We start from the raw sequence: 140,861 nt of genomic DNA on the forward strand, positions 1-140,861 counted from the left end.
GTGAGTTGACACAAATGTGGACATTTATTGTGGAATACTGTTCTAATAGATGAATGAACGTTGGTTATTTACCATGACTAATGATGAGGGAAGCAGTCATACTGTATTCCATTCATTTCAAAACAAATCAAACCAATTGTGATGGGTTCTTGGGATTCATGCGCTACTTAAAAGACCAACGAAATGCATAAAATGGTGGTTTTACACATAAAATATCATTATTAAATAATTATAGAATTAAATGTTTTAACAGTACACCATCATTGTAATGTCCAAATGATAAAGCTCACAACCCACTGGGCACACCACGTCATTTCAACATGGATAATTGGGTCATATTTGACTGAGACATTTTTCAACAAGATTTCCACCTTTAGTCACCCACTCAAAAAGACAGCAAGAAGTTTGTTGAATTCCCAATGTGTTATCACTGCGCTTTCAACCATTCAAAAGCACAACAAAGTTCAAATCGGAAGACAATGTCAGATATTGTGTATTTAAACAACTTATTTTCTTATCACTGTGCTTCATCTAATAGCACAACAAAATGACCTGGATTGCAGTTGAGATTACAGTAAAAGTACGTGGTACAAGTGATCAATGATGTTCGCGATTCTGCTCAGATTATTATAGCAATACGGAAGATCTCCACAGACCTGCGACTTTTGCATGCTGTCTTGAACACGCACGCTTTCTATGATTACATACGAAGACATTTATAGTTACAGTTACTTCAATATGTGGCCTTGGATGTGTTACTCATTTCAAGGTGGAATAAATACCGTTATGTTCATTTATAAGATAGCCTTAATGTTAGGCTACTGTCTTACAAAAGTAATTTTGAATTGTGTTTGGTTGACAATGCAACCAAATACCAACATTTAAAGAAGAGCTATCTAATGCTTGGATAGTTTCATCTGAGCCACTGGCTTAGTCCTATTCTTTAACTTTAATTTTTGGTTTAGTTGGAGACGTGAATCCAACATATAATTTGTTCACTTGCCGACAAGTTATTAGGGTATTTACTGTATTGCAAAAGTGATATTGAGTTGCGTTTGGTTGTCAACACAACCAAACATCAACATTTGAAGGAGATGCATCTTCTGTGCTTCTGACTTTAATTCCAGTTTGCCTACAAATGAGTAAGTGATATATTGGATTCATGTCTCCATCTAAACCAAAAAGCAAAGTTAAATAATAGGACTAAATCAAATCAACCTTTAAAATGCACTTTCAGTCAGGTTTGATCAAGTCCTATTCTTTAACTTTGCTTTTTCGTTGAGATGGAAACGAGAATCCAACATATTAATTACTACATTTGAAATCAACCAAAGCTTGAAACCCTAGGCCTAAATGTATTGTCTACTTTTCGTTGAACCCTGGGTTGAATTGAAACAATAGCTTTTGATGACTTCGCATATAGGCCTAAATAGTATCATTGATGATAAATGACTTATTAAGTATGGTCACACTTCATTTGCTCTGTTGAACCTACCCTTTGGAATGACTTTGATGGCAACAGTGAATCTATTAAGTTACCTTTTACTGCAATCAGGGTCACACAGAGTGTTTCTTGTTAGTCTCAAACATATCTATAGTACTCTGAAACAAAAGTATACACCTAAAACACAGTTATTTTTATTTAACTAGGCAAGTCAGTTAAAAACAAATACTTACATACAATGACAGCCTACCCCAGTCAAACCCAGACGACGCTGGGCCAATTGTGCGCCACCCCATAGGACTCCCACTCACAGCCGGATGTGATTCAGCCTGGATTTGAACCAAGGACTGTAGTGACACCTACTGCACTGAGATGCAGTGCCTTAGACAGCTGCACCACTCGGGAGCCCGTACCACTGCTACACTTCTTTTTTTTTGAAGAAGACACCTGTACCATGTCAGATACAAACTCAGCAAAAAAGAAACGTCACATTTTCAGGACCCTGTCTTTCATAGATCATTCGTAAAAACCCAAATAACTTCACAGATCTTCATTGTAAACGGTTTAAAACTCTTTAGGGATAGGGGGCAGCATTGGGAAGTTTGGATGAAAAGCATGCCCAGAGTAAGCTGCCTGTTACCCAGGCCCAGAACCTGGAATATGCATATAATTAGTAGATTTGGATAGAAAACACTCTAAAGTTTTCAAAACTGTTAAAATAATGTCTGTGAGTATAACATAACTCATATGGCAGGCAAAAACCTGAGAAAAATACAACCAATTCTGAGGTTTGTAGTTTTCAAGTGAATGCCTATCAAATATCCAGTGTCTGTGGGGTCAGATTGCACTTCCTAAGGCCTCCACTAGATGTCAAAAGTCTTTAGAACGTTGTTTCAGGCTTCTACTATGAAAGGGGAGCGAATAAGAGCTGTTTGAACCAGTGGTCTGGCTGAAAGCCTTTAGCTAAGTCTTGCGCATGGCCGTGAGCGCGAGCTCCGTTCCTTTTCCTTTCTAAAGACAAAGGAATTGTCCGATTGGAATATTATTGAAGATGTATGATAAAAACATCCTAAAGATTGATTAGAAACATCGTTTGACATGTTTCTACGAACTGTAATGCAACTTTTTTGACTTTTCGTCTAGACTTTGTGCCCGCGCTTTGTGCATTTGGATTACTGGACTAAACGCGCAAACAAAAAGGAGGTATTTGGACATAAAGATGAACTTTATCGAACAAAACTAACATTTATTGTCTAACATGGAGAACTGGGAGTGCCATCAGATGAAGATCATCAAAGGTAAGTGATTCATTTTATTGCTATTTCTGACCTTTGTGACACCTCTCCTTGGTTGGAACATGGCTGTATGGTTTTTGTGGCTAGGCGCTGACCTAACATAATCGCATGGTGTGCTTTTGCTGTAAAGCCTTTTTGAAATCGGACACAGCGGCTGGATTAACAAGAAGTGTATCTTTAATCATATGTATAACACTTGTATCTTATATCAATGTTTATGATGAGTATTTCTGTAATTTGATGTGGCTCTCTGCATTTTCACCGGATGTTTGTTTGAGACAATGCATTTCTGAACATAACACGCCAATTTCAAATGAGGTTTTTGGACATAAAGATGAACTTTATTGAACAAAACAAACATTTATTGTCTAACATGGAGTCCTGGGAGTGCCACCAGATGAAGATCATCAAAGGTTAGGGATTAATTTTAACTCTATTTCTGACTTTTGTCACACCTCTCCCTCTTTGGAATATTGTGGCTAGGCGCTGTCCTAATCGCATGTTGTGCTTTTGCCGTAAAGCCTTTTTGAAATCGGACACTGTGGTTGGATTAACAAGAAATGTATCTTTAAAATGGTGTATAATACTTGTATGTTTGAGGAATGTTAATTATGAGATTTGTTGTTTGAATTTGCCCCCCTGCAATTTTACTGGTTGTAGGCCAGGTGTTCCGCTAGCGGAACCCCCTTCCCAGAAAGGTTAAACACTGTTTTCCATGCTTGTTCAATGAACCATAAACAATTAACGAACATGCACCTGTGGAACGGTCGTTAAGACACTAACAGCTTACAGACGGTAGGCAACTAAGGTCACAGTTATGAAAACTTAGGACACTAAAGAGGCCGTTCTACTGACTCTGAAAAACACCAAAAGAAAGATGTCCAGGGTCCCTGCTCATCTGCGTGAACGTGCCTTAGGTATGCTGCCAGGAGGCATGAGGACTGCAGGTGAGTCCAGGGCAATAAATTGCAATGTCCGTACTGTGAGACGCCTAAGACAGCGCTACAGGGAGACAGGATGGACATCCGAACATCACACCTGCGGGACAGGTACAGGATGGCAATAACAACTACCCGAGTTACACCAGGAACGCACAATCCCTCCATCAGTCCTCAGACTGTCCGCAATAGGCTGAGAGAGACTGCACTGAGGGCTTGTAGGCCTGTTGTAAGGCAGGTCCTCACCCGACATCATCGGCAACAACGTCACCTGTGGGCACAACCCCACCGTCGCTGGACCAGACAGGACTGGCAAAAAGTGCTCTTCACTGATGAGTCGCGGTTTTGTCTCACCAGGGGTGATGGTCGGATTTACATTTATCGTCGAAGGAATGAGCGCTACACCGAGGCCTGTACTCTGGGGTGGGATCGATTTGGAGGTGGAGGGTCTGTCATGGTCCGGGGCGGTGTGTCACAGCATCATCGGACTGAAATTGTTGTCATTGCAGGCAATCTCAACGCTGTGCATTACAGGGAAGACATCCTCCTCCCTCATGTGGTACCCTTCCTGCAGGCTCATCCTGACATGACCCTCCAGCATGACAATGACACCAGCCATACTGCTCATTCTGTGTGTGATTTCCTGCAAGACAGGAATGTTAGTGTTCTGCCATGGCCAGCGAAGAACCCGGATCTCAATCCCATTGAGCATGTCTGGGACCTGTTGGATCGGAGGGTGAGGGCTAGGGCCATTCCCCCCAGAAATGTCTGGGAACTTGCAGGTGCCTTGGTGGAAGAGTGGGGTAACATCTCACATCAAGAACTGGCAAATCTGGTGCAGTCCATGAGGAGGAGATGCACTGCAGTACTTAACGCAGCTGGTGGCCACACCAGATACTGACTGTTACTTTTGATTTTGAACCCCCCTTTGTTCAGGGACACATTATTCAATTTCTGTTAGTCACATGTCTGTGGAACTTGTTCCGTTTATGTCTCAGTTGTTGAATCTTGTTATGTTCATACAAATATTTACACGTTAAGTTTGCTGAAAATAAAAGCAGTTGACAGTGAGAGAACGGTACTTTTTTTGATTTTTATAGTTGAAATGTATTCAGTGGCGACCCGTCATTCAGAGCAGGTGGGACAGTAACCTGTTAAGCAAAACTAAATCAAATAAAACATACATGTTGTTGTTGATTTGTTGTTTTTTGTGCCTGTTTTGCATTTTATTTTGGCATTAATATGTATCATATATCAATTTGCAGACAATGTAAAAAACAACAACCATTGAGTTAATAGTGCCGCATACAAACATGGTCTCTTTTTTGCTTTCCTGTGTAAGGCAGCTCCAAGATGCAGATGTTTCATTCTAGCTCTGTGGTGGTCGGGCAGCCAGCGGAAAATACGGAGAGTAGGGCTTGGTAATGTATCTAGATGTGCCTTGATTGGCTCAGTGTTCTGTCACTCATGGGGACACTACTTCACCGCAAAATCTAGGGGGAGAGCTCAAAAACTCAAGCCCCTTGGGTGCTGCCATAGAGCTACATTAGAAGTGCCCATCCAAGAAGGCTCAAGGTCATTGGCCACAGGTAAAATGACATCAAATCATGTTATATCTACTGTAGCTTTGATTGGACTGATCATGTCAACATCATACTTTTAAAATCTTAGCTAGCAAGCTAGCAGTCATCATCATGAATCAAGTTGAGCATCTATTGGCAAATCCTTTTTGATCCTTGTCATAATGAAGAGAAATTATAGATTAAATGTATCGGTGCTCATCGACCATTGGATATAAATATTACACAACAAGTTGGAAATCTCAAATTCAACAATACATTGTTTGGAAGGAATCAGTAGCTAACTGCAATCATTGCAAAGCAATCACTAGCCTGCTATTCAGTGGAGTGAGTGTGTGGTCCAAGTCTAGGTTTAAGGGTCTCTTTTCCAACCTTAAAGGATAAACATCAATCCAGCATGATTTCTGCAGCGTTCAAAACAACTGGAAACTGTGAAATCTCCGACTGGGAAGATACATTTTGAACTGTCATCCAACTCGGATTTCGAAGTTGGGAACTCTGGCCTCTTTATAGAGCTCCGACCTGAAAATCACTGACATCATGATTTAACCTGTTTTTTTTCTGAGTTCACAGTTGTCTTGACAGCACCATAAATCCAGAGAATGCCAGACTTTGATGACAAAGTTTGATGACAAAATTTGCTGACGAAGGACCGTCACGCCACCTTCCTGTTCAAGTGAGCAGAGCACAAAAAGGTGAGTCCAAAAATGTATTGTATGCTGCTGCATAAATGATGTAATATGCAAGGGAGATATGTATACTGTAGCTATGAAAGTAATACCAAGTGTATGTTGTGTAGTAAGCTGTTAGTATCCCATGTGCCTCACCCTAATAATGTGGCCCCTTTTCCCCTCATAACTTAGCCTACTGTTCTGACTTGGTGGTGCACATTTAGCCTGTTTTAGAGAAATGTCATCATCAAATATTGTAAGAGCTTTCATTGTCTGCTTATATGCCCCCTTTATTTATCCTGCGGTTCTGATTTGGTATACAGAGAGAACACTGTAACAGGCTGACTACACCGCTCGTGGTGTACATTTAGCCTGTTTTAGAGAAATGTCATCATCAAATATTGTAAGAGCTTTCATTTTCTGCTTATATGCCCCCTTTATTTATCCTGCGGTTCTGATTTGGTATACAGAGAGAACACTGTAACAGGCTGACTACACCGCTCGTGGTGTACATTTAGCCTGTTTTAGAGAAATGTCATCATCAAATATTGTAAGAGCTTTCATTGTCTGCTTATATGCCCCCTTTATTTATCCTGCGGTTCTGATTTGGTATACAGAGAGAACACTGTAACAGGCTGAAAAATTTATTTAGAAATCTATATTATTCAATTATTGCGCATGCCAACGAGCGTCTGCATTGCCAAGGGATAAAATAGAAGTCAGTTCTATTTCTGACGCAGATCACGCTGCAAGTCCTGCCTCTCCCATTTCCTCATTGGTTTATAGAAGCAGGTACTCACGTGCCATCTCACGTGCCATGAATTCTGTCGCTGTACATTTCAAATGTGCTGAACAAATAGTTATATTGACTATGTCCGTCCTAGCGCACTCATTATTGTCTTAATCGAAATTATGGATTGCCTCTTATCTGCTCGTTGTTCCCTTATGCCATAGTTTGTACATCTCAATTGCCAGTAGAAACCACATTTGTTTAAGCAAGTCAGCCATAATAGCTATGTTTTTTTAAAGGCAGTAAATGAGGCTAAATGAACTGTTTCTCTGCCAGACAAGCCTCTGCTGATAGCCAGGTGTAGCAGTGGTAAGATGTTGGGACTGCTGTTGGGGCCCTAACAGTTTGTGGACACCGTTTGTCAAAGTTATAGAGCAATTCATGTATTGTTTAGTGTTGTGCTGTGTAGTGGCTTTGCTGGTATGCATCAACATATATATATTTTTTTTGCCCCACCAAGATTTACATGCTAAAATCGCCACTGAATGTACTGAATTTTGAGTTTGCATCCTAATATTACACTTTATATACATCAGAGAATACTGAACTATAACAAAACCACTTGACAGAAACACCCAAACTGTACAGTTTTATCTCAATCTCTTCATTGAAAGACTATCATGGACACTCTTACTGACAGTTGTGGCTGCTTTGCGTGATGTGGCTTCCAGTTGAAGCTCGCATCCGCTACAAGACCATGGTGCTTGCCTACGGAGCTGTGAGGGGAACGGCACCTCCGTACCTTCAGGCTCTGATCAGGCCCTACACCCAAACAAGGGCACTGCGTTCATCCACCTCTGGCCTGCTCGCCTCCCTACCTCTGAGGAAGTACAGTTCCCGCTCAGCCCAGTCAAAACTGTTCGCTGCTCTGGCACCCCAATGGTGGAACAAACTCCCTCACGACGCCAGGTCAGCGGAGTCAATCACCACCTTCCGGAGACACCTGAAACCCCACCTCTTTAAGGAATACCTAGGATAGGATAAAGTAATCCTTCTAACCCCCCCCCCCCCCCCCTTAAAAGAGTTAGATGCACTATTGTAAAGTGGTTGTTCCACTGGATATCATAAGGTGAATGCACCAATTTGTAAGTCGCTCTGGATAAGAGCGTCTGCTAAATGACTTAAATGTAAATGTAAATGTATTGTTGTCTCTACCTTCTTGCCCTTTGTGCTGTTGTCTGTGCCCAACAATGTTTGTACCCTGTTTTGTGCTGCTACCATGTTGTGTTGCTACCATGTTGTGCTGCTGCCATGTTGTGCTGCTGCCATGTTGTGTTGCTACCATGTTGTGTTGCTACCATGCTGTGTTGTCATGTGTTGCTGCCATGCTATGTTGTCATCTTAGGTCTCTCTTTATGTAGTGTTGTGTTGTCTCTCTTGTCGTGATGTGCGTTTTGTCCTATATTTTTATTACATTTATTTTCATTTTTAATCCCAGCCCCCATCTGCGCAGGAGACCTTTTGCCTTTTGGTAGGCCGTCATTGTAAATAAGAATTTGTAATTAACTGACTTGCCTCGATAAATAAAGGTTAAACATTTTTTTTATCAAAAAAATCCATGGATTTTCAAAAACACATTTAAAAAATTTATTAATTAGGAAATTAGAAAAAATATTGACATTCCACCCATGAAGCCACTAGGTAATTTGACTGCAGGAAAGGGCTACGAGATCTCGCAATAACAACTTTCGCGATGGCGCATTGGTAGTCATCAGTGACTTACATCAATGCTAAGCTGGGCTTGGTTAAAACCCTGATGGAGACCAAATGGACAGCTGTAGATAGATCAACTGTCCAGTAGGAGATGCTGCCCAGATAATGGATATGACATTGAAGATCTGAAGTCGTTTCAAAGGAACAAAGTAAACACATTTTATACAACGTTTGTCTATGTTGATTACTCTGACGTCATTATCCTGTAGTTGAAATATCACCCGCAAAACATGTAAATCTACACGTTGAACTGATGTCTGTGCCCAGTGGGTAGGCTACCCCAATTAAAAGGAACCCCACTCCCTCCAAAAAAACACACACTTACACAGGCTCTTGTTTATCTAGCCCGTGTTAGCAAATGTGTCAATGTGTGTCCTGTGTGTGTCTGCGTTTTAATGACTTCAACCCGCAGAGCAGCAGCCCAGCCAGACACTGACAGCTGCGCATTAAGTGGAGAAACTCCAGCCGTTTCTATAGCTACTGTAGAGTTGAAAGGAGGCCATCTTTTTTCTGGGCATAATAAGAGAAGAAAGAGCTGCTGCCATTACAGAAGGGAAGAAGACCAAAGACGACCTCTGGGTTACACGTCAAACCTGCCCCTATGACCCCCCCCCCTTGCCTCCCCTCACAACCCCTGCCTCCTGGCAGGTAAGGACTGTTCCAAGATCTGTGTCTTGGCTTAAGAACGTAAAGATGGGGTCACGAAGCCAGGTAGAGATCTTCATATCAGTACAGTGTTAGCCCACTTTCTTAAAGTCAAGCCTTTGAAGTAACACCAAAGCCAGCCACTGGTATCTCTCATCTTAGTGTCTTTTGTCCTAAAAACACTGCAGTGTTGACATTTCAGGCTACAGCTCGCTGAGATTTTTTTTCCTCCGAGACGCTAATTTGAACATCTTCAAGGGAAAGTGAAGCCTCAACGTTTGGGGTTCTTTTGTCTGCTATCTTCTGCCCTCTTCTTTCTCTTTTGATATGAAGAGAGCTTGAAAGGAAACCATCAAAACTAACGTGGAATGTTTTTGGGAGATTTTTTCACTAGTTGGCTATCTATACAGTAGAGGTGACGCGTATCGTTTTCAACAGAACTAATTTGATCTGAAAAAGGCGTAATTTGTTTGTGCAAAGAGCACAACAGGACGGCTCGAATTCAATGCTTTCAAGAGGCAACGCTTCAAACAGACTGGAATTGGGAAAGCTTTGAAATATATCAAACAAACCTGAATAGGGACCAAAGCAGGCGTAACAAGATGAAGTCAGTATTCATAGCTCCTTTGTCTTGTGAAATCAGGTCGTCCATCTTGAGTGTTGAAATATCTGCTAATCATCTGGTAAAGAAATTGGCCCAGATATTTGCAGAGCAAAATTTAAACACATATGGAAAGACAAAATGGTTATTTAAGAGGAGAAGACTGGGAGTGACAGCGGTTTAACAGTTAAAAGATGGAAAAGAACCATCTGATTCTTGACATCTAAGTTTCCGTCATGCTGCCCATTGAAGATGTGACGATTCTGGAACGTCGGAAATCTAACAATAAATAACCTAATTCCTGTAGCCGTACTATGCCACCTTTTTTATACTTGTTGGTCTGATGTGATTAATAAGAGCATCCAGACGCTGCACTTGAAGAACCTATGAAATTGCTTTTTGCAATTATTGATAAACATGCACCTGTTAAGAACTGACAGTTAGAACTGTTAAGACTCCATGGACTGATGAGGAATTGAAAAACTGTAAGGTTGAAAGAGTTGGGAATAAAGGAGTGGCTTATAAGTCTGGCTGCACATCTGACTGACTTACTGCAAATTAAGAAATTATGTGACTAAACTCAACAAAAAGAAGAAACTGTATTATGAAGCCAAGATTAATGACATGAAGTATGATTGAAAAACACTTGAGTACTTTAAATCAAATTATAGGCAGAAAGACCTATTCTGAACACCCTGATCATGCCCCGGACCTCTCCGCCATTCCCGCGGAATTCCAGGACCTCCGGGAGGTGTTCAGCAAGGCCCGGGCCACGTCGCTTCCACCGCACTGACCCTATGACTGTGAGATTGACTTTCTCCCTAGCACCACGCCGCCCCGGGGACGTCTGTACTCTCTGTCGGGACCGGAGACCAGGGCTATGGTACCTACATTGGGGACTCCCTAGCTGCTGGATTCATCCGTCCGTCTTCCTCTCCCGCCGGCACAGGGATCTTCATTGTGGGAAAAAAAGGACAAGACCCTGTGCCCGTGCATTGACTACCGAGGACTCAATGACATTACGGTTAAGAACCGTTACCCGCTACCACTCATCTCCTCGGCCTTCGAGGCGCTCCAGGGGGCCACTGTGTTTTCCAAGCTGGATTTATGGAATGCCTACCACATGGTGCCGATACGAGATGGGGACAAGTGGAAGACACAGCAAGTGTCTTCAACACAGCAAGTGGCCACTACGAGCATCTGGTCATGCCCTTTGGCCTCACCAATGCCCCTGCTGTGTTCCAGGCTCTGGTGAGTGATGTCCTCCGTGGCATGTTGAACCGGTTCGTCTTCGACTACATTGATGAAATCCTCATCTTCTCCCGCTCCCCTCAAGAACACGTGCTCCACGTCCGGCAGGTCCTTAAACACCTTCTGGAGAATCAGCTGTTTGTGAAGGCAGAGAAGTGGGAGTTCCATCGCCCCACCATCCCCTTTCTGGGTTACATCCTATCTGCTGGGAGTGTCTAGATGGATCTCGGGAAGGTGAGAGCGTCCAGGGTGCAGCTGCAACATTTCCTGGGGTTCGCCAACTTCTATCGCCGCTTTATCCTGGGTTATAGCACCCTGGCTTCCCCCCTGTCAGCACTCACCTCGCCCAAGGTTCCGTTCACGTGGTCTCCAGCTGCTGACCGGGTGTTCCGGGACCTCAAACATCACTTCACCACAGTTCCCATCCTGGTTCATCCTGACCCATCTCGTCAGTTCGTGGTGGAGGCAGATGCTTCGGATGTCGGAGTGGGGGCTGTCCTGTCCCAGCGTTCTGCCCTTGACTTCAAGCTACATCCCTGCACCTTCTTCCCCCCTCGCCTCAATGCCACGGACAGGAACTATGATGTGGGGAATCGTGAGCTTCTCACAGTGAAGATGGCGTTGGAGTAATGGAGGCACTGGCTGGAGGGGGCGGAACATCTGTTAATCGTGTGGACTGACCACAAGAACCTGGAGTATCTCCGCACCGCCAAGCGCCTCAACTCTAGGCAAGCCAGATGGGCCCTGTTGTTCTCACGGTTCAACTTCTCCCTCTCATACCGGTCAGGATCCAAGAATGTCAAGCCGGATGCACTGTCCCGCCGCTATAGCCCCACGACTACTACCCCGGAACCCGAGACCATCCTTCCCACTTCATGCCTGGTGACGGCACTCAGCTGGGGAATAAGGAAGCAGGTCCGTGAGGTGCAGCGTTCTCAGCCGAACCCTGGTGGGGGCCCTGATAACCGGATGTTTGTTCCTGACGCCGTCAGCTCCAAGGTCCTGGAGTGGGCCCACTCCTCCAGGCTTGCCTGCCACCCGGACCCTGGCCTTTTGGCAACAGCACTTTTGGTGGCCTACTATGGTTCCTGACGTGTCCGCATTCGTCACCGCTTGCATGGTGTGTGCACAGAACAAGATTCCTCCGGCTGGTCTCCTCCAACCTCTGCCTGTCCCCCACCATCCCTGGTCTCACATCTCCCTGGACTTTGTCACGGGTCTTCCTCCGTCTGATGGCAACACTGCCATCCTGACCGTGGTGGATTGGTTTTCCAAAGCCGCCCACTTCATTCCTCTCGCCAAACTACCCTCTGCCAAAGAGAGGGCCCAGCTTATGGTGCAGCACGTCTTCCGGGTCCATGGACTGCCCGTGGACATGGTCTCCAACCAGGGTCCTCAGTTCTCGTCCCCATTTCTGGAAGGTGTTCTGCACCCTGTCGTGGAGAATCGTCTCAGAAATATAACACTCTTACAAGAACTTGTGAATTCAATATAGACTTTAATACAAAGTAGCAAAAATGAGCCCCTCCATGGAAGGACCCTATAACAGCGCCGAGCCCCTCCATGGAAAGAGACTAAATTCTCATATTACAGAGTCCTGCCTTTATAGGATTCTGTCTTTGCATAACGTATAGAGTCCCCTCCCTCTATATGAAAATAGCTTCCCTTGACCTTTCTCCATCATTATCTTTTCATCTCAGAGCTTGCTTGTTCACGCCCACTAACGCTCATATCTGCTTTTGGTTAGATTATAACGATGACAGAACCCTTTTCATGTTCTAAAAATAATGTATGCATTGCATGCTTATGTTTTACATGTTAGTCATCAGTTATCTTGCTTCCATCTTTCTTCCTGTATACTGCTGACCATAGTACGTCCAGCTGTCATAAATGTACATATGGCCTTGGTTAATGTACTCTTTCAAAAATAGAGTATAGCCTGGGTGTCATATGACCTGGGTGTCATCTTCTCTTAATGTGCATGTCCTTGCTACTTCAGCCTGGCAACTAGACCTATTTATATGTAATGCTCAGCTCTCCTTAATGGTTCGCTCCTACAACCCTCATTGGGTCGTCGGCCAGCCTGTCCTCCGGGTTCCACCTCAAGTCCAACGACCAGTCGGAGCGAGCCAATCAGGACCTCGAAACTTCCCTGCACTGCCTGATCTCCTCCTACCCCACCACCTGGAGCCAGCAGCTTGTATGGGTCTAACATGCCCGCAACACCCTTCCCTACTACTCTGCCACGGGCCTATTTCCCTTTGAGTGTTCCCTGAGGTATCAGCCCCTGCTCTTCCCTGAGCGGGAATAGGAGGTTGACATACCTTCTGCACAGATGTTTGTCCGCCGCTGTCGTCGTACCTGGAGGTATGGGCGACAAGCGGATCGCCATCGGACCCCGGCTCCCTGGTATCGTCTCGGGCAGAACGTATGGCTGTCCACCTGGGATCTGCCCCTTCGGTTGGAGTCTCGAAAAACTGTGCCCCCAGTTTATCAGCCCTTTCCCCATCTCCAAGATCATTAGCCCCTCTGATGTCCGCCTTCTGTTGCCCCGTACCCTTCGTATTCATCCTACATTCCATGTGTCTAGAATTAAGCCCGTGTCTCATAGCCCTTTGTCTTCTATTTTCAGGCCCATCCCTCCTTCCCATGTCATCGATGGCCATCCGATGTACACGGTGAGACGCCTCCTGATGGTTCGACCACAGGGCAGTGGTTTCTAGTACCTGGTTGAGTGGGAGGGTTATGGCCTGGAGGAGAGATGATGGGTCCCCATCGCCGACCTCCACCCCGGTCAACCAGGTATGCCCTTGGTCAACCGGGGTGGGGGGGGGTACTGTCACACCCTGATCTGTTTCACCTGTCTTTGATTGTCTCCCCCTAATCTTCCCCATTATCTTCTGTGTATTTATACCTTTGTTTTCTGTTTGTCTGTTGCCAGTTCGTCATGCCAACCAGCATTTGTGTCAGCTCCTGCTTTCCCCCAGTCTCTTTTTTCTCGTCCTCCTGGTTTTTAACCCTTGCCTGTCCTGACCCTGTACCCACCCACCTGACCACTCTGCCTGCCCCTGACCCTGACTGCCGTCTGGTACATTTGCCCCTGTTGCTGTAATGAACATAGTTACTTCTACATCTTACCTTGATACCTGATAAATTAAACTCCATCTTTTATGGAATCAGATGGCTTATTCATCACAAAACTATTTAATGATGCCAATTATTTTAATGATTACTTCATTGGCAAAGTGGGCAAACTTTGAAAAGTGAGCCATCGTACACCAGCATAAAAAAATGAATAATGAAAGTAAGGCATTGTAACTTTGAATTTTTTAACGTTAGTGTGGGAGAGGTGGAAATATTATTGTTAATCAATAATGACAAACCTCCTGGCATTGACAACTTAAATGGAAAGCTACTGAGGATGGTAGCGGACTCTGTAGCCACTCCTATATGTCATATCTTTAATCTAAGCTAGAGGAAAGTGTTTGTCCTCGGGCCTGGAGGAAAGCCAAAGTCATTCCACTACCCAAGAATGATAAAGCGGACTTTACTGGTTCTAACAGCTGACCTATCAGCTTGCTGCAAGCTCTTAGCAAACTGTTGGATTTTTTTTGTTGACCAAATACAATGGTATTTCTCTCTAGCAACAAATTAAGACTTTCAACATGCTTATAGAGAAGGGCACTCAACATGTACTGCACTGACACAAATGACTGATGATTGGTTAAAATAAATGTATAACATTGTGGGAGCTGTACTGTTAGATTTCAATGCAGCCTTGATATTATGGACCATAACCTGATTTATGGCTTTTCAGCTTCTGCCGTATTGTGGATTCAGATATTTATACAGTATCTAACAGAACACAAAGGGTTTTCTTTAATGGAAGCTTCTCTATTTTACATGTAAAGTGTGGTGTATCGCAGGGCAGCTCTCTTGGCCCTCTACTGCTTTAAATTTTTACCAATTACCTGCCACTGGCATTAAACAAAGCTTGTGTGTTCGTGTATACTGATGAGTCAACCCTATACACATCAGCAACCACAGCTAGTTAAATCACTGCAACCCTAAACAAAGAATCACAGTCAGTTTTAGAATGAGTGGCCAGTAATAAATTGGTCCTGAACATCTCGAGAGCATGGAATTTGGTACATTCCCTAAATTCTAAACCTCAGCTAAATCTGGTAATGAATGGTGAGGCTGTTGAGCAAGTTGAGGAGACTAAATTATGTGGTGTTACCTTCAATTGTAGACTGTCATGGTCAACACATATTGATTCAATGGTTGTAAAGATGTCTGTCCGTGATAAAGAGATGCTCTGCTTTTCTGACACCACACTCCACAAAGCAAGTCCTGCAGGCTCTAGTTTTATCTTATCTTGATTATTGTCCAGTCATATGGTCAAGTGCTGCAAAGGACCTAGTTAAGCTGCAGTTGGCCCAGAACAGAGCGGCAGGTTTTGCTCTTCATTGTAAACAGAGGGCTAATATCAACAATATGCACGCCAGTCTTTCTTGGCTAAGTTGAGGAAAGACTGCATCACTTATTTTAATATGAAACATTAATGCATTGGAAATTCCAAATTGTTTGCATAGTCATACACAGCACTGACACACTTTCCCCACATGCCACCAGGGGTCTTTTCACAATCCCCAGGTCCAGAACAAATTCAAGGGAACGTACAGTATTATACAGAGCCATGATTGCAGGAGCTCCCTTCCATCTCATAGTAACAACAAAAGAACAACGCAAGTGAACAGCAAAACAGATTTTTTTTTAACAAAGCAACTCAACGCCTCTCCCCATGTGACCTACTTTGTGTGCATGTACTGACATACATGTGTAACTGATAGATGCAAACACATGCACACTACATGTAAAGGTTTTTACATGTATGTAAATTGTAAAGTATTTTGTCTGTAATGTCTTTTTCAATATGTGTCGGACCCACTAAGACTAGCTGTCGCCATTGGCGTCGGCTATGGGAAATCCTAATCAAATCAAATACGCGAGGTGAGGTCCTAAAGGGACTAAGCTAAACATAACGGGTTCTTTGCGTCAAGGAGTGGAGCATGGGAATCAGACAACAATATCAGGAGGCAAGAACAATTTATTTTCAGTTCCAGGCCTACATCATCTTCAGTTCCAGGCCTACATCATCTTCAGTTCCAGGCCTACATCATCTTCAGTTCCAGGAGCGCCATCCTACTGTCCTACAAGACAGACTTCAACAGATAGCAGTATCAGCTTTCTTACAAACATCATTAGGTTTACTCATACATACTCAAACAGACAATAATGTTTCGCAACACTCACGGAGGGCGTGCCCAGGGAGAAGGAGAGCAGGTCTAGGTGGAATACGGGCACTAATCCCTAAAAACAACACATTTACAATAATTCATATTTGTCATACTTAAGTGTTACAAACAGGAAGTATTTTATAAAAAGGCCACACCCTCATTAACAATCACATACATGCGTTCAAAGTAGATTGACGGTTCTACCCAGTTACTTTCCCCCCTAATTTCAATGTGTCCACACTTGACAGAAAATAAATCAAACCACTGCGCACAAACCATGCAATGGCACACAATTTTTAAAAAGGTAAAAGTTCTTGGCAAAATAAGTAAGACTAAACACGCAATGCACACAGTAGCGGTGCGTGGGAGATTTTTTAATAAATAAAATATATTTAAAAATACTTTTTTTAAATTATTATTATTATTATTATTATTATTTTTATTTTTTTTAAATCGCTGGGGAAGCCAACCCCCCTCCCCAAAAAACAAAGCCAAATTACAGCCTATATGTTGTGATCATTGCGTTGTTTGCTCTATAACCTGTTAATTCATATGCCTTGCGACCGTGATATATTTGCTGAGACAAGAAGAGACAGTGGTGGAATAAATTCAACCACACCTGTGTTTTATCACAAAACCGGATAGCAACCCCTGTCCAGGGAAGTCCAGAAAACATATAGCATGTAACAGACAATTACATAACCTACAGCATGTCAAGCAAGTTAGTGTTTCTGACAGTGTTTTCAGACCACTAAACAACTATTGATTTAGAACCACAGAGAGTTACCACAGCCTCCACTATTCCAGTACCATTTCAACTTCAAATCACCTCTGCATAGTCTAATACAGTGACAAATAAAGGATACCAAAAACAATTTAGTCCAATCAACGTAAGCTAAATGTGATGTGGCTGTCCATGGTTCTTGTTTTTGTCTGTGTGAGTGTGTGTGCATGCGCATTTGTGCAAGTAGAAAAACATGTTGAACCTACTTGTAGAGAAATGCCAATGCCATCCTTCTCTCTTTCATGTTGACGAAACAGTACACACTTTTTGTCTTATGCTACTTGGATAAAATGCTTGCTCGCTAGCCTAACTTCCATTCATGGGCAACGTTAGCTAGTTAACATTACATCGTTAACGTTACATCTAGCTACATATTGAGCTTCCATACTCTCCGGCCAGGGGCACAACACTGTATGAATTAATGGTTGGATCAGAATCGCCATTATAATCATTGGGCAGTACAGAGAATTAAGTAAAACCACAAGTCCAAATCCTTAGCTCCATCCATGGCTAATTTAGGAAAGGGGAAATTTTAGCTAGCCACCGGAGGACAACACAATGGGATGTAACAATTGAAGTTGTTTGTGTTAATGATGTACTGTATGCTCTAAATGCGATTTGATAGGAGTGACTCCAAAATACAAGCTGGTTTCTCTTCACACTTTTCTTTGGTGTGTCAGGACCATTCAGAGTTGAGCTTGCTCAATTTAGCTCAACACTTAATTTTTTAAACTTTTTTTGTCAAGGTAGGCCAATTGCTTGCTGGCTTCCCCTTCCCTTATGAGCGGCACCAATGTCAAACTCATTTAGACCAGACAGCATCAGATACGGTGCCTTCGGAAAGTATTCAGACCCCTTGACCTTTTCCACAACACAGTTGTGGCCAGCTATCTGAATGTTCATTTCTCTACGTTACAGCCTTATTCTAAAATTGATTCAATAATTTTTTACCCTCAATCTACACATAATACCCCATACTGACAAAGTGAAAACAGGTTTGTAGACTTTTTTTGCACATTTATAACAATTTAAAAACAGAAATATCCCCATTTACATAAGTATTCAGAGCCTTTGCCATGAGACTCGAAATTGAGCTCAGGTGCATCCTGTTTCAAGTGATCATCCTTGAGATGTTTCTACATCTTGATTGGAGTCGACATGTGGTAAATTCAATTGATTGGACAAGATTTGTTAAGACCCACACCTGTCTATCTATATAAGGTTCCACAGTTGACAGTGCATGTCACCAAAAACCAAGTCATGAGGTCGAAGGAATTGTCCGTAGAGCTCCGAGACAGGATTGTGTCGAGGTACAGATCTGGGGAAGGGTACCAAAACATTTATGAAGCATTGAAGGTCCCCAAAAACACAGTGGCCTCCATCATTCTTAAATGGAAGAAGTTTGGAACCATGGAGACTCTTCCTAGAGCTGACCGCCCGGCCAAACTGAGCAATCGGGGGAGAAGGGCCTTGGTCAGGGAGGTGACCAAGAACCCGATGGTCACTGACAGAACTCCAGAGTTCCTCTGTGGAGATGGGAGAACCTTCCAGAAGAACAACCTTCTCTGCAGCACTCCACCAATCAGGCCTTTATGGTAGAGTGGCCAGACGGAAGCCAATTCTCATTAAAATGCACACGAGAGCGCCTAAAGACTCTCAGAACATGAGATTCTCTGGTCTGATGAAACCAAGATGGAACTGTTTGGCCTGAACCATAAGCTTCACGTCTGGAGGAAACCTGGCACCATCCCTACAGTGACGCATGGTGGAGGCAGCATCATGCTGTCGGGATGTTTCAGTGGCAGGGACTGGGAGACTAGTCAGGATCGAGGGAAAGATGTACGAAACAAAGTACAGAGAGATCCTTGATGAAAACCTGGTCCAGAGCACTCAGGACCTCAGACTGGGGCGAAGGTTCACCTTCCAACAGGACAATGACTCTAAGTACACATTCAAGACAACGCAGGAGTGGCTTCGGGACAAGTCTCTGAATGTCCTTGAGTGGACTAGCCAGAGCCCGGACATGAACCCGATCGAACATCTCTGGAGAGACCTGAAAACAGCTGTTCAGCGAAGCTCCCCATCCAACCTGACAGAGCTTGAGAGGATCTGAAGAGAAGGGGAGAAACTCCAAATACAGGTGTGCCAAGCTTGTAGCATCATACCCAAGAAGACTAGAGGCTGTAATCGCTGCCACATGTGCTTCAACAAAGTACTGAGTAAAAAGTCTGAATAGTTACATAAATGTTATATTTCAGTATTTTTTTGTTTTTAATTTGCAAACATTTATAAAAACGTGTTTTTATGGGGTATTGTGTGTAGATTGATGAGGAAAAACAATTTAATATATTTTAGAATAAGGCTGTAATGTATCAAAAAATTTGGAAAAGTCAAGGGGTTTGAATACTTTCCGAATGCATTGTAGATGTCCTACAAGTAGAGAGACAGAGGGGCGCTGTTTTGTTCGCTTGGATGCTTTCTCCTGTGAGATACATTCAGCATCTTGCGAATTGAAAGATAATGATGAAACACAGAAACACAGAAAGACGAAAGATATATTTTAATCTTTTTTTTATTTGTACATTTTTGGGGGGAAGCCTGGCTTCTTCACTGGTTCTCACACTGCCACATCAGGTTTTACCAGGGGACCGTCACCATAGCTGACCATTCTGCAACATAGGAACTTGGATACAGTCACACTGCACAAATGTCTCATTCATAGTTTTTAATCACCTCTAAAATTCATCAATTTATCAGTGTTCAGTGTTTTCTTTCTCCATACAATAATGTGACAATACATTATAATGTACTGAACAAAAATATAAACGCAACATGTCAACAAGGTCCCTTGTTTCATGAGCTGAAATAAAATATCCCAGAAATGTTCCATTCGCACAAAAAGCTTATTTCTCTCAAATGTTTGGGACAAATGTGTTTACATCCCTGTTAGTGAGCATTTCTCCTTTGCCAAAATAATCCATCCACCTGACAGGTGTGGCATATCAAGAATCTGATTGAACAGCATGATCATTACACAGGTTCACCTTGTGCTGGGGACAATAAAAAGCCAGTCTAAAATCTGCAGGTTTGCCACACAACACAATGCCACAGATATCTCAAGCTTTGAGGGAGCGTGCAGTTGGCATGCAGACTGCAGGAATGTCCATCAGAGTTGTGGCCAGCTATCTGAATGTTCATTTCTCTACCATAAGCCACCTCCAATGTTGTTATATAGAATTTGTCTGTACATCCAATCGGCCTCACAGCCATAGTGTAGTATTTCTGTCTGTAATAAAGCCCTTTTGTGAGGAAAAACTAATTCTGATTGGCTGGACATGGCTCCCAGTGGGTGGACCTACTGTATGCCCTCCCAGGCCCACCCATGGCTGCGCCCCTGCCCAATCATGTAAAATCCATCGATTAGGGCCTAGTGAATTTATTTCAATTGACTGATTTCCTTACATGAACTGTAACTCAGTAAAATCTTTGAAATTGTGTTTATATTTTTGTTCAGTATTTTTGGTGCAATTAAATCAGTTGCCACATACCTGGAGCTTCCCGTCAACTACATACATGCTCACAGAACAATTCACACGGGTACACTCATGGCACTGGCCAGGTGTAACGCTCTGGGTGTCGGGGGCGTGAAGTCAGGCGCAGGAACAACAGAGAGTTCAATATAGTGCTTTTAATGCACACACGGTAAACAATGTCCCCACGAAAACACTGGGTGTACAAACAAATACCCCATACACGGGGGACAAAAAACCAGTCCAAATACACACTACGAACGAAATAAACAATACGTTCGTCTACTCCCGATACCAAGGCACAACTGATCAATCACGCACAAAGAAACGTACGGGCTGGCTGACTAATAAAGCCCAACTAATTATAATCACCTCAACACAGGTGTAACAAATAAACACATAAGGAGGGGGAGGAAAAAGAGTCAGTGGCAGCTAGTAGGCCGGCGACCGCCACCCGAACGGGAAGGGGAGTCACCTTCGGTCGGAGTCGTGACACCAGGGCGCATTGCAGCCCCTCCCCTTTTGGGTGTAGTGACTGGGCTTTTTACACGTTTCTCATGACTCATGGCAAGGACCCTGGACTGGGCTGTGCTGCCTTTTGAAGTCCTCCACCCCTCAGCCGAACAAACACCAGAGCAACTGAACCCAGCTCCTCTACAAGCCATGATTCACCATCACCGAGACAGCCATAAGCTTGGTGCCAGGGATGTGCACTCTTCTCAGCACATACCCGCCGACTTCCCTCATGGAAGTGACACTGCAAACCTCACATACTCACCCAGCCGCCAGGTCACGCACCGATGCAGCAGCGGAAGGCACAGCCATTGTGGCCACAACAGGGCCTCAGGGCACCTCCGTCCCACTCACTCAAACATACAGCGCACAGCTGTATATACCAGGCTTCAGAGGCTCCACCAAAACCAAGGCCAACCAGGGCTGCATACTAAAACTACATGCACCAAAAACATATACTAACACGATCCCTTGCCAAATAAATAAACACTTAACATTTCCCCATGCTACGGTCCCTGATCCTGCCGACTACACGAAATATAACGTGGGGGATTTACACATAAATATCAATTTCCTGTTGCCGTACTACACCACCTTTTTTATACGCGAGGTGAGGTACTCAAGACTAAGCTAAACATAACAGGTAATTTGCATTATGGAGTGGAGCATGGGAATCAGACAATGCCAGGATGCAATAACTATTTATTTGAATTCTCAGCATAAAAGGCACAATCTCCGTAGGCCTACATCATTGACATACATCATCAGCTCCATAAAACTGTCCTACAAGAGACTTCAACAGATAGCAATATCAGATTTCTCAAACAAACTAGGTTTATATACTCAAAACAGACAATAACCCTTAAGGAGGGCGTGCCCAGAGAGAAGGAGAGCAGGTCTAGGTGGAATATGGGCGCCAACACCTAAAAGCACTACAGTACATTTACAATAATTCCTATTTCTCATATTAAATTACTTTGTTTAAAAAAAACACCATCACCACACCCATCATCCCAAGGCAAGGTGACCAGCACCTAGTAAGAGGATCCCCTGAATGAGTTTTTATTTAACTAGGCAAGTCAGTTAAGAACAAATTCTTATTTACAATGACGCCTAGGAACAGTGGGTTAACTGCCTTGTTCAGGGGCAGAACAACAGATTTTTACCTTGTCAGCTCGGTGATTCAATCTAGCAACCATTCAGCTACTGGCCCAACGCTCTAACCACTAGGCTAATGAAACAGACAAGCATTTATACCTTGGGCCACGCCCTTAATTACAACAAGCCACACCTGGGACTGACAAGAACAACAATCTCAGCAGTTCAAACCTGTTACAAAACCATGCCTGACTTTGGTTTATGACATACATTTTCCCCCACTTCCTTCGTTCAACTTCTCAGCAAGATCTGAGGCAGGTATTCCCAAATTGGGTTACGGGTATGCGCAATGTTGGCGGGGGTACACCAAATAAAAATGTGATTCACTTTCAGTATATTTATTTTTTCTATATATATACATTTGGGTGAGTTGTTTTTCTCGCCTGAGTAGCCTTGTTTTACTGACAAAATAAAATTAAACCATCTAATGTTCAGCGAAATAACAACACAATGTCCAATACAGGTAGCCTAGTCAAATAATTAACATCCAATCACATTAACTGTTACTCTCTCACGAGAAACCTTCACTCTTGTACAGACATTTAGAAACTAAACATGACAATTTTCCACAGGAGATTTTTTGAGCGAGAATAAAGACGAGTAGTAAGACATGTATAAAAGCAACAGATACCATTAATAAGAAAGGGCTAGAAGCGTCTTATATGGTGAGCTACCGAGTGGCTAGGACAGGCAAGCCCCATACTATTGTGGAGGACTTCATTCTTCCTGCTGCTGCGGATATGGCTGGGACAATGATAGGGGAAAAGGTCCAAAAAACTATACAGACAATGCCTTCATCAAACAACACTGTTTCACAATGCATCTGTGACATGGCAGGAGATGTTTTGAAACAATTACTGCTTTGCATACAAGCCAGTGAATTATATGCGTTACAGATGTGGCGGGCCTGGCACAGCTCTTGGTGTTTGTCCGTTACGTTTATGGGGGGTTAATTAAGGAAGATATCCTCTTCTGCAAACCACTGGAAACCAGGACAACATGAGAGGATATTTTTAAAGTACTGGACACCTTTGTGACATCAAATGGACTTTGGTGGTCAAGATGTGTTGGTATCTGTACTGACGGCGCAAAAGCCATGACAGGGAGACATAGAGACATAGTGGAGTGGTAACGCTCGTGCAAGCAGTTGCTCCCGACGCCACTTGGGTACACTGCAGCATCCACCGACAGGCTCTTGCTGCCAAAGGAATGCCTGACAGCTTGAAAGACATTTTGGACACTACAGTGAAAATGGTTAACTTTGTTAAAGCAAGGCCCCTGAACTCTTGTATATTTTCTGCATTATGCAATGATATGGGCAGCAACCATGTAACGCTTTTACAACATACAGAAGTGCGCTAGTTATCAAGGGGCAAAGTATTGACACGTTTTTTAAATTGAGAGACGACCTTAAAGTTTTCTTTACTGACCATCATTTTCACTTGTCTGACCGCTTGCATGATGACAAGTTTCTCACACGACTGGCCTATCTGGGTGATGTTTTTTCTAGCCTGAATGATCTGAATCTAGGATTACAGGAACTCTCCGCAACTATATTCAACGTGCGTGACAAAATATATGCTATGATTAAGAAGTTAGAGCTCTTTTCTATCTGCATTAACAAGGACAACATACAGATCTTTCCATCATTGTATGATTTTTTGTGTGCAAATTAAGTCAAGCTTACGGACAATGTCAAATGTGATATAGCGAAGCACCTGAGTGAGCTACGTGGGCAGGTACTTTCCCAAAACGGACGACACAAACAACTGGATTCGTTATCCTTTCATGCCCTGCCTCCAGTCCACTTACCGATATCTGAACAAGAGAGCCTCATCGAAATTGCAACAAGCGGTTCTGTGAAAATTAAATTTAACCAGAAGCCACTGCCAGATTTCTGGATCAGAGTTTCTTTCCTTGGCAAATTGCACTGTTAAGACACTGACACACAACCACGTACCTATGTGAGAGTGGATTCTCGGCCCTCACTAGCATGAAAACTAAATACAGGCACAGACTGTGTGTGGAAAATGATTTCAGACTGAGACTCTCTCCAATACAACCCAACATTGCAGAGTTATGTGCATCCTTTCAAGCACACCCTTCTCATTAACCTGTGGTGAGTTATTCACAATTATTGAATATTATTATATTATTATTTCTGCCCTAGTCCTATAAGAGCTCTTTGTCACTTCCCACGAGCCAGGTTGTGACAGAAACTCACACTCATTCTTATGTTTCATAAATGTATTGTATAGTGTGTGTGTGGCAGGCTTACAATGATGGCAAAAAAACTACATTTGAGAGTGCGCTGACCCTGGAGCTAGAGGGGGTACGCAGCTGGAGGTTGAATGTTTGAAGGGATACGGGACTATAACAAGTTTGGGAACCAGTGATCTGAGGGATATGTGGAGAAACACCCTTCCATCATGGTCACAACTCAATAGCAGGTGTGGTGGAGAAAGTGTCAATCTTTCTGTCCACTTTCCCTTCTTCTCCCTCCTTCTTTTTCTCATCCATCTCTTCCCTCCCTCCCTTTCACACATTTTTTTTTAGCCTGGTTTACCAGTTTGTATCTATGTATCAAATCATCAAACAAAAGTAAGCTTCACATCACATCAGGTAAAGAAGGCATGCCCGGGCACTTCTATCAGCCTCCCGAAGACGTCCGTTTCAAGTCCTCACAAGAAGGCAGCCTCTCATTGAAGTTCAAATGGATAGCTCTCGGGCACGAGCATTGCAGGGGGGTAGGAGGGAAGCTACCTCACCCCTGTACCGAACTCACATCCTACCAGGGAACCGCACGAGGGGGGAAGAATTAAAAGTGCAGCTCACGGGCAAAGCAGTCGATTTCTTCTCTTCTCTCCCTCTCGCTGCCCCCCCCACCCCCCCATTCCTCTTATCACCCCCATCCCCTCAAGCCCCCCTTGGAATGTCAACAAAATTGGGAGTGGGAATGTGGCCCTCTGATGAAAATCAGCTTGCTCAATGGGGTTCTCACATGAAAAGAACAGCGCCAGAGAACAAACAGATTCCCCCAACTATCATTATCATAAGCCGTTTCTATAGTGAAAATGAACTAATCTTCTAGTTATTGGCATCCGGCTCGTTATTCTCAATATGCCCTAGTCTAATGGTATTTTAGCAGTAAGGACTTGACATTGAATAAAGACAATTAAACTACAAAGGGGCTCGATTACAAGTCCGGCACTTTTGCATCAGGGAATAATACATTCTAATCTAAAAACCAACCCAGTTGGAATACCTTGGGCTTAAACACTTGAGGAAAAACAGGGTAAAACACTAAGTAGCAGAAAATTATGTTGGGAAAAAAAGCTCAATTAATAGCTTAAGGAAACTCTCCATCTCAGGCTAAATATCTTTTTTTCCCCATGAGCCTTTGCCCGGGTGCCCCTCCTCCCCACCCCTCAGCGAGGCCTAATTTTCCTGTTTTTGCTGGGAAGATTTCACGGTTCACGAGATCAAAAGCTTGCATAAGCTCTGGGTTTGTTTACATCAGCCTCCACCCCAGCAGAAAGCCACACTGATTATCTTTCCCCTTCACTTGTTTGGCTCGCGTCCCTCCTCATCTCAAATGAGCTCCCCCTCCCCTATTTTAACACCCCCTCACTATACCTGTTCTTACTCTTTTTCCAAGAAACGCCCCCACGTCGAGACCTGACAAAGAGATCTCATCTTGCCAACTCAAACCCGCACTCCTCTATTCTCAAGTTGGTCCACTTTCAGGAAATTCAGGAAATGACTCAAAGAGTTCATCATCGCCACCTTCAAAACTTTTCCATCAGTAACAGCCCTCTTTTAGAAGAGGTTCCGGTGACTTCTTTTTCCACTTCGAGTGGGGATTTTGACACAAACCAAATGTAGCCTAGTTCTCTTGACATTTGAAATGGGAGTGTGACATTGGAGACACAAACAACCACCAAAGCAACTTACAGTATAAATTAATGATCTGTTTGGTTTTCCAGTGTCCCATTTCAGGAGCCCCGGGGACTCCCCTCTCTTCAGAAACCGGGAAGGCCTCCAATGCCATTTAACAACGCTAAACTGACAAGTGGGTGCACTTCTCTTTCGGGCAATCTATCTTTCTATCCATCATTATCACTTTTTTTTTTACATACACATTGATATATGCATTTGTGAATTCATTTAGAAATGTATTCATGCTCTTCCTTTGTCTGTATTATGTATGTTTGAGCCATCTATCAAAGTGATCTACTTAATTGATATGACCCTTACTTCCTGTAGTGTGACACAACTTAGAGATTCTTTAACACGATTGCTTCCCCCACTTTTTCCACATGAAGGTATGAGCTTTCAGAGAGAATTCCAAGCCAGATGTGTGCGAAAGGGAATTAAATGTTCACCCCTACAGGGCTTTTGGGTGTTCCCAGAACTCTATGGCTCTGGACCGGCCCAACTCAGAAATGTGGGGGCAGAGGGGAGCATAATACCTGGTGCTCGTTCTCATGAACACTTTATAATAGCCAACTCAGTGCCAAGTGTTGAGGTGCCCCAGGGCATCCAGGGTGAATCTGTTACAGCAGGAGACTGCCCACCTCTGAGTTTGAGAATTCTCATGATTCACAAGCCAAAACATTAACCTCTTAAGCTACCAAAACGTTTAATTCAAATAACGGAAGAATCTGCTGCCACCTTTGACCTAAAGATCCAAAATCAGACTTTTCGGAGACTTCTCACAACTCCAAAAACAACGCTTCTGTTTATGCATTTTACATCCCTTATTTAAAGGGAAAAGTCTCATCTCTGAACGGGAGAAACCATATTTGAAGATAATTATGAGAACGTAATCCCCTGCTCATCGCAGAGAGCCAACAGAGCAGCTCTTTCCTAACCCACCAAACAAGAACCATATGCCTGTCTTTCTTCTCCATCCCCCCATTTATCCACTACCTCCTCCCCTCATTCTCCACCATCCGCCTCTTTTCCATGAGAAACATGTAAATACAAAGACCCAGAAACACATGTGGTACGTCATAAAGCCTGCAAATTGTACTTTTTCGTTTCCACCCCCCCACCCCCCCCCACGCGCCCACCTACAGCCTCGACCCTTCACCCAAGCAACAAACCCGCAAAAGCGAGACTATAAAAATAAGAGAAAATAGGGCTCCGATTAAGGAAAACAACAAAAACGAGAGAACAAAGAACGTGGGGAAATCACAGCATTGGGAAACAGACTTAATTGCATGTGTGCGAAGAAGGACTGGCGACAGAGAGGCAGGAGAGTAAAGGACAAGGAGCTGTGGGCTCTGAGACTCCAATGCAGTTTCCTCACAATGCCCGGCTATGTCGCGCCAGGGGGGCACTAGGCACCCGTCAGTGAGTGCTGTGTGGGACGGACAAACACAAACAGGGAAGACAATGCCACTTCAGTCCTCCTTTCAGAATGACTGTGTTCTACTGTTCTTCTGTGGTCAGTCTCCCCATAGCATGGAGATGGATAGATTTTCTCAGAGGCCCCCTTTTCGTGTCTGTACCCCCCTCTCCCCAGTGTCTTTCGGGACCCTCCTTTTACCACCCTTCCTACCTGCCAAATCACAGTGTGGTGGATCCATCTGTTCACTGTCTACCCCTACTAAGTCCCCTAGCTTTCCCATCGTTGAAAAAGGCTCTGGACTTTTTAGAAGCTGGATCACTTCTTCATTAGCCAGATCGTTAGTGCTTTGGAGGTAGTTATCTTCTTGGGTGTTAGCTGAAATGGCTTGCAGCTGGGTTGTGTAAACAGCGGCAGCAGAGCCTGTAGTCTTTCGGCGGAGAGAAGAGTGCCTATGATGAGAACCGGTCAGATGCAGAGGACTCACACATACACAACCCAGGTGGTTTGAGAGGATTCATTTAGCCGCGTATAAACACCAGGCCTCGTTTGACTCAAAGCGTTTCTAGATGGCGAGAATCAATAAAAATCACTCGGGGTTCGTGTCCTTTCGTGTTTAACTGACGTTGGTTGCCGTCAGTTTTGCTCTGTTGCCGTACGTGCAGAAATGATATCTGGAAGATAAAGCGCATCCAACGAAAACTTCTACTTGAACTAGAAGTCCTGAAAAAAATCATCTAAAAAAGAATACGCTGTCTTTGTCTGGTTTTGTACCCTTTTCTGTCTCTGGCCGACGAACATGCATCTTCCTATACCGCAGGATTAACCCACACGATTGGCTGAAGAAGGCCATACTGCCTTAGCTGCAGGGCAAGTTCCCGAAGCGCCGGCGGGTCACATGAGCAGCTCACATGACAGGGGTTTGTTTTATCCCTGTGGTGCCTGGGAGGCCTCCAAACCTAGAGTGGCCTCACCACAGCTCCCACAGCCGTCTGGGGAATGGACTGTGGGCCCAGAGGTACGTATGTGCGAGCCGCAGTACTGCAGCGCTACTCCAAGCCTCCATAGATTAAGGCTCATACGTACATAGAAAGTCCCTGGTTGTTTCCAAAAGGAACCGGGGTGTTCGCCGTGTTCTTCTCCTCTGCAGCCACGCCCGATCACTCTGCTATGGTACGATGTCAACGTAAAGTCACGGGCCTTCAAAGAGATCCGCATTTCCCATGTTACTAGTAGTATTGAGGTGTGGAAGTGTAGATGATGTTTCTTTGTGCTTCGTTCATCAATCCGTAAAAGTGTGGCTCCTCGTATTACTCAATCAAGGTTTGTTATTTAATCTATTATTGATCTAGCCCAGGGGTTCACAACTGGTCCTCAAGGACCACAGTACATGCTGGTTTCGGTTCTGATCCAGATTTGACTTGTTTTTATTGGTCTCATCTGACTCTATTGGTTTTATGTAACTTCATGACAAAATAATATATGTTTGCTTTCTAAGGCTATGGCTTTGACTCCAAATCCCCATGGCGTACCAGCCTGACCACAATGTGATGGAGGGCCAAGGTGTTTACATGACACCAGGTTGCGATATCTTTACACATTAACATACCAACGCATGGACAACGCCGGCAAAGCTCAGAACATCGTATTTAAGGGAAAAACCACAGCGATTTGATTGTCGTATTCTCGGCAACGTCGTTCTCGATATCTGGGATTGTCTGAGAAAAGATGGACGGGTGGTAGGTTTTAAAATACACACACCAATCAATTGAGGCCACAGGCGAAGCTGTTCTGGTGACAAGCGCATTCCGATGGCTCGGTCTGGAATGCTGGGGGTTCGTTGCGGGCCATAAACCTGGTGTTATCGGATCATTTGGGACATTCTGAAGTTTGGCACTCCGGTCTTCCAAACAATGGAGTCCTAAGCGGTGTCTGCGGTGACCTCAGAGTCCCGTCCCTTCTCCGTTTGCCTCCCCAGATCTGAGAGACACACACCGACCGGTAGTGTTTAGCGGAACGGAGCTAGCGCGTTGCTAAAAACGGCTGTGGTTCACCCCTCTGTGAATACGAACTCTGCCAGCCAAATTGCTCCCCCTTGTTGACAGTGGTTTTGGGCCTAAGGCTCATTTCAGAACTGACAGGGGTAAAATAAGAGAGAGAGAAGGAGGGAGAAGATTGATGCGCCCCAAAATAAAGAGAGCAAACAGAGGGAAGACGAACGTCCAAAAGAGTTCACTAGAATCAGAGGAGCATGATAATACTTAATCTTTTTAAAGATATTGCGGTCGAGTACATTGAAATGCAATGTCACATTGTGTGGTTTGGAGAGACCACCTAACCATAAACCAGTGATCAGTGTTACCCTAAATGCTATCAATTCTCCACGGGGGACTTGTTTAGCGATCCGAATGGGGCCTATCTTTCTGCTCGCCTTCATGGCACTCACACAACTCTTTAATCTACAAAGCCGAAAGCATTCTTTATCGCTCTCTATTTTGGTCTATGTAGAATAGGTCTAGGACTGGGCAGACCCACCCTGTACTGTATATCCTGTCTCATATGGATGTGTTTACTGTGTCTCAGATACTGGGCGAGCCTCTTCCTTAAGGTCTACTACTTAACTTCCTAAAGCTTAGGAAGAGGAGTGCTGTTAAGGACACTCAATAGAACACACCACAGACAAGATCATGTTGAACCTAGACCCCCCCACACACTCCCCCTTCATAGTGGCATATCCATATCATGTTGAACCTAGACCCCCCCACACACTCCCCCTTCATAGTGGCATATCCATATCATGTTGAACCTAGACCCCCCCACACACTCCCCCTTCATAGTGGCATATCCATATCATGTTGAACCTAGACCCCCCCACACACTCCCCCTTCATAGTGGCATATCCATATCATGTTGAACCTAGACCCCCCCACACACTCCCCCTTCATAGTGGCATATCCATATCATGTTGAACCTAGACCCCCCCACACACTCCCCCTTCATAGTGGCATATCCATATCATGTTGAACCTAGACCCCCCCACACACTCCCCCTTCATAGTGGCATATCCATATCATGTTGAACCTAGACCCCCCCACACACTCCCCCTTCATAGTGGCATATCCATATCGTGAGAGAGAAAAAGAGAACGGGGGAGTGAACGAGAAGGAGAGAAAGAGAGAGAATAGACAAGTGAGAGATAAAGAGAAAGATGCGGAGAGAGAGAGAGAGGAATGGCAGAGGGAGAGAAAGAGAAGGAAGAAAGGAAACAGGAGAGGAAATAAGTGTGCGAGAGAGAAAGAAAGGACAGGATATATAGAGAGAGAGAGAGAGAGAGAACCAGAGAGAGCGAGGGAACATCTCTGTGCTCGCCGGGTGGAGGATAAAGAGGGTTTTGGTTGAGTTTCAGACGTAAGCTCCTGTTAAAACCACCAGTCTGGACCGTTCACACGCAAAAGCTTAGTCCCACCACAAATACAATGAAACAAGACTACGTTTAGGTTGAGACCAAGGGCACTACGGCAGGTGAAGACACAGAGCTTTCTAAAGCTGTTTACCAGCTCTGCTCCTTGCAAGACCATGAGCACAATAGAACCTAGCACACACACATATGCACATGTAAATACAAAGCACACACACACTTTGACCTAATGAAGTCTGATGGGCAACACATTTTCTCAATATGATGTCATCCCGGCGCTCTTTGAGGTCCCTGGCATTTTTATACAGGAAATGTTACCTATAAAAATGGAGACAACCTATTCCCACACAGAGAAGAAGTCCTAAAATAACCGCGGGCGGTTGCTATTGTTCACAACAATGTGATATGATCGTGACTCTAAAAATAGCATGGGAAATGCGTGTACATTTAGAAATAGGTCTCACAACCCATAGCGTTAACATTTTTCCTGAAATAACCATCGTTGTGGAACTATTACATCTATTCTGTCAGTGGCTATACAACTCTGCATCTTTATGGTGGCTTCCGTCTGAAGCTAAGCAGGGTTGGGCTTGGTTAGTATAGGAGACCAGATGCTGCTGTAATTGGTCAATGGAGAACCCGATGCCCTAGGGCAGTGATTGGGGACACTGCTCTGCAAAGGGTGCCGTCTTTTGGACGAGAGTGCGAGAGGTCCTGACTCTGTGGTTATTAAAGATCCCGGTGGACGTGTTGCAAGACCAGAGTTGTTAACCCCGTTGTCCTGGTTAAATGACCAACCTGTCCTCTCATGACCGCCAGCTTCCAATTGGCTCATTTCACCAATCTCCTCTCCTCTGTAACTCTTCCCCAGGTCGCTGCTGTAAATGAGAATGTACGCTCAACTTCCCAACCCATTTATTTTCTCTTTCTTTCTCCCCTTCTCCTTCTTTCTCTCTCTGGCACAGCGTTCCAATGTTTATGCATTTTCTCAGATTGCTGGCGGGATTGTCAGAGAAGGAGGTTTAATTTTTTTCCATGCAATCTCTTGCCTTCAGAAACCATTAATGCCTATTCAACATCAACATCAAGGCAGGCCTTTGATGTGTATTCTGGCAGCAGACCCTTCTCTTTCTCCTCTTGCTGCCTGCTGCTCCCACTCTCTCTCTCTCTCTCTCTCTTTCTCTCTCTCTCTCTCTCTTTATCCCTCCCTCTCTCCCTTCTTTCACTCTTTATGGTTACTGTACAATCAAAATATTAAACGGATTGCTGACAAATGATTTTACCTGGCAATTAAATATGTAAACGGAGTAGGTTGCGGTATGAAAAGGCGATTAAAAAGCCCAAAGGCTCACCAGTACAATAGTACCCCCTCGTCTGCCTCGCGAGCTAGCGTAGCCCGTGGAGCGAGTGGTACCGCTTTTAACAGTCTCACACAGGCATGTTTACAATAGCCTCAACCATGCTAAATGCCAATTACCACAACACAAGGAGAAATGAATGGCACAGATAGCACACTGTTTAGAGAGAGAGAGAGAGAGAGAGAGAGAGAGAGAGAGAGAGAGAGAGAGAGAGAGAGAGAGAGAGAGAGGAAAGTGAACGCTGCCAACGGAATCAATGTAAAAAACCCGTCTCATTCATTTCTCTCGTATTATGAAGGTGAAAGAACACAAACTATGAGGAAACTTTTCAAAGAGTGTCAACATGAAAGTCAATGGAAGTTCTCCGTCATTCTTAATAAATGAGAACCTTTCTACTACAAAGCACCTGTATGGAGTTGTCCAAGGACTCTAAACTTCACCAGAGAGATGAGATGGGAGATGGGGGAAGGTCTGGGGCCTGTTGTGGGGAGAGGGGAATGCAACAGTCATTGTCTATCAACACCTTTGTGGGGAAAAATGCCAGCAATTTAGGTTTCCCTTCAAAGCGAGAGCCCAGAGAGGCTATAAATATAGAGCTAGGAGCAGAGGAGGGGGTTAGGGGTGGAGGAGAGGGCACAGGGGTGAGGGGTGAAGGGTTCCATCTGCCCCCTTTAAACTTGCAGTTCAACAGAACCATAGACAGTTTTTCCTGTATAGCCTGCCTGCATCCCAAATGGCACCATATTTCCTTTATAGTGCACTACTTTTTTTTACCAGGACCCATAGAGTTCTGGTCAGAAGTAGTGCACTATATAGGGAATAGGGTGCCATTTAACGCAACCTGTGCCTGTGTGTCTATACAGTTAAAGATGGATTCAAGAAAAATAATAGATCTGTATAAAATAATAGAATAGAAACCTCACTTTGTCAGTAATGTGTGTCACCAGGCACATTTGCTTGAGGCAATGACAAATCTATTTTCATGTCAGTAAGGCTATTTTAAGTGATTTCAAATTCAGCTCAATTGAGTCAGTGCGCCTTGGCTTGGACAACCTCTTTCTGATTCGCTAATGTAGCAGGACTGCGGTGACTGAATTAATTCTGTAGGGTATTTAATCATTTCCTGCAAATAAAAGCCAGATAATTGACGCAAATATGGCTGAGCCGTCTTGTTGGGATCTGGGGAACTTCATTAAATGTTTGTGTTGACTGCAGGAGGGAAAGCAGTTCTCCCAGTTCTGCTCTCTAGGCTACCAATTAGCCCAATGGCCCCATTTTGATCATTAATGTCTCCCATTAGGCCACAGTGGAGACTGCAGAGTGTACCTGGGTCCTGTTCAGTAAGCAGGACATTATATATATTTTTCAACGGGGAGGTACGAACAGATCTTGACCAATGAGAGCCCAGCTTTGTGTTCATCGTTGCAAGAGGTTGCGCCCTATTGAACATGACCCAAGTCTGCGAAGAGGGATTAAAGACCACAGTACAAAAGGGATAGCTACCCATTGGGCAAAAAACTGTTTGAATTATTTTTTTTTTCACTTAATTTTAACCCAATAAATATACAGTATGTGATGAATCAACGTGGAAAACAAATTGGATTCGCAAAAAAGTCAAAGGGCATTTCATCTTTTTTTTTCACCCAACTTCTAATTTAAAAAAATATTGATTTCACATTGAATTCACATTAGTTGACAACTCAACCAAACGTAAACCAAAACTATACGTTGAACTGAAGTCTGGGCCCAGTGGTTAGGGTTCTCCTGGGGTTTCTCCCTGTGAGGTGTCAGCTGCCATGGTGATCTGCCATTCCTCTCCTCTAATGGAGAGAATTAGAAAATAAAGAAGAGCCGATGGGGATCTCACAACAGGCAACTGTTGCCTTGTAACTAGAGGGGGACTTAGGAATTGAACACGGGATCTGTCCAAAATGGCACCCTTTTCTCCATATAGTGCACTACTTTTGACCAGAGCTCCGGTCAAAAGTAGTGCACTATATAGGGAATAGGATACCGTTTAGGACTCAAGGCAGTTTATTTCTACCCAGACATCTGTCTTATTAGCCTGGCGTCCAAACTGAAGTTACTACATTTCACTGAAACGTAGAAAAATCGGTTTGAATGCCAGGCTACTGTTGAATCCCAAATGGCACCCTATTCCCTATGTAGAATCTATGGACTCTGGTCAAAAGTAGTGCACTATATAAGGACCTGGCCACCATTTGGGACACAGGGCTACATCTGTCTACCCCATGGGCCATGAGTAACGCAATGCCCACTTCCGTTAGTATTGAGCCCCTTCAGTTTACAGTCATCATTCTGCAGCTGTCTTGTACAAACTTTTTGGATCATGCAGATTCCAATCCTGCATAGAACTACAGAATCCTAACTTGAATGAAGCGTTCAATTGGAGTGATCTGAAGAAAGAGGTAGAAATGTAATCTTGTGTCTTGAATGTTTCTCCAAAGAGGAGAGTTTTGTCGTTAATGTCATAGGCATTATCACGTGATCAAAGCATTCTCGTTCTCGTTTGCAACTGAACAACAGAAATGAGCAGACAACAAAAGCTTTCATTTTCATTTGAAAAATATAAAACTTTAATAAAAGGCTACATCTCTTAATAATTACAATAATTATAGGTCCAGGTAAATCTTGAAATGAAACTCTGTATATAATGTATAATTTACAGTTTAGATAGAACGAAACAAAAACATGGCGTAAATACAAATAACATGACTACGGGATATTATTAAATGCATAAAAAAATATTTTCAACATAAAACCCTTCTGAAAACCAAGGGAATAATTATTAACACCCTGAATCAGGGTAGTACATGGTATGGCATCCATGTAGGCACAGGTGCTGTACTCATAAAAACACTAGCAATAGTGTTTGTGTCCTTTTATCCATACTTCAAAAAAATGCATAATTACAAATGTATACAGGAGCTCCGTAGTTTAAGATGTTCTTTTCACGACATTCAAAAGCTATTGGAGCAACATTTCTGAAACGTTTTGTCGTTGCTAATAAATATGGAACGGAAGCCATTTTTGAAACGTGGGCGATATTAAGCCAGCGCTTCCTGGAGAGGTGGTTCATTTCAATAGAAGCGGAGACAAGGTTATTTTGGTGTGCTCGCTGTAAACACTTTCTTTCTCCAGGTCCTCTCTGTTCACCTAATCCTAATTCATGTCTCTTCCTCGCCTTTCTTTCGCGTCTTTCCCCGTGTGGTGCCTGGTCCACGAAACAAAGGCACAACAACTAAAAAGGAGAGAGCTCGGTGCTGGAGTGAGAGAAAAGCAACTCCTCTTACTCTGGCTTAGAAACGGAAGAGAACACACATCAGCAGCATATATTAAGACTGGGTTGTTGGTTGGTTTACTACGACAGTGGAAGGTTCAGTCTCAGCAGACCCCTGGTACAGTGAGGTTGGACAGTGGTAAAGGGGGGGGGGGGGGGGGGGGGGGTTAAGGGAAGTGGGGGGGCACTAGGCTAGTGTCGTGACCTTTGTGACATTACAAGGTAAATTTAAAAAAAAATCACCACAGTATTCTCCCAATACTCTAAGCAGCTTGTCCATCAACTGGACATGGGGGACAGGGTTGGGTTGGGTTGGGTGGGTGGTGGGTAAGACAAGTTGAAGGTGAGGGAGGGAGAGGACATTTTTTCAATAAATACTCAAACTTTCAAATCATGACAAAAACGCATCGATAGAATATGATACATGTGTATATATACACATACTTTCATGTATGTATATGCACACGTATAGACGTTTCATGTTGTAGCAACGTTTGCACAACGTTTGCACAACGTTATAAGAGCAGGTGGCGGCATTTGTCGCCAGTCCATTGCAGGTGATCAGGGAGCGACGCAACGTTCTCACAACGTTACCGTCTCTCTCTCTCTGTCTGTAGTGTCGTTCCCTTGTGCTTCTAAGGCTGATTGGTTTAGAAAGTCAGGGGGGGCGGGGCCTCTTCTGGGTTCGGCATACTTCATTGGCTCGTGTTCCTTCAATCACACTCCTCTTGTGCTGGATATATTAACTCTTATTTAGCCTAATAGTAGAAAAGAAAGTCTGGAGCGTTTTCCCCCCATCAAGTCAATCACTCTGGTTCCTCGCGACAGTCTGTGCCCTGGAGGTTGGGTATTTGGTTGATTGGTAAGGTAGGGTGGGCATAAGGGCGGCATCAGTCCATCCTCTCCACCTTACCCAGGACCTTGCCCTCGTACATGGGCAGAAGGGCGCCGTCCTCCCATACCTTCTCGAACACGGCCCCGCACTCAAACTCGTCGCTGGCCTTCTTGAAGTAGTACCTGGAGAGAAACGAGAGAGAGAGAGAGAGGGGCATGGTCAGAAAAGGTGTTTCGAGAGTAAAAAAACAACTAGCATGGCGTCTTCCTCTTTAACTTGACACTATGGACGAGCGAGTGCTAAAAATAGTATTTTGTACCATGAGAACAGTTTCTCAGCACCTACACATACAACTCCACGCACACGATGACTCAACCCCGTAACCAAACTGCCTTAGTCACACAGTTCCGCGCCATCCCTCTCACTTCAAAGAACAAAGATTGACTACATTGCGCACCACCAACACCACTGACAAACAGAACTCAACTCAACCCAACCCGCCAACCCCAACCACTCCAACTAGTTTGGGTTGCCAGGTTGGGTTGAGCTCTGTCAGTGATCATTTCAAGGAATTAGCAGCAGCAGCGGAGACCAAAGAGAGAGAGGGAGCTAAAGGAACTTGACTGCTGGCCATTGTACAGATGCCTATCTGTCCTGGAAGGTCTCATTAAAGTTGAAGGGCTAATTAGGACCTGTCTTAAGCCCCCCTTCCTCTCCGGTCTTAAGGCCCCCCCCCCCCACCCTTAGCACTGAGCTCCCCTTGTCTAGCCTGGCCTTTTAATTGTGCCCCACTGTCAAATGAAGGGCCTTCCTTTCACTAGGGCTGACATTTCAGGTGCCTGAGAGTCTGCCTGTCACTGCACGCCCCACACACACCTACTAACACACTGCTAGAGACAACTATGGAGACACACACAGAGACAGAGAGAGTCAATGAAACACACACACACACACACACACAAAGTGAAACTCTGGGCAGCTTTCCGATCACCAGCAGAGAAAAGAGGGAGAGTGAAAGAGAGGAGAAGAGAGGAGCAGGTCTCCCGGACCCCCTCCGTGGGTGTGATAGATTGGACGCAGGCCGGGCCCGAAGGCCGACACCCCACGAGGAGGAGGAGGACACCAATCCAGACAGTCTCCTGGAGGTCAAGGAGTCACCTCCCCCTCACCACTCCCTCCCTCCCCCCAAAATCCCAGGGTTGATTCAGCTCAGGTCTATGAAGTCTACTGACTAGAGTTCCTAATGATTTCTTCTCCCCTAGCTTAAAGGCAGTGATGACCAGCGGGGGAGATTTAATGATAAGCTTTGTAATGGAAAATGCCTCATTTTACCCATGTCTGCCCCCCCCCCCCCTTTGTTTTTATGAGCAACGCCGACCTACAAGTCATACAAACAACACGGGTAGCGCGTTTTTAAAAAACACACGTTTTTTCCTCCACTTCTTCGTGTTTTTAGTCGTACTTAAGAGAGGGTTGGGCAAACGGCGGTTTAATGGCGAGGGAGGGTTGAGGAAGCGTCGTACAGCTGCTAGGGTCTCTGGTCAAGGTTTGTGTGTCGTAAAAACTCCCGACTGGGATTTTTGAGGGTGTGGTTTGGATGGTTGGGTGTCGCTATGGCTTTTGGCATGATGCATTTTCAACATGGTCGAAGGCTGTCGTGAAACAAAGGGCCTCGAACCTTTCAGGAAGCCTGAACACTGAGACTACTGATACTGAAACTAATAAGGTTAAGTGCCTTAGTTAAGTGCCTCCTCGCGGCACGAAAAATCTAAATAGACGATTGTGTCTCCTGCCATTTAATCACAACCCTATTCTTTAAAAGGAACGGGCTCCATCTTCACCAGCAAATAGTTCAAAGGCATTGCGCTTCTTTTCAAAGAGCGGGCGAGAGAAAGGGAGGAAACGAGAGAAAGGGGGAGAGAGAGAGAAGTGAAGATGGAGAATAGGGAGGGAGAGAAAAGGAGTCTTTCCATTGGATCGTGTTATATATGGCAAAACATTTCTCTCCGTGCAACATCTGGCACCGATATCGTCTGGCAGCGTGGCCGAGTACTGTTCTGCTGCCATGTTGAAATGAACCAACTCCACACATTCTGGGCCATTAGAGCCATCGGCTTCAAAAATCGCCATTTCTTTCCCGCGGAAGAGCTACGGGATGGGTTTAGCTCGGACTGACAGGCAGATGTGGATGGGGGGGGGGGGGGGGGGGGGGGTTTAGAATCGAGATACTGATGTCTCGGGAATACTTTGCCTCTTTGGTGTGCTACAACCTATACACAATGACGGTCATGAAATACTCTACTTTACTCTGGTGTACCCTTTAGGTGTAGGTTCCTTGAAGGTGACATTGTGTGAAACGATTTAGTCTCTCTCTAATTCTTAACTTTATGAAGTCATGGCCACTTTCAACGACTACCAAACAAAACGCCAGTCATTTCGACAACCCTTTTTTAAATGTTAAATCAACATTATAACTGAATCTAAAGGAGAAAAAGGTGCCCGTGATTCTGCCTGACGCAATCCTTGGGAGGAGGAGGAATTTGGGGGCCTTGCAGTGGCGTGTTGAGTCTGTGCACAAAATAAAAGGCCTGGACTTCAAAGCCATCCTTATTAAGACTGCCTTACTATGGAAATCAATAGCAGATGTGAACCAAATATCACTCCAGTAAATCCCCCCCCCCCCTTTCCTTTCCTCCCTGTACAGTGGATCGACCCCCCCCCCCCCCCAGCCAGAGTTCTACTCTTCCTTCTCACTACTCCACATACAAAGCTGAGAACTCCAGCTTTTCACACACATTTAGTTCCTACACACACACACACACACACACACACACACACACACACACACACACACACACACACACACACACACACACACACACACACACACACACACACACACACACACACACACACACGCTCTTCAGAAAGAGAGTGTGTGTTGTGCATGAAATGTGTGTTTGAAAGGGGTGTGTTCACCTAGAGTTGTACATTAAAGGTGTGTTGTGCATGAAAGATGTGTGTGTGTGTGTGTGTGTTTACCCGTAGATGTATATTACAGGTGTGTGTGTGTGTGTGTGTGTGTGTGTGTGTGTGTGTGTGTGTGTTAGTCTAGGCGTTTACCTGTAATTGCCTTTTTTGCTAAGCTGCTCCTTGAAGTGTCCCAGGGTGAGACTGTGTGTCTTCATCATGCTGCGGTAGGGGATCTCCTCACCACAGAAGAAGTAGGTGACCACCAGGTCACAGCCAGACACGCTCGCGCCACTAATCGACTTCTTTGGCTCTTTCCACCTGGAAACAGAGAGACAAGCAACACATTAGACAGAGAAAGCATAACCGTAGCGAAGACTTAGCGCTTACGTTATATCTGAGTCGTTCAGCGGAATCTCTCACCCAGAGCGACGAACACTCTTAACACGGGCAGTGTGTAACTGTTGGTTGGGAAGTTAGGCAGAACTGAATGAGCGGGATTTAGTGAGGATTAGCTCAGGTACGGTGAACCTGACCCGATTACAGGTGTGTGTCATCCCACACACGTTTCATCCCACACACACACACTTCCTCGTTCACTTCCAGGGGCCTTTCCGGGGTCCTATACTTCAGACGCGGGGCGCCTGCTAGCCTTAGACAGCTGGCCCGCTGAAGGTCAGCCAATTAAATCTCAAAAAGACCCTGGCAGTCAGGTGGCTACGGCCCCATCATCAAACACAACCAAGCTGCCCTACACACACACACACAGACGTACACACACCAACACACACAGGGCCGAGGTAGCGAAGAGAGGGCCAAAATAACAACCAGGGGTCGTTAACTTCCATGTGTACGTCTGTGTATCCGCTGGTGTGTGTGTGTGTGTGTGTGTGTGTGTGTGTGTGTGTGTGTGTGTGTGTGTGGTGTGTGTGTGTGTGTGTATATGCGAGAGGACTGTGTCAGACTACGCCCATCGTGTTTAATCTTAAATGATTAAAAGCGAGGGAGAAAAGAGGACTTCAAAGGGAGAGACATGCTGACTCACACTATCCCTATCGAGGGGAAATCAGAGAGAGAAAGAGAGGCAGCGAGAGCAAAGGGAGAGAGGGAGGGAGATGAACTCACTCGTCTGTTTGAAGTGCGGGGCTGGACAGAGGTGGGTTTCCACTGGGGAAAGGCACAGGATGACTCCTGTCTCTTTGAAGGCTGGACGTCGGATGCCTGTCAGCCACATAGAAAGACAAAAGATGCAATAGAATGAGATACACGGCATCAGTATTCACGATTCACAGATGGAGGAAACACTAGGAAACAGGTGTAGGCTTCAACAGTCGCCTGAAGTCAAACATTTTCAGAAAATCCCTCACTTCATTTGGATAGAGTCATTTGGCTCATTGTAAATGACTATACGTCGCAAGCTAGGACAAAGAGGGGCTATATGAGTGTATGTGTGCCTACCTCTGTTTGGGGGGCTTGGAGACCTCCTCTAGCCTCCTGCGGGCTTCTTCTAACTGGGCCAGAGTGTTGGGCGGGGGCAGGGGGGGCATGGCTGGGTCCTGGATGAAGGGGTGGGCCGGATGGTGACCTCCACGGAGGTGACCCCCCGTGCCGCCCACGCCTCCCCAGGAAGAGTGCGTTCGGCCGGGAAGGGTCTTGGGCGTGGAGGGTTCCGGGAGGTGGCTCTTCTTCAGGCCCTGAGTGCCGCCGTGAGGTTTGTTCTTGCCCTGCCTCTCGCTCTCCAGGATCCACTGCCAGACGTTCTGCGAGCGGTCCGTGGAGTCCAGGGGCAGGTGGGGCGGGGACGTGACCCCGTCGCCGCCGTTAGCCTGGCTCGGGCGTGTGCCTTCGCACGGCTTCCCCGGCCGCTTGGACAAACTGCCGCAGCGGCTGGAGGGAGACAGAGAGGAGGGGGTTACATGGGACTATTCCACGACGAAGCGCTACATCTATAACAAGCACTAGCGATAGGAACGATGCAGCTCGTCACATCAGTCTCAATGAAACTCAAGCAAAACCATCAGAACAAGCTATCCTGAGACATATCCATAAGATAAGTGAACAGTTTTAATCACTGACCCAAGTACAGCCCTAAGGTAAATGTAGTTGTATGTGAAGTGTATGTGAACTGACCCCAGCACAACTCTAAAGTAAATGTGGTGTATTTGATGTGAATTGTGAACGGACCCGGTACAGGTGATATTGTATGTGAACTGACCCGGGGATGAAGTCGGAGTAGTCGGCGCCCCCTGGGGGACAGAGGCACTGAATGCGCTGCGCCGCCTCGGCCTCGATCTGCTCCTTGCTCTTGGGGCCGGTGGCGGTGTGGTGGTGGATGTAGTGGTGGTGGATGTGCTTGGTCGACTGCCTGCTCCCAGCCAACGGGCCCTTGGAGGCCCCCGGATATGAGGGCCCCAGGAAAGGGACCACGGCGGGGGAGGGCCGGTCGGGAGAGCCCGAGCGGGGCGAGTGGCGGATCACGCCGGGCGACTGGCACCCGGGCGTCTTGAGCACCCGGGATAGGTGCTCGTCTAGGATGGCCTGGGCGTCCTCGTCGGCGCCGGACGAGGTGTGAAGCAGGGGGTGGTGGAGCGGGACGGCGCTGGAGAGGTCGCTCTCATCCCTCTCCTCCTCCTACACACACACACAGACGTAATGCTTAAGAACATGGACGCAAAATAGAAGTACAGGGACAATATAACCTACTCAATTCCATAACACTACAACTACAAGCATCGCTAGCTTGCTAAACCCAACTAAATTACATTTGCGGAAAATGCAAACGCTGCGACAAACACCATGTACTGTATTGCCTTGTGAAGAAGCCGAGACCAATTCTACTGCGTGACTTGATTTGACTTTCAGTTTCTTTCACCCTGGTTCCACTTGTGTCCCAGCTTCTTCATTCTTCATCTATAATGCACAGCGAGCCCAGACTCACAAAGAGACCGGCACTACACACACTCAGCATTACGCCACTGGAGAGTTGAGTGCTAAGCGCTAACCATTTGAAGATACTTCAAGTGTGTCAAGAAACATAAGTTTGAAACTTCCTCGGAAGAAGAGACTTTCGGAGAAGAAGTCGCTAAAATGCACGGCAGACCCGTAAGTCGGTTCAATTCTTTCTGAAGCAAGGCCGCACGCAAAGACTCTTCGAATCAAGGAAGAAGAGTCAGCTAGCTAGCTACAACCCTAACTTCTCACATGGCTCCTCCTAGCTACATTCTCTTTCTAGGTAGCAAAGACGGGGTTCAGGACCGGGGAGTCACCTAAACTAGGTCGCAATGGAACGTTCCAAAGCTCATTGCTCAATGCAGGTGGGTTGGGGAGTGAGGTGGGATGTACCAATGTAGTGGGAAGTTTTTTTTTTTCTTACCTCCTGGATCTGCTGTAGCCTCTCCTCCAGGGAGCTCATGGTGTCCCGCTCCCTCTTCAGTTTCTCCAGTCTGGAGATGAGCTGGGCGGCGAAGGCCGAGGGCTCCACCGGCGTCATCTCCTTAGGCAGCCTGTGTGTCCTCTGTAGGGGCGAGATGGGAGGATGGACACTTTTGAGTGTGTGTTTGAAGTGAGTGTGAGTTAGTTGTCCCTAGTTTGCCCCCTGATTCCTCCAGTGCCCTCTACTCTAACTCTATAGGCCTCATTTGATGCCCTTGCCCCTGGGCTAACCCCTAGCCCGATACCCCCTCCCCATGCCCGCTGTCCTTGGCACCGCATGCCCGTCGGCGGGGTAGCGGGATAGAGGAGGGGGGGGGTAGCAGTTGGCCTGGCTCCGAGGAGGAGGGCCCCTGCCTGCTCCCGCTGTACTCTGACCAAGCCATCAGCAGAGGCAGCCTCTGAAGTCAGCACACTTCAAAGGGGCCCTTGTCAAACATCAAACACTCCAACCCTTGGGGTGGGACGGACACGCGGCTTTAAATCTCCCCGAATAAAAAGACAGATATCGACAGTCGGCGGAGGAGGCAGAGAAAAAAAAGAGAGGGGGACAATATTAAAACAAAAAGAGGAAGAAGAAAGGAGGGGGAGGACTGAGAGAAGTGCGGAGTGGGAGGGAGGGAGGGAGGGAGGGAGGGAGGGAGGGAGGGAGGGAGGGAGGGAGGGAGGGAGGGAGGGAGGGGAAGATAGAGAAGTCAAATACCGGGGAGATCTAAGGGGAAGTGGTCATTTATTTCCTGACTGCACGCAGGGCACCTCTGAGGTACTGTAGACGCATTATCCTATTTTTCTCTAACTATATGTGCCGGCTTCTCTCATCTTCTGTTCTGTATTATTATTTGGCGCACTGGCTTTCTTGATTTGACTCTCTTTTTTTGTTGTTGTTCCTCTCATCTCTTTGTAGAGACGATGAAGGGAAGACAGAAGAAAGGAGCGAGAGGGGCCGCTGGCAAAGGCGCGTCAGCGCCGCGCAGAGCCCCCCGCTGCCTGGGGCTGGTGCATCTTGGGAGCCCGAGCCATCTCCAAATCAGGAGGGAGACATTAAAAGGAGAGCAAGTGGGGAAGGGAGGGAGCGAGGAGAGAGAAACAGACAACAAGGGCCCCTTCTACTGGGCTACAACCCTCCCTACACAACACACCCACACACACACAAAGCCTTCCCTATGCACCGAGACAGTACACAAACACATTGTGAAGGGAAGAGGACACAACTATTTGCATTGCTTGTTTTCGGACACGGGTGCCCAATCTAACCACTCCAAGCCCGGGAGCTGTGCCATGAAGTACCAAGCATTTAGAGGCCCCTGATTGCACATGACACTACAGGCAGTGGGGGTGGTGAGAGTCATATGGGGGTTGGGTTGGGGGTAGGGGGGGCTACTGTCACAAAATGGGAGTGTGTGTGAGTGGGGAGGGCTCTGTTGGAGGTTGTTAATAAAGAGGCCAGGCAACCTGGGTCCCATCCATTCATCGCCATGATCAAAGCACAGGGCTGAGTAGTTAGCTGGCTGATTTAAGGAGCATCACAAGGCTCGGGTCTGTGACCCCTGACCTCTTATGATAATCATCCTCAATATCACCATCATCATTATTATCAACGATTTTCTTATTTTATAGATTTTATTATTATTTTATTTTTTTACATTGTGCATTCATACAGTTCCCAACCGGGAGAAAGGGAACCGGTTGTAAACGGGGATTGAGAAAAGTTTGTGGAGTTTTAAAGATATAAAAGACACTGTGTATAAAGACATCAGACATAAAAAAAAAACAGGAAGTAAACAAGAAGCGGGACTCACGGGAAAGTGGGGTAGCGAGACCAGGCCGTTGATCTTGACGCTGCGGTGCATCTCCCGCTGGAGCTGCTTCTTGGTGCCCAGCTTGTATGGAGGGATCCCATCTCTGCCAGAAGGGACACAGGTAGGAAACAGGGTCAATAACACAGTCACATGTCACTCAAAATGTCCCCTGAAGAGCCAGGGGTTAGTTAGCAAACTAGCACGCTAACCCCTACATAGCTATCTCCATAGAAACATTTCAATTTTTCTTTCCTTTCTCTTTGCTTAGAACCAAGTAATAACCACAATGTATTAGCGGCGTGAAAAGACATTAGCCTAGCGATGTGGCCAGAACCCTGAGGGGAGGCTGATCATCACTGAAGTGAACAACACAGCACCACCCTGACTGCCACCACCCCCCTTTCCCCCGGGTGGGCACATCACAGCCCAAATCAAAGACCAGAGGAGCCCTTGAAGGGCCTTGAAGCCAAGGCAACAAAAACACACCGGGACAATGGGGGGAGATATGCTAAAAATCCCGGCGCTGGGGTTCAAAAGTGTCCCACTGATAACTTCCCATCAGTCCTTGTCAACACTGGAAGGGCCTGATTTTTCAAAATGGCAGCCAAGTGAGGTACTTTCAATTCCAGCCTCAGTAACAAGGACTACCTTGAGAAAGCTGGCTAAGAGAAGAAGCCTAGAATGCTGCCACTCGAGGGGCTGGCGATCTTGCTTTAAAAGCAGTGTAAGACGTGCAGGTTTGACATAAAGAAAAAATGGCCATGATGTAGCTGACAAAAACAAGCGTCTCTGGACAGTTCATCCTTTAGGCAGTGGCAAGGGGGAAGAAAATACATATTTTTCTCTCTCGCGCCCTCCAATGTGTGCTTTTCCAGTCCACTGCCATTTAAGCCTGGCCAATTATCTTGGCCTTTTTGCGTTGCTCAGAAGTGTCTGACCTAGCCCAAACGCTAGTTTTTCCGCTGCCTCTCTGAAATCTCACACTCATGCACATATGCGCTCGCTGCCATCTTCATTTGGCAAGTGTTCCGCCAGCAAGCCTCTGATCTCGGCAACATCAAAAGGCTGGTTTGTAAGATAAGGTAATATTTGAAGTTAGCGCAGCGGCATTCCCTAGCGTCCAAGTAAATCCATAAATAAGATATAAGCAAAAAGAGAGAGAAAAATTATTTGCCCCCCCCCCTCCTCTTGTTCTTTATCAGGAAATGAGATTCAAATTTGCAGTGTGCCTTACAACAAACTATAAAAGGACACACTAATCAAATTGTTCCCCCCAATGAGGAGGAGGAAGCTGTGTTTTTTTATTACAAATCAGTGAGGGGTAGAGAGAGAGAGAGAGAGAGAGAGAGAGAGAGAGAGAGAGAGAGAGAGAGAGAGAGAGAGAGAGAGAGAGAGAGAGAGAGAGAGTGTGAGAGAGAGTGTGAGAGAGAGTGTGAGAGAGAGAGCGAGAGTGAGCAGGCGGACATGAGATTGTCAAAGGCTCGAAGAACTCTGTGCAGGGCAGGCCATTGCGAGGCGCTACACTTTGTAACGTTAGATGTTTTAATAATTCACCTGAAGACCGTTGCAGGAAAAAGACGTGACTGAATTCAAGTGGGATCTATTTTCTCCAATGAATACATCGTTTGGTCAAATGACTCTGGGTTTGTATGCCTCGGGGTTCTACTTACACGGGCATTACCAGCTGGAGCCTAGATAGCACTGCTAATAACGCACATTGACGAGTGGCATACTTCTCACAAGTATCAAAACTGATACTTCGCCAACTTGTCACAAAAAAAAAGTTACAATTCACAACGTACCAAACAAACACCCAACTCCTTCCAAAAACACCACATCTCTCTCTCTCTCTCTCTCTCCTGTTCCGTTTTTAATCAACCCTAGCGAGCCAGCCCTACGCGATGGCCAGGGCCCTTTGTGATGGTTGTGGTGGCGATGCATATGGGCAAAGAAGAAGAAAACAGACCGTGCACTCTTTCACGGGCCCTTACTTTACGGGCATCTCCTATTCAGTTGTGCAAGTAATTTTCAAAGCAGACAGCCACCCCTCTTATCCCCCTAAGCTCCCCTCGGCTAACAATAGGCTGAAAGCGATTCAGTTAAGCCTTTTATCCTCCGTGCACTTCATTTTCTCACTCCCTTGCACGCCAAACCCTCACCGTTCCCCTGCTATTGGCTCGGAGTGCAGGAGGAGAGGGAAGGAGAGAGGGGGAGTAGAGGGAAATAGGGGGACGGTTGGGGGTTGGAGGAAGGTTGGGGAGAGAGGGTGGGGGGACAGGGGTTGATTTTGGGGGTGTCCTAATCTGGGCAGTGGGAGTCCCTCCTGACCCTATCCTGGGGTTCAGGAATGAGTAACTTCCATGAAAGCCTCGCTGACACATGATCGCAGCAGCAGCGGCAGAGAGGGAGAGAGGGCCAGTAGCAGAGCAGGAAGCCGAGCCACCATGTGAGTAAGCTCCCTTTCATTTGCTGCCAGAATGTTTCAATGAGTTTGTCTTAAGGTCCAAATGGCTATTTCCCCTCACTCTATCTCTCTCTTTCCCTTCTTTAAAAAAAAAACAAGGCTGTTGTGGCAGAACGGTGGGTGGGATGGATACATTTCTACTTTGAGGAAAACCGAGGCAGCACTCCACAACACCCCCCCCCCCTTCCATCAAGAAGTTCTGCCTGTAACAGAATAGACATCAAAAGATTTTTTCCACATAATGACTTTCACAGACCCCCCCCCCTTCCCCCGAGGCCTAGAGACACTTTATACATTAATAGAATTACCTGAACTCAATCTGAAAGGATCATTCAAACCTAAACATCCCATTCCATTTCACAACACAAGCGCCAGCTTCCCAGATCAACTTGACATTTAGTCCAATTGTTTCCCGCATATACGTACCCATGAAAGGTATTCAATGAATGGCTAAATAATCAGAATATATAGACGTTCAGGCATGCTGCAGAAAGGCAGGCCTGGAGCCAGCTTTTGAATGTGAAATGATTTTTCAGAATGGACATGGAGTTGACATGGAGGTGACCCCCAAACCCAGGTCAAATGGTGAGAAACTCCAGAGAAAACCCCAAAGGGAATGCTGAGAGGACACTTACACACTACTGTCGGTCATGGACATGGAGTCGTCCGTCATGGCGTCGCTGGAGATCTCGCTGTCGTTGGCACTGGTGGCGGGGGCGAACACATAGCCCGAGTTGACAAAGTAGGGACTGGCCGCGTCTCCGCGTCTGTGTGACCTGCTCAAAACACAACAGCAACCGTCCTTGATATGGTCCCTTTTACACGACATATTCCACCATCTCTTTACGGAAACCCAAGTAAAAACCTCAGTGCCATGCAGAGACTTACATTGGTGAACCTCTATTAGCTATGTAAATGGAGTTTGTGTGTTTACTTGTGTTTTAGCAAGAGTCTTTGCTTTGGAGCTAAAGGGAAAGTTTGAAGTTTGTTTTGAAGTGTTTGGAGTCCGAGTTCCAACAGATTTGAATAATTAGAGTCACTTTCGCAAGACTTTGGGGCCTCAGGAATGTGACAACCTGTCTCTGAGGAGCTGTTTTTCTCTTTCTTTTTTAAAATGTTCTCTCTCCCTTTCATGTCCCCTCCCCCATCATGCAGGCAGGGAGGTTGGGGGGGGCGAGTGAAGTGAGCAGCTCAGCTGTATGTGAATGGACAACAGAGCCACTTCCCCTCGCTCTCCTGCTATCTCTCTACCCTTTTGTTTGGGCAAGGCCCCTACTCCCGCACTTTTCCACTCTCTGAAGCAGTGTACTCTTTTCTTAGAGTGTTTCCCCCCCCTCCCTCCCTCCCTCTCATGTCTTCTCTCCTTAAATCCAGGCCCCTCTGTACACCCCCTCCTTCTTCTCCTACAACCGAGCCCCCCTCCCATCCTTCTAAAGTCTCTCTCTCTCTCCCCCCCTCTCTTTCTACTCTCTCCTGCTGTGTTGCATTCCTGTTCCACTAGTGAAGGGGGTGGACCCGGGAGGAAGGAGGGGAGAACTTGAGCTTGAGGGGGAGAGAGAGCGCAAAAGAAAGAGAGAGAGAGAGAGGGAAGGGGGAAGGAGGGCCTCTTTCTTTATGAGAATGCCTACTGCCGGGAGGATGACTAAAGCCGTAGGCCCCAGCTCAAACCTGACCTTTGGAGGTTTGCGCAAAGAGTCAGGTATTTAGCGCAGCTGGGCTCTCGGTTCCCCTCCCCTCGTTTTTTCTTTCTTTCACGATTCCCCCGTTTCGGTCTCCCTCCAAAGCACATGCTTAGGCTCTGTCAGAGGGATTTCTCTAAAAGACGAGATAGAAGCAGTGGGTAGAAAGGACGAGGAAAAAACATCACAAGCGGAAAGGGAGAACGGGGGTTTGACATTGCGCCGGCTATGGTTTTTTTTCACGTTGTTTCGGAGGAGAGTGGCTACGCTTCTGAAGGGAAAAATGTCATCTGGGTGCAGTAGCGAAATGAGTTCCACATGTTTCAGATGGAAATGTGTTGACCTAAACAGTTGGTGAGGGGGAAAGAAGAGATGAGAGGGAAAAGGTGGGGAAGAGAGGAGAAGGAAGGGTGGGGGCTATCCCTTTTCTTCAGTGAAACACAAGAATGTGCGGATCACACCAGGAAGCTGAGGAGGTGCCCTCGTGTCAACAACCCCCGAGTCCCCCTTCAGTTCCCAACTCAACATGGCCCCTTCTGAACATCCTATCTGCCACAGCAACACTGTCCCCAAGCCTGATAGCTATAGGAACTAATATCCCTGACAGTCAACCCATAACCCACTGCAAAACTCTGGTCAAATGACCTGGCACACTATTTTCGCATGAAAGTTGAATATGAATTAGAGGAAATACGAGTCATTTAAAACTTGTCACGAAACTATCATACACTTTTCTCCTCTTCGCAACATTACTGGTTCGCTCAAGAGGACAAATGTGTTTCCTTGAAAAGTTCCCCCTTTTTCAAATCACTTTTTTCCTTCTCTCTCCTATGGACACGGAAAGGAACAGGACACGCTCTAACCAATCTGATATAATTGTATCCAGATGTTGTTTTTATTGTACGGACAAACTAGGGGAACAGTTCGGCGGACAAACTTAGGAATGGCTCTCTTTGATGCACACTCGTGCATGGAAGCCACACTTGCACAGTGCTCCTGACGTGAAGAGTTTGCAGCTGTCGGACAACGTGTGGGACGAGAGATCTTAAAAGAAACGAACCCAAAATGCTTTCCAGAAACACTGTCTTTGATCTCGGGACCAAGAGGCCAATATCTCTTCTGGGCATTACTCACTCTCTCTCTCTCTCTCTCTCTTTCTTTCTCTCTGTGTGTGTGCCTGTGTTACATTGTAGTCCTTAATAATAGGCTGAGAAATGTAGAAATATTGCAGAACTTCACAACGGAATCACTCGTTTCATGTACTAGCTGCAACAGCCAGCCAGGCAGGCTTAGTGTCTGAATTCATGCCTCTAACTACTGGAGGAGCGATTACAAAGCACAGGAAACTTGAGCACGCCAACAAAGGGCTGACTGCAATACACCATTTACTTTACAGGAAAGACCAGGTCCGTTGATGTCCCTCCCCTGACTAACTGCAGGGCAGAGAGGACAAACAGACATTTTTCAAACTTTGATATTTTTTTCTGTCCATCGAGCATCTTTTATCTCATAATGGAATTTAAGGGAAATACGTTGTATTACCATAGCTGGGCAATAACTAGTTCAAATGCATATCTGCTCTTTACAGCACGTTAATAACTGAATTATATGCAAGTTATATGCTATTATCTACCAGACAACATGCCCAATAACTAATTAATTCACTAATACTATACACTTAAGTAACCTTAGGATCTCTATTCGACATAAGCATATTGATAAACAGTCAAAATAAAAACAAACAATTAAATGACTCGATAGACAGTAAACAATCAATTCAATTAAGGCATTCTCTTACCTGTACCCATTCTCCAGCACTTCCGCCGCAGTCCGAATGGAAGCAGTGGCCCGTAGCGCATTAGCAGATAGTCCAACCACAGAGGCTAACGTGTTCGCCTTCAAGTCACAACTCCACTCCTCTTCCTCAATGAGAGGTGGCAGAAATCCGCACATCAACTTGAGGCTCCCGAGACCGCTATGGTTGGCATAAGCCGTGTTCTCGCACCCCGTGTGCACATATTCAAGGTATATGTCGGAAGTTAAGAACATCTGGTACGCATTCTCCTCCATGGTTGACTGAATTTCCGTTTGTGCTTGGTCAAACATCGCAGAGTCTATCTGTTGCTTCTTAATACTATCCCTTATGTAGGTTTTAGTGGCAGGTTTCAACTGCTTGGCAACAATGCTGTTGTTTTCAATGTACCGCTTGAAAATAGCTTTGGCAACTCGTAGCGTTTTGGTATCATTGAGGTCCATTTGCCTAAACCCGTTGCAGGCGAACCAAAAGTCCAACGTGTCCACGCATTTCTCCCGCTCCAGAAAGGTCCTGAACAGGTGAGCACCGTCTTGGTCACCAAGGAGAAAATGCAACGACTTGGTCCACCGGGCGAGGGGTGAATCCGGCGACGCGCTACCCTCAGGTTCCCCGAGTCCATCCTCGTTCCTCCTCGGCGTGGAGCCGGGAGACGCGACGGTGATAGCTTTAGCCTTATTTTGGGCTCTCATTTTGGCATGTTTGCTGGGAGTATGGCATGACGCCTCTCCCTCCTCCCCCGGCACCGGGGGACGGGGAGCATCTTCTCGGAAGCTACTGCTGATATGGTCCGTAAGCGCTCTGCTCATGGCTCCAGCTCCGGTTGCCGTGTGTGCCGTTGTGCCTGCTATGAGCTCCACTGTAATCCTCCTCACTCTCTTAAATCCGCGGGGGAGCTTCTCTGCTCCTTTTCACTCTGAAACAGAAAGTGTTGATCTAATCAAAGCCAGATCCAGCTAACTTCAAAGGGAGACATGAAGTAAACAGTCCCTTTCAGATCCCCGCCGGTTTGCAAAGAAAGAAAAATGAAAGGTTTAGTCTCATCAATCTATTTATAATCTAAATGGGGGTTTAGCAACCTATATTTACAGTCTGCATCGATTTGTCACATCAAACGACCGTTGACAAGAACAATCCTTTCACATCGCCAACATTCCTCACCAAGTACGCACCAAAAATATATTTTACGCATATCAAAACGATCACCTGAAACCGCTTTCATTTCAAATGAATTATCAGTCTAAATGTGCTTCCGATACTGTTACCTGCATTATGCATAAGGATTGCGTTCCCATGAACCACTTGTCCTCATACATCCAGTGTTGCACATCACAGCCATCCAAGACAGTGAAAACACATCCTATGAGCCACAATGGCCTAAGGTTCATATAATGATGAGGATAAGAGCCCCGTACAATGATCACGATCAACAGTAGCCTATAATTCCTGAAATAATTATTTGCAGTTAGACTACTACATTTCAACTCACATGTAGGCTACAACACATAATTACGGCAGCGAGCACTAGGCAACGTGTCTGAACAACGCGATATGATAGCCATGCACAATACTAAATTACTAGGCGACTAGACAAGAGATATCCTAGTTTTTTATGAAGTACTTTACGTCATCTTCAATAATGTCGCAAGTAAAACTGTCAATATTGTGCCAAATTTGCCATAAACCCACGCGCCACTAAACTATTTTGCGCAATAAAAACAACGTTACATTGTAACATTTCTACTAGCGCTTAGTCTGTTTACAGGATTTGCATAAACAATCAATGTGTCCCAACTACTCGTAAATTAACATCATGCATTACGTAAAGAAAACAGCTCGCGAAGTGTATATAACATGGGCAAGGCTACATCACATACCATTGTAAAACGAAACCCGAGTCCAGCAAAAAGTGAGGAAAAAGCTATTCCCATTTGCTTATGCTCCGTCCTCTTTAGTGGTATATATCCAACAAAAAGTTCGATGGAAGTGATGGTAATCCGACAGTGGACTATATTTACTTAGCCACATGTGTCCTTGATGCAATAGGAATAGTCTAATGTACCCTGTCCCATTCAACAACTGACCCCAAAGTACGCAGGCACTGCTTCTATGTAGATCAGAGGGGGTGTCGACATTTCGAGGAGGCGGGAGAGGGGGGACCTTGCCGAATACATCCCACTTTTCCCCTTCTTTCAGACTACGGTAAACTACATCAACCAATATGAGTCTCTTCTACAGCCTTCACAATCACGAAAACATTGATCCTCGATCTCAGAGTTGCCTTACTTATCCATTCTACAGTATTTTCTCGCCCACAAAACAACAAGTGTAGCCTACATTTCTCAACTTCAAAGCATTGCAGCAACACATCAAAGCGACCAAGAGAGGGGGCCTTGGTTAAGGTTGCAGAACAGCATTCTTGCAACTTACCATCGATGCACACGAGTCCTTTCCCGTATGCTCAGAAATGGTTCACACAGAAACAAAGTAACAACCCCAAAAAGTATTACAATAACGCAACCAGATTGCTGGTGTTAGTCTACTCCGCTCTGATGTTTATCTCAGAAAGAAGATGAATATAAAATGTAACCCTGAAATGAAAGCTCGTTTCCCCTTCCCCAGGTACTGTTTCAAGCAGTCATAGAAAGCAGCAGATCTCCTCTAGGCTATTTCAAAACGAACCGGCTGAGGGTTTAACAGTGGACATCAAAGTAAAGAACCGCCGGCCTGGTCCCGGAAGATACATAAAAACATCTAAACATCTTTCCGATAACAAAAAAAACACAGAAGCAAATTCACTGAATGACATCGCCATTCGCTTGAGTCAATATATAGACCCCAAAACACACTGTTGAACAATAGTCGGTGGTATTTAGAAAGCTGTCAGTAGGTTTTCTGGAACGACAAAGTGTTTTACTAGGTTGTAAGGACCTTATCAAAGACTGGCAATCTCGAGCCAACTCCCCGAGGCTTTGGAACGTCTGAAGTAAGTGATCTGCCGCCCCAATAGCATTATCCCTGCAATCCTTCTGTTGCTACATACACTTTAAAGAGACATGCCTCCTTTCCTAAATATTTGGTATTTTAACCTCCTGGTTTCTGCATGGTAGACAATAATGCAAAATCCGTGTCAATTCCTGTAAACCGTTTATGTAAACAAAGTTGCCTGCATTTCACTTGGATTTCTCATAAACAAATGCATTTTTAAAAATGTGCCATTAAAATGCCAAAGGAATATAATATATCATATTATATCAAACAATAATCATAATATATCAAATAATCACGAGGTAGTTATCTAGCAATATATTTCAATATTTTCATTGAGACACTGTGATGATACTGACAAATAATTCAACAATTTTTTTGTATTAGCCTACCTATTCAGGAACCAGCATAACATACATGTAAATTCCCACACACGGAGAATCCATAGCCTACTATGACATTAGCTGAAATTGGCTATGGAAGATAGACAAGACATGTTTCATGGGCTTTTAATTCAGATGACTTTCACTAATGTCAATGTGAAGGCATCTTAAAGGAAGGGTTAGACAGTGATCCTATCCCATGGTACTTCAAAGACTATATTGTCCCTTTGATGTTGAAAATCAACTTTAAAGGAAAAAATATAATTATATAAGATAATTCAGCCACACAACACTTGAATCATGATGCAGGAGAGGAGAACTAACATACTATTACTAAAATGTAACTCGTCCATTGACGCTCATTAGTCTGTACAATCATGCATTCTATAGGTTCTGAACAGTACACCTAATTTGCATACATGGTGACAGCTGGCCATGTCAGGCTCCAATGTAAATATCTATAACCCCTACTTCTCCTATCACAATCACGTCTCAACTTAGTCCAGTCACTCCTATACAGAGGAATGTATAGACCTTCTAAAATGTATTTAGTTCCATACCCCACACAGATGCTTGAGGTTAAAGCACTGTAGATGAGGGTCACTTTTTCTATGTTGAGTCGGGATATAATGTCCAAGCATTTCCTTAGCAATTTGTCCTCTGCAGCAGAATTTAATTTCGCATGTGGACATTTTGAATTGAAGCGCTTGCCTTTTGGGCTACAGTCTGCCCTCCATACTATTTTCTACCGTTGATACTAAACCTTCAGCTCTGTGCAGGTTTAGTATCTGTGCAGGTTTAGTAGCAAAGTCAGTACAGCCACTGTGTTAAAGAAGCTGTATGGAACTTTAGCCTCTAGGGGTGCTCTTGAGCCAATCAGGGTCCTCTAAATGGGTTCCCTAAATGAACAGAATTACAGAAATATTGTCCAGAAATGACCAGAAAGTGTTTTGCCTATCATATTTCCTCGAACCCAACAACAATAGCCACATTGCTTGGTCTGGATGAATGTTATAGGAGGTAATTTACTGCCACTGTTTATGCGGGAGAGCTCTGTAAAACAATCCAGGCCCAAAACACACAATGGTTTCCAACACTTCTAAATGGGAAGTGCCTACAGTATTGTCTGGGTGATGGAACGCAAAATTAGGTCATTGGCAGACACTGTGAAGTTAAAAGCACCAACTCAGTGATCTGTGAATCTAAATTTAAGTCAATGTGATATTTGAAATATGTAAGCCTGCATTGTTATCGGCCAGTGGCTTCTCCAACGGCAGTAATGAAAGGAGGATTGAGATAGAGAGGGTTTTTCTGAATAGGAGTATATTCTTTAAGTGGGATACTTGACTTGTAGGATAAGATGCTTAACTTCAGTCAAATTAAATGATATACCCTACATGTCACTTCTGAGAGACCAAATGGACAACTACGCCTCTCTGAATAAAGATTGCGGTGGAATTTTCTGCTGATATGGAGAAATTGTCCCAAGTTGCATGTAATGAATTTGATGATCGACTGTGTTTCTACTGCATTTACATATAAAAGATGAGCAAAAAAGACTATAAAATAAATAATTCCAATACTGAGCTAAATTGTATGCTACTGTTCATTTTCTGGGGAAATTATATTATTTTGTACTTATACAATTGCACAGATAAAGAGATTTTGTAAAGTTTATGATGCCGTTGACCTTAACAAGGGCCCCAGGATCAGTGGAAGCCAAATAGACCCATACCATCAAATATCCACCACCATATTTTACAGTAGGTATGAAGCCACACATACCAGTGGGTTTGGCTTAGAAACATGGAAGCAAATGCTGATACTGTACCTCATGCCTACTCTAAAATATGGTGGTGGATCTTTGATGTTATGAGACTATTTTGCTTCCACTGGTCTTGGTGCTCGTGCTAAGTTCAACAGCATCATGAACTTTACAAGTACCAGGACATTTAAGCACATCACACAAAACCCACAAAGAAATGGTTAATTGACCACAATATCAACATTTTGCAATGGCCATCTCAGTCTCTGGATTTGAACCCCGTTGAAAACCTGTGGTTTTAATTGAAGAGGGCAGTCCATAAGATCAGACGAAGGATATCAAGGATCTGGAAAGATTATGTATCAAGTAATGGTCTAAGATCCCTCCCAATGTGTTCTACAATCTCATAAAACATTTTAGAAAAGGCTAAATGTCGTTATCCTCACAAGGGAAGAGTGCTGGAGTATTGAGAACAGGGGTGCCAATCATTTTGAAACCTACAGTGAATTTGGAAAGTATTCAGACCCTTTGACATATTGCACATTTTGTTATGTTACAGCCTTATTCTAAAATGGATTAAATAGTTTGTTTCCCCCCTCATCAACCTACACACAACACCCCATAATGACTGAAATATGACATTTACATAAGTATTCAGACCCTTTACTCAGGACTTTGTTGAAGCACCTTTGGCAGTGATTACAGCCTTGAGTTTTCTTGGGTATGATGCTACAAGCTTGGCACATCTGTATTTGGGGAGTTACTCCCATTTTTTTCAGCAGATCCTCTCAAGCTCTTTTAGGTTAGATGGGGAGCATCGCTGCACAGCTATTTTCAGGTCTCTCCAAAGATGTTCGATCGGGTTCAGCTCTGGCTGGGCTACTCAAGGACATTCAGAGACTTGTCCCGAAGCCACTCCTGCATTGTCTTGGCTGTGTGCTTAGGGTCATTGTCCTGTTGGAAGGTGAACCTTCGCACCAGTCTGTGGTCCTGAGCGCTCTGGAGCAGGTTTTCATGAAGGATCTCTTTACTTTGCTCCGTTCATCTTTCCCTCGATCCTGACTAGTCTCCCAGTCCCTGCTGCTGAAAAACATCCCCATAGCATGATGCTGCCACCACCATTTGGCATTCAGGCCAAATAGTTCAATCTTAGTTTCATCAGACCAGAGAATCTTGTTTCTCATGGTCTCGGAGTCCTTTAGGTGCCTTTTGGTAAACTGCAAGCGGGCTTTCATGTGCCTTTTACCGAGGAGTGGCTTCCGTCTGGCCGCTCTACTACAAAGGCCTGATTAGTGGAGTGCTGCAGAGATGGTTGTCCTTCTGGAAGGTTCTCCCATCTCCACAGCGGAACTCTGAAGCTCTGACAGAGTGACTATCGGGCTCTTGGTCACCTCCCTGACCAAGGCCCTTCTCCCTTGACTGCTCAGTTTGTTTTGGCGACCAGCTCTAGGAAGAGTCTTGGTGGTTCCAAACTTCTTCCATTTAAGAATGATGGAGGCCATTGTTCTTGGGGACCTTCAATGCTGCAGACATTTTTTTTGACCCTTTCCCAGATCTGTGCCTCGACACAATCCTGTCAACTGTGGGAGCTTATATAGACAGGTGTGTGCCTTTCCAAATTATGTCCAATTGAATTTACCACAGGTGGACTTCAATCAAGTTGTAGAAACATCTCAAGGATGATCAATGGAAACAGGATGAACCTGAGCTCAATTTCGAGTCTCATAGCAAAGGGTCTGAATACTTATGTAAATAAGGTATTTCTGTTTTTTAATTTTAATACATTTGCAAAAATGTCTAAAAAGCAGTTTTTCGATTTGTCATTATGGGGTATTGTGTGTAGATTGATGAGGGAAAATAATAATTTTATCAATTTTAGAATAAGGCTGTAACTTAACAAAATGCGGAAAAAGTCAAGGGGTCTGAATTCTTTCCGAATGCACTGTATCTTTTTCAGATCTATTTCTCTATGTAATTGTATTAGTATAAAATAATATGATTTCCCCATTGTTTTTTGCATACAATATCAAATCAAATCAAATTTTGTTGGTCACATACATATACTTAGCAGATGTTATTGCGGGTGTAGCGAAATGCAACGTAGCTCAGTATTTGTACTCTTTATTTTATACAATCTTTTTTCTCATCTTCATGAAGGGTGCCAATAATGTTGGACCTGACTGTACTTGGCACTACAGACAGAACTTGCTAGAACTGAAAAACCAAGATGCTCAAGCACATTTTGTGAGTATCATTCTTTAGTCTGTTCCTTCTCTCAATACTTCTCAGTGGGGGCATTGTTTCAAAAATATCAATTTATTAACTTAAGTATGTGTGAACCAAAATATTGGAATGATTGAACAGAAATGGGACTCGACATACTGCATTGTAGGACCATGTGACCGCACCAGTTGACCACTCAGTGCCCACAGCCCCACACTACTATCTAGCTGTGGCAGCCAAGGAGGGTGCTGTGAAAGGGGCAGTGGCCCTTTTTTTAATGTTGACCCTACCCTGACCCCTTTGTAGGGGCCCTAACCATTTCACAGGAAGACCCCAATGCTTTAAAAGCACAATACAGGATGAGACTACCACCATCTTGCTATTAAGCCCCAATAAAAACGGGGTGACCCAGGGGCTAATTGAGGCCTCGTGCTACGGAGTCAAATTAAAGGCAACTGCTGCACCACCACAGACTGGAAATAATGCCTCTAATTAGGAGTTGAATTGAACAACATAAGGAAAGTTCTTCACCGGTGTAAGTACAGGTGGTACTCAAAATAGGAAATTAGTATTTAGGCCTACAGAAAGAGCTCTTACGTATGGAAAACAGTAGCTAACAACCAACAGAGGTTTACTAGCACAGGTGAAAGTACTTAACTAAGAGGTTAAGTAAAAATACTTTAAAGTACTACTTAAGTATTTTTTTTGAGTGTCTGTACTTTACTTTACTATTCATATTTTTGACAACTTTTACTCCATACATTTTCCCTGACACCCAAAAGTACTCGTTACATTTTCAATGATTGGCAGCACAGGAAAATGGTTCAATTCACACACTTATCAAGAGAACATCCCTGCTCATCCCTACTGCCTCTGATCTGGCAGACTAAACACTCATTCTTTATTTGTAAATTATGTCTGAGTGTTGGAGTGTGCCTCTGGCTATCCATAAATAAATAAAATCAAGAGAATTGTGCTGTCTGGTTGGCTTAATATTAGGAATAAGAAATTATTTACACTTTTACTTGTACTTTTGATAGTTAAGTATATTTTAGCAATTACATTTACTTCGAAACTTAAGTAAATTTAAAACCAAATACTTTTAGACTTTTCCTCAAGTAGTATTTTACTGGGTGACTCACTTTTACATGAGTAATTTTCTATTAAGGTATCTTTACTTTTAATCAAGTATGACAATTGAACACTTTTTCCACCACTGTTTACTATTCGGGCATACTCTAAGGTCACAAGTGGTAAAAGTCAAGCTGTAGACTATACGTTCCTTCTAGCTGCAATAAAATGTGAAAACGTCTTACCACATGTTAACCGACATTGCATGTTCATGAACAGTCACAACAATAAATTTATTTCATCCTTCTTATTCCTACACCCCATACACCCTTGCCCCAAAAGAACAGACGAAAACAGAGAGAGATGGTGGGGATCATTATAAATAACCCAATATTGCTAGTTTAAAGAGTGTGGCAGTTGGATAAGTGATAACTCTGGCTGAAGCCTCCCCATAAACACTAATAAAATGAAGTGTATCAGAAGGGGGCGTGGCCCAGGCTTCCCTTTGAACAGGCTCTGTGATCGGTTCCCCTCTCAATTAGCTCATTGTCCACTTCAGCTGGGGGGTTACTCTCTGCTGGCTCCCTTTGAAGTGATTATCCCTTTATCTCAAGCCTGACCGAGGAGGAATATCTGGAGGACAATGGAAAATTAAAGCCCATATGTAGAAGAGTGTGAACGTCTGTTTATATATAGGGCCACAAGAGTGAAAAAGAGTTTGGGGGGGAGGGGTGATGTCAACACCTATGGAAAATAAATATGTTACGGCTCGTGCCCGAGTTGACACTTGTGACAGAGTTTTGAGGGTGAAAATTTAAGGAAAGTGAGAGAGAAAAAGAAAGAGAGGGTTATCTATCTGTAATGGAGGAAAAGCAAGTAGGGATAGATAGATAGATAGATAGATAGATAGATAGATAGATAGATAGATAGATAGATAGATAGATAGATAGATAGATAGATAGATAGGTAGATAGGTAGATAGGTAGATAGGTAGATAGGTAGATAGGTAGATAGATAGATAGATAGATAGATAGATAGATAGATAGATAGATAGATAGATAGATAGATAGGTAGATAGGTAGATAGGTAGATAGGTAGATAGGTAGATAGATAGATAGATAGATAGATAGATAGATAGATAGATAGATAGATAGATAGATAGATAGATAGATATAATGATGAATAGATGGAAAGTGAGAAAGAGGAATAGATGGAAGGAAGAAGTAAAGATGAAGGACAGTGAAAGAGATAAAAAGAAGAGGGGGTTTATCCATAATGACACAAACAGAAGGAGGGAGAGACTGAAGGAGGAAGAATAGAGAGATACGGACTCTTGGTAGCAGTCTTTTGGGGTAAAGTGAGGGAGAGTGAAAGGAAGAAAAAAAAAACAGACACGAGTTTCCATCCGTAATGACAGATAAATGAAAAGAGAGAAGGAGGGAGGGGGAAGAGATAGAAGAGAGAAGGAGGGAGGGGGAAGAGATAGAAGAGAGAAGGAGGGAGGGGGAAGAGATAGAAGAGAGAAGGAGAGAAGTTGTCAGCGGAATCAGATGGCGTTCAGGCAGCTAGCTCGACGAAGATACAATTAGAGTGTGGAGTTAAGACGGTCTTTGAAGTTGGACATGGTGCATAACACCCTTAACTTTAGAGCAGCCCATTCATACCCTCCTTACGGTTTGTTAAGAGGATCCTCTTTAAAGTGCCAATTTGAGAAAATAAACTTAAATTTTCAAATAAGTTGAGAGTGGGCGACATGTTGGACGTGTAAAAATATCTGGCGTGACAGAAAGAAACCTGATGATGGTTGTATTAAAACTTGTTGTCCTTGTGCAGGTACATGCGTGGGGAGGACATGTGGGTGGGTTTTGGCACCAAAGATAAATAATTGCTTTCTCTCCCACTCTCTTTTTTTGGGTTTTAATCCTGTTTTTCAGTGGCTTAAAAGTTTAATAATGTATAGAAACAATGTCTGATGTTCAGCCTAATCCGTTTGGCCAAAGAAACCTTTGTGTGTGCCTACAATATGGCGTCCGTTTTATCCTCCTTCCCTCTCCTGGTGGGGGTGATGGAATTGAACTGGAAAAAAGGTCTATCCTTTTCAGCATTCAGCAGATGCCCCTGGAAAGATCACTGAGATTATTGGCCCGATGCTGATCTACTTTGAATAGCCCAAAACTCTCTGATGTGGCGGAGCGGGACCGCCAAGGGAGGCAGACTGGTCTGGATGGGGTCATCATAGGCATTCGTTTCTTTCTCGGTCTCTTTCCTCTCCCTCTCTCCTCTAGCTCTTTATCTCTCTATCTCTCTCGTTCTCTTTCTTCCCTCTGTCCATGGCAGTTTCACCTGTGTGTCCTTCATGTGTCCTTTTGAAAATATAGAGGTGTCTTTTAGAGCAGGAACTAAAAACAGTGTGTCCTTTAATCCTGATATACTAAAGAGGGCGTATTGTGTTAAAAAAGGGTATCTACAAATCCACTGTCCATCTATTACAGCAATATGACCCCTGCTATATTAATAAGCATGCAGTCCCTGCATGGATGCTGCTACCCACAGGCCTCAGCACTAGAACAGTACCTGTTAGGTTGCTGGTCACGTAGCGTGGAAAGGTGCTACATGGTTAATAACTTATGCGCCAACAAACCAATCAATGACTAATTTTGTATAACAATCGGACAAATGAGACGGAAAAGTGACCTGCTTGAAAGGAAACTAAAGTGGATTGTACATAAAGAGCAGAAACAGCATTTGGGTTCTCCGCTCTGCTAAAGTGACAAAGTACCATGTTTACCCACGTCTTGTGCTTCTGAGGCTAAGACCTGACAGGAAGTCAATGAGGCGATAAGGCAAATAAATTGTCCCTATTGATCAAATGAGTGTCCAATGATGGTTGGCGCCGTGACAAGTGAAACGGACGTCAGTGTGCTGCTAACAGTTTAGCTTCCTCCTGTCCCTGTCCCCATACTGGGCTCGAACTAGTTACCCTCTTCTTCGCAACACACGAGACCGTCCTCCCGTGACAACGTACCAAATTTTGAGCTATACAAAAGGATCCAATTGGATAGCGCCATCGGCTACATTTCAAGCTAAGGTACATTCTTAACTCCACTGCACAAGCATTGGTTCTCAACAGACCTGGGTTCAAATACTATTGGAAATCATTTCAGATACTTTATCTGTGCTTGATTGAGCTTGCCTGGTACAAAGTAACCAATAGAATATTCTCAAAAGTGAAAACCCAACCCATCTGCCACTCCAGGCGGACGAGCAAACACACAATGTATTTGAAAGATTTCAAATTGTATTTAGACCCAGGTTTCGGGTCCAAGAGTGAAAACAGAGGGAGCAAAAACAATGAGGTGATGGAATCAAATTCACACCTCAACACCTGTAGAAGTACAATATTTACAGTTGGCTATCCTGCGCTGGGAAGTTACCGGGAAGTAACCACATCAAACCTTAACCAAACCACTGAATAGGAGGAGATGTTTATCATATTTACAGTGTCTATACGCAGTGTCGAATGCCCCAGAAAAGTAATTCAAGTCAAGTACACCAATGTGTACTAATCATACAGCTATCAAATATCTACACTGGGTTGGTGACTCCACCGACAAAGTCAAATAGACCACTGTGTATTAATCGTAAACCTATTAAATATCTCAGTGACCGGTTTTTATACACATACGCCCTATTCTGTTCTTAACTTGGCAATAGGATATACTTAGCCTAAACTTGAACTTACTCCAAACTTAAATCATACCCTTAACTTACCCTATTGCCCTAATCCTTAGGTTTAATTTAGTTTAAAAAAAGGTTTATTTCCATTTAAACATCTGCTATACTGTATACTGTATATAAATAATTCTGTCCCACAAGGTTATCGTGTTTTCTAAACAGTAGATACACGTTCGGTGGATCCAGTGGAATTGTGGGAGCTACAGATAAAGAAGAGAGGGCCAGGCCAGGCTTCTCTGACCTCGACCAGGGCCAGCTGCAAATTATTTATTATCTCGTCAGTTTCTCTTCTTCCTGAGGTAAAAGTCCAAGACAAGAGAGAATATGGGAGCTCTGCTTTGCTTCTGTGACCAGTGTTGTGGGATGTTGCTGCCTTCCCTGCTTTGTGTCAGCCTTTTCCACAGGTGTGAATAGGGGGGTGAGTTTCAAAAACAGTGCGCACAGATAGGCAAGGAACATCAACAAAGGCAATGGTGCGGTGCTTCTCTTGCGCTGTAGGACAGGAGATAGGGAAAACATTCCCACGGAGAGAGAGTGGGTAAAGGAAAGCATGCTGGGAAAACATCCAAATTCCTTTCGTATCGTGCTATTAAATGTGGGGGGAAAAAAACACATTTCGCTTTTGATGAGGACTATAAACATCAGGATGATTAGATCCATGCTCTACTGTGGCTATCGTATATCTCTTGGCAAATAAGGATTTTTTGGGGACAGAAGTCTAATGATTGTACACCATCTATGTGGTGGCAGAGGAACAGAGAATAAAATAGAGGGAAAAAAATGTACATTATGTTTCCTGATGTTGAGGTCAACAGCGTTCAAAAGGCCGTGTTGCAATAACACTCAAGCCGTACTCATTCTAGTGGCCTCTTTCAACTTGGTAGACCTCCAAGGCAAAGCACAACTAATCACCGTTAGTCCCCAACGGAATTGAGATGTGTCAACAGAGCAGTTTGAAAGGAGCATGCTCCCATGTTTACCCTCCCGCACCTGCGATGGGGTGATAGAGAGAGAACAAAGGAAAAGATAGAAAGAAGGAGAGAGAGAACAAGGAGAGACAGAAAGAGAGAGAGAAAGAACAAGGAGAGAGACAGAAAGAGAGAGAGAACAAGGAGAGAGACAGAAAGAGAGAGAGAGAGACAGAAAGAGAGAGAGAGAGAACGAGGAGAGAGACAGAAAGAGAGAGAGAGAGAACGAGGAGAGAGACAGAAAGAGAGAGGGGGAAATAAAGACAGAAAGAGAGGGAGCGACAGAACAGGAGAGTGAGAACACGGGGATCGTTCCCTCCCCTCCCTTCAGAATCAAATCCGGTGCCATTAAATGTGAGCAAACAGCTCCTCCCCGGTATCATTGCTGAGTTTGTTTTCAAGTGGAAATGAGCTGATGGCTCGGTGGCGATTAGCCCCGCGGCTAACATGAAAGGAGAGGAAAAGACAGCTGCTAATTTCCTCCTCTGACCTTTCTGCTCCCGCTGGTATTTCATACAAACGTTGTGGTTTATGGGGCTAACAGCTCACTGCTACTGGCGGGTAACAGAGACCTCAACCCCTCTTTCTACGAATCTTTCTCTGAAACACGCTCGCGCACACACTCATACAGATAAACACACACACACACACACACACACACGCATACACGCACGCACGCACGCACACACACGCACGCACACACACACACGCGCCACAATTTTACACGACAGTAATATAAGGTTAAAAAATACATACACTCTTTTAAAAAAGGGTGCTATCTAGAACCTAAAAGGGCCGTTGGCTGTCCACATAGGAGAACCCTTTGAAGAACCCTTTTTTGGTTCCAGGTAGAACCCTTTTGGTTCCAGGTAGAACAAGTTTGGGTTCCATAAATAACCTTTTCCACAGAGGGTTCTACATGGAACCTAAAAGAATTCTACCTGGAGCCAAAAGGAGTTCTACCTGGAACCAAAAAGGGTTGTCCTATGGGGACAGCGGGATAACCCTTTTAGAGACCTTATTTCTAACATCCCGGACAAACTCAAGCCCTTTGACCCCTGTGGCACAAGGAATATGACACCAGCCACTCTAAAAGGGCCTTCCTTCTTGTCTGTGAACTTTTTACACTGGGACAATCCTCACACTTCAAACTAAATGTTTCATAAAGACCGACTTCCAATGAGAACAAAAAACATCTGCTGAGAAGCTGATAAGAACATTTGTGATTTTTAGGTCAATGATCTAGTATGGGCACGGGCAGTGGGAAGTGACTTCCATCAAAACCCAGTCGAATACAAATGCATTGGAAATGCAGGAGGCACAAGGGAACAAGAGGCCCCACAATGGCCTCCAGGGAGGCGGATACCCAGGAAGCTAGGATCCGGCTGAGCATTCCTCTCCCTTTTGTTCCACTAGCATTGTTGTCAGTCTCACTATCTTGTTTGCCTAAAGGGGAAAAACACCCACAATTACTTTAAAAAAGCCAATAGTTTTGAGTCTCTATTTCAAACACCAGGGTGGCGATTACCTCATAAATCATGACGAGCTATAGGTAGAGCTATTGGCCAGTCGGTAGAACTGCTCTTCTGTTGTGATAAAGAGAAACACTTTGTTGATGAAACGGACCATGAGGATACACTGATTTGGGCCCAAGACTCAGGCTAACCTCGACCCTGTGCAACCATGGCAAGATAAATACTTTTTTCACACAGTGAAACAAAAAGAAAATGTGAAACGGAACCCTATGTTTTAAATCCAGGCTAACATTTTTGCAACCAAGTTCATGGTCACTCCCCCTGATCTCCCTCCCCCTATCCCGTCCCCCCCTAAATTCTCCCTTCTGATCCATCGCTGGGCCCTCTCTCCCTCTGACTCCGCCTTCTGTTCTCACCATCCTCGTCAGGCTACATTCAGAGTTCAATCGGGTCATTAGCTGAGTGATTACAGTGAGAAAGGACGTCCATTAGTGTGTGTGTGTGTGTGTGTATGTATCAATCAGCCAGCGTGAGTGACGACGCGGGGCTGTTTGTCTTTCTCATGAAAGGGAGAGGATCAAAAGGGTGGCCACCAGCTGGACCTTCAATCACACTGGGCCAACTCACTTTAGCACCCCACGGCAGCTGTAGTGTTGTGGAGCCAGTGTGTGTGTGTGTGTGTGTGTGTGTGTGTGTGTGTGTGTGTGTGTGTGTGTGTGTGTGTGTGTGTGTGTGTGTGCGTGCGTGTGTGTTTGTGTGCGTGTGTGTGCGTGAAGACTGCTGACGTTTAACTATACTAGTGGGGACTTAAGAATAGTAAACAAACATAAATCTGACCAACTGGGGACATTTTGTTAGTACCCACAAGGTCATATGCTATTTCTACACCGTAAAAATAATAGTGTTAATTTAACTCCTATAGAGTTGAATTCAACACTTTCAGATAACATTTGGTCCCAGTCTACATAGTGTTAAAGTTACTATACAGGTAGTGTCACATTTTCAGAGTTAATTTGACTCAAAATGGTGTTAAAATTCCAGTGAATTTAGTTGAATTTACACTGCAATGACTGCATAATTTTACACTCCGATTTAATTCAGACACTAGAGCTCATTGACTCATAATGTTGAAAATACTCACTCTGGGTTCAAATAAGTCAATACTGTAATTTTTTCACCCCCTTTATACTATGTAGTATAAACGAGCTCATTCTCGTGCGTCCGCGTGTGCGATCTAGCGCATGTTGATTTTGTCCACCCACACCAGACGCAATCAGGATACGCAGGTTGAAATATCAAAACGAACTTTGAACCAACTATATTAATTTTGGAACAGGTATAAAAGCATTAAACATTTACAGTTGAAGTCGGAAGTTTACATACACCATAGACAAATACATTTAAACTCAGTTTTTCACAATTCCTGACATGTAATCCTAGTAAAAATCCCCTGTCTTAGGTCAGTTAGGATCACCACTTTATTTTAGAATGTGAAATGTCAGAACAATAGTAGAGAGAATTTTTTTATTTAACCTTTTATTTCTTTCATCACATTCCCAGTGGTTCAGAAGTTTACATACACTCAATTAGTATTTGGTAGCACTGCCTTTAAATTGTTTAACTTGTGTCAAATGTTTCGGGTAGCCTTCCACAAGCTTCCCACAATAAGTTGGGTGAATTTTGGCCCATTCCTCCTGACAGAGCTGGTATAACTGAGTCAGGATTATAGGCCTCCTTACTCGCGCACTCTTTTTCAGTTCTGCCCACAAATTTTCTATAGGATGGAGGTCAGGGCTTTGTGATGGCCACTCCAATACCTTGACTGTGTTGTCCTTAAGCCATTTTGACACAACTTTGGAAGTATGCTTGGGGTCATTGTCCATTTGGAAGACCCATTTGCGACCAAGCTTTAACTTCCTGACTGATGTCTTGAGATGTTGCTTCAATATATCCACATAATTTTCCATCCTCATGATGCCATCTATTTTGTGAAGTGCACCAGGCCCTCCTGCAGCAAAGCACCCCCACAACATGATGCTGCTTCACGGTTGGGATGGTGTTCTTCGGCTTGCAAGCCTCCCCCCTTTTCCTCCAAACATAACAATGGTCATTATTTATTTATTTTATTTATTTTACCGTTATTTTACCAGGTAAGTTGACTGAGAACACGTTCTCATTTGCAGCAACGACCTGGGGAATAGTTACAGGGGAGAGGAGGGGGATGAATGAGCCAATTGTACACTGGGGATTATTAGGTGACCGTGATGGTTGAGGGCCAGATTGGGAATTTAGCCAGGACACCGGGGTTAACACCCCTACTCTTACGATAAGTGCCATGGGATCTTTAATGACCTCAGAGAGTCAGGACACCCGTTTAACCAAACGGGCCAAACGGTTCTATATTTGTTTCATCAGACCAGAGGACATTTCTCCAAAAAGTACGATCTTTGTCCCCATGTGCAGTTGCAAACCGTAGTCTGGCTTTTTTATGGCGGTTTTGGAGCAGTGGCTTCTTCCTTGCCGAGCGGCCTTTCATGTTATGTCGATATAGGACTCGTTTTACTGTGGATACAGATACTTTTGTATCTGTTTCCTCCAGCATCTTCACAAGGTCCTTTGCTGTTGTTCTGGGATTGATTTGCACTTTTCATACCAAAGTACGTTCATCTCTAGGAGACAGAACGCGCCTCCTTCCTGAGCGGTATGATGGCTGCGTGGTCTCATGGTGTTTATACTTGCATACTATTGTTTGTACAGATGAACGTGGTACCTTCAGGCGTTTGGAAATTGCTCCCAAGGACATAATTTTCTGGAATTTTCCAAGCTGTTTAAAGGCACAGTCAACTTAGTGTATGTAAACTTCTGACCCACTGGAATTGTGATACAGTGAAAGAGTCTGTCTATAAACAATTATTGGAAAAATTACTTGTGTCATACACAAAGTAGATGTCCTAACCTACTTAACAATACATTTGTGGAGTGGTTGAAAAATGAGTTTTAATGACTCCAACCTAAGTGTATGTAAACTTCCGACTTCAACTGTATGCCAATTTAGCTAGTTAGCTTGCTGTTGCTAGCTAATTTGTCCTGGGATATAAACATTGGGTTGTTATTTTACCTGAAATGCACAAGGTCCTCTACTCCGACAATTAATCCACGTATTAAAAGGGTAATCTCTCCTCCTGTCACGCCCTGACCTTAGAGAACCTTTTTTATTCTCTATTTGGTTAGGTCAGGGTGTGACTTGGGTGGGCAAATGTTCTATTTCTTTGTTGGCCGGGTATGGTTCCCAATCAGAGGCAGCTGTCTATTGTTGTCTCTGATTGGGGATCATACTTAGGCAGCCTGTTTTCCACCTGAGTTTGTGGGATCTTGATTTTGTTAGTTGCTGTATAGCCTGCAGAACTTTACGTTCGTTTTGTATTTTGTTGGGTTTTGGTGTTCATTTTAAAATAAAGTAAGATGTACGCCCACCACGCTGCACCTTGGTCTCCTCATTCTAACGACGGACGTAACACCTCCTTCAGGCTTCTTCTTGTTCTTTGGACTTCATATGGCGGTTGGCAGCCAACTTTAAGGTGCATTACCACCACCACCTGGACTGGAGTGTGGACCTCAGTTCATCTTTCAATCACCCACGTGGGTATATGCTCCTAAAAACCAATGAGGAGATGGGAGAGGCAGGACTTGCAGCGTGTCAAGCATCACAAATAGAACCAAGTTCTATTTTAGCGCCTGGCTACGCGGACACTCATTGACGCACACGAGCAGTGTGGGTGCAATGATTGATTAACATGTATGTGTACATTTATTTTGCAATGCGAGCACACACGACATGAGCGGTGTGGTCATTATGTTAGAATTAGTGTTAGGGTTAGAATTAGGCTTATGGTTAGGAGCTAGTGTTACTTTTAGGGTTAGGGTTAGGAGCTAGGGTTAGGTTTATGGTTAGGGTTAGGAGCTAGGGTTAGGTTTAGGGTTAAGGTTAGGGTTAAGGAAATGGGTATGGGTTAGGTTTAGGGTTAGTGGTTAGGGAAAATAGGATTTTGAATGGGACTGAATTGTGTGTCCCCACAAGGTTAGTTATACAAGACTGTGTGTGTGTGTGTGTGTGTGTGTGTGTGTGTGTGTGTGTGTGTGTGTGTGTGTGTGTGTGTGTGTGTGTGTGTGTGTGTGTGTGTGTGTGTGTGTGTGTGTGTGTGTGTGTGTGTGTGTGTGTGTGTGTGTGTGTGTGTGTGTGTGTGTGTGTGTGGTCATGCAAGGTCACCCCTCTCTTTGTATTGTGTCTTTCTGGGAAGTGATTGGCCTGGATTCGGACTCTAGTGCGTGTGTGTTGTGTGTGTGCATGTGTCCATGTAATCCAGTGCAAGAGCCAGTGTTTGAAAATGTGTGTGTGATGTCAGGATTGATGTCCTATAGGGACTTTGTCACTGGCCTTTTTTAGCCAGTATAACCAATTGTATTTGTGAGGATTTGATGCATCACTTGTAAACAGGTACTCACCACTGGCAGCATGTTGGTCCGCAGTCTATTCTCCAAAAGTCTCCTCTAGATACAGTCCACCTGCAACCAAATGCAGAAGTTAGTAATTGTATTACACAATATGTACATAGAGTATATCGTACTACCTAGATATTACTATACTATGTTTACAGCAACAAAATATCTTCACTAACTCCAAAAATGTAAAGGTCAGTATTAAGTGCCTAAAATCTCTTAGATGTTGACATGATCTAAAGATTGAAGACATAGACAGGGAAAGAGAAGTTGTTTTTACTGTGAACTGGACTTTTACTGTGAATTGGCTCTACTGGCCACTCTTTGATCCAATTAGTCGTGTGTCAGTGTCACAAAAACATGATAATGTGTGACATACTTTGAGGTTTGTAAAAGTATTTTGTTTAAATGCTTCTACCAAACACTTAATTACCAGGGATGCACAGCCCAGTGCAGTCAGAGTTCAACAACTACATTTAGGAACCCTGAGGGGACGTGTCCCAAATGGCACCCTATTCCCTACATAGTGCACTACGTTTGACCAGAACCCTATGGGCCCTGGTGAAAAGTAGTGCACTATATAGGGAATAGGGTGCAATTTGGGATGCAAAATGAGTTACAGATCCAGGCGCCAACTCTCAAAGACATTCCACAGGCATACCTTATCATATTTCCTTTCAATGCCTCCATCATCCTCCAAGGTTCAAAATGTCACCCTACTTGCTTTTCTCCCCAATATAAATCTCCCTGGCCTCTCGACAGAGAGGATGTCACTTGTTTTGTGTGTGTTGATGTGGAGTGGAAGAAGGTCATTGACGAAATGCCAAGATTTTGGGGGGATTTGCCTTTTTTCCCCTTTTTTTTTTAGGTTAGAATATTTCCAGTCCCAAATCTCCCCTGTCTTACACACTACCTTCCTGTCGGAGGATACAAAGGTAGTCCCCTTGTTTGTTACCCTCCTCGGTGTCCTTTGATTCTCATAGCCTTCCTGTTCTATGCCCTTGTGTTTTGGCACGACACACCATGTAACTCTATCCGGGGGCATGGAGTGATGGGACGCTTTTGATTCTTTTGTTCCCCCCCTGTGCTACTGCAGACCCGAGGGACACATATGCACGCATGCACACACACACACACACACACACACACACACACACACACACACACACACACACACACACACACACACACACACACACACACACACACACACACACACACACACACACACACACACACACACACACACACACACACACACACACACACAGGGGTGCGCTCAGTGAAGCCCGGAGATGATGTAATGGCCAAGTATACTCTCAGGTGCGGTGGTGGTGGTGTCACCTATAATGACATCACCGGGGCTTCGCTTATTGAAGAGGCTTAGTCTATGGGACGGTAAACAGGGAGTAGAGGAAGACTTTACAAAACTAGAACCTATCAGATCAAAGGGAGAGAATTACGGGGTGAATACCAGTGTTGGGAACCGGTGTGCCTGCTTGGCTGCTGCACGGTGCCGGTGCCAAAACTGGTGCCAAAACTGATTCCTAAACTTTCTCAAAAGGGTCAGGAAGTTATGTGGACGCAACAGTTTGTGTAGAAGCCCATGTCTGAGCCGATATATTGTGCTCTGAGGAAATTCCCCTTTGGAAACAGTCGGAGATGCATTCTTTGCAAAACCTCGGAACACATCACTCTTTTTTTTGTCCTCAGGAATCTGAGTAAGACTTCAGAGGAAAAAGCACCAAAAGCCTGCGGTCATGTGGCAGAAATTCAGATGCCATATAATGTTCAAACCTTGAAATATACATGCCGCACAATGTCCAAGCATTTCTGTTCGCGATTTACAATGTGTAAACAAACGGGCTAAGAACATTTAAAGAGCCCAGGGTGATTATTTGCAATGAGGTCTAGTTACATTCTGTTTCCAGTTTCTAACCCTAGAAAGTGCTATTGAGAGTGTTAACCACTGGCCACCCAACCTTGGTGAACACAAAACACTGACTGTTTAGACTTTAAATATCTAACACAGAATGTTCAGACAGCAAGTTCTCAACAGAAACCATACTGCATTTGAGAGAAAATAAAGGCAGTCTTGATGTGGTTGGACGGTCTTTAAACTGATCTGAGATACTTGAAAGTGTCAGGGGCAAATCGAGTTAGCGTCTCTATGCAAGAACTGTTTACTTCTTATCATTGACCAAAATACTTAAAACAAAAATGTGACAACACCCAAGAAAGATCCACTTAATCATGGTTTTCTCTTGAAGTTTTTTTGTTTGTTGCTAAATCGTGTTATCTCCTTATTACAACATCTGCCATTTCTCTGTTGACACCTAGCTATCCGATGACAGCCTCTGCACTTAATTCAAGGGAGTCTTTAAGGTGAATGTCCCGTGGTTATACTTTAGTGAATACGATACAGACAGAGGCCTTTATCCCTCTTTAAACCAAGAGTGCTGTCCATTAATGGCAGTACAGTAAAGACAACATACACTTCCTGTTCATAACTTGTCATAACTGGTTATTATAACACTTTCTGTTCATAACTTACTTTCTTTCTGCTTATAACTGGTCATAACTGCTAACTATAACACTTCCTGCTTATAACTTACTTTCTTTCTGCTTATAACTGATCATAACTGCTTATTATAACACTTCCTGCCTAACTGCTCATAAGCAACCATCCAAAAACATGGAGAAAATGAACCAATCTCCTCTTTTTAAATGGAAAAAAGTTCTGAAAAACCTAAGCATAGCAGAGGAGCATTTCCACAAGGATCTACTGATGTAACTTGAAAGACTTTGACTTCTCATTTTGCATTTGATATAGTGTCTCTTCAGCAGCTAGGCGAGGCAGCCAGTTATAGGGAACTGCAAAAGAAAGACAGGACTCGCTCCTGGCTCTTAGAAGTCTAGTCAAAAGCCTTCCCTTCTCTGCTTTGTCCCACCGATATTCATCTTGCCAGTTGAAAAGTGAAGACGGCAAAACTTCCCGGCTTGAAAATAACTTTTCAACCACCAAAAGAAACCTTACAACAGGATTGTAATCTTGAAATGTAAACGGTCGGAACATATGGGACTGAGACTGTCAAGGATACTAAAGAATCAGACTTCACACATGGAAAGGGGGTTTAAATGAATATGTTTTTGTCCCACACTGAAACGATAACCAGACCAATCCAGTGTACGCTGACTCTTCCACAATGTCCACGTCACTGAAATCCATTTTACATTCATCTATACACACTTACACATAAGAGTCTTACAAGGTCATTTTTTTGTTCTATTGTTCTGTGTTAGCGTGCTTCATCTGCTCTACAAACAGTGGAGCAGCGTTTTAGTAGTATTTTCTCCTCAGTATTGCTGCCCTACAATTCAAAGTTCCACAAAAAAGTTTAAATACCGCTTATCTTACCAAAAACCGTTCAAAGTACCCCCTCCCCCCAAAATATACATTTTCAAATGGGCCACAGCTCTCAGCCTCGTCTCACCACACAGCTTGACAAAGAAAGCTGACTTCATCAAGGTACCTCTGAATTTGACGGAAATGAAACACAAACTCTTGAATCCTTTTCTTTTCCTCAATGGCGAGGATGAATAAATGATAGTCGTCTCTTTAATCGACGCGCTCGGCGATAACAAAGAGACTTTGAGACACTTTGAGGACACCTAACGATCAGACGCCAACGGGAGGTGCTGCTCGTTTCTCCTTGACTGATGGGCGGCTCAAAACGCGAGGCCCTTAAACGCTCCTGTCTACTTGGGAACAATCTCACTTTTCTGTCTTTCAAGCAAAAAAACTGAAAATCACTTCATCTTTTCCAATTGTTCAAAGTTTTTTTGGTTCCTGATAAAGCACTCTGTATTGACTACTTCGAAAGAGCTTCTTCTCTTGATAAAAAAAAAGTGACATGTCATCTAAATATAGCCTTTGAGAGTGTACTTCGATTTAACTTCTCCTCCTTCTCTACCGCGTGTCGTGTGGTTGATGTGTCTGACAGCTGCCTGTTGAAAGACACCGTTCCCGAACAAAGATTCAAATTAACTTTGCGGTTTGACGACATGGGGCTTGATGTATGCTAATGAACCCGCAGGGAAGAATGTGCTCACTCTCAGAAACAAGAGAACGTAACAAAACCTCGCCAGACACCAAGAAGAAGTCACATCGCGCACAAAGTTTGCGTCGCAACAGAAGAACACAAAAGAGCTCAAGACACATGAGGTAAACGCAACGAAAAAAGGCGGGTTTGACTTCTAAAGTGTTCGATTTGAGGTAAAGGAAGGGAAATTAGGACAATTCTCCATATGGAATGAAAGTAAGTGGGAATCTTTCCTGACAAGGGAGGGGGAATTATTTTCTCTTCAATAAGTGTGTGCGACACCTATGGTAAATTCCTGAGGAATTGCCTCCAAGTATGTGGGCTCCTGAGTTGCGCAGCAGTCTAAGTGCAAGAGGCGTCACTGCAGTACCTGGTTCGAATCCAGGTTGCATCACATCCGGTCGGGATTGGGCGTCCCATAGGGTGGCGCACAATTGGCCCAGCGTCGTCTGGGTTTCTCTCTGAAAAATGTAGTTAATTGAATCTGATTGTCATAAGGTTCCATGACTTTGTCCACACAGGGCATCTGAACACACAAAATACATTTTGATGATTTTCATTCAATTTTGGGTGTTTCATTTAACTTTTGTACACCTGTGGTGTTCCCGGTCAAAAATGACCTGTCATTAGACATAAATGGGTGAGACTACAATTAGTGTATAAAATTGAGTTCAGAAACATGGATAGTAACTTCCTCTCCCAGACCCCCACATGCATGTGTGTTTGAGCACACACACACACACCTCACTCCCCTTCTTGGCTTCCATGGCAACCCCCACGGGAACCTTCCCCAATAGAATCTTTCCCCCACGGGAACCACACCTGTCGGCATTCTCACAAACAATCGCAACATTGTTTCAATAATATATAGAACTTTTCTTGCAGCTCTGGTATATAAGGCTTTTTTGAGGCCTTGCTCACAATTCATTCTGTGGCAGCACAATGACCAAATGATATACTGTATGTGAGGCTCTTGATCATATCTTTGATCATGACACTGGTGAGGAGGAGAGAGTCCTTGTTAAACTTTGACACAGTAGTCTGTGATAAATAGCACAATATGTTTCATATGAGTATTTGTTATAGTCAAAATAATCCATACATTATGCTTTTTTTACTCAAAAACGAGTTGTATGAGCTCAGGTCAATGAGGCCTACAGGCCATAAATAGCAAATAGAAGTTCAAAAACTTGTAATTGTCACGGCCGATGCTGGAAGAAGACCAAAGTGCAGCGTGGTGAGCGTAGATTTGTATTTTTATTTAAAATGTCGCCAACAAAACAAGAAACAAAAGAACAACCGTGAAGCTTACAGGGCATAACAAAAGTCAACTTCCCACAAACGGAAAAAGGCTGCCTAAGTATGATTCCCAATCAGAGACAACGATAGACAGCTGTCCCTGATTGAGAACCATACCCGGCCAAAACAAAGAAATACAAAAACATAGAAAATAGAACATAGAATGCCCACCCAAATCACACCGTGACCAAACCAAAATAGAGACATAAAAAGCTCTCTATGGTCAAAGGTGCGGACTCCGGCCGCAAAACCTGAACCTATAGGGGAGGGTCTGGGTGGGCATCTATCCGCGGTGGCGGCTCTGGTGCGGGACATAGATCCCCGCTCCACCTCTGGCTCACCCCACTTTGGTGGTGCCTCTGGTGCGGGGACCCCCGTCGCCGACCCCGGACTGGGGACCCTCGTTGCGGGGCCCGGACTGGGCACCCTCTTGCAGGCCCCGGACTGGGGACCTTCGTTGCGGGCCCCGGACTGGGGACCCTCGTTGCGGGCCCCGGACTGGGCACCCTCGTTGCGGGCCCCGGACTGGGGACCTTCGTTGCGGGCCCCGGACTGGGGACCCTCGTTGCGGGCCCCGGACTGGGGACCCTCGTTGCGGGCCCCGGACTGGGCACCCTCGCTGCGGGCCCCGGACTGGGCACCCTCGTTGCGGACCCTGGACTGTGGATCCTCACTGATGGGAGGAGACGTATAGACAGCCTGGTGCGTGGGGCTGCCACAGGGCCCACCAGGCTGGGGAGACATACAGGAGGCCTGGTTCTTGGAGGAGGCACAGGATGAACCGGGCTGTGGGGGAGCACTGGAGATCTGGTGCTTAGCACTTGCACCGCTCCTCTTGGCTGCATGCCCACTTTAGCCAGGCACGTGTGGGGAGCTGGAACAGGCCGCACTGGGTTCTCCTGGCGAACTGGGGAAACCATGCGTAGAGCCGGCGTAGGACTCACCGGGCTGTGGAGGCGCACTGGAGGTCTGGAGCGCCAAGCTGGCACAAGACGTGCAGGGCTGGCGAGGCGCACAGGAGGCCTGGTGCGTGGGGCTGGCACAGTCTTCACCAGACGGCCAGCACGCACCTCAGGACGAGTATGGAGAGCTGACTCAGGTGACATCAAACCGAGGACACGCTCCGTAGGGCGAATGTTGTGCCTCATGCACCAACACAGCAGCTCTCTCATAGCTCTCTCCTCCAATCTCCCCATCAACTCCTTCACTGTCTCTGCTTCACTACCTTCACTCCCCTCCAAGTTCACCCCGACAGGCTCTGGTTCCATCCGACCGTCCCATGTGCCCCCCCCCCCCCAAACATTTTTGGGGGGCTGCCTCTCCTGGCCACGCTGCTTGGTCCTTTGGTGGTGGGAAGTTCTGTCACGGGAAATGCTGGAAGAAGACCAAAGTGCAGCATGGTGAGCGTACATTTTCCTTTTTATTTAAAATGTCGCCAACAAAACAAGAAACGAAAGAACAACCGTGAAGCTTAAGTGCCACTAACAAAAGTCAACTCCCCACAAACACAAAAGGGAAAAAAAGGCTGCCTAAGTATGATTCCCAATCAGAGACAACGATAGACACCTGTCCCTGATTGAGAACCATACCCGGCCAAAACAAAGAAATACAAAAACATAGAAAATAGAACATAGAATGCCCACCCAAATCACACCCTGACCAAACCAAAATAGAGACATAAAAAGCTCTCTAAGGTCAGGGCGTGACAGTAATGTTCACAAGAACTTAAGTTGATAAAAAGATCTAACACAACATTAGGTGATAATATATGTATTATTATGGATTTATAATCAGCTATAATGGGGCGGTCATTTTGGACCGGGAACACAGAATTAATTAACATGAAACCAACACAACAGTAGGGTTAACTGACTTGCCTAGTTAAATAAAGGTTAAAATCTGTCCACAACACTTTTTTTGTCTGCAGTGGAGATGAGTGAACTAGAGACAATGCAAAGGTCAGGGCCAAAAGTTTCACAACATTGTTTTACTATCTGCTATGCCTAGTTCACCCGCTGGATTGATTACTAATGTCTTTTATGTGTCAAAAACAAACAGATTAGGATGCTTCCTTCAACTGAATCAGCCTGAAGAATAACAGCAGAGGCCATAGACCTAGATTACATAGATTTAAGTGTAACTGCCTTTTTCAAGGATTCATCTGTTTTGTCTACCATCTTCAAAGGTTATTTTGCTCTACGAGTAAAGCCTTAATTACATGAGGTTGTTCTAGCTACTGTGAAGATCTAATCATGGCCCGTACTAATTAAGACAGCACAAACAAGGTAGCGCCATAAAAATAGGCCCGCAGGAAAGACTGAATTCCATAAACACACTGACTTTTAACTCTCTGCCTCCACACACAAGGGCAGTCACCTGCACGCACGCACGCACGCGCACGCACGCACACACACACACACACACACACACACACACACACACACACACACACACACACACACACACACACACACACACACACACACACACACACACACACACACACACACACACACACACACACACACACACACACACACACACACACACACACACACACATGTTTGTCTTACTATCCATGTGGGGACTAAACAATTGATTCCCATTCAAAAACTATTTTCCTAACCCTAACCCTTAATCTAACCCTAACCCTAACCCTAACCTTAAACGTAACCCCTAACCCTAATTCTAACCCTAAACCTAAACTAGCCTTTTTCCTTGTGGGGACTGGCAAAATGTCCCCACTTGTCCTAGTTTAACTAGTCCTTGGGGGACTTCTGGTCCCTCAAGGACAGTAAAACAAAAAATATACACACACACATTTGTTCTGTAATGCACAGACATTGTGCAATTAAAACAGTACATTTGAAGTTAGAACTCTGTACATTCTATCTAATATAAGCCTGAAACACACACCTTCCTCCTACACAGTATCCAGAGAGCTAACAGTAACAGCAGTCAGGCTTCCCTTCAGAAGAACTGGGACTATAAGGACTTCAGCCACACAATGCTCCTCTCTCTTTCATTGTGACAGTAGGAGCGTGCCATACCAATGTCAGGGAGCAGAGAACAACACGGCCCATTGACTCTAACAGTACACAGTGACATTGACTCTAGCAGTACACAGTGACAGTGACTCTAGCAGTACACAGTAGAACTGGAGGAGGCAGTGGACTCGTTGTAACAGATGATGTCACCCCCCCCCCCCCCCCTGACAACACCAGGCACCACAGAGGTCATTAGGCGCAGGGCAGGGCTGGGGGAGGAGGGGAACAGTTGAGAGGAAGATGGCAGAGGGGTAGGAGTATTGGAGGGGGGTAGGGGTGGAAGGGTCAAGGGCCTTGGTAAATTATAGTGGAGACAGTGTGGAGACAGTGGTACATGATAGTGGAGGCAGTGGTACATGATAGTGGATACAGTGAGGAGACAGTGGTACATGATAGTGCGGAGACAGTGGTAAATTATAGTGGAGGCAGTGGTACAGGATAGTGGAAACAGTGTGGAGACAGTGGTACATGATAGTGGATATAGTGAGGAGACAGTGGTACAGGATAGTGGAGACAGTGTGGAGACAGTGGTACAGGATTTTGGAGACAGTGGTTAATGATAGTGGATACAGTGAGGAGGCAGTGGTACAGGATAGTGGAAACAGTGTGGAGACAGTAATACATGATAGTGGATACAGTGAGGAGACAGTGGTACAGGATAGTGGAGGCAGTGGTACAGGATAGTGGAAACAGTGTGAAGACAGTGGTACATGATAGTGGATACAGTGAGGAGACAGTGGTACAGGATAGTGGAAACAGTGTGGAGACAGTGGTACATGACAGTGGATACAGTGAGGAGACAGTGGTACAGGATAGTGGAGACAGTGGTACGTGATAGTGGAGAAAGTGTGGAGACAGTGGTACAGGATTTTGGAGACAGTGTTGAGACAGTGGTACATGATAGTGGAGACAGTGTGAAGACAGTGGTACAGGATAGTGGAGACAGTGGTACATGATAGTGGAGACAGTGTGGAGACAGTGGAGACAGTGTGGAGACAGTGGTACATGATAGTGGAGACAGTGTGGAGACAGTGGAGACAGTAAGGAGACAGTGGTACATGATAGTGGAGACAGTGTGAAGACAGTGGTACATGATAGTGGAGACAGTGGTACATGATAGTGGATACAGTATGGAGACAGTGGTACATGATAGTGGATACAGTGAGGAGACAGTGGTACGTGATAGTGGAGACAGTGTGGAGACAGTGGTACAGGATAGTGGAGACAGTGTGGAGACAGTGGTACATGATAGTGGATACAGTATGGAGACAGTGGTACATGATAGTGGATACAGTGAGGAGACAGTGGTACGTGATAGTGGAGACAGTGTGGAGACAGTGGTTCAGGATAGTGGAGACAGTGTGGAGACAGTGGTACGTGATAGTGGAGACAGTGTGGAGACAGTGGTACATGATAGTGGAGACAGTGTGGAGACAGTGGTACAGGATAGTGGAGACAGTGTGGAGACAGTGGTACATGATAGTGGAGACAGTGTGGAGACAGTGGAGACAGTGTGGAGACAGTGTGTCCAAAGACGACACATAAAGATACACATGCATGCACACACACAGACATGTTTCAGACATGGATCAGAAAGAGTCCCGGCTCCTGCCTTTGAACCGTAGCATGGTGATGTCCGATAAGCCAGCCGTGTGGGTTGGTCAGGAACTCTGCATAACTCAGCACATTCTTACAGCACACAGCGCTGGATGCCAGGCCACACTGCGTTCACCCTATCCACCACCCACCATGGAGAGGCCACAGCCCCAGAGGCAACACCCCAGGCCAGGCAATACGAACACAGCTCCCCAACCATGGTTCCTCCATCCAGTAGAGCAGGATTTCTTGGGACAATCACAGTTGGAAATACTCTATGATTAGGGCCTGGAGTTTTTCCTGGCTAAATGACCTGAACAGGAAAAAGCTCAGGGTACGGAGATATGACCTATAACTACAGATGTAGGATCTTAATTTGATCACCCTGTTGCATTTAAAACGTGTAGCTCATTTGAGGTTGAAAAAGGCTTCTGAAGTTTGTAATTTCCACAAACATTTCAGACTTGATTTTCCCTTACAAAAAATGTCCATTAATTAGAATCCACATAATAATTCAAATGTCCTGTTGCTGCAGGATTATTGTCCTGCTGTAGGAAACTGGCTCAAATTAAGATCCTACATCTGTAGGGCCCAGTGTTTTTCCTGGTCAGGTCAGGTGATCAAGAAAAAACTGGGCCTTGTATAGGATTACAACACTAGCAATCTCAAAAGTCACTCAATGTTCAAGAAATTTACAGTACACCACAACCATAGTATATTCCACACTTGAATCTATCTTGGTGGTCGAGGAAAAAAAGATGGCTAGGTAGATGTTGGCTTGTTGCTTTTATGGAAGGATACAGCGCTCCAGGACTCCCATGTAGGTCAGGCACAAATCCTGTGCCTCCAGCAGAGAACCCAGAACCTCTTTGAGCATCTGAAGGAGCCAAGGAGAAGAGAGGAGAGCAGAGTTTCTTCCAGGTGCTGCTTTCACCGTGGTAATCCTTCCTCAGCGTGACTGTGGGTTTTACAGAGAATCTCTCCAAACAGGTCCCAGATGGTGGGAGGTAGACAGTGACACAAATAAAACACATGCAGACACACACGTACTTCATAAGCTTGCAGCTACTTAGGGACACACACTCATACTCACTTGCAGTTGTTTAGGCACGCGCATACACGAGCTTGTACATACCCTAGGCCACACGCGCGTACACACACGACTGAAGGTGAGAAGTGATTTGTCACTCCTGGGTGGTCCTTGTGTAAAGATAAGGCGAGCTCTGCTAAAGCCCTCTGTTAAGTAGAAGCACAAGTTGGGGCCGTTTTGTCAGGTTAGCAGCGGAGTCCTCTTTACAACACGTGTGGAATGTCTGCGGCCTGTCGAGCCGTAGAGAGCTAGAAGAGTTCCTCGAAGTTTAACTCCCCTCACAGAGCTTGTTTAATGACAATGAGTCAGGAGCATGACTAGTTGAAGCTAACATAAACCTCCTCCGACCAGGCCCTGTGGCTTTTTCTGCTCACATCAGCTCCTCTGTTTGTGGAAGATTAGCACACAACATACAGGAGGCCTCTGCTTTGTAGCAGAGCTGGTCAGGCGTTAAGATCAGAAAGGTGGTTCGAAAGAAGAGGAAGCCATTTGAAATGAAGAGATAAAAGAGCCAATGTTTCCCCATTTTCAAACCCAATCCTCCGTTGCTGCCTATTTCTGTATAAGGAAGGGAAAAAATCCCAGTCTCCTCACTCCTCTCTCCTTTTTCATGTGGTTACTGGAACAACAATGTACATTCGGAGCGTTTCGTCCTTTGATGTTTGCATTCACCAAACCGACTTCAAGCGGAGGAGAAAAGAGAGGGTGAGAAAGACGCAGGAGAGAGATTCTGTGGTGGGCTTTCGCTCTCTCTCGTTGGCAAGGCATCTGACGTCTAGCCGGCAAAAGACAAAATTCGGTTTTGCCTGTTAAGCCGTCTGTCAAGAGGGTTTTCTCTATTTTTTCTTGCCCGTTTCGTGGATGTGGCTGTGCCGTTGTGAAGGCCGCTTACACGCTTTTCAAACAATAACAGTTCAATGCTCCCCCTTCTGCTTCCTCTGCCAGGGCCCTGCACATGCCAACACATCCTTTTGAGAGCCCTGAAACGACAACAAACGCTAAGCGTTTTCACCGCTGAGAGAAAAGAGGCCCATCCGCGAGCCTGTGTAATTAAAGTCGATCTAATACTGTTACATTTCTGCTCGGAAATACACAAAAAAAGGACCGTTTCCGAGGCTCTTTCTCTGTCGCTAATCCGCCGCTTCTTTGTTGAGGTCGCCACAAATACGCCTCGCTCACAGGGAAACAGAGAAGACTCAAAATGGTGGAAATAAAATAGCCATGTTTCAAAACTTGAGTTTGCTGGCTTGAATTAAGTGTAGGCCGCTACACTACGACAGCGACTACGACTACATCACAATTTCTATCTATACCCTCTCTTCGATATGAGCTTCAAACTAACTATGTGTCATCTCTCAGTCAGCCAACATTCTCTCTTTCTTCACCCCGGAAGGTGACCGTACAGGGTGTACTGTACGTTTGATCAGACGCTAGCGTCATTGGGTTGTCTACATATATATCTATGTCACGGCGCTAATTGTACGTGACACATTCAGAATACAGCCGTCCTTCTCTGACAACATTGTCACATACACAAGGCCTTGAAAACCAACATCCTCCAATGTGTCTGTCACCTTGGAAGAAATCCATCTCCATTTCGGTCGCTGTAATCCTTGGCCATTCATTCACCTCCACCCTTGCATGGCTCCGCTGTAGGAGGCATCAGCGGCTTCGAACACTAAAGAGACAATCAAAGAGTGAGGCATCCGAGCTGGGCTAGTGCCTCTGGAATGGAAAGTGTTATCAAAAATACAGCTGAACTTGATCCTCTGTGCCCGTCCTTCCCACAGGCAAAGTTATCCTTTCAACTGGCTGCTGCCTTCAATAACCCCAAACAACAATAATGCCAGCGCCAAAAAACTTCACAAATGGATTGGGTGCTGATGATGAGTAGGCGAACGTGTCTGAATGCGAAGTAGGCACTGATTATTGACTTTGGGTATTCAGATCTGATGTGTTGGTTTGAATAGGGTTTGAACACATAGGCATACACACATACTGTCTTTGTGGCTCTCCGTTAAGATCAGGGCCGGCCTTGGGCATAAGCGACATAAGAGGCCGACTGGGAACTCAGTTGGGGTCTCGACTTACTGTTGAGAGTTATAATTGTAGAATACACAAGGTGCAATTTCAAAATGTGGTGGTGCACTGCAGTCTTTCTGTTGTTATGTCAGTCACTGACAGTCGGTCAATGAGCCCATGTCAGCTAACATCTTTTTTTTGTTCGTCTAGCCAGCTATCTAAAATTGCAGTAATCATGATTGAATTATCGACCAGGCATGAAGGGCACATGCCCGGGGGCTTTGACCTCCAGGAGGCCCCCATTGATTTTGATAGTCATTCTAACTCAGATATCATATTACCATGGCATAAGTCATGGCAAAATGTGTAGAATTGCAGGAAATGAACTCTAAAACGTGTTTCTCTCTGCCTTCAAGAGGGGCAAGAGGCACAAAAATGTTTTGCTCTTGGGGTGGGGGAGCCCCATCAATTTTTTTTGCTTAGGCTCCCAAAAGGCTAGGGCCGGCCCGACTTATAACCTCTGTGCTCATGAAACAGTACCAAAATATATTGTGTGTACATATCAATGTATATTTTACTGTAGCTTTCTACCAGCTTGTGGTATCTTGTGGCTAGAGACTGTATGAGTTAATAAAGGTCAGGTGGATTACTGCTTTCGTGTGTAATGGTATACTGTATGTGAAAGGTATGTACCTGTATGTATCATGTATAATGTTCAAAGGTATCTATCAAGCCTTAGGATATAACATGTGGTTGAGCAGCAATTGTATGCATGTCAACAGGTTTCCCAATTAAGGTTGACTATTTTAAACAGATCATACTGAACAAAAATATAAATGCAACATGTAACATCAACATGCAACAAAGTCAGGGTCCCATGTTTCATGAGCTGAATAAAAGATTTTCCACATGCACAATAAGCTTATTTCTCAAGAATGTTGTGCACAAATTTGTTTACATCCCTGTTAGTGAGCACTTCTCTTTTGCCAAGATAATCTATCCGCCTGACAGGTGTAGCATATCAAGAAGCTGATTAAACAGCATGATCATTACACAGGTGCACCTTGTGCTGGGGACAATAAAAGGCCACTCTAAAATATGCCGTTTTTTTACACACACAATGCCACAGATGTCTCAAGTGTTGAAGGAGCGTGCAATTGGCATGCTGATTGCAGGAATGTCCACCAGCTGTTGCCAGAGAATGCAATGTTAGTTTATCTACCATAAGCCTCCTCCAACATCGATTTAGCAGGACGTCCAACCGGCCTCACAATCGCAGTTTGCTGATGTCAATGTTGTGAACAGAGTGCCCCATGGTGGCGGTGGGGTTATGGTATAGGCAGGCAGAAGCTACGGACAATGAACCCAATTGCATTTTATCGATGGCAATTTGAATGCACAGAGATACCGTGAAGAGATCCTGAGGCCCATTGCCGCGCCATTCCTCCGCCGCCATCACCATGTTTCAGCATGACAATGCACGGCCCCATGTCACAAGGATCTGTACACAATTTCTGGAAGCTGAAAATGTCCCAGGTCTTCCATGACCTGCATACTCACCAGACATGTCACCCATTGAGCATGTTTGGGAAGCTCTGGATTGACGTGTACGACAGCGTGTTCAAGTTCCTGCCAATATCCAGCGACTTCGCACAGCCATTGAAGTGGAGTAGGACAACATTCCACAGGCCGCAATCAACAGCCTGATCAACCCAATGCGAAGGAGATGCGTCGCCCTGCATGAGACACTCCTAACTTTTTTTTAAAGGTATCTGTGGCCAACATATGCATATCTGTATTCCCAGTCATGTGAAATCCATAGATTAGGGCCTAATGAATTTATTTCAACTGACTGATTTCCTTATATGAACTGTAACTCAGTAAAACCGTTGAAATTGTTGTATGTTGCGTTTATATTTTTGTTCAGTATAGAAATAGAAATCCACTAAAGCAGCACACACCATTTCTAGTTCTGTAATACTATTTCTACGACACTGATAGCACGTAGCGCTAGCTTCAGAGTATAGAACACAGTGGTGCTGTTGTCACCAGAAGAAGAATAAGGAGGAGGTGTGAATATGCATATGGTACCCGCAAGAGCCCTGCAACATCCCGACTTTGCAAGGATGAAAGGAACTGCAAAGCCAAATCACTTTATCAACCCCAACAGCCAGTCTTATTGTGGATGTGCTTCAGACGCTAGCTAGGCCTAAAAAGTCACAGCGCTAATTGCAAGACACAACAAGGAGATTGTTTGGCCCGGCGCTAACCGTTGTGTACGGCTAACGGTAATCACCACAATAATTTGGCTCCCAGAACATCAAATGGTGGTTTGGAGCTGGAGGAATTTGCATTGAGCTCTTTGATCTGGGAAATTTAAACAAAGCATGACCCGCTATGCAAAAAGCATGAAGGTTATAGTCCCCCCCTCTCCCCCCCCCCCCCCCCTTTACTCCCCTCCCATCCAGCTAAAACCACGTCTACAGTGGAGATGATCGGGGCTAAAAAAGCAGCAAAGGGTGAAAACAGACATCAGAGACTAACTTCATCATTTAGAGGTGAACTTTTAACCAAGGTAAAGTATTGTGGTCACATGGAGTGAACTGTGCGGTGACAGTATTTTACACACAACAAAGGCTGGAATATTTTTGTTATGCAGTGTTGGTATCATTCCCCTTTAAGAGGATCACTTGAAAGATATAGAAGTAGGAGTGATTCACATCCACTTATATAAAATACAGTATTTATTTAACACAGTATTTAAGGAGGTAGGGGATTTTTGAACCGTTCCACTTCAGTGGAACTAAAAGAACCACGGCAGTAAGTTTTGAAAGTGCAATACATTTTGCATGAATATCACTCTCTCACATGGGTTTTATAGAAGTCCCTAAAGTCTTCTCTCTCCCTCTCCTCGAATGCAACTTTCTTCCTTGCTCACCCGTGCATACGGACCTTTAATCAACTGCAATTAACCCACCGAGTGTTCATGTGATGGGTGCCCAGAGATAATGAAGACACTAGACTACAGCCAGGCCTTTTCTCACCCAACCTTCGTTAAGGTGACGCAACCGCATGGCTACTTGTCAATGGAATGGATAGACAGACCTATAGGCTGACTGGGTAACCTGTAAATACTCCTGTATTATTACCTAGACTGCTATTGTGACTGACTGGGTTCGAACCCAGGTGTCCTGTGTGCCAGAAGACTGTGTTAGCCTGCTGAGCTAAAGCCTAGGCATGGTGTGTGATAAATAGGCTGACTAGGGAACAGTCAGATACCCCAAAGGTTATTACTCCTGCGTTATTCTCCCAGGCTGCTATTGTGACTGACTGACTGGTTGTGTTGTGTCCACACCTTGTCTGTGTTGTTTGAACGTCCATTTTCCTCTGTCCACTGCTATTGTAGTGCAGGAAGCTGGAGGGCGATGGCCCATGCGTTTTCTGCTTCTTGAGGTTCACCACATCGTCACCGTAGGACAGCACGGTAGCTCTAAGACAAAGGACACAATTAGGATGATAACGTTTTCAATACAGAACTACAATGAGCAGCAGTTAGGTGGGAAACGGTTTGTAAAGAACGTCAGGCAGTTGGAGATCTTGTAATCGTAAAACTTGTTGACACACAAACTGAAACACGACAGGATCAAAAAGGGAGGATAAAATGTGTCAGTCAATGTTTCTTTTGACAAACTTTTCATTGAATATCCTTTGACTCGTTGAAAAGCTTGATACAACAATAGCAGGGAGAGAGACTACAATATTTTTGTACCCGCAACTGCGCTCAAGACGAACTTTGACCCCACGAAGAGATTCATCACAAATGCATCATATTATCTTTTCAAATGCCTGGCGGAAACCATCTTTTAACAATGACACATCTATCTATCGGTCCCGCATGGGGGAAGATGTTTATGTAAAAAGTGACCATCAGAACAAACATCTAAAGAGGAAGATGTCTCCATCTTTACATCTAGCGTCCTTAGGGATATAACAGAAATGGGAGAGAAAAGTCCTAGAAAAATGTACAATTCCACCTTTTTATTCAGAACCCAGCATGAACGTGTTGGCGAGAGAGCTAGCTCGTGGTATGTGCGGAGATGAAAAATGGACGCCATTCCTTTGAAATCCTCCTCAAGTCAAAATTACCATTTCATTTCAACTCACAGCCAGGAAACTGAGAGCCGACTAACTGCTTTGGGCATATCATTATTTATTGTGTGTAAACTTTGGAGTGAACAGTTTTGCTGGGAATAATATGTTGTGTGGGAGGTGGGAGTCAACGGTTGGAGCAACCACAAAGGCAAAGATCAGGCTTGTTTTCTCTGTAGGAGAACCACATAAAAGTGAAAATAATGCCCATTATTATGACGCAACAACATGAGACTTGTCTTAGAATGATTTTCTAGCGACTCAGAACTTAACAGGCAACCAGTTTGACCCCCTTGTGTTAATAGCGTTAGCATTTTTCTTTGCTAATTAGCGATATTGTTATAATTGAGCCATTAGCTGAGTTTAACTAAACACTTTTTCCACAGTGGCCACATTAAGTCTGTAACTTCCTTTTATTTAGTTGAATATATTTTCCTCACCCCAGCAGGAGTGAGTTTTACCTATGCACCAACTGCTAACACTATGTCAAAATTAAGTTGCTCACAAAATATACCTCTTAAAACGTCAACCATTGAGAGGGGGAGGAAAGAGCTATAAAGAGAGAGAGAGAGAGAGAGAGAGAGGAAATTGAGCCTCAATAACTATACGGGCAAAGGCCCAAGGGCTTTGTCTCTCATTTTCTTATCTTCCATTTGAGTAAAAGAAAAATAAGATTTGGCACCTGGTCAATAGGTCTTTTGCACCTTTTGATGTTAGCCATTCTGCCTATGATGTAACCTAATAAGATAATGTTTTATCAAAGAAATAGGTTCAGATCATGAGACTGTTAATCATTAGAACTTTATAGTGGTAATGCTCTAGGCCAGGGGTGTCAAACTCATTTCGCATCGTGGGCCACATACGGCCTAGGGAGATGTCAAGTGGGCCGGACCATTAAAATTATACCATACTCTGCTATAAATAACCAAAATATCATGTCTTTCCTTTGTTTTGGTGTAAAGAAGCACAAGAACATTAGGAAAATATTGAAATTTAATGAACTATCCTTTTACAAAACATTTCATGAAACACCTCATATTTCCTTAGACAAATGTGCAATTTACTTTTATCATTCACAAATATGCATTGCAACTGATCCCACTGATTGTACAAAGGCACAAAACTTTAATTGGTACTGAAAAATATAGTAATGCACTTTAAGATTAAATGAGACTTTTAAAGAAAGGAATTTTTAAACCACTTACACATACGCATATAAAATCTAAATGTAATCCCTGCGTACACCTTACAAACTAAGGAGAGTGATTTTAAATGTGTAATGAAGAAAGTGTTCGCCTGTCCTGTAAATCTGTAAACTTCATACATGAAACATACATACACATACAATACATACTGAAAATTTATGGAGTTGTATGAACAGTAGAATTCCATCACACAACTTTTGTTTTGAAGCTGCTGACTAACATTAAAGTGCACATTTTTTAAATCACCACAGTAAGGATTCATCTTCACAGAGCTGTATTCTTTCAATGCAAACAGTATCTAAGGCAGCATTTTAAAGGTGTTAGTCTAGTCTGGACTTGTATTTTTCTTTGAAAATTCTACACTCCTTATCTACTTTTCTCCGTTTGGATAACGACATTTTGGCTAATGAGGGTGTAGCGGAGAGGTAGAGACCAAGGTATTAACAACGTCGTAACAAGCAGCAGATGGCGCATTGATACCGTCTGCTGTTTTCAGTCTGTCTCAGTGATGCGGCTTGTCTTCTACTCTGATGGAAAGAGTGCGCCCCTTAGCGGATAATCCATGAATTGCAGCGAATTAAAAATATTAATTCCATGTCTTTTATGCATTTTTTCCACTTTCAAATTATCCTGCGGGCCTGATCGAACCTCCTTGGGGGCCGGTTCCGGCCCGCGGGCCGTATGTTTGACACCCCTGCTCTAGGCGTTCACTAAGCCAACATGCCACATTTGTGCTAGCACAACGTTAGCATACAGATAGATTGCTGCTCAAATGGAACGCTACACCTGTTCGTTAGTGTAGTTAATTGGATTAGCATAGTTAGCATGCTATCCAAAACTTTGTGTACAACATGCCATAACACCTACTTGAATGCATAGTTTTAAGCATTGCCTTTTAATGCTGCCATAGTTTACCTTTGGATTAGCATTGCTACTGGATGCTAACACGCAGGCGCATCATTGTAATATTCAAGTGCTTCACAATAAAACAACTACAGCCAATAATACTGACTCATGTATCGGTTCAGAATAAAAGTGATGACACCAAAACCAAGGCTACATTTTCAAGTTTACTTTGGATCAGCATACCTATTCCATGCTATCATACTTTATCTTGGATGTACATACACTATGTAATGAGTGCTAGCTCTGCATTTAATGGAGGAGGAACAACAACAAACCATAAGGAGAGGGCGTGGATCAAGCCCAGTGTGATTCACCGGGGGGAAGAAGGAGCATAACTCTGCTGACTGCTCTCAGCTCTGACATAGAGTACATATAATGTTAAACATATGGCTGGAGCCGAGGATTCACGCATGACCGCATGCAAGATGTGGAAAAAAACACAGCTGGTGTCCTTTTTTTCTCCTCCTAAAATGGATGCTTAGTCCACAGGCTGAAGAGCAAAACATTTAAACGATTTCAGACATTCTGACTTGATGCTTAGAAGGGGGAAAAAATTGAATTTATGATGCAGAACAGGAGTACACAGAGAAAACAAATGTACCGAGGAATCAGATCAGTGAACAAATCAAATCACATTTTATTGGTCGCGTACACATATTTTGCAGATGTTATCGCAGGTGCAGTGAAATGCTTGCTCCAACAGGGCAGTAATACCTAACAATACAAAATAACACACAAATACAAGAAAATACAAAGAAAGACGTTAAGAAACATCAGAACGAGCAACACGAACACGGCGGTGGATGAATGCCTTACAGTTCTCACGTTTATGAAACACCTTGAGAAAGAGGATAAAGGAAGTATTTCCCACAGATGGCACGATGAGCAACGAGGACCAGGGGACTCGTCATCAGACAGGGCCAAATATGCTCTGGACGTACTTCAAATACACCAAATGTATTACAGGTGAGAGTCATATGCCAAGTATTTTGAGCAATGGAGGGATGTCAAAAGTTGTGCTTGTGTTGAAATAGGAATCACAGTCTTTAACAATAAAATACACTGAGTGTACAAAACATTAAGAACACCTTCTTAATATTGAGTTGCACCCCCTTTTTCCCCCTCACAACAGCTTCAATTCGTTGGGGCATTGACTCTATAAGGTGTTGAAAGCGTTCCACAGGGATGCTGGCCCATGTTGATTCCAATACGCTGGCTGGACGTTCTTTGGGTAGAGGACCATTTTTGATACAGTACACACTGGAAACTGTTGAGCGTGAAAAACCCAGTAGAGTTGCAGTTTTGGACACAAACCTCTGCGCCTGGCACCTACTACCGTACCCCGTTTTAAAGGCACTTAAATATTTTGTCTTGCCCATTCACTCTCTGAATGACACACATACACAATCCATGTCTCAATTTTATCAAGGCTTAAAAATCCTTATTTAACCTGTCTTCTCCCCTTCATTTACACGTGACATCATTAAGGGATCATAGCTTTCACATCTATTCACCTGGTCAGTCTATGTCATGGAAAGAGCATAATGTTTTCAAAATATTTTGTACACTATGTGTATATTTAAGGTCCAATGCAGCCGTTTTTATCCCAATATCAAATCATTTCTGGGTAACAATTAAATACCTCACTGTGAGGTAAGGAGGCTAACGAAATGAGGCTTGTCACCTAAAACCCTCACAAACTTTTACAGATGCACATTTGAAAGCATCTTGTCGGGCTGTATCACCGCCTGGTACGACAACTGCACCGCCCCCAACCGCAAGTTTCTCCAGAGGGTGGTGCGTTCTGCCCAACGCATTACCCGGGGCAAACTACCCGCCCTCCACGACACCTATAGCACCCGATGTCACAGGATGGCCAAATAGATCATCAAGGACATTAACCACCCGAGCCACTGCCTGTTCACCCCTCTATCATCCAGAAGGCGAGGTCAGTACAGGTGCATAAAAGCTGGGACCGAGAGACTGAAAAACAGCCTCTATCTCAAGGCCATCAGACTGTTAAACAGCCATCAATAGCACATTAGAGGCTGCCGCCTATAGGCATAGACTAGAAATCACTGGCCACTTTAAGGAATGGAACACTAGTCACTTTAATAATGTTTACATATCTGGCATTACTCATCTCATATGTATATACTGTATTATATACTAGTCTACGGTATCCTAGTCCGTTCCGCTCTGATATCGCTCGTCCTTATATATATAGTCTTAATTCATTCCTACTTATATTTGTGTGTATTGGGCATATGTTGTGTAATTTGTTACATATTACTTGTTAGATATTACTGCACTGTCGGAGCTAGAAGCACAAGCATTTCGCTACACCCGCAACAACCAATCACGTGTGTGTGACCAATACAATTTTATTTTATTTTGATTGTTTAAAAAAATAATAATAAGCATCTTAGCAAAGAGCAATTTCTCAAGCAATAATTTAGCTAGAACTGTCTGGGAGTGGTTTGAGTGAGGAGGAGAAAACAGAAAATGAGCTGTTATTGGCAGAGAGGTTTGGAACTATCTTTCTTATTGGTCTATTAACAAATGTATCGACTGGTGATGTCACAATGCAGGCCAAAACTCCATCCCACCAAAACAGGCTGACATTTTAGGCGGTCTTTTCAAACAGCTCATGACACTAAAATGGATCTTCACAATTCCACAGTATTATTCCAACCTCATAGTATGGAAATATATATAAAACAATGTCAAATGTAGAATGTATATAGGTTCAGAACTTTTGTGAAGTAGCACAGTTACAAATTGGATGGACATCAGAAATAGAGGAAGGACTAAAAACAAACAAAAAAGAACTATTGTAAAATAGACTGTGTCTGTAAAATGTGTATAAAGATGTATAAATTGAAGGTAAAAGCCGAAGTGTTTATTAGTTTACTCCAATTGGGGGATCGGTGGTAGGGTTTGCGGGGAATAATAATAAAGGTATATTCTTTAAAAAAGTATGTATGTCTATATAGGTATGTGTATGTATATATGTGTATATGTATGCATGCGTGTATGGATATATATATATTTACCCCAAAAATATATGGGGGATTGGAAATGATGCAGACAATTACATTGATGGAAGCAACATTCTTTCCTCAATATTAAGCTGATCCACCCCTTTAAAAAATGTTAGATTTGTGTGTATTGGGCATATGTTGTGTAATTTGTTAGATATGACTTGTTAGATATTACTGCACTGTCGGAGCTAGAAGCACTGTCGGAGCTAGAAGCACAAGCATTTCGCTACACCCGCAACAACTAATCACGTGTGTGTGACCAATACAATTGTCAGGTTTTGGCCAAGACTGTTCGGGTTTTGGTCACTAGATGTCCCCATTGCACCTTTTTTGTACCTTTTGTTTTTTATTGCTCTAATTATTGTTTGCACCTGTGGGTCGTTCCCTTGTTAGTATTTAAACCCTGTGTGTTCCTCAGTTCCTTGCTCAGTGTTTGTAAGTTAGCACCCAGCCCCAGCCCAAGCCTTGTTTTATACAGATATTTCTCTTGTTGGATTTTCCAGAGGTTCTCTGGTTTAGTTCTTGTGTATTATTTGAGTAGTCTTTTGAGGTTTGTTTTTCCCTGCTGTTTTTTACCACTTTGTGGAGTTTCTTTTGTATTTTGGAGGATTTCCATTTTGTGCCTCTTGGCTTTATTTTTGGACATTGTGGATTTAGTTTCTTTGCCTGAAGATTTTGTTCTTTAATTAAACCACCATCTCTAGTACTGCTGTGTCTGCCTCATCTTCTGGGTTCTGACGATTATTAGTGACTGTTTCTCGCACCGGGTCCTGACAGAAACACTGAGCCATTATAATGAACCCAGAGGCAGCCAGTACCCAGGATTTTTTTTTCCATGCTGTCCCACCACGAGGGGACTGTCCAACGCCACGAAGCTGCTCTGGTTCAGCAAGAGGCCTTAATGGCTAGACATTCTCAACTTCTGTCAGAGATGCTGACTTCCATAAAGCAGATTTTGGATCGACTTTCCCCGGCAACCGCTTCTGCTCCAGTTCATCCGATTCAAGTGCCCCTGGCAGTTAACCCCCTGGCTGAACCTCGTCTGCCGCCTCCCCAACGGTTCTCAGGGGATCCGAGTGTTTGTAAGGGGTTTTTCACCCAATGTTCTCTCTCCTTTGAGCTGCAACCATCGTCGTTTCCCACCGACCGGTCCAAGATAGCATATATCATCACCCTGCTGTCGGAAAAAGCCCTAGCCTGGGCTACTGCTGTGTGGGATGCCCAAAGTCCTTGCTGTGCCAGCTACTCTACCTTTGCTGAAGAATTCAAGCGAGTGTTTCAAGGTCCTACCAACGGCCCTGACTCAGCCAAACAGCTCCTGACTCTCCGCCAAGGTCGGCGCAGCGTGACGGACTATGCCATCCAGTTCCGCACTGTGGCAGCAGCAAGTGGCTGGAACGACGAGGCGCTCACAGTGTGTTTTTTGAAGGGTCTTTCTGACACCATCCAAGATGAACTGGCCACTCGGGAACCACCGGACAACCTCGAGTCCCTTATCAAGTTGGCTTCACGCATAGACCAGCGTCTGAGAGAGAGGGAACTCAACCGTAGACCGCTCACCCTAGCTCCTATCGGTTCCAGCTCCGAGTCTCCACCTTTATCCTCGCTGGCTCCACCAGAACCCATGCAGGTTGGACGCATCTCCCAGGCTGAGAGAGACCGCCGGATGAGGGAGCGATGCTGTCTATATTGCGGCAAACCGGGCCATTTCCGCTCCACGTGTCCCGGGCTCCAGGGAAACGCACTCTCCCGTGCAGGCCTGGGAGGACTGTAACGGGAAACATAACCTCCTCCCATCCATCCAACTCCCGCCTGCTCATTCCAGTTACCCTTTCCTGGGACGACCACGAGTTTTCTCTTCAAGCCTTGGTAGACTCTGGAGCCGCAGGTAACTTCATGGATGGGGTCTGGGCGAAGGAGAATGGCGTTCCTTCTGAACCTCTAAGTGACCCCATAAGGGTTACTACGTTGGATAGAAGCCCTTTGGGATCTGGACTTGTCACTCGTGCCACTACCCCCTTGCGACTTTCAGTTTCCCAACACCAGGAAGTGATGAACTTTCATCTGATCTCCTGTTCCGAGTTCCCTCTCGTCCTTGGTTATCCCTGGCTTCACAGCCATAACCCTCACATCGACTGGTCTGTGGGCACTATCAAGCAGTGGGGTCCTACGTGCCAAGCCACTTGTATCTTCCCGAGTTCCCAGAGTTCCCCTTCCGAGTCTCTAGAATCCATCGACCTGTCCCGAGTTCCCGAGTGTTACCATGACCTCAAACTGGTATTTAGCAAACAGAGGGCCACCAAACTACCACCCCATAGACCTTACGATTGCACCATCGACCTGTTTCCGGGGACCTGTCCTCCCAGGGGTCGGATCTTTTCCCTTTCTCCTCCCGAACGAGCTGCTATGGATACCTACATCAAGGACGCTCTGGCAGCAGGCCTCATGCGTCCATCTACCTCGCCGGCGGGAGCAGGGTTTTTCTTTGTGGCCAAGAAAGACGGTGGATTACGACCTTGCATTGACTACCGGGGACTCAATGCCGTAACCGCTACCCGCTACCCCTTATGGCCACAGCCTTTGAGCTGCTCCAGGAAGCAGTTGTCTTCACTAAGCTTGACCTGCGGAACGCATACCATCTTGTGCGGATCAAACCCGGGGACGAGTGGAAGACCGCTTTCAACACGCCTACTGGTCACTACGAATACTCGGTGATGCCCTTCGGCCTGACCAACGCCCCGGCTGTGTTCCAAGCGCTCATAAACGGTGTGCTTAGGGATATGCTTAACATCTTCGTGTTTGTTTACTTGGATGACATCCTCATCTTTTCGAGCTCCCTTCAAGAACACACTAAGCATGTCAGACAAGTGCTCAAACGCCTCCTAGACAGCCATTTGTACGTTAAGCCGGAAAAGTGTGAATTCCATTCCTCTCGAGTACAATTCCTGGGATTTATAGTGGAACCCGGTCGAGTCCAGATGGACCCCAAGAAGGTAGGGGCGGTAGCGGATTGGCCCACCCCCAAGTCCGTTAAGGAAGTTCAGCGTTTCCTGGGCTTCACCAACTTTTATCGCAAGTTCATCAAGAACTTCAGCTCGGTGGCAGCCCCTCTCTCAGCTGTAACCAAGGGTGGCAACACAAGGTTTCTGTGGGGAAGAGAGGCTGAGACGGCCTTCCAAGGACTCAAGCAGCGCATCCTCTCTGCTCCCATCCTGACACTACCAACGGCGGATTAACCTTTTGTGGTGGAGGTAGACGCATCAGAGGTTGGGGTTGGAGCTGTCCTGTCTCAGAGGGGTGAAGACAAGAAGCTTCATCCTTGCGCCTTCTTCTCTCACCGGCTTACCCCGGCCGAGAGGAATTACGATGTGGGGGATCGTGAACTCCTAGCGGTTAAGATGGCATTGAAGGAATGGAGACACTGGCTCGAGGGGGCTTCTCAACCGTTTCAAGTGCTTACGGACCACAAAAATCTGGAGTATATCCAGCAGGCGAAGCGGTTGAACTCCAGACAAGCTCGATGGTCTCTTTTCTTCAGCCGATTTCAGTTTATCCTCACCTATAGACCCGGGTCGAAGAATCTCAAACCGGACGCCTTGTCACGAATCTACTCTCCTGCCATTCGAGAAGATACTGACATGACTGTCCTTCCGGCCGCTAAGATCGTGGCTCCGATCTCGTGGCAAGTGGAGGATACCGTGAAACAAGCTCAAGCCATCGAACCGGGTCCTGGAGGAGGTCCGGCCAATCGGTTGTTTGTTCCCAAGGCAGCAAGGTCCCAAGTCCTTCTGTGGGGGCACTCCTCTCGCCTCACCTGTCACCCGGGCGTAGGTCGCACCTTGGAGTTCATCCAGCGTAAGTTCTGGTGGCCCACCATAAAGGACGACGTTGCCACTTTCGTCAAGGCCTGTTCCGTGTGCTGCCAGGGCAAATCTTCTCACCTCCGCCCTCAAGGACTCCTTCACCCTTTATCTATTCCCCACCGACCCTGGTCCCATATCTCGTTGGACTTTATTACTGGCCTTCCTCCGTCCCATGGTAATACTACGATCCTAGTCATCATCGACAGGTTTTCTAAGGCGGCCAGGTTTGTTCCCTTGACCAAATTACCTTCTGCCAAGGAAACAGCTGAGTTGGTGATTAACCATGTGTTCCGAGTCTTTGGCATTCCGCAAGATATGGTTTCCGACAGAGGTCCCCAGTTCGCCTCAAGGTTTTGGAAGGCCTTCTGCCAACTCATAGGGGCCACGGCCAGTTTATCTTCAGGGTACCATCCGGAGTCCAATGGCCAAACTGAGAGGATGAATCAGGAGCTGGAAACCACCCTCAGATGTATGGTTTCCAACAACCCGTCCACATGGTCATCCTTCATTGTTTGGGCCGAGTACGCGCACAACACCTTGTGCTCCTCCTCCACTGGTATATCCCCGCATGAGTGTCAGTTTGGCTATGCTCCTCTATTGTTCCCGGACCAGGAGGCAGAAGTCAGAGTGCCTTCAGCCTCGAGGTTCATCAGACGCTGTCGGCTTACGTGGAAGAAGGCACGTCTTAATCTTCTGCGTTCCTCTCAGCAGTACCAACGACAAGCCAACAGACGTCGCCGTCCCGGTCCTACCCTGTACCCCGGCCAGAGATTATGGCTCTCAACAAAGAACTTACCACTACGGGTGGAGTCTCGCAAGCTGTCCCAGAGATTCATCGGTCCCTTTAAGATTGCCAGGAGAGTCAATCCCGTTACTTTTCGCCTGCACTTACCCAGATCCCTTAAGATCAATCCGACATTTCATATTTCTTTATTAAAACCTGTTGTTTTTTCTCCCCTTATCCCGGCAGGCAGACCTCCGCCCCGTGTCGATCGGTGGCCAGTCGGCTTATACCGTCCACCGGATACTGGATTCCCGCCGGGTGCAGCGGTCCTGGCAGTATCTGGTGGACTGGGAGGGCTATGGTCCCGAGGAGCGCTCCTGGGTTCCTGCCAAGGACATACTGGACCCTGACCTCATTCGTCAGTTCAGGACCCTCCACCCTGAGAAGGCTGGTAGGAACGTCAGGAGCCGTTCCTAGGAGGGGGATTCTGTCAGGTTTTGGCCAAGACTGTTCGGGTTTTGGTCACTAGATGTCCCCATTGCACCTTTTTTGTACCTTTTTGTTTTTTCTTGCTCTAATTATTGTTTGCACCTGTGGGTCGTTCCCTTGTTAGTATTTAAACCCTGTGTGTTCCTCAGTTCCTTGCTCAGTGTTTGTAAGTTAGCACCCAGCCCCAGCCCAAGCCTTGTTTTATACAGATATTTCTCTTGTTGGATTTTCCAGAGGTTCTCTGGTTTAGTTCTTGTGTGTTATTTGAGTAGTCTTTTGAGGTTTGTTTTTCCCTGCTGTTTTTTACCACTTTGTGGAGTTTCTTTTGTATTTTGGAGGATTTCCATTTTGTGCCTCTTGGCTTTATTTTTGGACATTGTGGATTTAGTTTCTTTGCCTGAAGATTTTGTTCTTTAATTAAACCACCATCTCTAGTACTGCTGTGTCTGCCTCATCTTCTGGGTTCTGACGATTATTAGTGACTGTTTCTCGCACCGGGTCCTGACAACAATTTTATTTTATTTTGATTGTTTTCAATAAAAAAAAAAAAGCATCTTAGTAAAGAGCAATTTCTCAAGCAATAATTTAGCTAGAACTGTCTGGGAGTGGTTTGAGTGAGGAGGAGGAAACAGAAAATATATATATATAACACAGGACAATCACGTTTTTGAGTGCACTGGGCCTTTAAGGCCTTAAAATGGAATTACTATGTTTTAGAGTAAGCTAGCATAATCAAGACTTTATTTTCATCAAATGTTGGCCAACATGTATTACACGTGAATATTCTGTCAGTTATGTTGTAGTTGCTAGAATAGTAGTCTTTGATCAAGGCTATAGGAGTAATAGTCACTCTGCCTCCTTCCCATCCTCTTCTAACTACATTTCTGCAAACGTGTCAAATGCAAAGGGTTGAAAACTAACAGGGGTCTTGGATATGTTTGGGCTACGAGGGCTTGTTCATTTGTTTTACCTACCTCGCTTTTTTTGTCTCCACAACCTCAATTTATTTGTTCTAGCCTTACACACATCTGACTGGGGCTACAGCGTACATATATTTATATATATTTGAACAAGGGCTGTTCTTCCACTGAACTCCAGTCAGTTCTCAAACATTAAAACAGGGTTTCTCCATGGGGAAGAGATGTTTACCTATAGCTGCGTGGGCCTCAGCTCAGTCTATGCACCTTCAACCTGCTAGAGCACAAACAGAAGACAGATTGAGAGAGAGAGAGATAGAAAGAAAGGTAGAGAGAGAGAGAGAGAGTATAAGTAATGTGAAACCGGACTCAGCCCCCTTTGTGTGGGTCCCACCCCTTGCCCCATACACACCAGTGTCTGTCTGTCTGTCCGTCCGTCCGTCCGTCCGACATTTGTACTGTCTGTCAACTTAATGGCATAACTGTCTTTTTATATCACGTAGCACCATGTTTCACTGCTCTTTTATGCGCCTGCCATTTGTAAAGTGACCACTACTATGATCCGTCCGTCCGTCCGTTCTGTCTGGCTGTCCTGTGTGTCTGTCCTGTGTGTCTGTCCTGTCTGGCTGTCCTGTGTGTCTGTCCTGTTCGTGTAGCTGTACAGCACCTGGCCCCATGCCACCCCCCCCCCCCCACGCCCCTTTGTGGTGGCTAGAGTGGCGCAAGGGTCCGCCTTTGATCCCCGGCCAACTATTCATCTCTCCGAAGGAAGAGAAAGAGAAGAAAACAGAGAGAGAGAGAAATAAAGAGAGAGAGAGAGAGAGAGAGAGGGAGAAAAAAGCTACCTCTTGCTGCCAATTATTGGAAAAACATCAAGGTCTGCTCTGTGTAAAGAGAAAAGAAGAGGGAAGACAGAGAGGGGGAAGAAAGGATAAAAAAGGGTTTGATAGTTTGACTTGGTGTTAGTTTAAGGATTCTGGTGATAGAGGCTATGGGGAGGCTGACCTGCTGGAGGTAATTATGGACAGGTGTATATATCTGTCACGACTTCCGCCGAAGTCGGTCCCTCTCCTTGTTCGGGCGGTGTTCGGCGGTCGACGTCACCGACCTTCTAGCCATCACTGATCCATTTTTCATTTTCCATTGGTTTTGTCTTGTCTTCCTTCACACCTGGTTCCAATCCCATCAATTACATGTTGTGTATTTAACCCTCTGTTTCCCCTCATGTCCTTGTCGGAGATTGTTTGATTGTAAGTGATGTGCAAGTTATGTGTTGTTGTGCGACGGGTTTTGTACCCACTTTTGTTATTTTGGTTTTTGGAGTTTTGTCAACACTTATTAAACGACTCCGTCTATACCAAGTTCGTTCTCCTGCGCCTGACTTCCCTGCCACCAACACGCACCCTTTACAATATCTATGGGTCTGCTTTTGCTCTTTCTTTCTCTCTTTCAATTCAATTCAATTTACTTTACTGACATGGCAAGTTCATTATTACTTACATTGTCAAAGTATACATAAAGAAAAAAAAATATATATATATATATATATATATATAAAATATATATATTTATATATAAATAAATGGTGGGACCAACAGCAGTAATAATAGTAGTAGTGGACATGGGATTACCATTAACAACAACTACAACAACAATATTAATCAGAACAACAATACATTAAAGCAATGGTAGTAGACCAGTGTCAACATGACTGAGAAGACACATGACCTGGTATCTGTCTCTCTCTCTCTCCCTCTCTGTGTATCTGTCTCTCTCTCTCTCCCTCTCTGTGTCTGTGTATCTGTCTCTGTCTCTCTCTCTCTCTGTCTCTCTCTCTCTCTCTGTCTCTCTCTCTCTCTCTGTCTCTCTCTCTGTCTCTCTCTGTCTGTCTCTCTCTCTGTCTCTCTGTCTGTCTCTCTCTCTCTGTTGGTGTGCGGTCAATAAAGGCATAATGGAATATATACTGTAAACACTCACATTCATCAGATCCGTATTCAATATACACATAATCACAAACAAACAAGTCAGCATCGAGACAACCACTATGACTTGAAGCGTGTCAACTCCACTAAATGATGAGGAACATGCCCACCACAAACAGTGGAGAGGATTCGAATGTTTGCGGTGAGCAAAACAGATTTGTCAACTTATGAAGAACAGATAAATATCACGTGGTAAATCATACGGGTGATCGTACGAATTCAGCAGCCGTCACCTTGGTTTTAGCAACGCTCCTGATAGTCATTAATGTACTGTACTTTTTGTATGGGAAGCTACTGTAACGCTGTGCACACTAACAATCATTATATCCAAGTATGTCAATTCAGAAGACATAATTATATCCAAGTATGTCAATTCAGAAGACATAATTATATCCAAGTATGTCAATTCAGAAGACATAATTATATCCAAGTATGTCAATTCAGAAGACATAATTATATCCAAGTATGTCAATTCAGAAGACATAATTATATCCAAGTATGTCAATTCAGAAGACATAATTATATCCAAGTATGTCAATTCAGAAGACATAATTATATCCAAGTATGTCAATTCAGAAGACATAATTATATCCAAGTATGTCAATTCAGAAGACACTGTTCATAAGACCGCATCGGTCCGTTAGTTTTCACACATGCTCACTTGTGAGTTGACATTTCAGTTCATTACTCTAAGTCAACGCGTACTATAATGGCACCTACATTAGTACATATGTCAACAGAGACACACTCATAGACATGTCCTAGTTCCTATTACGGGGGGCTAAGGCAAAGCTCTATAGCAAGATTCTGAGGGAATTATCAAAAGTGCATGGCCTGTTAGCTAAAATACTCCATCTCACAGATATCTAGGTACGGTAGGTTACACTAGTACACAATATCCTCACAGACAAGTGCATTTATCATTTCTGCAAACGGCCCTTTTGCACAGCATTGTACACAACTGCAATGCATCATACTTGTCTCCTCTTCTCTCCCCTCTCGTCCTTGTGAGGAACAATAACTCAGCCATTGATCACCAAGGATCTCTTTCTCTCTCTCTCTCCCATGGCTGTTGTTTATTCGTGTTTCTCCGGAGACCTTCTCAGCCGATGAGCGAGAGAAAACAAAACTGAACATTAAAAACCCCTCAAGCCCTTTAAACACTTGTCATTCGTCCTTTATACATTCACTGCTAGAGTTGCTATAGAGACCATTTCTCTGTTTCATTAGCTTCTCTAGTGAGGGAGAGAGGGGAGAGAGAAAACTTCAGTCAATTAGGGCGTAGGGAATGATCAAAAGGAAGCCGTTTAAAAATCCAATTTGCCACGGGAGGTGCTAGATGAGATGTAGAGTGACGGGTATATACTCGAAAACAGTATTGTGTGTATACGTCTGCAGTTGTGTTTTAATGTGTGTGTACGTGTGGCTGTGTACAGCGCCGTTTGAGTATTTGTACATTGATCTTTATGTAAGTGCACACATGTGCGATTTCATATACATTCAGGTGTGTGTGTGTGTGCATGTGAATGCACATTATATCTGAATACCTGCACCAGCCACAGGCATTTAGCTGTGCAGGCAGACTGGGGCGCTATCAGACACTACCATCACTAATATCAATGGAATGGAACATGGACACTGGTGAATGTGAAAGAACACTGGGGTAGGATTTGGAGGCAGGACCGTGCATCGCTTACAAACCTTAATTAACAATCAATCTATAGCTGGACTCTGGCCAGACACGCAGCGGTAGAGGTGCACTGGTAGAGTGAGTGAGAGTGAGTGAGTGAGTGAGTGAGTGAGAGAGAGAGAGAGAGAGAGAGAGAAGAGAGAAGAGAGAGAAGAGAGAAGAGAGAGAGAGGAGAATATAAAACACGTTGGAGGTACAGAGCTGCGGGCAGGTTAGTGAAGCATAAAAGCACACACACACACACTCACACGCGTGTAAATCTACACACACACACACACACACAACACCGCACACACATAGAAAATAATGGGGCTCTGAGTAACACCTCTCAAAATCACCCAGGGCCATATAGTTCCTGAATTTGAAATATGGCCACAAACGAGGAAACAGGCCGTTTCTTTGGGATTGATGTTCCATTCACGCAACATGCTTTCAAGTCCTACAGCAGCATTGTCCTCGAACCTTCACAACACTGCCAAGAGCTTAAGCACAGGATGGTGATGTAATCGCCTACACAATGAATCTAAGTGGGCATCGCCATTAGGCGAGAGCGACCTCACGAATCCCTCACTTCCTTCTCGAAAAACACGTAGGGCGTGGAAAACGAGGAAGAGCAACAAGGCCCTCGAACGCCCGTCGGCTGAGCGAGTCTCAAGCGCTCAAGGGCTTTGTTTATCTCTCGTCCCCCGGCGACAGAAGATACATTTCTGGCTTCAGAGTTCGTGTGGCTACAGAAGGTCCATTGCGAGAGACTTGCTAAGTCAATGAGCGTTCAAGGCCCAGTTCCTCATTGTACATGCTGTTCTTTTGGCTACAGAGTTTGTCTGGCTACAGAAAATCAGTTTCTGGCTACAGAGTTTGTCAGGCTACAGAAAATCAGTTTCTGGCTACAGAGTTTGTCAGGCTACAGAAGATCGATTTCTAGCGGCAGAGTTTGTCTGGCTACAGAAGATCCATTACAGCACCGTCAACACTCTCTGAGCCCCGTCCTCCTCGACGAGGAAGTGATATCATGGCGTGTCAATGTCACAGTGTGTCACGTCTAAGACCTAATGCACACCACACACACACACACCTCCTGTAAAAGGATAAGAACACACACCAAAGACTAGCCCATCAAAGGAAGGGATGTGAGAGATTCTTTCCCGAGATGAAAGCGAGGGATATTCTCTCGTTTCAGAGAGGGATAGAGCTCAGCTCTTCTCCCTCCGTCGCCACGAAAAGCCTTGAAGTAACACTAACACATTTTTTTTTAAAGACGGAGGAATAGAAAAAAAGTAATTTTACGTCCCACGCGGTGTTATTTAGTCTGTCACTTCCAATTTTCTACCACAGCTTTCCTCTTAGCTGGCTTCAGTCACTCTGGTCCCCCTCCCCTTCCGTCTCCCTCCCTATCCAAGCCTATATTTGTTGAGGTAATTACAAAGTGACAGCTTCAAATCCTCCGCCACACACTCTTCATTATAGCCACCTCCGCTTCAGAGGCCTGGTTTTGATGGGCTTTTGCTACTGTGACACTGTCAAGCACGGATCCGTCCTATATCCCTTAGCAGAGGGTGGACGGTCTTTTTGGTGTGTGTTTGTGGAGGATGGGGGGGGGGGGGGGGTGCATGTGTGTGTATGTGCATCTGTGTGTATCATGGAGCTGTGGTAAGCTTCCGAGGCTCGGAAAGGCAACAAAAAAAATGCCTTCAACAGCAGATTTGTGGGGGGGAACTCCATCTTCTCTATTTTCCATCCCCCTTTTCTCCCCCTCTCTTCCTCTCTGAAGATGTAAGAGAGGGTGTACCCCCTCCCATCCCCATGTCTTAAGAAGCTGGGACCCCCTGCAGGTCAGCCTATTTGATGACCTCCAGAAGTATTTACTGGGTGGCGTGAATCCTGGAACCTTGCCGAATCAATGGCGTTTCTTTTGAAGTGAGAAACTCTGACGCTGATAGCTGTAGAAGACATAACATCTAACAGTCTGACCATCTCTGGCATGACCAAGACTCATCAGCCATTTTTTTATCTGCCAGCATAGAACTCTTTTCTCCCTTGATACACGGTCTTTGTGTATTAAGGGAGAGTGACACACGCTCACACATGTGCCACATGAACATTCACACAAGCGTGAGCTCACACACACCCCACTCCCCCCCACACACACACACCCTCCTTCACCACTAGTAGGTGATTGTGAAACATCTTTGATATTTTTTTCTCTTCTCTGAAATGTATTGCCTCTACATAATCCATGACAAAAATAATGTGATTTGGTGTATCTCTAAATGACAGAAAAACAACTGACAGAAATTAATAAGTTACCGGGGTGATGAGAGAGAAAAAGGGGGAGGAGGTGGAGGAGGAGAAGGAAGGGGGATAACCTGGCAGCGAAACAGACAAAACATCAAATCATCTTTCAGGCATATCGGTGTGGAGAAAGTCAACCTCAGACAGAACAACAGCCTTGCATTTCTCCTATTACCCAGGCCTATCTTCTCTGGTTCCAACCATTCTCAGAAAACAAGGGGGTTTTATGTCACAGCTTAAATGGTGCAAAGCTAGCAATGAGCAAGTTTCTGGATTTCTCCCCCCTTCTCTATTTGGTCTGTTCCAAACTCAGCTGAAGCTAGTCTTCCTAGTGACTCTTTGAACTCTGCATGTTGGCCATGTCTGTGATAGGGAACGTACAGGTCTGTAGACTGTGTGTGTGGGGGGGGTTGGTTTTACTATCCTTGTGGGGAAAATAAGTCCTCACAAGGATAGTAAAACAAGGAAAATACGGACAAGTGGGGACATTTAGCCGGTCCCCACCAGGAAAAAGGTTATTTTAAGCTTAGGGGTTAGGTTTAGAGTTACAATGAGGGTTAGAATTTAGAGTAAGGTTTAGGGTTAGGAGTTAGGGTTAGGTTTAGTCTTAGGAGTTAGAATTTTGGGGTTAGGTTAAGGTTAGGATTAGGTTTGGGAAAATACAATTTTGGAAGGGAGTACATGTTTTGGTCCTCACAAGGATAGTAAAACAGAAGTGTGTGTTTGTGTGTGTGCGTATATTTAGAGTAGTGTACTGTATTTCTTCACAGTCAGCATCTGGATTTATTTCTATACTGGTATGTAGGAAAAACACTGATGAAGGTGCACTACATTCACTTTGTTGATGGATTCAAAGTAAGTAAGATACAGTAAGATACAGCCTGAGATACTGGCGTGTCCTATAAAGTGGTGGTGAGAAGTGGGCCAGATGTGGACTTTATGGCTTGTTGTTGGCAGAGGGGCTCAGTGTCGGCTGTGTGTGTGTGTCTGCTTGCTTGCACACGTGTGTGTGTGTGTGTGTGTGTGTGTGTGTGTGTGTGTGTGTGTGTGTGTGTGTGTGTGTGTGTGTGTGTGTGTGTGTGTGTGTGTGTGTGTGTGTGAGCACTCAGTTTTCAAGTTTTAATGTCTTTCTTTTAACGCCTTTCTTGCAAACTCAAAACCCAACAATGCAATAATCAATAACAATGTATAACTAGAAAACAAATATGAAATACCAAATAAAGTAAGTAAGTAATTAAGTAAGCAAGAATACTATATACAGGAAGCAAAGTTGGATCGAACCATGCAAAACAGAGGCCATCCAGTACGGCGCCATCTTACAGTAAGCCTGATTTATTTAGGAATTCACAGGTGATGTGCGAGGACCACCTTTGCCCTTGCCTGACCTTTGAACTTGAGCCAGGGGGTGCCATAAGACCCCTACATCTAGTTTGGGACGCCCAATCATGATGTGAGAAAAGGAGATGATTGACACAAGCTAGGTCAAACAAAGTGAGAGAGAGAGAGCGAGAGAAATAAATAAAATACATATACACAGACATTATGGATTTAGCTGTTTCACTCTAACCAAGGTAATTTCCCATGCTGATATATTCTGATATATTCTGATATGGTGTAGGTCCTGCCTGTCAAGCCATACCCGCTCCTCTCTTTCCCTCCTCCCCCTATTCAGACGGTTCTAGGCAACAACCTTGGACACACACACACCTCAATCTGCTCACGCTTAGCATCCCTCTCTCTCTCTCTCTCTCTCTCTGCCTGCCTCTCCTCTCTTCCTCCCTTTGTCATCCCTGTTGTTCTTTCCATCCCTTTGAAACTTAAAAATACCCTGGCCCGATTGTGTTCTGTTCGGTGCATTCTGTTACCATGGTGATTGCCATGCAGAGCAAAGGGAGGGTGTGTGCATGTGTGTATGAGTGTGTGTGTGTTCATGTGCCAGTGCTGTCAGCCAAGCACAGAGGGTGTCCATATCTGTTTAAAAAATATCAACTATAAAATGTGAATACCCCACCACCCCTCCCCATCTCTCTCTCCCTTCCTCCCTCCCTCTCTCTTTCCTTCTCTCTGCAGTGGCTGCACCAGCTCCCTCCATCAAACAACCCGTTCCCCCTTTCCTCTCTCTCTCTCTCTGCAGCAGCAGTTGAGATTGATGGAAGGAACTCACAGGTCTAGTGGGAGTAGAACGTGATGGTAGTGAGAAGAGGAGCGAGAGGCTGGGGCTCATCTGGCTTGCAGATTGCAGCAGCGTCTCAGTAATCAAGGCATCAGGGTGTCAGCTTACATTACCCTCCGCTCTGACCATAAACCACTGGTACAACTGGTTTTAATGGAACACGCTGACTGGGATGTGAGGGTCGTGTGTGTGTGTGTGTGTGTGTGTGGTGGTGGTGGTGGTGGGTGGGGGGGGGTTGAGGCAAGACGGATGTGTATCTCTTTTATCCAGGGGTGGTCCACAATCATCCAACCTGAGGAGAATCAACCAACCAAGAGAAGAGGAATGGGAAGGAGAAGTAGTGTGGTGGTTCGTGCTCATCTTAAAAGCTCCACACGTTCACCTCAATGAGCCTGACAGTGTTGTGGCACAAGTGCTTATTGAGGCATGGCGAAGACCAAATCAAGACCTTTTCATTGGTGTGTGGGTTCCATCTCAGTCATCCATAACATAAAGTTGGGCTGTGGTCAACATTAGTGCACTAATGTTAGTGCACTATAAAGGGAATAGGGTGCCATTTGGGACGTATTATGGGCTGAAACTGTATGAACTGAACTATTCTAGCTGTTCTTATTTCACCTGTTGGGTGATGAGAGAGAGAGAGAGAGAAAGAGAGAGACAGAGACAGAGACAGAGACAGAGACAGACACAGAGACAGAGAGAGAGACAGAGAGAGAGAGAGAGAGAGAGAGAGAGAGAGAGAGAGAGAGAGAGAGAGAGAGAGAGAGAGAGAGAGAGAGAGAGAGAGAGAGAGAGAGAGAGAGCGAGAGAGAGAGAGAGACAGAGAGACAGAGAGACAGAGAGAGAGACAGAGAGAGAGACAGAGACAAGAGACAGAGAGAGACAGAGAGAGAGACAGAGAGAGAGACAGAGACAGAGAGAGAGAGAGAGAGAGAGAGCGAGAGAGAGAGAGACAGAGAGAGAGACAGAGACAGAGAGAGAGAGAGAGAGAGAGAGACAGCGAGAGAGAGAGAGAGACAGCGAGAGAGAGAGAGACAGAGACAGAGAGAGACAGAGAGAGAGAGAGAGACAGAGACAGAGACAGAGAGAGAGAGACAGAGAGAGAGAGAGAGAGACAGCGAGAGAGAGAGAGACAGAGAGAGAGACAGAGAGAGAGAGAGAGATGGGGGGGGGCCCACATCTTCAGCACCCCCTTGCCAGACACATTCTAGGATGGGGGCAGCAGTATTGCGATAAGCCCTGTCTCTCCATGGATTGTAATTACCTCTTGTGGAAAGAGAGACACAGGGAAATAAATAAATAAGGAAACGTGTAGGGACTGAGTAATAGGAGATTTAGACAGACAGTGGCTTTATCTGGTGGCACAGGAGTTCACACGCACACACACACCTACATACATGCACACACACGTACATGCACACACACAAACTGGGATTTTCAAAAAATACAAACATTTTACAGTTCTAATGCCTTGTTGGCAACCAGGCAGCCAAATAAATGTGTCTTGGTCATTTCTCTCCTCTCTCACCCTCCTGTCTCTAACCTCTCCGACTACAGTACGTAGCAATCAGCCATTCAATCTGATCTCTTCTGATATTCACTCTCCCTGGACCACACAATCCCTTCAAACAAACGCCTTTTAATGAAAATGCATTCCAGAGTTGTGTGGATTTAACGGGATTTTCTCCACTCTTTTCCTCGGCTTTGGGGAAAGTGCCGAAGCTCCGGCAGCCCACTTTAAGAAGCGCTGACGCCGGAGAATAGCCGGCGTTCCTGTCTGCATTCAAGGAATGAGGACTACAGATCAGCTTAGGAGAACTCCAGTCTACCCAGAGTCAGCCACTCATTACGGAGCAGCAGCACCACCCACCATTTAATAGGGCCTCCTAGGGTGCACATCAAATGGCACCCTATTCCCTATGTAGTGCACTACTTTTGACCAGAGCCTTACGGGCCCTGGCCAAAAGTAGTGCACTACATAGGGAATAGGGTGTCATTTGAGACACGCACTTACTGAAATACCAGGATAAGTTGAGCACCTATTTTGGGAAACTGGGATGGAGAGAGCTTTAAACCGGGCACATTTGCCGTGCTCAAGTGTAGATTCAGCTCTAAGTATTACACGCATCACAGGCAGTTGTAACACTGTGGTGTCGTCAGTCGCGCCTTTTTTTCCAGTGTCCTTGTCGAACTTTTACCTTTGGGATGAATGGACAACGAGTAAGACGACATTTGGTCATTTGACCCGCGGGGCGTGGTGTTCAAACAAACAGTCGGCCTTAAAGTGCTTGAAATAGTGAAACTGTGAGATATCACTCGGTGCATTAGATTCTGTACATATCATATCCATGACAGAGCTTCAGGATGGGAGGGCTCGGCTGTACGGTATACATATGGACCTAAATGAAGTCTGGATTCCGAGACATTCCCAGAGCACAATAAAACCGTGCAGATGTGTCGAGAGAACTTGGCGACACAGGCGCATGAGTTCCATTGATAGGACAATGGCTTTGATGGGAACCAATCAAGACCACGAGTCCTGATGAATGCCACACAAATCAATTTCCTTTTTACTCGCAAAGCTTGTCTGCAAGGTAACCGTGACTGTTATGGATTGTTTATAAAGGGTTAATAAAGACTTCATGAATAAACATGTCATAGCATAGGTACATGTGCTGGTAGTTATAGATAACTACACTGAAGCAGTAAGGCCCGAGGGGGTGTGGTATATGGCCAATATACCACTGCTAAGGGCTCTTCTTATGCACGATGCAATGAGGAGTGCCTGGACACAGCCCTTAGCCGTGGTATATTGGCCCCAAGTTGCCTTTTATATATTTTAAACTGATTAGCAACATGATTAGAGCAGTAAACCAGTATTTTTGCGTCATACCCATATTGTCTGATATACACATGGCTGAAATGCTGTTTCAGCCAATCAGCATCCAGGACCCAAACTACCCGGTTTATAATTATTCATATGTAACTGTAGTGATTACAGACCCTGTGTCTGCAACGTATCCATTAATACTCAGAACAACTGTATAACCCCTTTATAGCCAGATGTGTTATAGTAACGGTACGTTGATTAGGAAGTGAGGGGTTATGTCACATCGGTGGCCAACAGACCTCAACATTCCTCATGGTCCGCTGATATGAAGAGTGACAGGGGTTAAGGCAGCAGCGACACATCAGTCCAAACCACAGAGCCCCCGCGGCAGCCAAACTAAACCCAGTCCAACCCTACCGCCGTCCCTGCCTCGCCCCTGCCAAATCCTCAGAGGCTCAGGCCTAGTTTGCAGTGTGGAGACGTTGGACTATCGACCTCCTACACAGCTGAGAGGGGATGTTCAGCCCTGGAGGACTGTGGAGTTTGCCCAACAGACCGCCAACGGACCGGGGTCTAACATTGACAGAGAAATAAACAAACTTTGAAGAATAGCCCTCTCAAAGTAACGTTCATTGACGAAATAGGTTAGAATGATTGAAAAAATGAAAATAAAGGTTCATTTGAAGAACAAAACTGGAAAAAACTCAACTTTACAAGCCAATAATGACATGAAAATGAACAATAACACTCACGATACATCAACATGTTGACAACATACATTACAACATGCAAAGTCATGCTCTCAATAATGGGTCCTGGAGCGGGGCCAAAAGGGTGACAGGACAATGAGATAAAAAACAAAATGGAGGACACTGAACGTCACATCTTCATGCCTCTCACTTTCAAGATGGGCCGATGTCGAACAGAAAAAGTCCGTCTTCGACCGGTCCAGATGTCCCCTTGTCCCATTGTCATCCAGACGCAAGCCTGGTTCCTTGACAAACCTCTCCAGACAGAACACACTCCCATTGGCCCACACTGGACCGCTTCCAATCTTCTGACAGCTCCTTTCCATGGGTCAACATTAGAGTGGTCCTTTGTGCCATAGCCTGAAAGACAAAGGAAGAGAGCACATCCCCCTTGAGGTTAGTATAATTGAAGAACCTTCGGACACATCTTAGCTGCATAGGGAGCATTGGGGACATATATCCAGGGTAGATAATATTCTAGATCATTTATTATTCAGACCCTGCTAGGGCTATAGTCAGATCTCCCTCGTGATCGCTACAGCGGTCGAGGGTGAAAGGTCACATCAAATAGACAAGGCCTGAGATGACAGCAGAAGACGCCACCGCACAATTCCCCGGTGTCCGCCGTGAGCCAGGATCCCCCCCCCCCCCCCCCCACTCGAGGGGTTTCGGGCAAGGGAAAGGAAAGGTCGCCCCGGCAACACAGGTCAACGCTTTGATCATATCAGAGAAAATCTCAAGGCCCTTTTATGCATGAGAAGAAGTGGGCCGCCATTTTGAATTTCAGAGGTGAAACGCCGGGCCAAGAGGGTCCCAAAGGGAACCGGCAGCTCCTCATTATTCAATCAGCAGCGTCGCTTAGATGCTGATGGACTAAAACAAGATGGGTGGAAACCAAAAAAAGGACCCACTATACCAGTTATTACACTGCATATTTTATCAGGCCCCCCATTAGAAAGTCAATTGGCGGTTGTGTGTTCACGCAGGCAGCGAACGGCTCCGAGAGAGACTGACCCCTATGCTTGACCTCTCTACGGCTTTGAACTTTCTTTCTTTTTCCGGCATCGACTCCCTCCCAGAATGAATACTTTGATTCGGCATCCGGTTGCATACGTAAACCACGTGACGTTTTAGGAATGTAAATAATAGAAGGCGCTTTTGTGAAGAATTCGTTGGACGCTCCGGCGTTGCCGCGCAATTATTTAGAGAGCACATGTAAATACCTCTTACAGTTGTGGAGGAATGCATGTCACTTCCTCTTCAAAGCCCGACCCATTCATTTGGTTAGCGGAGATAGGAGTTCCACAAAGAAAAAAACTATAGAAATGGTTTGCTTCATGGTTGTGAACTGCGGTGAGAGAACATTTCATTCTCAAGAGTTCCAAGTGCTGTTTAGCCCGAGTATAAAGGTCTATTTATCTTCCTATTAAGCATTGTTGAAGTCCGTTTGTCTGAGCGCTTCAATTAAACCCCCACCCCCCCCCAAAACAAACAGTTCTCGAGTTCTCAAATGAAAACGGTTTATCGAACCCAAACGTTCACAGGCTACTGTCTGGCCGTAGCCCACGCCAAACAAACCCTTAAAGAAACAGCGACGAGTAACATAAGAAAAGAGAGAGAACATAGAAAAGGCCTGGTCTTATAACTTGCAGTGCCCAACCCCCTCCCCCCATCCCCCTGTTCCACCAACCACAAGAACACCTGGCACGAACACATTCCAGGCATTCACTTGATTGGCAGACCGCAGGGGGACTGGCAGGCTGGACACCCGTGCAAACCCACAGCAAACAGATAAATGGGTCCTAATTACAACACAACAACAGCCCATCAGAACACAGGCACATAACTTTTCCAAGCGGGTCGCTGCTATATGGAACAGAAAACTGAAATGGGCGTGTTCTATCATATCAATCCAGGAAAAAAATGTGCAGATATTCACATGGTCTTTAAGACTGTCAGCTGTGTGTATTCTGACTTAGACCCTGTACGTCCTCAGACAGACAGAGTGACAGAGTGACTTTCTTCCCGTCTCTGGAGAAGGGGACGTGTTAGAGGAGTGACATGACTAGCGGGCAGCTCCGCTTCCTCAAACTGTGCGTGAGCGTCGTGATTGCGCTGGTACACCTATAGTTAATTGTCATAAATCAAAGGATATATGATGAACTCTCTTTGCGCTAAAGTCTCAGTTGAATTATTTGTCCAACCAATGGAGATGGTGTTATCGATTCCCATGTGACCGAGTGAACCGACGTTGACCAAAACATTTATAGAAAAACATTGTTTTTTTTACAAGGTACCATAATCATGTAAATTAATATGGTTTGATATAAGCTCTGTCAAACATCAGTCGCTAGACTATGACTACCGCAAAACAAGAGAAAAATGCAAATAACGACAGTATTTTTGTTGAAGTTATTGAGGAAAATGATTAGCTAAGCACACAATAGGACAAAGATACACTACAAAGACAACCCCAAACGATCCCTTGGGAGAAACACATGGCTTCAATTAACTGACAGACAGGGACAGCATTAGGAATTCTATCATGTGTTGGCTGTAGCCCCCACTGCTTTCAACCTCAACCATACAGCAGCTAGCTAGCTAGCCGTGTCCTCTGGGTCTTTTGATCTGCTGGGTGGTATGTGTCCTTGGAGATACACGTCTCTCTCCTCCTCCAACCTCTTTGTTGCCAACACCTGATTTTTCTTCCTGCATTGAAGCCAGCCAGATCTGCTCTCTGCTGCAGCGGCTTCCTGCTTCATTATGCAGTGAAGGTCACGTGACTATGGTGATTTTAAACATGCATAATGCTGAGTCCGCCCCTAACAGTTTTACAGACACATGGAAGGGGATGCACACACACACACACACACACACACACACACACACACACACACACACACACACACACACACACACACACACACACACACACACACACACACACACACACACACACACACACACACACACACACACACACACACACACACACACATATACACACACACTACCTCTCTGGAACCGGGTTTAACCTAACCATGTAAGCCCAGAGCCTCCTCCTCCGGCGGCCCAGAGCCAAGTCATTCCGACAGGCCAACAGAACCCCCTGACTGTCTACGTCAGCCGTTTCCGCGGTTCCCCTTGAACATGGAGCGCCGTTTCCTGCAAGCCAGACAATATGCATGGATGCCCGTTCGTACTCCTGCTCCCCCTGTGAAGTGGTGTTCAGGTTACATTCCTCCAGGCTAAGCCCCAGCCTTCCCCCCAACTTGCCAGACCCAGACACACACACACACACATAGATCTGTAAACTGTTTACACCCCAGTTCTCCCACCTGGAGGAGGGCCAAGCCAAACCTCCCTCTAACCCAAACCCAGAGCGCCACTGAGCATCAAGGCACCTCGGATTTCACCGTTGGGGATTCAGGAATACTTGTGTTTGGAGACACTCTCCATGATAAGAGAAGAGAGGAAGAGGAGAAGAGGGAAAGAGGAAGAGGGAAAGAGGACGTGGAAGTTGTCTTCCTAAAAAAAGAGGAAGAGAAAGCAGGATGTTTTTGTTGTTGATTTTTCAGCAAAGAGCTGGAAATGAATTCCCACATGTATTCTCAGCTTTGGAGGGTATCTGCCTTCCCAATGCTTTGATTTTGATGGAAGCTGCTGAGAATGGAGAGAGGCAACATTGTCTCCCATAGACTCAGGTGTTCCCTTAGACATCACTGTCTTCAAAGTCCCATAAGAACCTCATATACTGCATTTACCACCACTTTAAACATTCCGCTACGGCAAACTCTATTCGCTCCACCACATGGTAATGCATGTTGAATTCTTGACATATTGTGCAAGTGTGATGTAAGTCTACGACAGAGAACTCCATCTCCCTCCCATACTCCCTGCACAGAGTTGCTTAGAACGAGCTAAACATACACTATTACTAAAAGAGGGAGAAGGGGGGGGGGAGAGGGATATGACGAGCGAGCGCAGGAGTGAGAGAGAGAAATAGATATGTCGAGAGAGGGAGAAATAGAGAGAGGGAGAGAGAGGGAAAGAGAAACATAGATTTACTGAGAAAGGGAGGGTGAGAGGAAGAGAGAGATGGAAAAAGAGGGTGGGAGTGTGGAATCGGAGAGGGAGGAAGAGCCTGGCATACACAAGGAATGAAAGGGACTGTGCTTATTAACACACTTGCAAGGCTGCCGCTCCCTTAATTGCTTCTGTGTCCAATTTGCTGCGTCTTTGTAATAACGAGGAACTGTGGCAAAGAAAGACATTTTTATGGCTGGGGAGTGGAATTAAGAGAAGAAAAAGGCAAAGAAAAGAAGAGAGAGAGAGAGAGAGAGAGAGAGAGAGAGAGAGAGAGAGAGAGAGAGAGAGAGAGAGAGAGAGAGAGAGAGAGAGAGAGAGAGAGAGAGAGAGAGAGAGAGAGAGAGAGAGAGAGAGAGAGAGAGAGAGAGAGAAAGAAAGAAAGAAAGAAAGAGAGAAAGAGAGAGAGAGAGAGAGCGAGAGAGAAAGAGAGAGAAAGAGAGAGCGAGAGAGATAAAGAGAGAGAGAAAATCCACAGCCTCCAAACTAGCATGTCCTGAAGTGACATGTATATTGAATACAAATCAGAGACATTGCCTGCTTCACTAGCTAGCTGTGGCACTGCAACTCATTTGCAATGCGTCAACTGGAGCTCAATCAGAGAAGGGCCCTGGTGCATAAAAAGGCGAGCTGCTCTCTGAATATTAGCTAATGCTACATTTGCAAGTCTTCGAGAGAGGGAGAGGGAAAGAGAGAGAGGGGGAAAGAGAGAGAGAGAGGCAGAGAGAGATTTCTTGTGAAACCTCAATGAATCACTTTGTAGTGCTGGATTGATGGAAGTGATGCCTGGGTAGGGATTACTCTTTTCATTACAAACCCCCATCTGGTACCAAGACCACGTCTGTCCAGCCTTTCGCCTTTAAACATGTGTGTGTTTCACATCAATCTATTCCTATTGCAGCTGTGCTGGGGAAATGAGACAGACCCACGCACACATACACACATGTGCACACGCACACACACACATGTATGGTGCACAGAAACCCATCGGCCCCTTTCGTTGCACAAGCATCTGCACTCACGCGCACACGTGCACATCATTTATAAACACACACCAAAACACAGACATATGTCCCCAACCCCCTCCCCACGCAGTCACAAAGACACAAAGAGAAAACACAAGAAAAAGACAGCACTGTCTTTTGGACCGTGCCTATTTCCAACTTGAAAGAGGCAGCCATAATCAAAACCAATGGGCACCATCGCGAAATAAATGAAAAGCAATCCATCCGCCATGAACCCCCCCCCCCCCCCCCCCATCCCTCCTTTTAACTGAAGCAGTGGTCCAGAACCCCACAGATGTTCTCTCCCACTCCCTCTCTCAGATGTGTGAGGCAAGGCAGAGAGACAGACAGGAAGCTGTCATTAGGTCAGACCTCAGGGAATGGCCTCCCTATAGACCGCTGTTTCTTTTCCTTCTCCACCGTAGTCTTTGGTCATTCAAAATGGCCGCCGCTCTTCTGTGCATCACGTCGCCTGGACAGCTCGACGCGTCATTAAAACCCCACTTGCCACTCGATAAAGTGTAGTAACGGCTGATCCCTGCACTCCTAAAGCTACGACGCAAATGACACTCAATTCCCTGAAGGGCTCTGGTCAGAAGTAGCGCACTATGTAGGGATTAAGGCTGCCGTTAAGGACGCAGATGTAGTCTCTGCTGTAAATGACGGTATGACAGCTGAAACATGACTATGAGGTAGTATACCAGGTGTCATCACCACCAACTCTGCTTTCTTAGGTCAAACGGTTCGATCATGTTGACAATAAACTGAAGTCGTCCGTCCGTAGAACAAAGACAGAGGTTCCCCATACATGGAACCATGTAGTGTTCTCCTAGTTGAGCCAGTTTTGAATTATTCACAGTCATATCAAGTTGGTGGGAGGGATGTCTGGCGCTGCTCAAGAATGGCCCTTATTGGTGGGGGTTACATGCCAATGTTTCAACATATGTCGGTTTAGAGAGAAAGAGAGATGCACCCGTTCCATAACTGACTTGTAGTCACTACACAGCTTAGAGTTATGGGCCGCCAATTAGCCTAATAACATGTTAGTAATTGAACCAGAATATACGTATTCTAATTGTGATTTTACAATGAAGAGATTGAAACTGTCATGGAGATTGAAAGGAATGTTGATGAGCAAGAGGGATGGGGCAATTAAAATAACATTCATCGACTGAAATCTGTGTTACACTGACTGACTTGCAACCACTCGAAGAAGAAACCGTCAGCCTGCTCTGGCAATGAAAATGATTCACGGAAGTAGAAACAGTGTATTAGGCAAGACATCTACCATTTGTCACAAATATTGGATTTCACACGTCACGTTGGTGAGGCACAATTCCCTTAGTAATTCTCCTGTCTGAATTGACTGCGAGGGACGGGAGCTCTTTATCTTGAACCTGTAATGAACACGATGGGAGACAGAGAGCTGGTATCAAGCGCAGGGAGCAGCAGGTGTTTATTGCGAAGGACCACAGGAGGAGGCAGGTAACTGGGTCCAATGACAGGCAGAAGGTTATACACCGGGGGTCTAAAAGGGCAACAGTACAGGCAGGGAAAAGGCTAGTAACGTCGTCCGGGAGATCAGGCGATAGGTAGATAACAGGAAATCCGATAGGCTAAAGTACAGGCAGGGAACAGGCAAAAGGCGTCGTTAGTGAGGCAGGCCAAAACTATCATACACGGGAGGATTGAATCACGGGAAAACCAGAGCTCCTAATAGAAATGTGTCACAAAACAAACAATACCTCACAATGATGGGGTGCAAAGACCTGAACTAAATAGTGTGTGATAATGACATACAGGTGTGTGAACAGGTGATTAGAACTCAGGTGATTGGGATCTGGAGAGTGAGCTGCGTTCAGGGGATCTATGTGTTTGAGGGTGTGGGCTGGAAAGTGGGCTGGAAAGTGAGCTGCGTTCAGGGGATCTATGTGTTTGAGGGTGTGGGCTGGAAAGTGGGCTGGAAAGTGAGATGCGTTCAGGGGATCTATGTGTTTGAGGGTGTGGGCTGGAAAGTGGGCTGGAAAGTGGGCTGGAAAGTGAGATGCGTTCAGGGGATCTATGTGTTTGAGGGTGTGGGCTGGAAAGTGGGCTGGAGAGTGAGCTGCGTTCAGGGGATCTACGTGTTTGAGGGTGTGGGCTGGAAAGTGGGCTGGAGAGTGAGCTGCGTTCAGGGGATCTATGTGTTTCAGGGTGTGGGCTGGAAAGTGGGCTGGAGAGTGAGCTGCGTTCAGGGGATCTACGTGTCCCAAACCAATTGGATTTGAACAAATAGCATAATATTAAAATCTGACTAGATAAAGGAAAGCCAATTTCATTACATTTTACATGTAACTTTTTCCCCCACTACAATTAACACTTTTTAACACCTTTTGATTTAATATTTTTTTAATCTTCTTCTTATTTATTAGGGTGCAAGTGAATTTGAACTCTCGATAGACCAATGCATCAGTTTTAAACAAAGTACAATTCTCTAGCCTTTCCCTGAAATAATGATTGGTGCAACAAGCAGGTACACCATTGGTCAATTGGAGACTGTATCGTCTATTGTCTAGTAGCTCCTGTCTTTGTGGTGTCAGTGTTTGTCTCTTCACTGAACTGGACACCGCAAATGGACACCACAGCGCTGTTGGCAACCATTAGTTGACAGGAGAAACATGCCTCTAAGAGGCAACCATCACCATCTCCTCCTCCCCTGTCAGTAGAGTCTGGACAGCCCCACGGTGATCAAACCTGTTCGCAATCTTGCTCTTTCTCTTTATGTCTGCTATGTTAACAAATGTGGACACATTGCACATAGTTGCTCTAACCATGCTCTCTCTGAGCTCCGTCTGTGGTCTCTCTCTATTAAATGAAAAGAAATAAATATCGTACTGTATGCATCCATTGCCCTTTGCTGACAGCGTTAGACAGCGTTACTTTTTCTGCACTGACAACTGATGAGCAATTAGTGAGCCAGAAGAACCCCTCCCCTGCAATCTCTACGTGCAAGACGCATCAGGCATACGTCAAGCCAGAGGCTCCGAAACCAACCAATTCCTTCAAGGTTCCCTGGTATCACCGACATCATCTGAAGTGTTCTTGTTATGGTTCGTTCCAGGGAGGAATGTACACTAACTGTATGGAACACGATGTTCCCATTGCTTCCCATTGCTCTGGGGACCCTAGGTCTTTCTGATCATGTTCGGGTTCCTTTAAACACAGTAATTTACGGGGACCCCAGCCCTAGATCAGAGGTCTTTATGTGGGTTAGCTGGGGGGAGCCGTGGGGTGGGTGGGGGAAACATGGTCGGGGCTACAGCGCTGGAAGTTCTGAATGAAAACAGCATGGCCTTTAATGGGCCGAACTCTGGGTGGTCCAATCAACCTCAAGATGACATTTACTGACACATGGCGTCCATGGAGATTGATGACAGACTTGGAAATGGCTGCTTATAATCCGTCCTCTTCAGATGATTCAAATGTTGATTTATCCAGATGACAACGTCGCTTGATTACACGATGCAAATGAAGGAATTCCAAACAGTTTGCGCTGGTTTTCTCCGGGTTTTGTGGCTATTTGACAGCTTCGTCTAGGCGTTGATTCATAAGCCTTATGGTCTAAGCCTTAGGGAGTAAAACGGGTACAAATATCTCACACTCCCCAAACCAAAGACATTTGCCTTACAGGAAACTTGTGGTGAATAACTGAAATGCATATTGACTCCATATTTTCTATAACATCTTGGTTCTGGCCGGGACGTACCATTCTTCATTGCTAAAAAGGGGACACTGGTCCATAAAGCAGAACATTTCTAAAATACAAATCACTTCCTCCTCAGACCCAAAGTCATGAGGTTCATACTGTGGAGAGCTGCTCACCACATCTAACCTCAAATCTCACAAACCTAAGTGTTACTAATCTGCATCATAAGACACCTGGTCTTTCCCCCTATATCGGTTTCCTGGTAAAACCCCCCAGCGCGTGTTGTGATTGACCTGCTGCGCAGAGTTCGAAGCCTTTAAGACCATTATGAAGGATCCATCGTAAGAGACTGCTGTCATTGGTTATTAACGTTGAGGGACCAAACCTATTACACATGTGGCACACAGCATCAAAGCAATTGAAAACCCATTTCCCATAACAGGAATAACACTGAGTTAGCAATCCTTCAATAGAATAGCAAACCATTCGGGACATGAGTTTCAACTACTGGCCAACATGCTTTCGTTTACAAAATGACATCTACAACTTGCTCTGTTGTATCTCGCCGTTACTGTTCAAGGTTATGCGTCCATCACTGCTGGATGGAACTATTTTTAAACTGTTAATAGGTTGAATGGAGGTTGAATCAAGGTTGAAGCATGTTTTTCTGTCTTTGCCCTTGGCGACATTGATTGCCATCTAAAACGACATAATAATCCAGCAATCAGCTTAGAGTGATAGCTATGGCTTTGGGGCTATTTCTCCAAAACCAACTTCCCATTATTGCAGTTATCTCCCCTGTCCAATTGGCCTCAGTATCTCCAACCAGAGGTCCAACTGACCAGCTTAGACTTAGCCTCATGCTGCTTTGGTGTGTTTTTGTTGTGAGGCTGAAGAGAATAGGCTCTTAAAAGTGACAGACTTAAAACACACTGTTTTAGAAATGCTGAATTGGGGAAAAAGTTATACCCTTGCTATATCCTACCAGTAATGTGGCCTTCTTCAAACTCTATAAACTTTTAGGGAACATGTGCTCTACAATCACTTCAGTCACAAGATGTTCTTGCTAGTCAACGTATCAATAATTTGAAAGCATTTGAGAGACATTTTGAAGAACTTAATGAATGGGGTTATGTGGTCAAAAAAATGTCAACATAATCCCAACTTCAAACAGAATCAGTCTGTAATTTCCTAGAACACTGTGATCCTGATCTCTCACCCACTACAGCGAACCATCCCTTGTGTGGAGCCACCGCCATTTGCAAAACTGTCCAACACCACAACATTTAAAAAATATATCCGCTGATATCCAGCCAGGAGCCAATAAAGATGGTTTCTCCATGCTGACAACATCCATTTCATTTGGAGGTTTGAAGAGTCAAACACATCCACCGTCGGGGGTCAGTCTGACAAATGGCTTCCCACAGAGACCCCATGATGGAGGGATTGGGGATGAACGAGGGGAAGGGGGGAAGACGAGGAGGGGGGAGGTCGGGCAGTGTGGTGCTAAACAGACCTGCTGATGGAGAGAGTAGCAAATTATAATCATCTTATGACCAGGTCCGTATTCCAAACCCATTTTAAAAACTCCAAGGAGGCCGATATTTAATTGTGGGCAGCTGTGATTTAATAAGAAGAATACGAGGCGCGTTTTAAAAGGATGATGACCGCAATGGCTACCTGCAGTGCTCAGAGAAAAACAGAGGGAGCCCCCCCTAAGCGCTATAAACAGCTCAGCTTTGGCTCAGCCAGTTTTGAAGCCAGCCCAAAGACGAAAATAATAGGAAAATGTAGCCCAGGATTCTGAATAAAAAGGCCTGAATCGCACTTCACTGGGAGAGTTTTCTGTTCATTTGGCTACCTGTGGTTTCTGCATATTAGCCTATTCTACAATAGCTTGACAACCCACCGTGAAACCAACACATACAGAATTGTGTCAAACATTTGTTTTCTTTTTCCGTTCGCATCTGTAAAACCACCTGCAGGAGTGGATTACGAATTTGGGAAAAGTACACCTGAAAAACCCCCACCAGAAACAATATTTTCACAAAAACATTCCCGCCAATACTCATAGCGTTACACAGTGACCGCTCGGTATCTGTATTTTTCCTTAAGTCGATCATGAAAAGAATTGTAAACAACGCTTCGACCATCGTATTGATAGCAATGATGAATTGTGACATGAACAGCATCAGATACGATATTGGACCCCCTACCTGGCAGCCCCTCATCTTCGACCCCCGCTGTGTTTTGTCGAGCCATGGCGGCCCCATTGACTGTCTCCCCCAAATCGTCCATTTCGTCCGTAGGTGGTCCAGGATCGGGCTGTCCTTCTCGGCATTGTGCAACTGGAATAGGTGCGTCCTCTCCTGTTTCGTACTGCAGTTTTAGACTCCACAATCTGATTGGACCACGAGGAGCGGGACTTCATCAGCAGAACATCCCTGTCGTCATGACAACTTGCCAATATCCCAACAGGGGTGGAGGGGCGAAAAAAAAAACATGGTTGCCTTCTTGACTCAAAACGGAAGACGTCAACGGTAGTTTATTTCTACATCCTCGTTACCTAATTTCTTGTTTTCTTTCCCAACCTCGTTGCTAATTTCCCGGTCGGTCTTCTCTTTGAGAGTTACTAGGCCACTGCGCTACTGAAGCCTGCAGATGTCCCGTCGGAGTTCCTTAGTCCTATTCCTCGCTCCCCAGGACGCCCAATCGGCTTAAAGTGATGCCTGTAATCATTATTATACGCTTCAATCACTCGGTGGAGAAAAGCAGGAGCCAAAAACTCCACTACCAGCTACTTTCACCTGTAGCCCAGTTCTCTCTTTGAGATTGCGTCATTGAACTTGGTTATAATACAGAGGATTATGCAATAGGGCTTATAATATCCATGGAACCATTACAGTGGCTGTATATCTTGTGTTTAAAAGAAACTTGAAAAAAGTTCCTCTGCTTCACTCTCTATACCCCCCCCCCCCCCCCCCCCTCTTAATTGGATCCTCCCTAACCTTTTCAGCCCCCCCACCCCCCCCAATCTCTCTTTAATAACTTGGGACTGATTTCCAGTCAAGTGCAAAGCAAGTCTGAGACGTAAGCGTACATTTAGTGTTTCAGTAGAAACAACCAGAAAGAAAAGATGAACGAAAACAGCAAAAAAAGCAGAAAGCAAAACAGCGGAACAAAAAAAGAAGAAAGAAGAGAGAGAGGAAAAAGTAAAGCCATGGGGCATTATCTCGTTGTCAGCCACGTTATCCGCGGTCCAAACAGATGTACATTTAGCGGGGGAGACACCTGCTGTGCTGCTAGCCTGGCTAGCTCTCTGATTAGCAGGGGGAGACGGCTGGTTCCCAGGGTTCCTTTCCCAGTCTCCCTCCACGATGACCTTGGCTGCTCCCACAGCGCTCCTCAGCTATGGCTCCCCTGCTAGGGCTGAATGGTGGCCCGGGACGCAGGGCCTCGCCCGAGCTGCTTTGAAACTAATCCCCCTACATTGTGCTAGCACGGCACCCTACCTGGCTCGCTAGCCTAGAGGCGGCGCAGCGGCCATTGAAAGTAAGGTGATGAATGAAGGCGTAGCTGCAGGAAGCCTGGCTCCCCACGAAGCCCATGCGACAGTGCAGGCCACAAAGCTGCTTAAAACAGTCACTAGCGTTTTTCCTCAGTTTTGGTGGATTTCGGATAAGACGAAAGATGCCCCAAGTAGTCCTTGTTGTCTTGGGCTTTTGGCGAAAGCATATCATTCTCTGAATTTGAGGAGCGGGAAAGGTGGTTAGGCTTTCGAAAAACGTAAACAACGAGTCACCAGCCGTCCTTAGATGCAAAGTATACCTGGAGACACTGGTCAACACATCATTGCATACACACCAAGGCAAATCTGACACAAACACGCACATGCAGACACACGCAAACCTGCACACTCAAGACAACTGGAAAGGAAATGCATAGTGCTGCGAACAGTAGGAGCCGGCCAAAATTGATCGAGGGTGGCAAGGGACAGCGGACGGACCTCTTAAAGCGGTAGCGTCCTTTTTTTCAAGACCACCGCCCCACTGCTTTGAGGGACGCAAGAGGGGACCGACCTATGTCCAGCTAAGCCACAGAACCAACCTTAACCATGACCCTGTTGTCACAGACTTGTATGGATTGTCTCATCCTTTATCATCTACAAGCATTCATATAACGTCATGGAAAATGCTAGAACTGTTTCGAGTATGACCGTAACTCGCTAATGTTTACGGAAATTCCACATGACACCATGAGAACCTCCTGAGATCCATAAAGTCTATTCATTACTGTTCCTCAGTCCTAGCCGACAAAAGAGGGGTTTGATCGTGTTTGGAATTCACCACAGTGGGAATATAAAAGCCCACTCATTCCATCATTCACACATCTAGAAGAACCGGGGCTGGCAGCAATGCTCAATTCTGCCAATTCAGATTTCGCCCGGTGACACGGAATCGTAAATCTGTCTCCAAATACATTTAGACGGCGGTAAAAAACAAAACACACAACCATCTCATTGTAACGTCACCACGCTGTAGAGAGAAGAGAGGACTGCTGGGTGTCAGACTCTTAAGGGAGCCGAAGCAGAATTGAATGCCTCTTGTCAGGGGGTTCTGATGCGATTACCGCCCCCTGCTAGGGCAGGGATAGTGAAGTTGTCTGGAGCTGGCAAGGAGACTCAAATGGCACCACGGGATGCCCTCTCGCCTGGAAGCCTTCCCTGGACGCAGCAGGGGAGGGGGGCTAGGGTATCCACCATCCACACCAGGGAGTCTCTCCCTCTCTGTTTTGTGTGTGTGTGTGTGTGTGTGTGTGTGTGTGTGTGTGTGTGTGTGTGTGTGTGTGTGTGTGTGTGTGTGTGTGTGTGTGTGTGTGTGTGTGTGTGTAATTTGACTTTTATTGTTATAGTGAAGAGAGCGTCAATTGGTCACTGTCAGGTCTGCCTGATTGCAGCAGAGGCTCCTGGATGTGTATGTGTGTGTCTCCTACCCCCATTCATCACCTCTGAATGTCATGTCCATGTCAAATCGCTGCCGTATGTCGTTGGAACAAAGCTTTGTCCTTGAGAATCACTGGAGATGATACTAATGATATTCACATCATTGTAATACCTCCAAAACAATCTCCGCCATAACCTGAGACACAATATACCATATACTATGTGTAAAAGAAAAAAGAAAAAAAAGGTAGTTGAAAAAACTACTTGGCAGACTCATCAAGAGAGACAACTCCCACGAGCTCTTCTAGGCCTATATCTTTCTCTTCTTTAAAAAAAAAAGAATACACAAATGTTTCCCGGCGACACTGAGACGTGTTTCTTCCTCGTTATTCTCTTTACCCTTGAACGTCTCTCTCTGGCATGTAGACTTTGAGAAGACTATCTCATGATGTATTCATGCTTGAAAGGGACATTTGGTTCATGATGCATGAATGTAGGTGAATAATACAGCCAGTAAAACATCTCTCCTCATCACTTTCTTTGCCCCTGCAGTGTTTTGCGTGCATTTGTATAGAATTACTCCCCCTATGTAGACATCATACTGGTGTAGAAAGATGAAACCCCATGTGAAATCAAGTGAACCAGTGGCATACAGTAAGTGACATACGATCTTACAACCCCTTCGCTACTTCTCCCTGCTTCTCTCGAGCCCTCTGACCACCTACGTGGTGTATGGATCAGACGGATAAAGTATTTTGGGTTCCGGGGTATTTCAGACGTTTCAGTTGATACCCCTACCTCTCTCTCTGCTGCAGTCCCCCCTGAGGCTGTGTAAAATAAGACTTCAAAGCGCTCTCCGAAATAGTCCTGACACAATCTCATTTCCTCGTGTTGCAAGGAGGGCTGCTCAGACTGGAATGTCTCCCTCAGACTGTGTGTCCTAAGTAGCACCCTATTCCCTATAGAGCGCACTACTTTTGACCAGAGTCCTATTGTCCCTGGTCAAAAGGAGTGCTCTATACAGGGAATAAGGTGCCATTTAGGATGTAGACCGGGTCTGCTCTACCTCAGAGCGACTGACTGCTGCATGATGACGGGAGGCCATTTTGACAGAGGTGATTAAATATGGACACTTGGACATCTGCTTAAGGCAAAGCCAGATGGGAGGAGAATTTACAAGGGCCCGGCTGGGTCACGTTGGGTTCGGGGTGAAAAGGAAATGGCAGAGGCTCATTTGGTAAGTGGCTATAACGAGTGACGGCCCACAAATGACTGGGAAGTATGACATTGTACAGAGGACGTATTAGCGGTTACGTTTCGGTCTGTGGGATTGGGAGATGTGATGATAGTGTATTGGCAGTCGATTTATTGTATCTAAAGCATGTGTTTCTTGATTCATCGTGTATTTTGATGTGCTGATTGGAATAAATAGACCTTGTGGGTAAGATGAAGCTAAACCTTGCACAAATCTACACAAACATGAGATTTCCAAGTATTTCGTAGAATGCTGTTTGCACAGTGTGTGCATGAATAATGATATTATTATGTTTGGGTTTATACAAGCAAACTGGATTAAACATGTCTGCCACTCTCCTTGACTGGAATTCAGTCACGACTTTGACACACTTATTACGCAGGAATACTACCAGAAATTACAGCTGCCACAGATCTGACACACATTCAGTCTCTCTATCCTTGATGGACCCTTACCATCGAAGGCAGTCCCTCATTTTCTTCTTTTCGAAATGTGTTTTTTTCACTTATTTTAGTATGGCTAAAATGACAGCCACAACTTAAATTGCATTCTCTCTCTCTCCTTCTCTCTCTCTCTCTCTCTCTCTCTCTCCTTCTCTCTCTCTCCTTCTCTCTCTCTCTCTCCTTCTCTCTCTCTCTCTCCTTCTCTCTCTCTCTCTCCTTCTCTCTCTCTCTCTCTCCTTCTCTCTCTCTCCTTCTCTCTCTCTCTCTCCTTCTCTCTCTCTCTCTCCTTCTCTCTCTCTCTCTCTCTCTCCTTCTGTCTCTCTCCTTCTGTCTCTCTCCTTCTGTCTCTCTGTCTCTCTCTCTCTGCATGCTGGGAGTGTTTGGTGCGTGCTGGGAATTGTATGACAGAGGGAGTGCGTGTGTTGTGTAGAGTTAGATATTCAGAACTTTCTTTTGGTTTTCTCTTTCTTGGTGGCATTCTTTTTTTTCTTCTGTGCATGATTAAGGTTATTATTTTTATTTGTTGTGGTATAATTAAGTATTTTGTTTTTCGTATCGAAATTACCCTGATTTTGGCGGGGATGGCAGCCCGAATGGGGATGCCGTCCCTGTCACTTAAGCATGGCTTTAGCTGTGTTACTGAAGCTACTGTCACGGTGGAGGAGTTTCTGGTCGCCGTAGGAGAGAAGGTAGGATATGAGAATGTTGCTTATGCGTCACGGATGAATAAAGGGGTGGTGGTATTTCTTAAAGAAGAGCGCCTTGTAGATCGTATGGTTGAATGTTTATTCACGTTACGCCGCTTTGTTCTCCGTCAACAAGGGTAACGATTTCAAATGTACCGCCGTTTATTCCAAATGAGCTACTGGAGCACGAGTTATTGCACTTTGGGAAGTTTGCAAGTTCAATTAAGGTTGTGCCGTTGGGTTGCAAACACCCGGCGTTGAAACAGGTTATGACGTTTCGGCGACAGGTGTTTATGTTTTTGGACTCACCAGAGCAGACTTTGGAGTTATCGTTTAAAGTCAAGTATGACAATTGACTGTATATGGCTTATGCTAGTACGGGTAGTCAACGGTGTTTTGAGTGTGGGGATGTTGGCCATAAGCGACATGCTTGCCCGAAAAGGGAGAAGGCAGAGGGAGGGGCGCAGGTGGTCCTCGTAACGCCTGGGCCCACTGATGTAGAGAGAGGTGGGCCAACAGTGGTAGAGCAGCCACAAGCACCTGTTGCTGAGGAACAAGTTATCCGTGTTGAGGGCACGGAGTTGCAACTTGTATTAGAGGGAAATGTTATGCAGCAGAAAAATATTGTTGTAGAAGGTAAGGATGGATCTGAAGAGCCAGTTCCTCAGACTGGTGAGGAGATGCCCAGTACGAGTGCTGGGGTACAGGAGGGGGTTCATGTGGAGCTAGGCTCCCAGGTAGTGGAGGAGATGCCCAGTACGAGTGCTGGGGTACAGGAGGGGGTTCATGTGGAGCTAATCTCCCAGGTAGTGGAGGAGATGCCCACTACGAGTAATGGGGTACAGGAGGGGGTTCATGTGGAGCTAGGCTCCCAGGTAGTGGAGGAGATGCCCACTACGAGTAATGGAGTACAGGAGGGGGTTCATGTGGAGCTAGGCTCCCAGGTAGTGGAAGAGATGCCCACTACGAGTGCTGGGGTACAAGAGGGGGTTCATGTGGATCTAGGCTCCCAGGTAGTGGAGGAGATGCCCACTACGAGTAATGGGGTTCAGGTGGGGCTAGTCCGCCAGGTAGTGGCAGAGATGCCTGGTATGAGTGATGGGGTGCAAGTGGGGAGTGTTGAAAGGGATGTGGTAGAGGGGAGTCAGTGGTCTGTGGCCTCAGTTGAGGAGGAGCAGGAGAAGGATATGGATATCTCTTTTGATATGATAGGAGCTGGTGAGGACTCAATTTATGATCAAGAGGAGGTAAATGGGTTTCTGGATCAGACTTTTGGGAAATCTGTCAAATTGGCAGATTATTTTGATGTCGATAAGTTTGTGAGGTCAGCTGTGATGTTACAGAAGACAGTGGGGTTGGACCAGTTGAGTGAGAAGAAGCGGTTTCGCTTGAGGAAATTTGTTACTGCTGTTGCAGCAGCAAAAGGTGGTGGGAAACGTGGTCAGGTTAAGAGAAAATTTAAATAATGACGATGATCATGCTTCATAGGGTGTCTTTTTTCTCTTTGGTTTCTCTGTCTTTCCTTTCTCTTTTCTATATGGAGGTACTAAGGGGAGGTTCTCTCAATATTAATGGGGGAAGGGACAGGAATAAGAGGGCTTGGGTATTAGAAGTAATAAAACAGAAAAGACTTCATGTAGTTTTCCTTCAGGAGACACATAGTGATGAGGAAAATGAGGTTGACTGGGGTATGTGGTGGGAGGGGCAGCATATACTCAGTCATGGTACTAATTTCAGTGCTGGGGTGGCAATCTTGTTTTCCTCAGGCTTAGGGGTGACTGTGGTATCTACAACAGAGATTGTCAAGGGTCGGGTTTTATTGGTCAAGGTGGATGTTATGTTTTTTTATTTACATACATTTTTTTATGTTTATGCTCCAAATGAGGGTACAGAGCATATTGCTGTATTTGATTAAATAAAGGAAACCTTATGACAGTGTGACCAAGAGGGGTGTATGGTTTTAGGGGGGGACTGGAACTATACAGTGGATTTTACTGTTGATCGCACCGCTGAAGAACCTCACCTGCGGTCAGCCACTTGTCTGTCTGGTCTATTAACTGAGTTTGAGCTTTCTGATGTGTGGAGAGTAAGGTATGCAAAAGTTAGGCAGTACACATGGCTAAATGTTAATGAAGGTCGTGTCAGTGCAGCCAGGTTAGACAGGTTGTATGTATCTGATCACTACTGTAGTAGGGTTGGATGGTTAGACAGGTTGTATGTATCTGATCACTACTGTAGTAGGGTTGGAAGGTTAGACAGGTTGTATGTATCTGATCACTACTGTAGTAGGGTTGGAAGGTTAGACAGGTTGTATGTATCTGATCACTACTGTAGTAGGGTTGGAAGGTTAGACAGGTTGTATGTATCTGATCACTACTGTAGTAGGGTTGGAAGGTTAGACAGGTTGTATGTATCTGATCACTACTGTAGTAGGGTTGGAAGGTGTGATATTACTCCTGTGGGTTTCTCTGATCACCATATTGTTACTGTTGATATTCACTTGTCCTGTCCACGAAGGTCATTATCTTATTGGTATTTTAATGTTAAATTGTTACACGATGTCATGTTTTGTGAAAGGTTTTTGTTGTTTTGGGAAATATGGAGGGTTACAAAAGGGAATTTTGAGTCCTTGAGACAATGGTGGGAGGTTGGGAAGGCCAAAATACGATTGTTTTGTCAACAGTATACTGCTCTGTCTCGTATGGAAGTTAAAGAGACTATCAAGGCCCTTGAACAGGACATCAAATCTATTGAATTGAAGCTGCTCACTCAGAACGACCCCGGACTAGTCATGAACTTACAGGACAAGAGACATGAACTGAGGTCGTTTCTGCATGAAAGAGTGAAGGGTGCATTGATTAGGTCTCGTTTCGCTTCCCTCAAGGATATGGATGCTCCTAGCGCTTTTTTAAAAACCTAGGACAGTCGACATTGCAACGTAAACAGATGGTCTGCCTTCGCCTCCCTGATGGGAAGGTGACCACGGATGACAGTGAAATGCGCCAACATGCCGTGGAGTTCTACTCTGGCCTCTATAAGGCGGAGGATTGTGACTCTCTGTGTACTGAACAGTTGTTACACGGTCTTCCTCAATTGGGACCTGAGCAGAGAGTCGTATTGGACCCTGACATTACACTGCAAGAGCTGTCCACAGCAGTTATGCAGCTCTCAACAGGCCGAGCCCCTGGCATCGATGGTTTACCATCTGAGTTCTATAAGCACTTTTGGGGGTCTATTGGGGAGGATTTTTATGAAGTGGTGTGTGAATCTTTTCATGAGGGTTCTCTTCCTGTATCCTGTCAACGTGCGGTGCTTTCACTGTTGCCAATAAAAGGGGGATTTGGCTCTCATAAAAAATTGGAGACCTGTTGCTTTGCTTTGCGCAGAATATGAAATTGTTTCTAAATGTCTCTCAAACAGGTTGAAAGAGTATCTGGGATTGTTGCTCCACAAGGACCAGTCTGACTGTGTACCTGACCGCTCAATTGTTGATAACTTGTTTCTAATAAGAGATGTTTTAGACATTTGTAAATTGTCTGACGTAAATGTGGGTTTACTTTCTTTGGATCACGAGAAGGCTTTTGACCGTGTGGACCACCAGTACTTGTTTAAAACAATGAAAGCCTTTGGGTTTGGGGATGTTTTTTTGTCTTGGATGAATTTACTGTATGCTGGGGCCTCGTGTATGGTGAAGGTGGGGGGTGGTTTGAGTTGCCCCATCCCCGTCCAAAGGGGCATCAGACAGGGATGCCCAATTTCACGACAGTGAAATTGGCGATTAAACCAATGCTTTGTTTTTTAAGAGCGAAGCTTATTGGTTTCTCTGTGCCAGGTGTAATGAAGGGTCCCACGATAGCACTGTTTGCGTATGCAGATGACGTGACCGTTTTTATTACAGGGGGTGAGGATGTTAAGGTTCTCTCACATGCTTTAAAGGTGTATGAGGGGGCCTCCTCAGCTAGAGTCAATTGGGGAAAGAGTGAAGCGCTGTGGGCAGGTCAGCTTCAGATGGGGTTCGCTCCACAGTTACCAGGGGGGATTCAGTGGGGCAGAGATGGGATGAAGACTGGGTTTTTTTCTAGGCTCCGATGTCTTTCAGAAAAAGAACTGGGAGGGTGTAGTGGAGAAAGTGTGTGCCAGATTGTCAAGGTGGAAATTGGTGCTGTCCCAGCTGTCTAATAGGGGAAGGGTACTGGTAGCTAATAATCTTGCTGCCTCTACCCTGTGGCACAGACTAATGATTTTTGCAGCCACCAAAGGGTCTGATACAAGAGCTTCAGAGGACCCTTGTCAATTTCTTCTGGTCTGGACAACACTGGATTAAAGCTGCAGCCCTGTACCTGCAACTGCACGAGGGTGGGCAAGGCCTGGTGGACATTTCCTCTAGGATCATTGCTTTCCGGCTTCAAGCAGCCCAGAGACTGTTGTACAGTGACTGTTCTAGCTGGGTCGACACAGCCTACACATTGATGAGGAGAGCGGGCTGTTTGGGCTTAGACAAGCACCTTTTCCTCTTAAAGCTGGAGGGGGGTGATTTGCCTGGCCTGACTCCATTTATGAGTCTTTTATGCAGGCTTGGAGAGTCCTTGTCAAGTCCCATAAGGCCGGCACGCCACCAGGGATGTGGCTTTTTGAAGAGCCCCTTTTTCACAACACTGCCATCCAGTCCCGTGTTCTGGGTTCAGCCAGCCTATGTTCATGCCTGTTGGGTGTGGGGTGTACCAAGCTGGGTCATCTGATGCGGAGCAGGAGCAGATCGCTGGAGGAGCTGGGAGAAAGAGCGGGGATCCGATCATCTCGCCTACTGAGGAAGGTCGTCGCTGAGGTCTGTGACTCCTTGCCAGTGCTTCATCTGCAGTATGTGACTGACACTTCCAATTCTGATCGGTGGACGGAGGGTCTGGATGATGTGTTCCCTGTGCTGAATGTTAGTGCTGCAGCGGGGGCATTAGAGGAGGACGTGGGGATGCTGCTCTCCTTCGATACCCCGGAGCTGGAGGAGTTCAAGGAGGTGGGAAAGAAGGCCATGTACAGAATATGTGTAAAGGTGTCCCATGCCTCTTCCCTGGAAGGGGTAAAACTGACGAGGTGGGTGGGTGTGCTTGGTCCAAGTGCCTCCCCAAAAGGCTGTTGGCGATCATTATACAAACTACCTATTGATAACAGGTTAGCTGACCTCCAATGGAGGATAATACATGGAGCCATAGCCACCAATATGCATCTGGTACACCTGGATCCTACTGTTGGGGAAGGGTGTCCATTCTGTGCTGAGTCTGAAACTCTGGCACATCAGTTCTTACAGTGTCCCAGGTTGGTCGGGATGATTGACCTGATCACTAATTGGTTCTCAGTGTTGGGAGAGGTTTCCTCTTTCCAACTGTATATATTTGGGCCAAAGTACAGGTTTAGTCAAAAGGGTGTAGTTGTGTTGCTTAATTTTGTGTTAGGGGCAGCAAAATTTGCGATATGGAATACCCGAAAGAACAGTATTCGGGGACAGGGGTCTGTGGATGTGGTGGGAATGCTGGAGGGAATGTTGGCAGCGAGACTAAGGGTTGAGTTTGCCTATTATAAACTTGTCAACAATATTGATCTGTTTATGAGTATATGGGGTATTCAGAGGCTGTTGTGTTTAGTTACTGTGGAGGAGGAATTGGAGTTGTGTTTATAATATTCTAGGGAAATTGCTACATTTGATTGAGAATGTGTAGTTCAAAATGGATGCCATTGGCCAACAGGTATTGAGTTGTTGCCAGGGCAACCTCGCCCTGAAGCGAATGTGTCACGTTCGTCGTATGAATCGGACCAAGGCGCAGCGTTGTGTGCATACATTCTATATTTATTAAGAGAATGAACACTGAACAAACTAACAAAACAACAAAACGAACCGTGAAGCTAATATGAATAGTGCAGACAGGCAACTAAACATAGAACAAGAACCCACAAACACAAAAGGGAAAATGGCTACCTAAATATGATCCCCAATCAGAGACAACGATAAACAGCTGCCTCTGATTGGGAACCATATCAGGCCACCATAGACATACAAATACCTAGACCTACAAAACCCCTAGACATACAAAAACCCTAGACAATACAAAAACTAGCATACCCACCCTCGTCACACCTTGACCTAACCAAAATAGAAAGAAAACAGAGATATCTAAGGTCAGAGCGTGACAGAATGGAAGTGAACGGTTAATGGAATTAATCCAATAGGATTGGAGCAGTGCACTTCTCAAAACCACACAGACTTTGAGATAATGTCCAGGTAAGGACTTTAATTGCAGTTGTGCCACCATCAAAGAACCATTTGGCCAAACAAAAGAATGGCTTTTTCCACCAATTACACATCATTATCAACATGATACGTTTTAATCATACAATGAAATGAGTTGAGATTACCAATCAAGATAAAATGATTGATACGGGTGGGATGTAATGCATGTCATATATTTTGAAACTTGGGTGAATTATATGTATGATCATTATTGGACTAAGCCTTCGCAGTCTCCAGAAATCCTATTCCCCTCATACTTAAGTCAGCCTGCACCAAATGTAAGGCTTTACATGTTTAAGTAAAAACCCAGTGGAAAAGATTATTAGTTGAGTTTTGATTCATTATCCAAAGATACTGCAATAATGAATGGAGAATAAGTGAGATATGCAATTTTCAGCCATCTATTCCTAAGACATGCAGAGCTCTCGACTCCAACTCGTCCAAAGGAATGCGGATTTTTCACAGATTTTCATAACTGCTTTTGAGGTTTACATTGAGATCTCACCACTTGATCTATTTGACACTGTGTGATAAACATTTTCTCAACAGGACCAAATTCTGTAGCAGCCGGCGTCTTGAGCTGACGTGTAGATCGACAAATACATTGCTCGGCTGTCTCTCTGTCAGACACGCTGAGGGACAGTTGTGGGGAAGACGTAAAGTAACAGGTAGGTATAAACAGGGTAACACTTTATCAGTAGATGCTCTACAAACTATCAGTCAACATCTCAGCAGTCAGTCTACAGTCCATCTATAGATGCTTAACAAACCATCTGTAGACTATTAGCACCATTTCAACAGCATATCTGGAGCCTGTCAGTAACATCTACAGATGGACTATCCAATGTAAGTGTTACCATGACATTACCACATGACAACGTTGGGACAAGTTAAGTAAATGAGGCCAAATAGTATGAACAAACAGCTAAGGATGACTTGCCTGACAACTCACCCTAAATGGAATTCCCGTGTCTACCGATTGCTACTATATACATTCAGTCTGAAACTGCCATCCTAGACGTCGTTTTTTGGGAGTTGAAAATGAGGGGCGCTGTACAAAACAAATGAATCAGCGATTGGATCGTGTCCAACAAATCGAACCAATCAGAGTATCAAAGTTGATCACTTCCTCATGAAGGCCAGCTCTGGCACAACCCTTCGGATTCTGGGACCAATCATAACAATCAGAATGTGTTCCCATTCCAGAAGTCATCGGGGAGGGAGGCAAAGTGTGTGAGGATGACATTTTATCAGCGGGGCAGTTCCAAAAAGGAGTAACTAGCAGCTATGTTGTTGGAGCACCGCCAACCTATTGAACGAGTCAGTCTTCTCAGCTCTCCCAGTTGCCGGGATGGCAGTTTACACTTGTTTCTCACGGGGCACTGTTTCATCTCTACATCGGCATCCGCTTCCTCCATCTACAAAGGCCTTGAAAGAGAATGAGTAATTCATCTATCATTTCGTCTTCTTCTTTTTTGTTGTTGACCTATTTCAGTTGCAGCGACATGGTGTTTGTCGTGTCTCCGTCACTGTGGAGGAAGAGACTGTGGAACCCTGGAGAACCTGTGAATTTAGAATTAGTCTTGGTGCCTATGCAATGGACACAATAGGGCCCAATATTATGTGGCAGAACTAATGCTGAATACTGTTTTGATATGTGGAGACAGTTAAAAACAGTTACATGTAATCGAAAATGTAATCTATGTAATCCCCAAAAGTAATTATTTATCATGAGAGGGCCTTTAACAATAACTAGAAGTAGTTATGTTCAAAGAAAGGTTAAAATCTCACCTTTCTGGTAAAAACATTTTTATAAATTGCTGAGGTGTAGTCACTTGAGGACACAAGCTCAAGTACACAGTACAAATATGATAAAAATATGAAAATATGTGTCACGGATCCCTCCGGAACTTTCATTACGCACACCTGGTCCTATTCCCACTGATTAGTACTTGTATAAGTGTGCCCTTTGGTTTCCATTGGGCTGTCGAATATTGTTACTATGTCCGTTGGTGCGTGTGAGTTCCTGTGCTGTGTGTTCTGGCTTTCGTGCCATTGTGGATCGCGCAGATGATTTCGGGTCTCGTCCCGTGTGTTAATCATTGTGCGCGTGTGTTATTTATTCGAGGTACCCCTCGCTTTTTTGTTTGGGTTTCAACCCTGTGTTTTTGTATAGTGGAACTCGGGTAAGCTCGGATCCTCTCGGGGTCGTAGACACCGGGGACTTCAGGAGTTCAACAGATGCAAGGTGGGATCCTTGAGTGAGCAATTGGGACCGCAATCAGACCTCTTCTCCCTCATACATTCCCGTAGCCAACCATCGATCCGGATGGTTAAAGCGATGAGTGAGTCGAGATCAGTCGGTAGTTCCCGGGCTGCAAGCTCGTCCTTTACTTCCTCCGATAATCCATGCAGGAACGTGTCGAACAGCGCTCCCGGGTTCCAGGCACCCTCCTCTACTAGTGTGCGGATATCCACTGCATAGTCTGCCACACTGAGGGAGTCCTGCCGAAGCTGCAGTAGAATCCCTTCAGACTGAAGCATACGGTCCGAGGGGAAGGAGGAAGGCTGCAGCTCCATGACGACGGAACACTGAGCAAGAAACGCCCGACAGGTGCCCGACTCTCCATCGAAGTGCTCCAATGGAGGTAAGCGGGATTCCCGGGAAACCAGGTTGACGACACTGCTACCAGCCGGGTTACTGAGGGGCTGGGAGGTTACTGTCGTGGTAGGCTGCCTAGTAGACTACCCACGGAATTCCTACCGCAATGTGGCCAATGCTAGGTCATACTATCACGTTTTTAGGTATGACCCAAGTGCAGACAGTGTTGAAGAAACAAAAGTTTATTCCTCAAACAGGTGCAGGCAAACAACAGGTCAAGGCAGGCAGGGGTCAATAATCCAGAGAGGGTGTAAGGTACAGGACAGCAGGAGGGCTCAGGGTCAGGTCAGGCAGAGGTCGGTAATCCAGAGTAGTGGGGCAAAGGTACAGGACGACAGGCAGGCTCAGGGTCAGGGCAGGCAGAACGGTCAGAACCGGGAAACTAGAAAACAGGAGCAAGGAAACAGGCGGCAGCAGGGAAACAAAACGCTGGTAGGTTCTATGAACAAAACGAACTAGCAACGGACAAACAGAGAACACAGGTATAAATACACAGGGGATAATGGGGAAGATGGGTGACACCTGGAGGGGGTGGAGACAAGCACAAAAACAGGTGAAACAGATCAGGGCCTGACACTACCACTGTCTGAAGGTAGCCCAGTCCTGCAGTCAAATGACCTCGTGGCCTCATGGGTGGAATGTTATACATATTTTTCAGCATTAATAAACGTTATAATTTTTTTAAACACAGGGTTTGGGGAGGGTTTGGCCGGGGTCGTCATTGTAGAATAATAATTTGTTCTAAACTGACTTGCCTAGTTAAATAAAGGTTAAATAACTGACATGGTACAGTTGTCTTCTTTAGTTGATCCCATAACCATGTGTGTGAGGTGTATTCTTTTGTTTCAAAGTATATTTGTTCAAGGTTAAAGAATGACGTGTTCTTTTACTACTCATATTCTCCTTTCAAACTCTTCAACACACACACACACACACACACACACACAATTATTAAGGTGGTGCTAGCTAGCTGCACTCTTAGAAAAAAAGGTGCTAAGTAGAACCATACAGGATTCTTCAGTTTGTCCACATAGTGGAACCGTTTTTGGTGCTGTGTAGAACCCTTTGCAGAGAGTTCTATCTAAAACCCACTAGGTAGGGTTCTTCAAACAACCCCCTATATATGGTTCTACCTAGAACCCTCTATGAAGGGTTCTACCGAGAAACCTTTTGTCTTTGGAGGGTTCTTCTTAAAACCCCCTATGAAAGGTTCCATAAGCCTTATTAGCCTTTAAAATGTAATTATTTATGACAATACATTGCATGTATCATAAGGCCTTTCTTTGAGGGCCTAGTTATACAATAACACATTGGTGTTAGGAATCTCCTGATTTACAGGCCACATCAGGCCTGCAAATCACATTATGCTGGCATGTTAAGTGATTTGCAATTCCTATTGGAATCCAGGCAGAGTTAGGATATATAAGTGGAATTATTAATCACCCACAACTTGCATTCAGAATGACTGCCAGGAAAATTTTTATACCTCAATCATCTAAACTGGAACAGCCATCTCAGTAACGGGTGCAATAAATCCAATTACTAATAGATTGGATTCGTTTAGATGTTATTTATATTTGTGTAGCACCCAAGTAAACAACCAATCAATATATATGCAAAAACACAGATATTACAGTAAAACAAACAACTCTGAAATAGAGCATGCTGGGAAATATTATGTATGGTTCTACAGTGCCTTGCAAAAGTATTCATCCCCCTTGGCGTTTTTCCTATGTTGTTGCATTACAACCTGCAATTTAAATAGATTTTTATTTGGATTTCAAAATAGTTCAAATCGGTGAAGTGAAAAAAATGACTTGTTTAAAAAAATTCTAACTGAAAAGTTGTGCGTGCATATGTATTCACCCCCTTCGCTATGAAGCCCCTAAATAAGATCTGGTGCAACCAATTACCTTCAGAAGTCACATAATTAGTTAACTAAAGTCCACCTGTGCGCAATCTAAGTGTCACATGATCTGTCACATGATCTCAGTATATATAGACCTGTTCTGAAAGACCCCAGAGTCTGCAACACCACCAAGCAAGGGGCACCACCAAGCAAGCAGCACCATGAAGACCAAACAGGTCAGGGACAAAGTTGTGGAGAAGTACAGATCAGGGTTGGGTTATAAAACAATATCTGAAACTTTGAACATCCCACAGAGCACCATTAAATCCATGATAAAAAAAATGGAAAGAATATGGCACCACAACAAACCTGCCAAGAGAGGGCCGCCCACCAAAACTCACAGACCAGACAACGAGGGCATTAATCAGAGAGGCAACAAAGAGACCAAAGATAACCCTGGAGCTGCAAAGCTCAACACCAGAGATTGGAGTATCTGCCCATAGGACCACTTAAAGCTGTACACTCCACAGAGCTGGGCTTTATCGAAGAGTGGCCAGAAAAAAAGCCATTGCTTATTAAAGAAAGAAATAAGCATATTCACGTTTGGTGTTCGCCAAAAGGCATGTGGGAGACTCCCCAAACATATGGAAGAAGCTACTCTGGTCAGATGAGACCAAAAATAGCTTTTTTGGCCATCAAGGAAAACGCTATGTCTGGTGCAAACCCAACACCTCCCATCACCCCAAGAACACCATCCAGTGAAGCATGGTGGTGGCAGTATCATGCTGTGGGGATGTTTTTCATCGGTGGGGACTGGGAAACTGGTCAGAATTGGAGGAATGTTGGATGGCGCTAAATACAGAGAAATTCTCAATCTTCCAGAGATTTGAGACTGGGATGGCGGTTCACCTTCCAGCAGGACAATGACCCTAAGCATACTGCTAAAGCAACACTCGAGTGGTTTAAGGGAAAACATTTAAATGGCCTAGTCAAAGCACAGACCTAAATCCAATTGAGAATCTGTGGTATGACTTAAAGATTGCTGTACACCAGCGGAACCCATCCAACTTGAAGGAGCTGGAGCAGTTTTGCCTTGAAGAATGGGCAAAAATTCCAGTGGCTAGATGTTCCAAGCTTATAGAGACATACCCCAAGAGACTTGCAGGTGTAATTGCTGCAAAAGGTGGCTCTACAAAGTACTGACTTTGATGGGGTGAATAGTTATGCACGCTCAAGTCTTATTTCTTGTTTGTTTCACAATAAAACATATTTTGCAAAGTGGTAGGCATGTTGTGTAAATCAAATGATACAAACCCCCAAAAATCTATTTTAATTCCAGGTTGTAAGGCAACAAAATAGGAAAAATGCCAAGGGGGGTGAATACTTTCGCAAGCCACTGTATGTAGAACCCTTCTTGCCTTCCAAAGAATCATCAAAGAACCCTTTCTTCCAAAATCGGTTCTTAGGATGTTAAAGATTCCTGGTAGAACCCTTTGCCTTACAAAGAACCCTTGTCTTCCTAAAAGGGTTCTTCTGATCAAAATGGTTCTAGGTAGAACCCTATCCCTCTGCAAAGAACCCTTTTGGAGCCCATTTTCCCAAGAGTGTAGCTTCATGGACGATCTCAGGCTAATACCCCCAGTGTTATATGATTGAAACCATGTTGAGTTACTATAAGGACCACTTTAATAGTGAAGACTTTGCCATACCAGGGGGCTGTTGTTTTTTACGAGAGTGTGGCGTTTCTTTCATAACCAACGTTATTCAAAACAGAATGCTTTTTAAAAATAATTACTGCGGCATTCTGGGGGGGGGGGGGGGGGGGATGTTTGTAATTTTATCCGCTCATACAAAACAATTCCGTTCTTCTCGGCACCAGATGGAACATATCATTTCAAAATGCTTTAAGATAGGACATTTCATCGTCCGCATTCTTGTCTAGTGATCACTGTACTAACGGAATGGATCACTACTGTACACAACAGAATCTCAATAGAAACTCCCACTGACTCTCAGATGCTTAAACGGCTGTGGGCTGTACTTCCCATTAAAATATATCTTCGTTTCCCCTAGTTATTATCAAATAGCCTTGGGAGGTGGTGGAGGGTGTGAACAGGGATGCCTGCATGGAGCCCTCATCAAGTGCATTCACAGGAGAGACTAGTTTGGATTAACAGCCGTTCTCTAACCTCTGATCTGGGTGCATCTGAAAAAGACCTCGTGATAGAAACAGCATGCGGGAGGAAATTGAATGCAGCTGTCCCACGCTGTTTGTTTCTGTGTTGTTCATCCCCCTCCCTTCTTCCAACTTTCCTTATTTTGTTCTCAAAGTTAGGATTCGGAAGAGGCACCGTCAACTAACAGAGCTGAAGGTTGAACTTGAGGATAAAGTCAAGCAGCAAGACAGGTGTCTGGCATGTGCTTTGTGTAGATCTGATTGGGTGGCACAGAACCACCAATCCCCACTGCATGGTCCCAGGGGGCGTAGGCTTCACATCTCAGTCAGCCATGACGGTGAAGGAAGGCATTTCTTCGCAACCGTGAGGCATCTGAGATCATAACTCACTTCGTCACAAGTAAAAGTTGATCTCCCCAGTCATCTGCCTTGTCTCAGTGGGATCTGTGAGAGGGCTTCAGTGAGTAACAACATTGACAAATTGACACATTACCCCCCAAATCCAAATACAGCTAATGGAAACAAGCAACTTGACTTGTTTATGCCAACTTTCACAATTGTCAATGTCCCCCCCCACTGCATCCCTTTCCCCCTCCCACTTTCCTTATCACTGTGTTGTTCCTTGAGCATTTCTGGTGAACAAGTAACACATCCACTCAACATGTGGTAGGATGACGCTCATGATGGTGTTGATTTGTTTTCATTGTCAATCATGTTAAACTCTTGTAACAAAATGACTTTTGGCCACCACATGGAAATGGCTAGCACATCAGTCCTAATACAGCGTCACTTTTTCGATTAACCCCTAGTGGGACAGACATGGTAAACGTATTCCAGAGCGAGAGGCGGCGGTGTAGTATGACGCCGCTGAATAGTTCTCGAACCTTAGCCTCACAGTAGGGCTCTGAGCCTTTCGTTTCCACCAGATGTTACATGTCAACTGCCTCAGAGCGTCTCCCCGCCTGTTCTGAACAGTTTGACCACACTCCCAACCTGCTGAGTGCACAGCGGCCACATTTCCGTCATAGTCAACTCCGTTACTTCCCGTCAACTGGGTTACCTCATATCAACTGTGTTACCCTCCGTCAATTCTGTTACCCTCTGTCAACTTATCAGCAATCACTGGCGTTGAATAGAGATCAACTCCTGTTTTTCTCAGCAGCTCTGCTGCCTCCAGAAACCCTATTTCCAATCCATTAGCACCAATGACAGTAGAATAGTGTTGGCACAACTGTGAAGAACTGAATCAGGAAAAGGAACAGAAAGATTATAATTCCAATGATGGTATCAGGATGTTTCAGTGGATTCCGTTTTAAGTTGAGTTTTTCCACCTTCACAGGATACACATAAGTAAACAGAGGAGGCATAAACGATCATGGTCTCAGCAGATGACCCTTGTGCTTTGAACACAAGACACTGCGGTGACGTGCACAACACCCGACCGAGCGAAACGCGCGTAGTTTTTTCTGAATTTTCCCTCCGATGCGGTTTCTCTCAGGTGGCACTCGTCGTTGACGCGGCAGCTCCTTTCGTCACCGCCCAAACAGGCATGGTGTGACACCCCTTAGCTTTATAGAGGAGGGACACAGTCTTCGCCCTGACTGACAGTAGTCAAACGCACTGTTGCATCTCCAGAAGGTCTGCCGTTGAGAAGCAATTGCTACAACGCAGTTATCATGTCACTGATGTTTCGCCAGGCTTCTCCCTCCTACCTGCATGGGCGGCAAATAGAATCCTACTGCATTGGGAAGATATTCCATGAAGGAGAAAAAAGTTGTACTTATATCGTTCAGAGTAGTCCAACACTCGATCAGCATAATAACACAACTGTCCAACTGGGCTTGAGTAATATAAACTAAAGATCTGACCTACGCATGTTTATTCTC

The 140,861-nt window shown here is 45.0% G+C and overlaps 1 protein-coding gene and 1 long non-coding RNA gene across 5 annotated transcripts; both read right to left on the reverse strand.

Annotated features, from left to right (window-relative positions):
* Window positions 1–16,020: 16,020 nt before the first annotated feature.
* On the reverse strand, window positions 16,021–22,295 carry LOC139568710 (uncharacterized). Its single transcript, XR_011673650.1, has 3 exons — window positions 22,222–22,295; window positions 16,245–16,301; window positions 16,021–16,153 (listed from the first exon to the last, which is right to left on the reverse strand). It is a non-coding gene; the product is annotated as an uncharacterized lncRNA (long non-coding RNA).
* A 12,620-nt stretch (window positions 22,296–34,915) lies between these two features.
* Window positions 34,916–121,600, reverse strand: LOC139568712 (axin-2-like). Of its 4 annotated transcripts, XM_071390742.1 has the most exons (13): window positions 120,899–121,600; window positions 110,059–110,267; window positions 86,250–86,384; window positions 69,744–69,803; window positions 50,618–51,548; window positions 47,776–47,916; window positions 44,677–44,779; window positions 42,822–42,962; window positions 41,664–42,079; window positions 40,907–41,335; window positions 40,574–40,669; window positions 39,602–39,769; window positions 34,916–36,660 (listed from the first exon to the last, which is right to left on the reverse strand). In XM_071390742.1, exons 5-13 carry the CDS (start codon window positions 51,439–51,441, stop codon window positions 36,534–36,536), a joined length of 2,445 nt encoding a protein of 814 aa, XP_071246843.1. In that variant the 5' UTR covers window positions 51,442–51,548; window positions 69,744–69,803; window positions 86,250–86,384; window positions 110,059–110,267; window positions 120,899–121,600; the 3' UTR covers window positions 34,916–36,533. The 4 variants fall into 4 exon arrangements, with proteins under 4 accessions (XP_071246843.1, XP_071246844.1, XP_071246842.1 ...); XM_071390743.1 differs by lacking the exons at window positions 69,744–69,803; window positions 86,250–86,384; window positions 110,059–110,267; window positions 120,899–121,600 and adding an exon at window positions 53,063–53,567; XM_071390741.1 differs by lacking the exons at window positions 69,744–69,803; window positions 86,250–86,384; window positions 110,059–110,267; window positions 120,899–121,600 and adding an exon at window positions 52,510–53,012.
* Between the last annotated feature and the right edge of the window lie 19,261 nt (window positions 121,601–140,861).

Source organism: Salvelinus alpinus, chromosome 2 (assembly GCF_045679555.1).
Source record: "Salvelinus alpinus chromosome 2, SLU_Salpinus.1, whole genome shotgun sequence".
Lineage (NCBI taxonomy): Eukaryota > Metazoa > Chordata > Actinopteri > Salmoniformes > Salmonidae > Salvelinus > Salvelinus alpinus.

What these genes read in the sequence shown, in the direction of transcription:
- LOC139568712 (XM_071390742.1), bottom strand. Translation starts at nt 51,441, where the DNA reads ATGAGCAGAGCGCTTACGGACCATATCAGCAGTAGCTTCCGAGAAGAT. An exon ending in GTGCTGGAGAATGGGTACAG is followed by an intron (nt 47,917 to 50,617) that starts GTAAGAGAATGC and finishes TGTTTTGAGCAG; the next exon opens with GTCACACAGACGCGGAGACG. An exon ending in AGCAAAAAAGGCAATTACAG is followed by an intron (nt 36,661 to 39,601) that starts GTAAACGCCTAG and finishes GTTTCTCTCCAG; the next exon opens with GTACTACTTCAAGAAGGCCA.